This window comes from Hyaena hyaena, unplaced genomic scaffold, assembly GCF_003009895.1.
Source record: "Hyaena hyaena isolate Hyena2069 unplaced genomic scaffold, ASM300989v1 scaffold_551, whole genome shotgun sequence".
Classification (NCBI taxonomy): domain Eukaryota; kingdom Metazoa; phylum Chordata; class Mammalia; order Carnivora; family Hyaenidae; genus Hyaena; species Hyaena hyaena.
Genome location: NW_024081183.1, coordinates 492,121 through 634,617, shown reverse-complemented (window position 1 = coordinate 634,617; position 142,497 = coordinate 492,121). Strand labels below are relative to the sequence as shown.

At 42.3% G+C, this 142,497-nt stretch overlaps 4 protein-coding genes and 1 pseudogene across 10 annotated transcripts; 1 reads left to right on the top strand and 4 right to left on the bottom strand.

The window, feature by feature from the left end:
* Positions 1-7,220: 7,220 nt before the first annotated feature.
* EXO5 (exonuclease 5) lies at positions 7,221-13,058 on the bottom strand. Of its 2 annotated transcripts, XM_039255915.1 has the most exons (3): positions 13,012-13,058; positions 12,306-12,475; positions 7,221-8,685 (listed from the first exon to the last, which is right to left on the bottom strand). In XM_039255915.1, exon 3 carries the CDS (start codon positions 8,672-8,674, stop codon positions 7,553-7,555), a length of 1,122 nt encoding a protein of 373 aa, XP_039111846.1. In that variant the 5' UTR covers positions 8,675-8,685; positions 12,306-12,475; positions 13,012-13,058; the 3' UTR covers positions 7,221-7,552. The 2 variants fall into 2 exon arrangements, with proteins under 2 accessions (XP_039111846.1, XP_039111845.1); XM_039255914.1 differs by having other exon boundaries at positions 12,306-13,049.
* A 7,998-nt stretch (positions 13,059-21,056) lies between these two features.
* ZFP69 (ZFP69 zinc finger protein) lies at positions 21,057-39,667 on the bottom strand. Of its 3 annotated transcripts, none has more exons than XM_039255974.1 (6): positions 39,224-39,667; positions 37,499-37,969; positions 36,106-36,191; positions 28,922-29,048; positions 28,493-28,591; positions 21,057-23,708 (listed from the first exon to the last, which is right to left on the bottom strand). In XM_039255974.1, exons 2-6 carry the CDS (start codon positions 37,623-37,625, stop codon positions 22,576-22,578), a joined length of 1,572 nt encoding a protein of 523 aa, XP_039111905.1. In that variant the 5' UTR covers positions 37,626-37,969; positions 39,224-39,667; the 3' UTR covers positions 21,057-22,575. The 3 variants fall into 3 exon arrangements, with proteins under 3 accessions (XP_039111905.1, XP_039111906.1, XP_039111907.1); XM_039255975.1 differs by having other exon boundaries at positions 28,493-28,588; XM_039255976.1 differs by lacking the exons at positions 36,106-36,191; positions 39,224-39,667 and having other exon boundaries at positions 37,499-37,553.
* Positions 27,715-27,888, top strand: LOC120247894 (annotated as a pseudogene).
* A 7,065-nt stretch (positions 39,668-46,732) lies between the features above and the next one.
* On the bottom strand, positions 46,733-59,051 carry ZFP69B (ZFP69 zinc finger protein B). The gene is made up of 6 exons (XM_039255917.1): positions 59,000-59,051; positions 58,092-58,510; positions 54,914-54,999; positions 53,278-53,404; positions 52,927-53,022; positions 46,733-48,873 (listed from the first exon to the last, which is right to left on the bottom strand). Exons 2-6 carry the CDS (start codon positions 58,216-58,218, stop codon positions 47,705-47,707), a joined length of 1,605 nt encoding a protein of 534 aa, XP_039111848.1. The 5' UTR covers positions 58,219-58,510; positions 59,000-59,051; the 3' UTR covers positions 46,733-47,704.
* Positions 59,052-82,956: 23,905 nt separating this feature from the next.
* SMAP2 (small ArfGAP2) lies at positions 82,957-137,879 on the bottom strand. Of its 4 annotated transcripts, none has more exons than XM_039255938.1 (10): positions 137,856-137,879; positions 100,045-100,178; positions 98,677-98,762; positions 97,620-97,698; positions 93,698-93,784; positions 92,596-92,677; positions 91,045-91,154; positions 90,090-90,255; positions 89,283-89,599; positions 82,957-84,298 (listed from the first exon to the last, which is right to left on the bottom strand). In XM_039255938.1, the coding sequence occupies exons 3-10, from the start codon at positions 98,757-98,759 to the stop codon at positions 84,173-84,175; spliced, it is 1,050 nt and encodes a 349-aa protein (XP_039111869.1). In that variant the 5' UTR covers positions 98,760-98,762; positions 100,045-100,178; positions 137,856-137,879; the 3' UTR covers positions 82,957-84,172. The 4 variants fall into 4 exon arrangements, with proteins under 4 accessions (XP_039111869.1, XP_039111867.1, XP_039111870.1 ...); XM_039255936.1 differs by lacking the exon at positions 137,856-137,879 and adding an exon at positions 131,498-131,999; XM_039255939.1 differs by lacking the exon at positions 137,856-137,879 and adding an exon at positions 119,936-119,946 and having other exon boundaries at positions 100,045-100,185.
* Positions 137,880-142,497: the final 4,618 nt, after the last annotated feature.

Here is a 142,497-nt window from a genome sequence, read left to right as displayed (position 1 = left end):
GAGTGAATGGATTAAGGAAATACAGTACTACTGCTTGATATCATTAAGAGCCACTTGATACTTCATTGGCATTTTGAATGTCATAAAAATATTTTTTTATATCTCATCTTTTTAAAAAAATCCTTTCTTGGGGCGCCTGAGTGGCTCAGTTGGTTAAGTGACTTTGGCTCAGGTCATGATCTCGCAGAGCCCCGCATCAGGCTCTGTGCTGGCAGCTTGGTGGAGACTGGAGCTTGCTTCAGATTCTGTGTCTCCCTCTCTTTGCCCCTGCCTCTCTTTGTAAAATAAACATTAAAAATTTTTTTAAAAAATCCTTTCTTGACCTGTAGCCAATTTGAGCAACTGCACCATTTTCTAACTTTCCTTCAGAGAAAAATTTTTCTAAAGAGCTGCTTCTTGTTGCTGCCTACATCTTCACACCTCCAATTCTCTCCACAGTCCACTCTAATGGCTTCTTGACTCTACTCTCCTGAAACTGATCTCATCAAGTTACCAATTAAATTCCAATTCTGTCCTCATTATATTTGACCTCAACAGAATTCAACACAATTAAAGTGCCTCCTTATCTTGGTTTCTAGGACATCTCATAAAAGCTAGTTTCTCCTACTTCTGAATTTCCTTTACTAAAACTCTTTCTCTGTTCCACCTCCAAACGTTAGGCTACTTAAGGGTTTGACCTTGGGCCTTTGCTTTCTGAAATTGTCCTCTAAATGATCTCATTCAGTCCCATGGCTTGAAATACCATTTACGTGATGATGACTGAAAAATCTGTATCTCCAGCTTTCACTTCTCTCCTGAACCGCGGACTCCTAATTCCTACCTGGAATCCCCCCTTAAAAATCTAAAAGTCACCTCCAACGTCACATTTCCAAGCCAATTAATTCCTGCCTTCTCCCATCCCCAATCTAGCACTTCTAGTTCAATAAATACACCGTCACCACCTCATTACTCAAACAATAATTTAGGAGCCATCCTTGATTTCTCTTATTCCTTTTCCTTTCCTTCTCTCATAGTATATATGTTCTATGAAAGCACATATTTTTGTTTGGCAATACTGTGATTTATAATAAATACATATTTGATCTTCATCCCTGTTTCTGGCTCAGAGCTCCTAATACTCTTGGAATTTCCTAAGTGATGAGAGCAATAATGGTGTCTTTTGTTATATTAATGAAGTGATTTTTGACTGTACCTAAGGATGGGGACTGGCTGCCAGGTGAATCAACCATATGATTAGAGAGCTGAAATTTTCAGTACCAACACCCTGACTTCTGGGGAGGGGAGAGAGGCTGGAGGTTGAATCACTTGCCAATGGCCAATAACTTAATCATTATCATACCTATGTAATGAAGCCTCCATAAAAACTCAAAGGATGGGGCTCACAGAGTTTCTGGGTTGGTGAACACATGTAGGTACAGAGAGAGTTTTGGCCCAGAAAGGGCATGGAAGCTCTTTACCCCATCCCCATACCTTGCCCTATGCATCTCTTCCATCTGGCTGTCCCTGAGTTATATATCCTTTTATAATAAACTGGTAATCTAGAAAATAAAATGTTTCTCTAAGTTTTGTGAGCTGCCTTTGAGCAAATTAGTCAAACCGTAGGAGGGGTTGTTGGAACCTCCAGTCTATAGCTAGTAAGTCAAAAGTACAGATGACAATATGGACTTGTGATTGGCATCTGAAATGGGGGAAGGGCAAGCTTGTAGGACTGAACCCTCAACCTGTGAGATCTGACACTATCACCAGGTGGTATCAGAGGATTGTTTGGTGGTGGGGGAAAGCCCACACATTGGAATTTGTGAGTAGAATTTTAGTTTTGTTCACAACCATATCTCCAGAACCTGGCACATAGATAAATATTTGCAATACCGAATAAATGTACAATTGTCTATAGTTTTATCTTCATTAAATGTGTCATGGGACTTGTTTGTTTCCCATATATATGTCTGTTTCTATTGTTTTATTTGTTTGTTTTGTTTTACAGATTCCACATATAAGTGAAATTATATGGCATATGTCTTTATCTGATTGATTTCACTTAGAATAATACTGTCTAGGTCCATTCATGTTGTCACAAATGGTGAGATTTCATTCTTTTATGGCTGAATAACATTCCATATTCTTGTGTGTGTGTGTTAACACACATCACATTTTCTTTATCCATTCATCTATTGATAGGCACTCAGTTTACTTCCATATCTTGGCTGTTGTAAATAATGTGACAATAAATATGGGGATGCATATATCTCTTCAAATTGTTTTTTGCGTTTTGGCTTATGGTTTTTGTTTTGGATAAATACCCAGAGGCAGTATTTCTGGATTACATGGTAGTTCTATTCTTAATTTTTTGAGTAATTTCCATACTGTTTTCCATTGTGGTTGCACCACTTTACATTCCCACCAATGGTATATAAGGATTCCCTTTTCTCCACATCCTTACCAACACTTTCTTTCTCTTTCTTTCTTTCTTTCTTTCTTTCTTTCTTTCTTTCTTTCTTTCTTTCTTTCTTTCTTTCTTTCTTTCTTTCTTTCTTTCTTTCCTTCTTTCCTTCTTTCCTTCTTTCCTTCCCCTTTCTTCCTTTCTTCCTTTCTTTCCTTTCCTTTACTTTCCTTTTTTTTCTTTCTGATAATAGCCAATCTGACAGGTGTGACGTGATCTCATTGTGGTTTTGATTTGCATTTCCCTCTTGATTGCTAATGCTGAGCATCTGTTCATGTACCTGTTGGCCTTATGAGTGGAGAAGTGTTCCTTCCTTTTCAATGTTTTGGAATAACTTGAAAAGGAGAAGTACTAATTCATCATTAAATGTTTGGCAGATTTCACCTATGAAGTTGTCTGGTCCTAGACTTTTTGTTTTTGGGGTTTTAAAAAATATTGATTCAATTTCATCGCTTGCATTGGTCTCTTCAGGTTTTTAACATGTTTTTCATTTTGAGAGAGAGAGAGAGAAAGCAAGCAAGGGAGGGGCGGAGAGGGAGAGGGAGGGAGAGAATCCCAAGGAGGCTCCATGCTATCAGTGCAGATTGAGCGGGGGCTCAATCTCACCAATTGTGAGATCATGACCTAAGCCAAAATCAAGAGTCAAGACAGTTAACCGGTTGAGCCAGCCAGGGCCCTGGTCTATCAAATTTTCTGTTTCTTTGTGAATCAGTTTTATTTATTTATTTAATGTTTTATTTATTTCTGAGAAAGAGAGAGAGAGACAGCGTGAGCAGGGAAGGGTCAGAGAGAGAGGGAGACACAGACTCTGAAACAGGTTCCAGGCTCTGAGCTAGCTGTCAACACAGAGCTCAATGCAGGGCTTGAACCCACAAACCGTGAGATCATGACCTGAGCCGAAGTGGGACGCTTAACCAACTGAGCCACCCAGGTGCCCCTGTATCAGTTTTAGGAAGTTATGTATTCCTAGGAATTTATCCATTTCTTCTAGGTTTTCCAATTTGTTGGCATATAATTGTTCTTTGTAGACTCGCATGATTCTTTGTATTTCTGTAGTGTCAGTTGTAACTTCTCCTTTTTCATTCCTGGTTTTATATAGGCCCCCTGACTTTTTGTCTTGATGTGTCAGCCTAGAGTTTATCAATTCGGGCTTACTTTAGCTTAGCTTACTTTCTAGGCCCAAGAAAAAGAGGGGGGAAATCACAAAAATACTCACAGTATCAATGTACATATATAGACTATGGACATTTGTGTTTGTATCTATCCTTGTTCATACCTATTGAGGATGGACAGTTAAGTGATAAATTATATTACACCCATACAATGAAATACTATATTATCTAGCTGTTGATATACTAATATGAAAATATGCTCATGATAAAACTTGTTTTGAAACAAGCATGTTACAGAAGACTTTTTGTGCGTCTAATCACATACACTCCAATACACACATACTTGTTTTATATGTAAATATGTTTATATATCCATAAAAATACCTTGAAGAACCTTATCAACTTATCAATGGTTATGTTGGGGTTCAGGATTACTACGTGTGTATATGAGAGCAACTTTTACCTTCTACTTTATATATTATAGTGTTTATAGTAGGAAATGATAGAAAATAACCTAAGTATATATAAATAGAGGCCTGATTAAAAAATGCTTTATCTTTATAATTTAACCCTTTGCAGCTGCTAAAAGAAAGGAGATATACTGTAAATACTGATACAAAACAACTCCAAAATAAATTGATATCTTAAGAAAATATATCTCAAGTGAGATGCAAAAAGCACTGAGACATTGAAACTGAGCTTCATTAAAATCTTGTTCATCAAAAAACACCATAATAAAGTGCAAGACAAGCCACAAATTGGAAAAAGATATGCCCAGTAAATACATCCAATGAAGGCTGTGGTGGAAGTGAAGTTCAGTGGAATTGGGAGAAACTGAGGCTAGGAAGATTATTCTTAGCTTACTTTTGCCCCACACTCAGATTCTGCCTAAGGATCTTAATCAATATTTCTAGGATACTGAACTGGAATTCAATACCGCTTGTTTTTCACTCTATCCAGATGTCTAGGGCTTGGAGCCTCCCCCTTCTCCCATGGAGGGTTTTTTTCTGCTTTTCTGTTTGAGGGGTTGACAACCATACAATCTGATGAACTGATACCACTACAATATTTCCAAACAGACACTGCATGTCAGATTGTAATCTCTGCCCTATCTTGCAGCGATTTATGACCAAATGGCCAAATTTTAGCCAGTGGGATGTATGCGGAAACAGTGGTACAAATGTAGAAAATGTCTTTAAAATGATGCCCCTTTCATATTTCAGCTTTGTGCTGAATATGTATGGGTGACTAGAGCTTGGGCAGCCACTTTGGACTATCAAGTAGGAAGATACCTGCTGATGTTAGAGAAACAAGAGAGGGGGATCCCGGGTTCCTGACATCATACAGTGCCACACCAGACCTAGACTAACTATATTTAGGGCTCTTTATCATAAGAGAGAAAAAATTTCTATTTTGTTTAACTGCTATTGTTTTTGGCAATCTCTACAATAAACAGTTATATCTAGTATGAATTAAAGTATTCAACCTATTCTCTGGAATGGAAGCAAATTTTTAAAAATCTGGAAATAGCTTTGTTATGATGTCTCTTTTCATTTAACCACTCATGGAATATCCAAGAGGTCCATAATTTGGAGTTCAGATACCTTTAGGCAGAATTTGCAAGGAAAAGATGACATTATTAGCTATGCGGAGGCTGCAAACCAGGGAGGCGTTTGTGTAGGGAACAGCATCAGTGATCCTGGAGTGACTCCAAATATGGGATGTCTCAACTTCTCTTGTGAGAAACTCATGATGACTAGGAGATGTTAACTTAAAATAAGGATTTGAGAGCTCAAGGTATTACTTAATTACAGAACTGTTGAATTCTGACAATGTCACTGTCTGAAACCAACTTATTTTTCTTCTTCTCCTTTTTTAAACCTTCTAGTACATCTAATATGACGCCAACAGGACCCTGACACGTTGGTTTCTTGAAGACTGTTAGCTTAATACTGTTGATCCTATAAAGTCCAGTTTACTTACTATGCCCCCAATTTGATTCCAAACTTTCTAGGACATAGAATAAGACACCATGTAGGGTGCTTAACAAGAGCAAAAACTACTTTACGGCATAATGGTTAAGAGCGTAATCACTGCAGTCGGACATATCTAGGCTGGAGTCTACCACTTTCCAATTGTATTTTATTTTTTTATTTTTATTTGTTTATTTTTAAATGTTTTATTTCTAGGAGAGAGAGAGAGACAGCGTGAGCAGGGGAGGGTCAGAGAGAGAGGGAGTCACAGACTGAAACAGGCTCCAGGCTCTGAGCTGGCAGTCAGCACAGAGCCCGACGCGGGGCTCGAACCCACGAACTGCGAGATCATGACCTAAGCGAACGTCGGACGCTTAACCGACTAAGCCACCCAGGCGCCCCACCAATTGTATTTTATAAAACTTCTAAGCCTCAATTACCTCATCAGGGATAATTACAGGATATATGGATTTAATCATAAAAGTGCTAAGCACAATGCCTGGCACATAATATCTATTCAGTAAATGAGAAAGAGTTATTACCCCAAGAGTCCCGTTGTCCATAAGAAAAGTTATGTGTAGCTCAAAACGCCTCCAGAGGTAACCTACTGAAACTTTGAAAATGTCCAGGTTTTACCAATTCACATAGAACATGGAGTCACATTAACAATATTCTGTTGGCTCTTGACCTTCTAGTTCATATAGAAACTCCACCCCTAGGGCACCTGTACAGTTCAGTCAGTTATGCATCTAACTCTTGCTTTCAGCTCAGGTCATGATCTTGGGATTGAGATCAAGCCCTGCCTGCATCAGGCTCCGCACTGAGCACAGAGCCTGCTTAAGATCTTCTCTCCTCCCTCTCTCTCTGCCCCTCCCTGGTTCACACACTCTTTTTCTTAAAAAAAAAAAAAAAAAAAAATTAATAATAAAATAAAATACAAAAAGAAACTCCATCCCCTGTCAATTTTTCTCTCCATCTCCTATCATTCTTTCCTCTGGCCTCTTTGGTGATGTCTGCAATTAAGGGCTTCACCACCTTCTAAAATGCACTGAGATTCCTCTTCACTATCTTTACACTTTCCTTAAAATGTGTTTTTTTCATATTGCCTTTATTTAAAAAAGGCACCATAGTGAATGTAACCTTTGGGGACTTATTTTTTCTATTAATACTGTGCTAAGATTCACCTGCACTGTTGCGGGTCATTGTGGCTCATTTCTTTCGGTTGCTGTACATCATCCACACTCTTCTGATGATGGGGATCTGGATAGTTTCTAGGTTTAGGTTTTGCTATTGTGAAAGTACTACGAAGCATATTATTGTTCATATTTTCTGTTGTACACACATAAGAGGTTTTCTTGGCATATCCCTGGGGGTGGTATTGCTGGATTATATGGTGTGTGAATACTACTTCATGTATTATATTTTTTATATCTAATGTTTTTATTTTTAATGATCTCCTTCATTTCCCCTTATTTCTTTGAGCATATTTATTATGCTTATTTTAAAATCTTGCTCTGCTCACTCCACTAATTCTGCTTCAGAAATATGTTTATGTATGTACATAAAGGCTGGGAATAACATATGCACAACTATATATTGTGGTCATCTTCGAAGGACTGAAATTATGAAAAAAAACCCATCAGTTCAACTGACTTGGACAGCATTTCATTCTATTTTATTATATAAAATGTAGAAAGCTTTACTTAAGAAAAACAGGGAAGAGACTTAACAGAAACTTTAGGATCTTCTTAGGAAAGCAATGATTGCTGAAGGATGACTTTTGCTCCAGCCACAATGAGCAACTGTTTTCTTGGCGATTTACAGCAAAGTTCCAGGGACCATATAACCCCAGATTTCTCCCACTCACCCCTGAAACTTGGTCTTGACTTGAGCAGTTAGTTTGAGAAAATATGAAAAGAACAAAAATTAAGAATATTCTCCATGGAAGCTAAGCTCAAAGATTCGTCCTCTTTTCCTTTGCTGAGTGCATTAGAAGCAAGGAGGATGAAAGTTCCCGACCCTTCTGGTCATTTCACTTTTTTGGCTGTGGGCTCTAGAATGGAGCTGGGCATCCCACCACCCTTCCTCCATTCACAGATATCTGCATAGTTGCATGTCCGGCATTTCCAAGCCTCCTCCACCTCAACCCCTTGAGGCTCTCGGTGGCCCATCCAGTAGGCCAGATAGTGCTGCACTTTGCCTCTCACCTCCTCCTCTTCAAAGGCCACAATCTCTGTACCCAGCACAGTGGCAGTCTCTTGGTGGATGTATTCAATCTTCAGAATATCAATAACTGGGAGGTCAGACAGTGTTAGAGACAAGAAGACTAGCTCCATGAGGTCACCCAAGGACTTCACAGAGAAGCCTCCCTGCCGGGCATGCCTCAGCACTGAAGGTCCCAGTGGCTTGTCTGGACATAATTTTGTGTGGTGGATTAGGCTGGCGCTGGTCACTTTCCCTTGAACCATGGCATCAAAGATATATTTGTATAGGCTGATTTGAAAAAAGTCTTTTTTTTTCTGAGCTTCCAGAGGGAGCATAGGGCGCCTGCGTGTCTTAAGTTCCGCCAGTTCCAGTTCCCCCTTGGCTGTATAGTGCAACTCATCAATTACTCCAACGAGCAGCACACCCTCCACTTCTCCGAACACTGGAAACTCTCTGATGCGTCCTTCTGACTGCAGGACAGGAATCATTGATAACATATTCAGAAACTTAACTGCCCAAGCATCTTCTTGAGTGGTGATGGGGACAGTTACAAGATCATGAACTTCCAGTTCTCTAGCTAGGTGGATGCTGGCACCAGTGTCCAAAACAGCTGCCTTCTCAGGAGCCAAGAAACCAGGAAGCTCCTTCCCATATACCATTTGCTGTTCACACCAGTCCTGAGTAGACAAGTCAGTGACATACAGATATTTAAGGTGGAATCGCTCCATAGGTGATGAGACATCCAATCCTCTTTTCCATTTCGGCAAGCTTACAATCTTGCTATCCTTCCGGGGGAGTTCAGAAGAAGGGCCAGGCTTGCTAAGTGAAGCACATGACTCCTGAGTGTCTTCCAGGTCCAGATATTCTAGCAACTCTGAGTCACTCAAGTCCGAGAACCCTGAGGCCTCTGCTGACCCTGTCTCCTCTTCCCCAGTCTCTGCCATGGCACAAGGCCCTGCACAACATGTTAAAGAAATGTATTATCCAAATGACACATTTATCCAAAGCCCTTCAAAATTCTTTTTTTTTTTTAAATTTTTTTAAATGTTTTTATTTATTTCTAGGAGAGAGAGAGACAGCATGAGCAGGGGAGGGTCAGAAAGAGAGGGAGTCACAGACTGAAACAGGCTCCAGGCTCTGAGCTGGCAGTCAGCACAGAGCCCGACACGGGGCCCGAACCCACGAACCGCGAGATCATGACCTAAGCGAAAGTCGGACGCTTAACCGACTAAGCCACCCAGGCGCCCCCAAAGCACTTCAAAATTCTAATGAGATGAAAAGAATCATGACTATTTATTTACGTTCTTTAGAGAAGCCTAGCTATTTATGACCAATTAGCAACACAACAGAATTGCTCTGGCCTCAATTTCTTCATTTACAAGGAGCTTTGAGGTTTGCCTTTTCTGCTTCAAAAGTCTACTGACTTGGAATATTATTTCATTATTTTAAGTGAATATAGATCTTTGTAAATGTTGAAGCAATGTTGGTAAAAACATGGCCACTTCTATGATCCTTCTAATACAAAATCCTTGACTAAGAAAATAAAACTCAAGTACAAACCATTCCTTGAGAAAAATCAGCTCTACAATGGCTGTTTTAAAATGTAGTTCTCAGGAATATAGTACAGCAAAATTCAAAGACTAGCTATAGATAAGTATAAATAGATCTGCTTATACAAAAAGTAATGGCATGCAGGGTGCCTGGGTGGCTCAGTCAGTTGGGCATCCGGCTCTTGGTTTCAGTTCAGGTGATGATCTTGCGGTTTGTGGGTTCGGGCCCCATTTTGGGCTCTGCACTGGCAGCACGGAGACTACTTGGAATCCTCTCTCTCTCTCTGCCCTTTCCGCACTGTCACTTTCTCAAAACAAATAAACTTAAAAAAAAAGTAATAGCATGAAGTAATGAGAGAGGATGTTCACAGAAACAAGTGGAAATCAGTTGCTTTCAAGATTTGAGATATATTAAGGAAATGGCAAAGAGGAAAAGCTCGTGGTGGGTTCTAGTTTATCCTTACTGACTTTCTAAATTATCCACTGGCCGTTACAGAAATTGGTGTTGCCCACTAAGTTTATTTTTTTCTCCACAAGAAATTAGCTTATGATTGAAACATCTGTCAATAAGCACAAATAAAATACTACTGTATTTGCTACAATAGTGAATATTTATTGTGCAGTTACTGAGTGCTAGACACTGAGCCAAGTGCTTCACAGCCAATATCTCAGTACTCCACTGTGAGGCAGGTACTTCTTTTTTTTAATTTTTACTACAAAAAAATTCACATATACAAAGAAATAGAACAACGAACATCTATATACACACCATCTAGATAAACCACTGATGACATATTGCTGTATTTGCATCTTCATGTGTGTATTTTTGGCTATTTTAAAGTAAATTGTAGATCTCCTTACACTTCAGATATAAATACTTCAGCATATATTTCCAGATAAGGACATTCTCCTACATTAACTACATTACTGTTATCACAACTAACAAAATTAATAATTCCCGACTACTCCCATCCTTATTCAAATTTCTCCAACTGCACTAAGATGTCTTAAATAGCTTTTCTTTAAACCAGGAAACAAAGACTACACATTATGTTTGATTTGTTTTGTCTCTCAAACAGTTTTAATCGTAAGAAACTAGACAAATTATCTTGTAAAGATATTCTTAAGCCTTCCTGATCTCACATATCTAACCTAGCATAGATTAAAAACAAAACAAAACAAGCTATGACCAGTCTACCAGTATTGGACTCTGGGTAGCAGAAAAATAATCTGACACAAAATTTAAACTGATTGAGATAACTATGAACTAAGTTTCCTCTTTGCTAATAAGCAATGAAGAAACTGAACGCACCAACTGCCATATTAAAAGCTTAAGAACTGATATCTTGAAAATGGTATTCACTATGGTTGTAACTAACTCATTTTTCAAAAGTCTAAATGTTGCTATTCAAAGAAAACACATATAGCTGGAAGAAAAGTTATTTGCAATGAACAAAAGTAATACAATCCTAAAATTTCTGCTTATATCCTATAAAGTTATTGCTTCACAGGATAGTTCAATAATAATAAAACACAGAAGACCCACACTTGCACAAATGTCTTAAACTATAAATGTGCCTTGGATGATGACAATTTCCAAATGAGTATTGTTATGAGTAATGTTACATAGACCATAAAGTCCCTAAAAGTTGGAAGTCCCTGAAAATTGGAAAGAATCTTTATCCTGTGTCAAGAAAATGAAATTAAATGGCAACTGACATGTAGACTTTGGGTGTTCCCCACTCTCCCACCTCCCCTACCCCCCCCCCCACAGGGGAAGGCACTAAATCTACATCAATTGACCTTGAAAACATTTTATTTCAAATATGTACATCTGGGCTGGCCAATATGTAGCCACGAGCCACATGTGGCTATTTAAATTTAAATTAACTAATTAAATAAATTAGTTTAAATAAAATGTAAAACTCCATTTCTCTGCTGCATTAGGCACATTTCAAGTAATCAGTAGCTACGTGTGGCTAGTGGGTATCACATCGTAAGGCAAAGATACAGAACACTTCCCTGACTCCAGAAAATTCTTTTGAACAGTAGTGATTTAGATTATTCTATGTGTATGTATTCACTCCCCAGAGAGGGTGGGAGGGAAAGCTCCTAAAAGTTATGAACTTTGTACTTGTTTTACATACTGAGAATAGGGTAGCCCTGAACAGGTTAAGTGAAATTGTTTTGTAGAGAAGAAACAAAAAGGAGGCATTCTCTGTGACATTGTTGATCTACAAGAAAACAATACACTAGGGATGAGCAATTTAGACTCAGATGTGCTGCCTGGACTTTCCTATACAGAAGAATTCCAGGCAAGAGCATGTTACAGTGCATCGTGTCTCCAAATGCAGTTTGTATTTTTCTGACAGGAGATGATTTCACATGGTACAATGGTCAACATTTTTAGACACATCTTAGACTATAAAGCTGTATTCAAATGTATACATCAAATGCATAATTTCATACTGTTTCTTAGCACAAGTGTGGTCTTTAAATGAAAGAAATTTAAAATTTTTAGATATGAAAATAACCATACAGGTAGTACACAGGAATGGCAACAACTCTCAGGTGGTAAGTGAATGAAATGTTTGGGAAATACCAACATAGTGCCAAGAGTCTAGGGGTCCTGGGGATCTAGATTCTAAACCTAATCCTAACTAGGTCAGTAGTATTCAGTAGCATGCCACTTGCCTAATGAGTACTCTTGAGCAACTTCCTCAATTTTCCTGAAGCTACTGACCCTTAGGGTACTCCCTCCAACTGTCCTCAGCTACTCAAAACAGTGATAAAACAAAACAAAGATACTAGCGATCTCCGTCCCCTACCCAAGGACCCAAGGAAGAGATGAGATAGCGTATCTATTCGTTTTGACAAACCTGGGACTTGGCGGATCTTTCTCCTTACCAGAAAGTGAGGGGTATGGGAGGAGAAAGGAGCTCTGAAAAACCAGGTTTGCACTGAAGAATCCTAATTAGCTACTCTGCGTCTTGCTGTGGTAAAATGGGGACTTTTCCTTTCTCACCTGTCCAGTCCTTCACATTGAGGCATTTCCTCCTCTCCGAGCCCCACTGCACAGGTTGCTGCCCATCCCAGAAGTTAGGTAACGCTCGCCTCTCTCCTGAATCAAATTCTCCAAGACTTCTTCGTTTGCCCCACACCCCGGATGCAGTTACTTAATTCAAGCCTTGCTCCCTGCAAGCGAGAGAGTCAAAAATAACCAAAGTCCCCCAGGAGCTCCAAGACCGGTTCCCTCTTCCAGCCCCAAACCTCAGCCCAGGTGCTCAGCAGAGATCTCAGGTGAGAGGCTTTTCTCCTCGGATGGGTTCCTGCTGCCTGTGGGACGGCCACTACCTTCACCCTCCGCACTCTGACTTGCTGGGTGCAGGCCGATTTGCGGGCTCCGACGGCGCTTGCCTTCTGCCAGGACCTTTCCACTGGCCCCAGACCACTGTCGCCCCAGGAATTCCAAGCTTGCCCTAAAGTTTACTGAGCACTCCCTCAGTCTCGCAGGAGCCGGAAATGACAGCAAGGGGTCGCCGGCCTCGGGAAGAGGTCCCAGGGGTCCTCCACGAAAGGTCCAGAACCCACAGGAGAGTGCCTGCGAAGGCAGACACGACACGCCGCTGCAAGGGGGCCGCTCCCACCGGGGAACCGGGCAACCGCGGGGACAGACCCCTGGCCTCCACACCGCAGCCGCTCAGCCACCCATTCGCCGGCCTTGCCCTAACCTTGGCTACTCCTCCGAAACGCGGGCTCTCTCCCCGGCTCCGCCGCGGCCCGGCTGCTGCTCCCGGGCTCCACCGCGGACCTGCAGGCGGCGCCTCGCACAGAGCCTTCTGCGCCCGTGCGGCCAGAGCGCTGACCCAGAATGCCCCGCGCCGGCCCGAAGCCCGCCCCCTCCCAGAGGCCGCCGCGGCGCCGCTCGCTTCGCGAGTCCACGGCGTAGCGGACGCCCTCTAGCGGCGGGTTGAGTAGGGAGCCAAGGCGAGCGGCAGCCTTCGGGCGTACTGTCCCCGGGGGCCGCTGGCTGTGCGTGCGACTTGTCTCCAAGACGGAACTGAGCTGTCACCCGACCCAGAAGCTCTCACCGCGGCCCCTCCACGCGCGGGTCCGGGAGCGGCGTGGGCGCGGCCCCGTCCCCGGTGCAGCGGCCTCTGCCCGTTGCCTGCCGTGTCGCGGCTTTGCCTCTCCCGGACTCCGCACCCACTCGGCCGCGGCGCCGGCTTTCCCAGCTGAGAACCACCGCGAGCTCCCTTTGCAGAGATGCTGGCGCCCGTCTTAGCCTTTTTATTGGGACATATCACAGATATATTCTGAAATAGGGAACAAAGCTAAATAAAAATATTTAAAAGATAGGGCACCGTTAGGTCAAAAACGGAAAAGTGGCAAGCCCTTTCCAAATACACTCCCATGCCTCCTTCCCTAGGAAACCGCCAGCCTGACTTTTATGACAGTCACTACCTGGCTTTTCTTTAGTTTCATCACGAATGAGAAACTTGATTTACGATGGAGGCAGCATCGCATAGCAACGAAGAAAAGATGATCTTTCAATGAAGGTTCTGTGACCGCAGGGTGTCCTTATGAAAATAAGTCTGTAAGAGCTCTTATCTTCCTCACAAAGATCAATTCCAGGAGTATTAAAGTCCTAAATGTGAAAAGCTAAGCTATAAAGTTTTTAGAATGTAATACAGCATTGTTTGGACTTCAAAATAGGAAAAAGATTTTTTTAAATTTTTTGAATGTTTTATTTTTATTTTTGAGACAGAGTGCAAGTTGGAGAGGAGCAGAGAGAGAAGGAGACACAGAATCCAAAACAGGCTCCAGGCTCTGAGCTGTCAGCACAGAGCCCCACTTGGGGCTGGAACCCACCCCACCAACCCCAAGTTCATGACCTGAGCCAAAGTCCCACACTTAACCAACTGAGCCACTCGGGTGCCTGGGATTTCTTAAAAGTAAAATAGAAAATACTAGAAAGAATAGTTAGGGAAATTACATGTGACCTGTATATTAGATAATAGTATCTATCAATTATAAGTATGCTGGTGTGATCGTGATTTTGTGGTTATGTAGGAAAAACCTTGATCTCAATGAAAAGTTGGGGCAAATCTTTTTAATCAAGTGAAATGAGTAGGCATTGCTGGACTGAGGCTGGGGAAGGTTTCCACCTCCTCTCCAGTATAACCTTCTGTAGCCAAAATGTAGCTTCCAATGCCAGGCAAGCCTTGTCTCGACCTTTACACATGCACCTGTCTTCAAATGAAGTTTGGGGGCACGGTGACGCGGGGCAGGGGGAGTGAAGCAGAAGAGATTCCCAAGTCAGTTAGGACATGTTCCCCAAAGCTTTCATTCTCAACACTGAGGGACTCAAATTTAATAATGCCATGCCCTTTTCCCAAAAGGCTATATATATCCTAGGAAGTCTGGGCATGCAAGGCCCACTCCTGTACAGAAGTCACTGATACAGTTTCTCCGACCCCAGGGATAGCTGTAACCATGTAAACACTGTTAAACACAAATGATAGTACCTCACAACATTGCCCCGATTACAGTCTTCTTTATAAGAGTCTGTGGGACAAAAGTATGCATCTGTATCATTATTCTCTAGAGCTGCACTGTCCAATGAAGTAACCACTAGCCACATGTGGCTCTTCAGCACTGCAAATGTGGCTAGTCCACAATGAGATGTACTTAATACCAGATTTTGCAGACTTAGTACAAGCACTTGGGTGGCTCAGACAATTGGGCGTCCGACTTCAGCTCAGGTCATAATCTCACGGTTCCTGGGCTTGAGCCCCACATCGGGCTCTGTGCTGAAGGTTTGCTCAGAGCCTGGAGGCTGCTTCAGATTCTGTGTCTCTTTCTCTCTCTGCTCCTCCTCTGCTCACGCTCTGTCTCACTCTATCTCTCAAAAATAAATAAATGTAAAAAAAATTTGGAGACTTAGTACCAAAAAAAAATGAATGAAAATAACACATAATTTTTTATATTGATAACATATTAAAATTATAATATTTTGTATATATTGGGTTAAATGAATGTATTATAAAACTAACTTCCTTATTGCTTTTTATTGTGTTATTGTGGCTGCCAGAAAATTTTAAATTACACGTGTGGATCACATTTGTGTTATGGCTCACATTAAACTTCTATTGGACAGTGCTCCTCCAGGGCAACAGAGCCTAAGGGCAGGAAATTTATTTTGCTCAAGTTTGTTTTCCTCACAGGTGCTAGAACCTTTACTGACATACTTTTTATATGCTCAAGAGAAGCCCACTGACAATATTCTGTGTTTGAGAATCTTTTCTTCCACATATTAAGATCAGCCTCTCTTCAGCCTTTTCTGATCTTCGAAAAGGGCATTGTTTACTTGGAGAAAGCCAGAGGAGATAGCCCTAACGTAGGAAGTTGAGGGATTTGGAAATGAGCTAAGGATATAAGACCGAGGCCTTCTTCTAAAAACCAGCAGCTTCAGATGTAAGACATATGAAGCCTTTAATCAATTAGGGTTTATTCATTTTTAAGAGATTGAAGAGCTAGGGGTTCTACCTTCAGGTGAGGCTTGATCCAGGGGTCAAATTGTATGATGGGATTTGAGTTTTCTGTCTTCATTTCTTGGATCACTTTCCTCTTTGCTCATTTCTAAGCAACTTCCCTCCTTTGATACTACCAGTAGCTTCCAGGGATATAGCCTTCCAGATTTGTATCTAGTAGGGAAAAAAGGAAGTCTATTTCCCTAATACCTCAAAAATAAATCCAGAAATTCTCCCACCTTCCTGATTAATCAAACTGGGGTTATAAACTTGTCTTAGCCAGAGTCTTCCAGGAAACAGAGCCTACAGTCGGTTGGGCAGCTGACTTCGGCTCAGGTCATGATCTCACAGTTTGTGGGTTCGAGCCCTGCATCAGGCTCTGTGCTGACAGCTAGCTCAGAGCCTGGAGCCTGTTTCAGATTCTGTGTCTCCCTCTCTCTCTGACCCTGCCCTGCTTATGCTCTCTCTCTCAGAAATAAATAAAACGTTAAAAAAAAAAATAACAGAAAACAGAGCCTAAAGCAAAGATTAAATTTCTTTTTTTCTTTTTGGAAGTGCAAACCCATCTTAGCAATGATAAGAAAAGAAAGTCAAGCAAGCAACAAACTGAGCAAACTGAAGTGGTGCACTATTGTCTGGCTATTGTTTCATGTTGGCCCCATGGTCGTACACAGATTCCAGAGGAATACTATAAAATTAAAACCCTATGTTGTCACTTTCTGATTTAAAAAAAAATCCTGTATGATAAGGCCTATCACTGTATTTAGTAAATTCAGTCAAGAATTCCAAGTGTTCATCCAAGAAGACACAATTTTGTGTATTAGTCCCTGATGACGTGACACAGGGTACATCTGGGAGGATGAGGAGGCGCTGACAAAGAAATTAGGCAGGAGGAGGGAAAATAGCACAGTGGAGGCCAGAACCATGCAAGGGTCAGGAACACTTACAGGACCATAAGATCTTCATGGCTGGAGCAAAGCATGTTTGAGGGGAAATTTGGGAGACACTGCCAGAAAAATAGGCAATGCTCTATGCTAAGTGTTCTGTACTAAGAAGAATACAGAGGGGCGCCTGGGTGGCTCAGTCAGTTAAGTGTTCAACTTCAGCTCAGGTCATGATCTCACTGTCTTTGAGTTCGAGTCTCACTTCAGGCTCTGTGCTGACAGTTCAGAGCCTGGAGCCTGCTTCTGATTCTGTGTCTCCCTCTCTCTCTGCCCCTCCCTTGCTCACACTCTATCTCTCTCAAAAGGAAAGATTGGAAAAAAAAAAAAAGAATACAGAAGATAAAGTGTATCTTCAAGTTATGAGAACCCATGGAGGGATTTTGAGCCATAAAATTAGGTTAATTTTGATTGTGTGTTTTAGAAGGAGGAATTCTGTGTTTAGAATGGGGAATACAGAAAGGTGAGTCCAAGTCTGCAGGTGAGGCAGAACTCCAGGAAGGTTACCACTTCTTGTATCTGCTCTGAGATGGTTGCCAACAAATCAAGAAGTTTTTTGCCTGCTGGCTGCTGGCACGGAGAGGCTGTAACCAAGTGTTTGGTCCAGCTTCAGAACTGTCTGTACCATCTCTGCACGTTTCTGCACATCTCCCCCAGTCTCTTCACTGATCCTCAGGCACTCTGCCCAGGACCGGTAAGCAGGGAGTCAAACGCTTACACCTATGGAGCACCGTCTCCTTATCCACAGCGCGTGTCAGAGGCCTGGGAGACTGCCTCCAGGTGGCCTGCCGCCCTCTCCAATCTTTCTACTGGGTTTTGCATGTCAGCCATAATGTACCACCTGCTGAAGATCAAATATCACTTTTTTAAAAGTTTATTTATTTTGAGACAGAGTATGTGTGCAGCATGAGTGGGGGAGAGGCAGAGAGAGAGAGAGGGAGAAAGAAAATCTGTGCTGTCAGCACATGGAGCCCGATGTGGGGCTCGATCTCATGAACTGTGAGATCATGACCTGAAATGAAATTAAGAGTTGGATGCTTAACCAACTGAGCCTTCCAGGGGGCCCCAAATGTCACTTGCTGTTTTAATCGCACATAGCTCTAATAGTTTAGTGGAAGCAAGCACTGGGATGAAAGTGTAGGATTTAACCCCAGCTTCTTTTGTAGCTTGGATTTAAACCCGTTTTTTAATTTGCAGAATGAATTCCCAGTCCCTAAGCAGTTCAAGACCCTATGGAACGGGCAGAAGTTGGTCACCACAGTGACAGAAATTGCTGGATAAGCGAAGTGCCACTGGGTTCTTTGCCCTCTCCCTCACACCATGGGATAAATCTGTATCAAGACGGTTCTTTTCTAGATTTCCTCTACCTTTCTGCTCTTAACTTGCTTCTCTGCTCTGAGAAGCACAGCTACCTGCCTTCACTGAAATATACCTCAGGCTGAGATTTGGGTGGGAGAGCAGGTCGGTTGATCTTCTTTCTGCAGGAAGGTGCGGCTTTTCCATGTCCGCCCCACCACACCACCAGTCCATCCTTCCGGAACTGCACACCAGGACTGGTGTGTTTTAGCCTTCGGCCTTTGGGGGTTATTTGACCAACTAACAGTCTTTTGGGAAGAGTAAAGCGGTCCCCAGGAACTAACAGATCAGAATGGTCACACAGGTTCATCTTTTTCTAACAGTGCACACGAAGGTAGCAGAGGCTGCTGTGACTCTAGCTGGTTCTTCTAACCAAACTGATTTTTCACTGTTGACAGGGGAGGCAGGGGTCTCACGGGACCAAAGGCTGAAGCTTGGCCTTCTAGAATTCCAAGCAAAATTGATTCCTATCAGCATTCCATCGAGGGTCTGCCGGAACCTGAGCGAGCAGGTTCTCCTGTATCAGCTGCTGGGCAGAGCCCTGCACCCAGGCCAGGTAAAGGAGTCTTGGACCCTTTCTTTCACTGGGATCCCTGCCCAGCACCTTCCTACAGAGGTGACTTAAACAAACAAACAAAAGGAAAATACACCATTCCAAGGAATCTGGAATTCCTTCCTCCTTCCATGCTAGGTGCCTGCCCTCCATCTTCACCTTTGCCCTGTCACGCCCAACTGCTTTTGGTTTCTGTCCGGGCACCTGAACAAAGGACTCAAATCTCCCCCGCTGCCTGGTGTTAGGTCTTGTGTAAGAATCGTGCCCAGCATTGCTAATGTAAATTACAGTTTTTCCCTCTAGGACACTTACCAAAATATGCAACTTTTTTGGTGGGAAGAGAGATTGTCCTGTGACTTCTACCCATTTCCTGAGGCCTGTGGAAATAAACCTTTATGTACTTAAAAGTTATACAGAAAATAGAATAAAATTAATACCAAACTTGAAAAAAGAGGAGTCCAGATTGGATATAGAAATACCAGTTGGAGCTCTAGTTAGGATGTGCTAACAGCCTAATTAAAGAGCTGACAAAGAAATGGATAGGCAGATATAGATCCCAAATAGAACAGATCCCAAATAGAATGTACAGGACTTGGTGACAGGGGAGGTGATGGATGAGAAGAGGAAGTCCACACTGGAGAACTGGGTGGAGGGTGGTACTACTTACTGTATTAAGGACATAGATTTTATTGAAAAGATTGAGTTGGGTTTGGACATATTTTGAGAGGACCAGAGTATATCCAAATAGAGACATTCAACACAATGTTGAATATAATGTTCTAGAGCTCAAGAGAGATATCCTAAGATATAGATGTAAAGTGTTGAGAGGTTAACAATCAGTTAAACAAACCGTGTAGCTTGAGAGAAGAACATGGTTAAGGGCACAATCCTGAGACAGAGCATTTATGTGATTAGCAAAGGGAGAAGTGCCTCTAAGATAGCCGGAAGGAAGGAACAGGCAATGATAACAGGCAAAACCAACGGGTAAGCTCTAAAATCATAAAGGCCTCTGAAGTAATAGCAGATCTACGAAAAACTGTTAAAAGAGAATGGCTTGTGTAGCCATTAAGGGCAGGTGTTTGGAAAACCAGGCTAAACCTGGAGGAAAAAATGCTCAAAAACACAACTCACATAAAAGACATGAGTAATTAAAGAAGGGGACTCTCCATTTCTTCATCTATAAAGTGAAGAATTCTAAAACGGTTGATTCCTAGACCTTACCCAGTTCTAAAATTCGGATCTTATTAGCTGGTGCTGAAGATTAGGTAGGATCTGGGGCGCCTGGGTAGCTCAGCCACTTAAGAATCTGACTCCAGCTCAGGTCATCATCTCATGGCTCATGAGTTTGAGCCCCACGTGGGGCTCTGTGCTGACAACTCAAAGCCTGGAGCCTGCTTCAGATTCTGTGTCTCTCCTTTTCTCTCTGCTTCTCTCCCATTTGATCTCTCAAAAATAAACACTTAAGGGGCGCCTGGGTGGCTTAGTGGGTTAAGGGTCTGACTTTCGCTTAGGTCATGATCTCGCGGTTCCTGGGTTCGAGCCCCGCGTCGGGCTCTGTGCTGACTGCCAGCTCGGAGCCTGGAGCCCATTTCAGAGTCTGTGTCTCCCTCTCTCTCTGACCCTCCCCTGCTCACGCTGTCTCTCTCTCCCTCTCTCTCCTAGAAATAAATAAAAAATACTAAAAATAAATAAATAAATAAATACTTAAAAAATGTTTTTAAAAAAGAGCGGGTAGGATCTGGAATTCCCTGAACAGTAGCTCTTTCTGCTCTCCTCCCCCTCCAGCCACATAACTCCCCACCCCATTCACATCAACAACATGGTTCCCACAGAAGTTCTTTCTACAACTGACTTTAGAGGTGCGCACCTGACCTGGCTGGGCCAGTGAGACCTTCCCCAGGATTTAAAGATTGAAAGTGAGGGGGACATTTTTTTTTTCTTTTTTCTGGGTGTCGGAAAGAATATATGTAAAATCTGGAGCTAATGGTAACTGTGGTTTGTAATGAGGTACTAAAAAAAAAAATGAAAACACAAGAAGCAAAGGTGAGAGATGGACAGAAAGCTGCCTGGGTTTTCTAACGTGCTTCAGGTCCTAGGCCCAGTCTGCTGTTAGAATGTACTGCAGCCCATGAATTACAGGATACCCCAAAATCCCTCTAATAACACCCCCACACTGAGACTTAAATAGCCCCAACTGATTTCTGTTGTTTGACCAAAGAGTCTCAACCAATCTACTGAGTTTAGTCAGAGTCCATATAGGAAGGAGGATAATGGGGCATGGAACTATAAAGTAGCAAGAGCTATAATGGAGGATCTAAGTGCCAGGCTTTGGTTTATAACTGCAGTGAACGGGAGTGAGGGGAAATCTATTAACATTTCACAGAATCACTCACTAAAACTTTAATAAACATTTACCAGATTGAAAAATTAACATGTACAAAACCATGTGGCCCTGATCTTGGTGCTCAGTTTTCACAACATAAGCAATGTTGATTAATACTTTCATTAATTAATGCTTATTAGACAGTCATGCCCTACCTTTTGTCTCTCTTCCTCCACGTATTAACTGTAACCATCCTGTAATGCTGTGTGGTGGACCATCCATCGGCACCCTGCCATCTGAAGTACCGCGACTCAATTATCAGTGTTGCTCCGTTCCCACAGGGGTTGCAGCCAAGATCTGACCTCTAAGACAAGTGGATTGGTCTCTTTAAAGGAACTCTCATTGATCAGGCAGCTCCAGTCCAGAGGTCAGAGACTGGAGCAGTTGGTAGAAAGAGGGCTTCTCCTTCTCCAGCTGAGATTTTGGTGGGCTTGGCTGCTGTTTGGTAAGATGCAGACTCCTCTCTGGCTCCAGGAATGGCAAGCAGCGCTCCTTCTGCGGACGCAGCTCAGACTTCCACACTTAGTTATTGAGACAAAAGGATTCTTCTTTGATGACCTAAAGGGCTGTTGGTCCAGGACATGCTTCAGCATCGGGTGGCTCCTAGTTCTCTTGCTGGTGGGAAAATAAACTGGTCCGACCTCTATGAAGCCAATTTGGCAATAACCATCATACAAGTGCACATACCCTTTAGCACACAGAGACTCCAGTTCTTGGGATTTACCCTACACAAACACTTACATGTGTAAGGAAGAAAAATGTGTTAAGACTATTCATTGCAACAAAAGATTAGAAATCCAAAAGTCCACCCATAGTGAACTGGCTAAATAAATTAAAGTACATTCAAACCACAGAATACCATGCAGTTATAAAAAAGAGTGAGTAGGCACTTCATCTACTAATATGGAATGACTTCCATGATACATGGTTAATAAAAGTAATGTGCAGATGTGTTGACAGAGGAAGCTGCCATTTATGCTCAAAAAGAACTCTGCATTTGTATTCTCTTGGATACAAATAAAAAAGATCTCTTGAAGGGTGCATAAAAAGTTATAAAAAATCGTTGCCTCTAAGGCAGAATTTGGTGGTGGATGTAGGAAAAGGATTTTCACTTATACAAATGTCTATGCCTTTTGAGTTCTATCACATTTGTAAGTTTCTTCATTTAAAAAAAGGAAGTTACTTAAAAAATAGGGATGGTGATATTTTCAACAGTACTTCCCAAATGTTAGTCTATAAATCAGAGAATCCCCAAGGAGATAACTGATCTACCATGAAATCCGATAACAATTATGTGTGCATCATCCGTAATGCTGAATTTAATTTGAAAGACCATCCTTTACCCTTAAGTACTTTGTATAGAGGTGTTAGTAGATAATAGTTATCAATGTACTGTTTATTTACACAACAGGCAAAAATAAAAGCTAGCATCATTGCATCAATTCCTCAAATTTAGAATCCTGGAATTTAAAAGCACAGAATCACTGATTTAGAGTTAGCTTTTGTTCTCGTGTTTGAATGATCCATTTCTACACATTATTTCGAAAGGCATTCCTCCTGTGTATTTCATGGTGCCGACTAAGCGATGAATTATAGCTGAAGGCTTTTCCACATTCATTACACTCATAAGGCTTTTCTCCAGTGTGGCGTCTCTGATGTTTCTTAAAGGATGAATCGTGCCTGTAGGCTTTTCCACAGCGGTTGCATTCATATGCCTTCACGCCTGTATGAACAGTTTTGTGGTTGCTAAGGTGTATCCTCTGTCTAAAGGCTTTCCCACATTCCTTACATTTGTAGGGTCTCTCTCCAGTATGGATTCTCTGGTGATGCGTTAGATACGCTCTATGACTAAAGGTTTTACAACACGCAGCGCATGCATAGGGTTTCTCCCCAGTGTGAATTCTTATATGTTCACTGAGGTGTCTAATCTGTCGGAAGGTTTTCCCACATTCATTGCACGTGAAGGGTTTCTCTCCAGAATGAGTTCTCAAATGTTGGATCAAGCTGATGTTCTGGCTGAAAGCTTTCTGACATTTATCACACACATAGGGTTTCTCTCCAGTGTGAGTTCTGTGATGCTGATTAAGAGATGAGCGATGCCTAAAGGCTTTGCCACATTCTTCACATTCAAAGGGCTTCTCGCCGGTGTGGATCCTCTGGTGTGTAGTAAGGGAGGCACTTTGACTGAAGGCCCTTCCACATTCCTTACACCTGAAAGGTTTTTCACCAGTATGAATTCTCATGTGTTCAGTAAGATGAATGGGTTGTTTGAAGATTTTTTCACATATATTACATTCATAGGTTTTTGTTCTTACATAACTCGGGTGATTAATCAGGTCTAATTTGTATTTATTCCTCTTTCTAGGTGTATCACATTTACGGTGCCTCTGTTCTATCGTAACATTTGAGCTGACAATATTTTCCCCAAATTTGTTAGTTTCTTCGTCACTCTTCTTGGGGGTCAGGATGGCGTGTTTTATATCACTTCCATGGGATTCCTGGTGCCTTTCTAACTCACCTTCATATTTAGAGGCTCTTCTCAAGGTGGAATAAATGACATCTTCTCTCAGGAACCCTTCCATCAAAATGCCACGATATAACTGTTTCTGTAAAATGTCATTCTTTGATGCTGACGTATTGGTTTCTGTTTTATTCTTCAAGCCTGAAAGAAATGGGAAAATGCACATAACTCATATTCATTATGCTTTGAAAACTCAATTACTATAATGGATATGGAATAGAAATTTATAGAACTACACATATACAGCATATGAGATTTTGATTATAGTTGACCCTTGAACAACATGGGGGTTGGGATATCAACCTCAACACAGTAAAAAAAAAAACCTATGTATAACTTTTGGCTCCCACCAAAACTTAACTAATAGCCTACTATTGACTAGCAGCCTCACCAATAAGTCAATTAACACTTTTTGTGTTATATGTAACATATACAAGATTCTTACAATAAAGAGAAAGGAAAATGAACTGTAAAAAATCCACATGGGGGCACCAGCGTGGCTCAGTCAGTTAAGCATCTGACTTTGGCTCAGGTCATAATCTCAAGCCCTGTGAGTTCAAGCCCTGTGTCAGGTTCTGTGCTGATAGCTCAGAGCCTGGAGCCTGCTTTGGATTCTGTGTCTCCCTCTCTCTGACCCTTCACTGCTCACGTTCTCTCTTAAAAATAAACTTAAAAAAGAAAAAGAAAGAAAAGAAATCCACATATAGGCATGCCTAGGTGGCTCAGTTGGTTAAGTGTCTGACTCTTGATTTTGGCTCAGGTCATGATCTCACAGTTCATGAGACTGAGCCCCGTGTTAGGCTCTGCATTGACAGCATGGAGTCTGTTTGGGATTCACTCTCCCTCTCTCTGTGTCCCTCCCTTGCTTGTGCTCTCTCTTTCTCTCAAAATAAATAAATAAACATTTTTTTAAAAGCTTACAAATCATTTCATTAAAAAAAAAAAAAGTCCAGGGGCACCTAGGTAGCTCAGTCCATTGAGCATACAACTTTGGCTCAGGTCATGATCTCACGTTTCATGGGTTTGAGTGCCACATCAGGCTTTGCGCTGACAGCGTGGAGCCTGCTTTGGATTTTCTATCTCCCTCTTCCCCTCCCCCACTCACCTACTCCCTCTCTAAAATAAACATTAAAAACAAATACACATACAATAAGTGGACCCATGCAGTTCACACCAGTGTTGTTCAAGGTCAATTGCACATTTAAAAATGGCTATGCAATATGGGAAGGTAATGGGAAGTTAAGAAACAGGAAGTAAGGTAAATGTGTGATTTTATATAGAGACTAAAAGTTGAACACTTTAGACCTGCTCTTTCTAATACTAAATAATGAAATATCAGAGCTCTTTCGTAAGGGTATCTTTTCAATTGACAACTACTTTTGGAAAACAATCTCAGAAATATAAAAAGACGTCCTCTCCCCACACCAGCAGCAGCAGGAGATGCTCACCCAAAAACTAAAGTCTGAAAAAAATCCAAAAAACTAAAGTCTGAACTAAGAACTTTTATGAGAACATTAAGCTGTCTTTTATCAAAACTTGTACCAATATTTGCTTTGTTCTACTCCCTGTGGTTATTAATCTGTCCCTAGAAATGTTATTTATACAAAGGAGACTTGTAAGAAACCCAGACTACTATGTTGCTAATATTGCTATGTTCTATGAAAATATCTTTTAATCTTTGCAGTTCTGACTGGCTTTTTTGATAATTTGTTGTACACATTACTAATATTTCAACTGATAGATCTGCATTCCTGAAAGGTATAACTTCTTGTAAGATTTTTCAGTCAACACAAAAGGATCAATAGTACTTCCAAATTCTTAATGAGTAAAGGCAATAATAGAGTCTGTGTTCTGTAGGCTTCTGATTCTGGTCCTGAATATGGGAGGGGGAAGAGAAGAAGACAGGGAAGGAGAGAAGAAGCCATTTATGGCACATCCCCTTCCCCAATTCAATATGCAGGCCCGAAGAAGGACCAAGAAGAGATTTTTAATGTTTTTAAAAAGGTTTATTTTTTTTTTTTTTAACGTTTATTTTTTCTTGAGAGAGAGAGAAACAGAGCACAATCAGGGGGGGACAGAGAGAGAGGGAGACACAGAATCTGTAGCAGGTACCAGGCTCTGAGCTGACAGCACATTGTCCGACACGGGGTTCGAACTCATGAAGTGTGAGATCATGGGCTGAGTCAAAGTCAGATGCTTAACTGACTGAACCACCCAGATGCCACCACATGTTGATTTATTTTGAAAGAGAAAACGCATGCATGACAGGGGAGTGTCAGACAGACATGGAGAGAGAATCCCAAAAGTCTCACAAACTGTGAGATCATGAACTGAGCCGAAATCAGAAAGTCTGACAGATAACCAACTGAGCCACCCAGGCACCCCAAGAAGATTTAGCTTTGAATGAAGTTGGGAATTTTTGTTATTGCAGTAAGCTAAAATGTTTTACTAAAATCAAATTGTTCTTATTATTTAAAGGGACTGGAAAATCGAAATTCATGGTAGCTCTTACTATTTTCATTATTGTAAGCTGAAAAAGAGAAAATCCAAGAGAATATATAAACAAATTACTGGAATAAATAATGGAATGAAATAAGGTGGCTAGCTACAGAATCAATATATAAAATCCAGCTGTTATTACACACCAGCAACAAACAGAAAACATAATTTTAAAATACATACCATCAAAACAGCAAAATATAAGGTCTTCAAGATAACTCCGACAAAAGAGATGTAATTACGTACAAGACCTTTATAAGGAAAATTCTGAAACTTTATTTTTTAAAAAAATGTTAGGAAACACCAATAAATGGAGCAATATCCCGTTTCTAGATAGTAAAACTGAATATCATATTAATTCTCCCCAAAGTTGATCTATAAATTCAATTCTCTGCCAATCAAAATACCACCAGAGTATTTGCATGTGTGTGAAATTTCATGCATTCATTATATAATTTGCATGGAAGAGCAAGGGGCGAATAATAACGAGAACAATTCTGAAGAACAAAGTGGGAGAACTACCACATATTAAGTTTTACGGTGACATACAGTGATTACGACAGCTTGGCATTAGAGCAGGGCTAGAATAGAAAAATAGAACAGAATACAGTGCCTAGAACAGACGCAAGTATACAAGGAAACTTGACAGGTAACAGAGTGGTATTAACTATTAAATAAATGGTTCCTGGACTGATTATCCATGTGGAAAAATCAAACTAGGTCCTCATCTCCCACTACACATACAATAATTCCAGGTGAATTAACTCTAAATATGAAAAGTCAAACTTAGAAATAGCAGATGATATATATTATGTACATTTATTCTATAAATCAAGAACAAAATAGTAACAGAACTGGCAAAGGATTTTACATAAAAGAAAACTGGATGGTCAATAAACACAGAAAGTATGCTCCTCCTGCTAGTAATGAGGAAAATGAAAGAAACAGTAAGATACCACATTCACCCACAAATTTACAATAAGTTTAAAGTTTGACAAAGCCAAGTGTTGACAAAGATGCTGTGCTCTGGAAACTCTTAAGGCTTGCTCAGGGGAGTACAAATTGGTGCCACCGCTTTGAAGAGCAAGTTGGTAATATCAAGCAAAACAGAGATGCATCTACTCCATGACCCCACAGTTTTGCTTCCACCAAACATCACAGAGAAGTACTTGCACGTGTACACAAGAAGACACTACAGGAAGACTTGCTGCATCTTGGAAACCCCCAAATTTAGAAACAATACAAATGTCTATTCACAGGGAAATGGATACATAAATTTATTTATTAACTCAACAGAAATAACTAGAACAAGATAGATAAATATCAACTGTGTTGAATGAGAAAAGCAAGCAGAAGAAGTATATACATCAATTATTTAAAGAATAAGAACATACAGGGGCGCCTGGGTGGCTTAGTCGGTTGGGTGTCCGACTTTGGCTCAGGTCATGATCTCACAGTTCGTGGGTCTGAGCCCCATGTCTGGCTCTGCACTGACAGCTCAGAGCCTGGAGCCTGCTTTGGATTCTGTGTCTCCCTCTCTCTCTTTGCCCCTCCCCTGCCTGTGCTCTCTCTCAAAGCTAAATAAACTTAAAAAAAAAAAAAGAACATGCAAAATAATACTTTATATTGTTCCAGGATAGACACACGTATCGCTTCTCGGCCTTTTGGCTAAGATCAAGTGCAGGATAGACATACGTAGTAAAACTATGAAGACACACAGAATGACAATATTTAAACTCTGAAAAGTTGGTATTCCAAAAGGTAAGAGGGGAATAGCAGGGCTTCAACTCTTTTTTCTTAATCAAGATGGAAGCTACATAGAAATTTGTTATGAAGTTCTCTATGTCCTTCTGAACACCTAAAATATTTCATAATAAAGCAAAGTTTAAAGAGATGGTGAAAGTCCACTTAATTTGGGAAGAAGGTATCCTGTGGCAATTTCTCTTGCAAGAAATTTCATACAGGTGTTCTCCAAAACACAAAAGATAGATAAATGAGTTAAAAAGAGAGGGAAAATCAAAGCAGAAATTGTAAAATGAAAATTGGTGAAAAGTGGACATAGAATGTAAGAGAGAAAATTAAAGACCCATTGAATGCAGTGAGAGTCCTGAGAAGAGATGTGTTTTCTGTGAAGAGATACCACGTACATCTGACTGCTCAGAGAAAGGAGCTTTTGATACGCAGAGTTCAGGATACTGAAGAAAAGAGGGAAAGTCAAGTTCAACCTAAATTAAGACAATACACCCTGCCCTCCAACTCCAGAGAGACTTTTGCAAGGTCAGGTGAAGGAAAGGAATGACGGAGGGAGGGGTAACGTGAGGTTTAGCGCATGCCTTGTCCAGTGGCTTCAGCCTTCCCCACAGCCTGGGGAGACTTCGGGGACTCTGGCCTACATATTAAAAGGTTACTCTCTGCGCTAGTCTCACCTGAACTGGGATCTCTTGGGCCTTCTTTCTCTGTCATCCATGGCTCTTGTCCTTTCTCCAACTGGGAAATCACACTAGGTTTAGAAAGTTGATATCCTGCTTATAAAGTAAAACAAAACAAAACAAAACAAAACAAAACAAAACAGAATGAACAGAGTATGAATGTTTACACTGAGTTCTAAGAACATCCCAGAATTTCTTTCTAGTCCTCTGGCAGTCAGGGTCTCTGAAGATGGAAAGGGACACCATAGCATGTCTTTCCATTCTAGTTCCACCAAAGCTGCTCCCCCAAGGAATGAGACACCTCTAATACAGAACTCAAGGTCAAGTTCAAATGAATCCATAACACTTAATAATTCAGAATTAATGACTCTTCTGTAACGGACAGGTTTTCTGCAACATTTTCTGGAATGTTCCGCCCATCCTTACCCACTGACAGCAGGTTCCCATAGTTCTCCAGCATCACCTCCCGGTATAGATTCCGATGAGCAGGGGGCAGCTGTCCCCACTCCTCCTGGGTGAAGTCCACAGATATGTCCTTGAAGGTCAACAGTTCCTAGAACATAAAATATATTCTTTTTCAGACAAAGACCACCTCCGTCTAGGTCCAAGGAGTTCTGACAGTGTTCTAAGTCCTGAGAGATTTTAAACTGGTTTTACTGGGAGCCTGCTCTGGATGTGTTTGAAGATCCTCTGGAGATTACCACAAATATACAGAAAAACAGACGGTCATATGGGCCTTACAAAAAAATTTAGCAGGCTAAGGAGGAAACAACAAGAACCACAGTGAGGGTAGAGGAGGATCTTTTCTGCAAGGTGGTTGGGGAAGGCCTCTCTAAAAGGGTGAGATTTGACCAGAGACATGAATTAGTGAGGGAAGAGCAGTCCAGGTAGGTACAAAGGACCTAAAGCGAGAGCATCCTTGGCTTGTCTGAGGACGAGAGTGAGCATCAGTGCTGGCAGTTTGGTGAAGCGGTAGCAGGAGAGGAGATCAGAGAGGCCACAGGGAGGGACAGAGAGGCTTTCAGCACTTACTGTCATAAAGCCAAAGCACTGCCACTGAACTTAAATCCTGGGGCCCCACTGGAGTTCAGTGCAAAGATGAACAAAGCTGTCTGGAACCGTAGTCTAACCCCAGCCTAGCTTACATACTTGAAGAGATAATAAAGATCAGGCCCCCAGCAGTGGTGGCATCGGTGTTTGTAGTTGGGTTAATCAGAAGTGAACTTCAACCAAATAAAAGCTGTTTCTCAGCGGAGCTCAGCCACAGCTCTAGGGGGAATATGAGTAATCAGTTCCTCACCTTACCCAACAGACAGAGGAAAGGGCTTAGTCTTTTGGAAATAAACAGAACTAAACAAACAACTGACACATATACGTATGTGTGTATACATATACATATATACGTGTGTATATAGAGATGTGTGCACATATACATATTTCATCCCCCACTGTTCTTTTTTTTAAGTTTATTTAGAGAGCGAGTGCATGTGTGTGTGAACAGGGGAGGGGCAGAGAGAGGAGAGAGAGAATCCAAAGCAGGCTTCGCGCTGTCAGCATAGAGCTTGATGCGGAACTCAGTCTCATGACTGTGAGATCATGACCTGAGCTGAAATCAAGTGTCTCATGCCTAACCGACTGAGCCACCAAGGCACCCCTCCCCACTGTTCTTTAAAACCCAATATCTGAACTACTATAAAAAACTGTTACATATGTGAAGAAGGAGGGAAATATGACCTATAATTAGGAAAATAAAGGGGCGCCTGGGTGGCTCAGTCAGTTAAGCGTCCCACTTTGGCTCAGGTCATGATCTCGCAGTTTATGAGTTTGAGCTCCAGGTCAGGCTCTGTGCTGACAGCTCAGAGCCTGGAGCCTGCTTTAGATTCTGTGTCGCCCTGTCTCTCTCTCTCTGCCCCTGCTCCCTCATACTCTCTCTCTCAAGAATAAACATTAAAATTTTTTTAAAAAAGAAAGAAAATAAAAATGAATAGAAGCAAGCCCATAGGTGACTAAGTCATTGGAATTAGCAGACAAGAAGTTTAAAATAATTATTAAAATATATGTTAAAAGGGGCGCTTATGTGGCTCAGTCAGTTAAGCATCTGACTTCAGATCAGGTCATGATCTCACAGTCTGTGGGTTGGAGCCCCACATTGAGCTCTGTGCTGACAGCTCAGAGCCTGGAGCCTGCTTCAGATTCTCTATCTCCCTCTCTCTCTGCCCCTCCCCCGCTCACTCTCTGTCTCTCTCTCAAAATGAAATAAAGACATAAAAATTTTTTAAATAAAGTATATGTTTAAAAATGTAAAATAAACTATGAACAGAATAGGTCAAAACATAGGGGCAACTGAAAGGAGAGAGAGAGAAATGCTATAGGACTAAATGAAAATTCTACAAATGAAAAATAAGGATCTGAAAAATCCACTAAATAAGACTTAATGGCAGATTGATGAAGACAAGATCCATGAAACTTAAGATAGGTCAATAGATATTATTCAAACTGAAGCACCAAGAGGAAAGAATACAAAAACAAACCTGGGATAATACTAAGTAGTTCAATTAGAATCTCAGAAGAAGATAAAAGAATGGGCAGAAAACATATTTGGAGAAATGAAGGCTGAAAATTTTCTAAATTTTCAAGCCATAGATCTAAGCTCAGCAAACCCCAAAAATAATAAATTCAAAGAAAATCAGCCCTATGCACATCACAGTAAAACTGCTGACGAGCAAAGATAAAAAAGAGAAGATCATGAAGGCAGCCAAAAGAAGGTAGGGAAGGAGGCAAAAAAGAACAAGAAAAGTTGGTATAAAACAAACAGAAAGGCAGGTCACCTATAGGGAAAGAACAGTAACAGCTGACTTTTCATTCCAAACAATGAGAAGCTAAAAGATCATGGAACATTTTTTAAGTGCTTAAAAGAAAAAAGCCACTCTAGAACTCTCTATCCAGTAAAAGATCCTCAAATAGAAGACAACAGAAAGACATCTTTAGACCAGCAAAAGCTGTGAGAATTCGTCAGAACACCCACACTACAAGCAACGCTGAACAACTTTCTTCTGGTTGAAGGGAAACGATGCCAGTTAGAAACTTGATGCCAGTTAGAAACTTGGAATTAAAAGGAATGAAAAGTGTCTGGATTGGTAATTATGCGGATGGATATGAAAAGAACCTGTTTTTTTCCTTTTCTTAATTTCTTAAAAATAGTTTACTGCTAAAAGCAAAAATAACAATAGGAGCGCCTGGGTGGCTCAGTCAGTTAAGCATATGACTCTTGATTTCAGCTCAGGTCAGGATCTCACGGTTTGTGAGTTCGAGCCCCAAGTCAGGCTCCTCGCTGAGCATGGATATGTAGGCTGGCTCTTCAGATGTATGGTATGGAGGGGGACATCCGTGTAATCACTCGAGGTTAGTTGTAGTTAGTTATACTATTGCTACTTCTCATCTGGACGCGAAGCTTCTCAGACTATAAGGATTATTAATATTACTGCTGAGAGTGAAATGAAAGAGCCTATTGAGGAGACTGTGTTTCAAGTTGTATATGCGTCTTGGGTAATCAGAATAACGTCGAGGCATTCCGGATAATCCGAGGAAATGCTGAGGGGAAAAATGTTACGTTAACACCTACAAATGTAATTGTGAAGTGGATTTTTGCCCAGGTATTATAAAAAGTGTATGCTGAGAATAAGGGCAATCAGCGAACAAAACCTCCTATAATAGCGAACACTGCTCCTATTGATGGTATGTAACGGAAGTGAGCGACTACACAGTACGGGTCATGAAGAACAATGTCTAATGAAGTTTGCTAGTACAATGCGTGTTAGGCCCCCTACGGTAAACAGGAAGAGAAAGCCCAGGGCTCATAATATAGCAGGGGATCATTTAATATTTCCTCCATGAAGAGGGGCAAGTCAGCTGAATACTTTTACCCCAGAAGGGGTTGCAATCATTATGGTGGCCGATGTAAAGTAAACAAGAGAGTAAACCTGGAAAACAGTGTGGAGGTTCCTCAAAAAGTTAACACTAGAACTCCCCTATGACCCAGCAATAGCACTGCTAGGAATTTACCCAAGGGCTACAGGAGTGCTGAGGCATAGGAGCACATGTACCCCAATGTTCACAGCAGCACTCTCCACAATAGCCAAAACACGGAAAGAGCCTAAGTGTCCATCAACAGACGAATGGATCAAGAAGATGTGGTTTATACGATGGAATACTACATGGCAATGAGAAAGAATGAAATCTGGCCATGTGTAGCAACATGGATGGACCTTGAGGGTGTTATGCTGAGAGAAATAAGTCAGGCCGAGAAAGACAAATACCATATGTTTGCACGTATAGGAGGATTAGGAGGAACTTAACGGAGGACCAAGGGGGAGAAAAAGGGGGGAAATGGTGGGGGAAAGGGAGAGAGGCAAACCATGAAAGACTCTTGAATACTGAGAACAAACTGAGGACTGATGGGTGTGTGTGTGCGGGGGGGAGATGTGCATAGAGGAGGGCACTTGTGGGGATGAGCACTGGGTGTTATATGGAAACTTACCTGACAATAAACTGTTTGTAAAAAAAAAAAAAACAAAACAAGAGAGTAAACAAAATAAGAACAATGTACTGTGGGGTTTAAATGCGTATATGATATATGATGACAATATACAAACAACTGGGAAAGAGTAAATGGAAATCTGGGGCTTCCGCGCCATATGTGAAACACTATAATAATAACTCAACTGTGATATGTTACAAATATATATTATAATGGCCACACCAATCACCACCAGCAAATCAAACAAGTATAGCTAAAAAGTCATCAGAGGGCATGAATTGGACCACTAAAACACTATGCAACCCAAGAGGAAGCAGAAGAGGAACAAAAAAACAAAAATGAGTGAACAGCAAAAGAATAAGAATGTCCATTTAAATCCCACTGTATCAATGATTACGGTAACTGTAAATGCACTAAACAAGCAAGACACAGCAATATGTGAGGTCACACTTTAAATATAAAGACGCAGATGGGTTAGAAGTAAAAGAACTGAAAGAGCTATACCATACAAACAATAACTGAAAGAACAGGGGAGGAACTATAAAAAGTCAGACAAAAGTAGGCTTAGGAGAAGGAGTATTGCTGGCCATAAAGAGACATCTCATAATGATAAAGTGTCAGTTCATCAAGAAGACAACAATCCTACACGTTACTGGATCTCATAATAGAACTCAAAATAGAGCAGAGTTGACAGAACTAAAGGAGATACAGACAAAACCACGGCAGAGATTTCAACACTCCTTTCTCAGTAACTGACACAAGTGGACAAAAATGCATCAAGGATACAGATTTGAACCGCCTATCAGTCAACTTAAACTAGCGGACATTTATAGAACACTATACCTATCAACTGCAGAACATGCACGTTCTTTTTTAAACTTTTTATTTTGAGATCATTGTAATTTTTTTAATTTTTTAATTTTTGAGAAAGATAGAGCGTGAGCAGGGTAGGGACAGAGAGAGAGGGAGATATAGAATCTGAAGCAGGCTCCAGGCTCTGAGCTGTCAGCACACAGCCCTACACAAGGCTCGAACTCAGGAACCGTGAGATCCTGCCCTGAGCCCAAGTCGGACGCTAAACTGACTGAGCCACCCAGGAGCTCCAATTTTGAGATTATAGATTCTGATGCAGTTTTAAGAAATAACAAAAAGACCCCATGTACTCTCTACTGGGAGCAAAGCAGAGTTCTGACTGGAAAGGAGCCTGAGAGAACTTTCTGAGATGGTGGAAATAATCTCTATTTTGGTTACATGGTTATATACGTCAAAGTAGAACTACACACTTTCGGGGTGCCTGGGTCGCTCAGATGGTTGAAAGTCTGACTCTTGATCTAAGCTCATGTCATGACTTCACGGTTCTTGGATTGAACCCTGCATTGGGCTCTATGCTGACAGCACAGAGCCTGTTTGGGATTCTCTCTCTCTCTGCCCCTCCCCTGCTCATACTCTCTCTCTCTCTCTCTCTCTCTCGATAAAAAAAAAAAAACAAAAAAAACCAAAAAAAACTATACAGGAATACCTGGGTGGCTCAGCTGGCTAAGCATCCATCTTTGGCTCAGAACATGATCTCATGGTTCGCTGGTTTGAGCCCCACCTCGGGTTCTGTGCTGACAGCTCAGAGCCTGGAGACTACTTTGGATTCTGTTTCCCCCTCTCTCTGCCCCTTTCCCACTCACACTCGGTCTCTCTCTCTCAAAAATAAACATTAAAAAAATTTTTTTTAATTAATCTTCTCCCAGCACTAATACCATCAGTTCTTGATAAATGTCAAGAAGTGAGGAATTCCAGATAAGTGAAATGTAGAGAGAACTCTTTAAATAATTAGACTATTATTTCTTATTCTTATTACTTCTTCCTTATTACTGTAAATAACTTTGAAATGCATTCAATCCTAGAAAAATATTAGCATCTGAATCAGCTGAGGAAATTGGGATTATAAACAGCTAAAAAAAATGTGCCCCATTACCAAGCAAGTAAATACAAGAGATAGTTTCAGATCCTGTACCATGTAATTACAGAACCCAAGTCCTTTTCACTTAAAACTCTCCTGCCATCGAATAATATCTCATCTTGAACAGTCTTTCTCATTCATTCTACAGTTTTCCTGTCTTCCCTATGCTTCCAGTCAACAGTGAGGACACCCTGTGTAACTGTCCATTTGTCTAACATGTGTGTGCTCTGTGGCCAGATCATTTCTTCCCCACTCACTTGTCCTTTGGTTGGTTGGCCCTCGGCTCCCAGTACTATACTAAGGGTCACCACATGAAGTCCACCATCGCTTAAGAATGTCAGAACTTTCTGGGGCACCTGGGTGGCTCAGTCGGTTGAGCAGCCGACTTCAGCTCGGGTGAAGATCTCACGGTTTGTGAGTTTGAGCCCTGTGTCAGGTTCTACGCTGGCAGCTCAGAGCCTGGAGCCTGCTTCGGATTCTGTGTCTCCCTCTTTCTCTGCTCCTCCCCCACTCATGCTCTGTCTCTCTCTCTCTCAAAAATAAAGTTAAAAAAATTTTTTTAAAGAATCTCAGAACTTTTTGTCACTTTACGAAGTTTGTTTTTGAGTGAAAATACTCAAAAAAAAAAAAAAAAAACAAAAAACAAAAACCTGACGTGTATCTTAGACCCTAAGTAGTATCGATTTGTTTTTAGGGGCCAGAATTCTAGCATCCATTTTTCTTTCTCTACAGAAATTAACACAATGTTAAATCTAGATGTTGGCAGGGGGTGGCGGGAAGGGGGGTGACGGGCATGGAGGAGGGCACTTGTGGGGATGAGCACTGGGTGTTATATGGAAACCCACTTGACAATAAACTATTATAAAAAAATCTGGATGTTGGCCACCAACAAGAGTTACAAGGAGGAAAGCCACCCTGAGTAGGAAAATCGCCACCACTGAAGCCCAGTTTTCTGTACAAGAGCAACGTGCACAAGTTCCCTGTGTTGAATCTGTTAGCCCCACACTCCAAACTCTTCATGCTCAAAATAAATAAAATAAATAAATGAAAACACAGGGTGGCAAGATACAGCCTTAAAAACCAAGCAGCAGGTCAAGAAAATGAAAGGAAAATCCAACCCACCTGAGATTCAGCTGCTGGGGGCCCAGAAGAGACTTGAGCCTGCAAACTTTCTCCCTGGGTCTCCTCAGCATCCTGAGGGAGCAGAGCTGAAGAGGGAAAAGGGCCATGAGGTTTGTATCTCCCCAAATCTCCCAAAGAGAAAAACTGCCTGCAGACCTGCTGAACATGGCTCCTCTCTCAAAACATTCACAGAGAGGGACATTTTGAGCAACTCAGAGGAGACCAGGGCCTCCTTAATAAGGAGGGTCCGCAGTGCACTGCTTTGAGTGTTAATACCTCTCAATGGGCAAAGCTGGTCCAAAAGCAAAGACCAGGCCACTCCTCTGTTCAAGTGTTTCTGGTAAGACAGAAAATCCAAACACTCCCCATGGACTTCAGGCCCGCTACAACTCGCCTGAAGCAAACCTTCCCAGTGTGAGTTTCCACTGGGCACCATCCTTTATCCACTGTATACATATACTGACCACATTCTTAGCCCCCGGACTCAAATGGTCCCCATTCTCTGAACCACTCTTCAAGGCACTCACTTCTGTATCCTTTCCTCCAAATCTTCTACAAAAAACGTAAGACATCTTTCAAGGCCCAATTCAGTGCTATCTGCTTTGTGAAAATTTCTCCAGTAAATAGTCAGAAGAATGTTTCCAGTCTCTTGGCTTCCAAAAGAAATTTACCATAGCACTTTCTTAGGCTACCTTCTATTATTTTGCCCTGGATATGTGTCTGTTTCCATCAATTAATAATAAGCATTGGAGATCATTATTCATTTTTTCATTGGTCAAGATAGTGAGCAAACTCCAGACGCAGCCAGAATACATATCAGCTGAACTTGAAATGTTAAAGGCATGATCCCGTGAGACACACGAATTTCTCTGTCCATCTATCTGTCCTGACCAGACCACCAGATAATGTGTAATCTTGGACATGTTTCCCACAGACCTCCTGGAAACTGAGAGTCATCAAGTATCTCATTCCTTCCTGTCAGAACTGCTACTTGTGAAAAGCATTGGCTTTGGGTCAAAATGACCAAAACTTATGAAGGGAAACCTTGGGAGGGCTTTAGGGAGTAGAAGCCTTTGACCCCAGCGTCTGTGACAATCACAGATACTTGGGAGCAGCTGGTGGGGAACTCTAAGCTGTCCTCCTGTTTTGTGCTTTATCCGGGGACTGGAGATGGGAGCAGCATGGAGCACATGGCACAAGGAGCTGAGCCCTCAACACCTGCCCTCATAGCTATCCCCGTCCCAAAAGCCACAAGCAGGAACCCCAAAGACCTGCTTTTCTCCAATCCCCCCCCTCCCGCCCCCAGAGATGCTTCAGTGAAACAGGAGCCTATCTTTTCACACCCAAATTGAGAGTTCTTGTCCCGTATCCCCTTCATCGGATCTACTCTCACCTCCTCCTTCAAACATCTTTGTCACGTCCTCCCACAGGGGTGCTCCCTCCTTGGCCTTCTTCGGATGGTGCAGCTTCACCCAGGTGCTGGCCTCCGTGGGCAGGGTGATCAGGAGCTGCTGCAGCATGATGACGCCCACCCAGTTGGGCGTGTCCACTTGTGGGGACAGAACGGCCAGAGTCGTTCCCAGGTATGTGGTCTCTGCTGACCGCAGCCTCCTGCCCCCAGAGCTTTGGTGTTTCTGGGCAGCACCAGAACCTGGAGGTCCCTAGAGGCTGCTGCGCCCTTCTCAACTCCGAAAAACTGACTTCTCTCTTAAATTACGTAGTGCCTCCCTGGGAGGCAGCCCGTTGAGTCGTCTGGAGTACATGCCTCTATACTCTTCTAGAGGAGCAAGAGACAGAAGAGGAGGGATCCAGAAGCACTGACCACACATCCAGAACTCGAGACCTTGCAAAAATGTATTTTAAACTGCAAAAGATCCCAAAACAAAGGTTTGACATCAATGTGGGAAGAAGTATAACCAGCGTTCTTGGATGTGGCTGTTTCCCAGTTCCATACACACATACACAAACAGCCAAAGATATAAAAACAAGCACAGACCCTGTCTTGCCTTCCCTCCCAGTTAGCTGGACCCGTCTTCTGCCTGGATACAGACTTTGGAGTTAAGAGGGCACGCTTTGAAATCAGACAGCTTGGGTAAGACTCTTGACACTGTACTTAAAAACTCTAAGACACTTCAACTCTCTGAGCTTCAGTTTCTTCATCCATAAAATGGAAACAACAATTGTACTTTATAATGCTGTAATATTAATTAGAAAACCCTTAAGCATTATCTTTTCAAGCTACTTTTAAGAACAACTAGAGACTGGGCACCTGGGTGGCTCAGTCGGCTAAGCACACGACTTTGGCTCAAGTCATGATCTCGCGGTTGTGAGTTCCAGGAAGAGCCCCGCGTTGGGCTCTGTGCTAACAGCTCAGAGCCTGGAGCCTGCTTTGAATTCTGTGTCTCCCTCTCTCTCTCTCTGCTCCTCCCCCACTCGTGCTCTGCCTCTCTCACACGCAAAAATAAACATTAAAAAAAATTAGAGATCTAAATTTAAAGTTCAAGTGTCAGAAGTGATAATCACGCAGCTGCATGTTCACCCGACCAAACAGCGCCAGACACACTCCCCACCCACGCAGATGCCCAGCAGCCGGCAAGTCCTTTTAACCTGTGAAGATGCCTCCTGGTTTCACGAATGTTAAAATTGGGGGGGGGGGTGTTCAGACGGAGGAAACAGCACTTCGCGTACCGTCAGGACCACTGCAGAACTGTTTGCAATCGGGAAATCCGGAAACAACTCCAATCTATCATCTCGTCCAAACCCCCCCCCCCCCCCCCCCCCCCCCCCCCCGGCATCTGGGCAGGTGTCTCCACAGCCACCTGGTCAGGCGTGTCTGGGGCCCCACGCACAGACCGAGCTCCGTGTAACGGGGGCTGGCCCAACTTTCTGAAGTTTGTAAGGAAGGCTAAGTGGCTTATGGGGTCCCCCCACAGGGCCCCAAGCTGTGCCCGATGCAGAGAAAGGAGCGGCGTCCCGCAGACTGGAGCGTGTGGAAATATCCTGCCCCCAACACACAAAAGTAAACGTCTAGTTACCAAGGTAGGGAAACTTTCTCGAAGCATCATTTGGAAGCCGCCCCTCCCCGGAAAGGAGGCTGCACACCCGCGTATCCACTCACCGGTTTGGCCCCGGACGCTGCTGGGACCAGGGACGCGCCCGCGGGAGCGCTCGCTCCCAAGGCTTTCGGCGCCACGGGGTGTCTCTTCAGAGGAGCCGGCGGTAGCAGATTTTGCTCTTCCCCCGCCTTCGTAGACCGCAAGGCCCGCTCACCGAAGATTCCCCGAAGCACGCCCAGTGTTCCCGCAGGCTTCTTCGGGAGCCCGCGGGACCTCGGCCTCCGCCCCGGATGCGGGGCTTTTCCCGGCCCCCCGGGGGACCTGTCTAGGGCCCGCCGCCCCACAGCATCTCTCCGCCGCCCTCCCAGGCGGCCCTCCCCGGCCGCGCTCCGGGGCGCGGGGCTCCGCGGGCCGCAGCGGGAAGGCTGTCCTGACCCCGCTCCCCGCAGACGCGCGCCAGGCTACACCTCGCGGACACTCGCTCTGATGCCGGGCCAGCGGCGGCGACCGGCTCCACTCGCCGCCCCGCCTCGTGGGCCGCAGCCCGGCGTTGCCCTGGGCCTTCGTGCCCCCACCTCCGCCGCGCCCCGCCGCGCCCCGCCGCGCCCCGCCGCCGCCCACGCCGCCGGTCGCCCCCGCCCCGCTCGCCCCCGGTCCGGCCACCCTGCGGCGCACTCCCCCGCCCCGCCCGCGCGTCTTCCGGCGGCCCCGCACGCCCAGCTGCCGACTCCGCCCACAAGGGGCCGCCCCGAGCCCGCCCCCTCCCGGGAAGCCGGCGCGCCCGAAAACCCGGCGCCGGCGCGGCGGAGCGCGCACCGGCGCCCGGTCCCCGGGGGCAGCGGCCAAAACGCGCCCACCGCGGGCGGGGCCAGGCGGCCGCTGGAGAGACCACGCGGCCCTCCAGCTCTAACGCGGGGAAAAGCCCTTCTTTGTCAATCAGTCATTCATTCCTCCCGCAAGTATCTTGAGTGCCTACCATCCGTCCTGCATTGTTACAGGCTCAAAGCATATAGCGGTTATCAGAATGGTCTTTCCTTTTTTAGATCTTAATGTATGGAAATTGAATAGATAAGGTTACACAACAAAAACCCAACACAGCACAGTTGAAGATCTAATTCGCTTTACTGATTCATGAATGGGGTAGCATCCCGTCTAGCAAGTAGAAAGGAGCATTAGGTAGTTGTATAAAATAGAAGGTTTTACAGGCGGGAGGGTGGGGCATGGAAGTTATAAGCAAAAGAAAACAAAGAATTGGTCCAGGTGAGGTCACCTTACCTTAGGGGCTAGAGCCGAGGGTCTAATTAGGGGAATTAACTTCTTTACCTTTGGTGGGGGGAGGGTCATGTGACATTAGGATGTGGCACATTAGTACCAGATCAGGAGACTCCCGACTGACTTGTTAAGACTACATTTCTGGTGGTGGTTGGAACTGCATTTAGCTTAGGCATTAAGCCCCTGTTTAATGACTTGGCCCCACTTTGAGACTGTGGTTTTCTTTTTAACAATAATAAATTTTAAAAATAGGTAGAACCCCAGATGATGGCAAGGGCTATGAGGAAAGGGAAAGCAGTGTGTGGCAATGGGATAATAACTGGAATTTCTCTTTCTAGTAATAGTAGAGCTAAGATATTTATATCAACTCATCCCAGAAAAAAAAAAAAAAAACCCTGAAATCTGGAATATTTATTGCTAGTGTCCTTAGAGGAGTAAATTAGTTTGCTAGGGCTGCCACAGTAAAATACCACAGACTGGGTGGCTTAAACAACAGTAATTTATTTTCTCCCGGTTCTGGAGGCTAGAAGTCCAGGATTCAGGTCTCAGCAATTAGGGAAACTGAATGCACTCTATTTTAGACAGGCTCCATCTCCGCTATTTCTCTGCTAGGCCCTATTTACTTACGTTCTATATTTCACCTTGCATCTGAGTAAACCAAGGAAGCTATGTTCCCACTCCAAGGGGGGAAGCAAGAAAGTTACTCATTCTCTAAATTTCATCCTAGGCCCTCATGTACATGATAACATCTAAGAAGAACCAGATCCTGAGCTCCAGGACATTAGGTTTGAACAAACTTCCATTGACACTGGCACCCATAACCCCTATCTTCAGTGATTTATAGAATAACAGCTATCGTCCACCTAACGCTCACCTTTGATCGGACCCGGATTCCTAAAGGAACACATACCCTGGACTACTTACCCCAAGCAACAGGAAGACTCACTCCTCCTTTTATGAGCATCTCAGATGCTCTGCCTACTATCCTCTATCACTTAAGCTACTCAGTAAACTCTGCTCTCACTTCCTCCCAGCTTGAGCTTAATTTCTATCCTGTGCAAAGCCATGGACCCTCTTGGCTGGTCCTGCAGGACCCCCCCCCCCCCCCGCCCCCCCCCCCCCCCCCCGCCCCCCATCCTCAGACCAGGTCTGCCTATGTCAGCAGAGTTGGTTTCTCCTGAAGCCCGACTCCTTGGCTTGCCAACGGCTGCCTTCTCTCTGTGTCCTCACATGGTCTTTCCTCTGTGTACCTGCAGCTCCTCTGTGTGCAAATTTCCTCTTCTTATAAGGACACCAGCCGGGTTGGGTTAGAGCATACCCTAATGACTCATTTATCTTAATTGGTTCTTTAAAGTAACTAATAAATTTAATCACTTAAACATGGGATTAAATACAGCCATATTCTCAGGTACTAGAGGTGAAGGTTAGAGTTTCAACATATGAATTTGGCAGGGGGCAGGGCAGCGGGGAGGGCACAATTCTGCTCATAACGCAATTCTGCCCATGTTATGGTGCCCATAACATAATGTCATAGACAGGGCATCTAAGAGATGGCAAGATAGGGGCGCCTGGGTGGCTTAGTCGGTTAAGCGTCCGACTTTTGCTTAGGTCGTGATCTCGCGGTTCGTGGGTTCGAGCCCTGCATCGGGCTCTGTGCTGACTGCCAGCTCAGAGCCTGTTTCAGAGTCTGTGACTCCCTCTCTCTCTGACCCTCCCCTGCTCACGCTGTCTCTCTCTCTCTCCTAGAAATAAAATAAAACATTAAAAAAAAGAGAGAGAGATGGCAAGATAGTAGGAAATTACCAGACCAAAAGATAGAAAGTCAGGATCCAGGAAGTAATCCACCTTGTAAAATGCTCTTGCCCTGAGTAAGGTGTTAACAATAAACGTACACAGAGTGGAGGGTATTTACACCTGCATCACTAAAAACTGCGTAGGGAAGAAGGGAGGACGTGACCCGTAAAGACAGTGAAGACCTAATATGGCATTGGTACAAGTGGGTTGGAAGAATTTTTCAAACTGGGTATTAGAATGTGTCTGCTGTAGAGAAATATATCCAAAAATTGTGTGTGTGTGTGTGTGTGTGTGTGTTTGTGTGTGTGTGTGTTAAAATAAAAAAACAAATACAAACAACATAAAATTTACCATCTTAACCACCTTTAAGTGTACAGTTCAATAGTTTTAACTATATTCATATGGTGAAACAGACTTCCAGAACTTTTTCATCTTTGCAAAACTCTATACCCATTAAATAAGAACTCCTCCATTCCCCCTCCACCTAGTCCGTGGAAACCACTATTCTACTTTCTGCTTCACTGAATTTCATACTTTTGATACTTTACATAAATGGAACCATACAATGTGGTATTTTTCCATCAACATTTTAACATTGGTAATAGCTGGGTTCTGTCATGTTTGTTTTCTTTACACAACTCTGTTTTCATAAATGACCATTCACTTTTTTATAACAAGCAGAAAACACACAAAATGCAATATTAATGGTTTCTGTTTCTGAGTGGTTATATGTACCTAGCATAATAAATGTGTTGTGTGGTGCCTATTAAAAACGCCTCTTGACAGATGAAAAAATAAGTTTGACTAAGATCACAAAGCTAGGGGGTGGTACTTGGAATTTGAATACATATTTTTAGGATTCCTGAATGCAAACCCTTCACTGCTCTGCTATGAAGGCTCAGGATCTGAGCACAACTTAATGTTCAGTGAAAAACAATTCCAGTTTGACAGACAGCTAAACCATGGTCCTAATTATGTAAAAGCACACACAAAGAGGACTCAAAATAACAAAAATGATTCTCTATGTTATCATTGTAACGAAGGACAGGGAAGCATTATTTTAGCTCTATGGTATTAGGTACTGAATTGCCCAGGCTGGTGCTTCCCTCTCACCTCCAAACACCACCCATGAGTATTACATTTTCATTATTCTGAGAAAATGAGTGTAACCAGTGACCAAAGGGTTAAGGGGACTAAAAGCAGCTGCAGAGTAATAAACTCAACTGCAACTTTTTACCCTTTTTGTTTGCCTTTAAATTTCCCGGTCTCTCCTTGGAGAGGATGATTTAAGATTTGCCCTCCCATCTCCTTATTTTGCTGCCTCTCAAATAAATCCTTTCCTGCTGCATACTCAATATTCGGTCATCTTTCTTGCCCATCCCACGGATAAACTTGGGTTCGGTTGCAAATTTGGAGAGCCAGCCAGAAGCTCTTTGCCCATGGGTCATCGGCTCTCAGCCTGTTACAGGAGTCCAGTGATGAGTCCAAGCAGTGCATAGGTTTGTTGTCCTGGGGACCGTCCCCCGGGCTCCAGTCCACCCTGATGGGGCTCCAGTTGCCAGCTCTCAGTGATTAATGTAACTCCTGTGGCCAGGAAACAGTTCTAGGTTTGGTTTGGACAGATGTCTCTTGCTGAGTGTTTCATCTGGAGGGTATGTGAGCTTCTTTCTTTCTCCTGTTTGCTTTGGCTTTTAGATTTCTTCCTCCCATTTGGATGCCTCCAAACAGGGGATTTTAGTTCTTTTAGCCTCCCTTTCTTGGTTGATTAAGAAAAGGCTGATGAGGAAGCTGTTTGGTTGAGTGGGTGAAGCTCTGACTTTTGGGGAGGAACCAACGCTCACAATTTGTTTATTGCTGCATCTTTGGGTATCTTTGGGTAAAGTTGGCTGTGTTCTAATTGGAAACTGGGAAACAACAGTTTGATCCCCACATGCAGCTCCAAAATTGAGCAATCGTTTTTTGCAATGCTGCTTGGCTGCAATACAGAGAAAAATGACCAATTAATGGATCCATAAATTATAATACCATCTTGCCATTAGATTTGTTTTGTATAAAGGAGACAATTGAAAATTGGGGCTTTAAGATTTTGGGGCGCCTGGGTGGCTCAGTGGGTTAAGCTTACAACTTCGGCTCGGGTCATCATCTCACAGTTTGTGGGTTCAAGCTCCGTATCGCGCTCAGTGCTGACAGCTAACTCAGAGCCTGGAGACTGTTTTGGATTCTGTATCTCCCTCTCTCTGACTCTCCCCTGCTCACACTGTCTCTCTCTCTCAGAAATAAATAAAACATAAAAAAAAAAGATTTTGTTTGCATATTGTTTGTGTACTTATTTGTGTGTACACATATGTTATGTGAGATGTTTTCTCTACCTCCAGATGGTATCGCTAAGATTAATTTGTAAAAGAGCTCTATTTAGTTGGTTTAAAGATAAGTGCTTGTAAGAATTGGGCATTGAGCAAGCAGAGTACATACAAACAGGGGAGAGGGGCAGAGGGTGAAGGAGAGAGAGAGAGAGAGAGAGAGAGAGAGAGAGAGAGGGGATCCAAAGCAGGCTCCACACCCAGTGCACAACCCAACTCGGGGCTCCATCCCACAACTGGGAACAGGACCAGAGCCAAAATCGAGTGAGATGCTCAATGGACTGAGCCACCCAGGCACCCCAAGAATTGGGCAATCTAAAACTCAAAGATAGAAACTAACCCAAATGTTTTACAAGTTCACATAATCTTGGAAAATGTTCGGTATTAAAGCTAATTTAAGGTTGCTGGTTTAATCAAATGGACATGTCTTTAGAATTATCAGCATTATATATAAAACATTTATTCTGTGTTTATTGAAATTCAAATAAGTTTATGTTATCTCCATTGCGAAGAGTGTCAGAAAAGGGCGAAAAACCTCTTAGAACTCTGTCTAATGCCCCATGAATTTTATGGGTACTCTAAGAACAAATAAACAGATTTAATGCAAGGAAAGCAAGACTGGTTATTTAAAGAGGAAAATCTTAGATCAAAATCTGAATGTAAAAAGGAAAGCAGTATGTTTGTGAGAAGGGAATCTTTGGAAAGAAATTGTGTGTGTGGTTACGACTAAGATTGTGGAGATTAATGTGTAAAAAAGCTTATTAGGGAGCAACCAACACTTGGAGAAGAGACGGGAGAGGAAGAGAGCAAGAATAGGCAGAAGTTGGTCATACATATCAACACAAGACTCCACTGATTCTCTGAGGAGTTCCAAAGGTTGGGTCGCCCTTCAGAACACCCCAAATTAGGGCAAAAAGGCTGGACTTTTATGTCATTGGATGTGACAACTTGGGAAGAGGGTATGCCTTGGCAAGGTGGCTGTCTTCAGTTAAGGTGACCACTGATGGCATGTGAGAGTTGAGGACTGTTGGCCACAATCCCTACAGGTGAGAGTCCTTTATTCCTGATGGGGATTCCAGTCACCCCCCACCCCCCAGTGTCCACCACAAAAATTCAGATCCATGCAGCATCCTGTGTTTGTCTCAAAAAGTATGTATCAACGTGGGAGATGAAAGGGAGGAAAAAGGAAGGACTGCATGATTTTTGAAAAAAAAAAAAATCACCTTGTTGAAATCAATGAGTCTTAATATCAAAAGTATACCAGTATAAGATTCCAATTTGGTTTTTCTCTGATAAAACGAGTTTTCTTAGGTCTACATTGTAAACAGAGATCTTTATAAACAAAGATCTTCTGTATCTTTAACCAGCCTAGAAAAACAAAGTTTCTGTTTGGTCTTTAAAGTTGAATTTTCTCAATATTAAGCTAAATTTTAACAACTATGTAATCGTCTGTATTTGCCTTTAGAATCTTAATTGCACCTTGGCTAAATAATTATTATGAAGTTTTTAAATGATCTATAATCTTATTTAGATACATGCTTTAAAACCTTCTGATATTTCAAACTTCCCAATATTCAACTTCTAAATGAAGTCTTTTTGATGAATTAGGCTTGATATGTCACATCACATGGGAAGTACTGTCAAGTAAGTGATGATAAACTGTATTAGGTCCTTTTATATGTTTGAATGCTGTGTTTCAGAGATTATATTAAATTTCTAACCTTTTGATTATAGCAGGACATATCAAAAGTTCCAGCAAAACAGATTTAAAAATAGGGGTACCTGGTGGCTCAGTCAGTTGAGGGTCCAACTTTGGCTCAGGTCATGATCTCATGGTTTGTGGGTTCGAGCCCCGCGTCGGGCTCTGTGCTGACGGCCAGCTCAGAGCCTGGAGCCTGTTTCAGATTCTGTGTCTCCCACTCTCTCTGACCCTCCCCTGCTCACACTGTCTCTCTCTCTCAGGAATAAATTTTTAAAAAACATTAAAAAAATAATAATAATGCTATACAACCCCTATTCTTGCTGTGCTTATTCAGGGGCAAGAAAGGGACAATCATTTATGTACTCTACAGCAGGAATAGTAAAGTATAGCTAAAGGCAACCCAACACCAGTTTTTAAAATGAAGTTTATTGGAACAGAGCTACACCTATTCATTTATGTCCGTGGTTCTCAAGTACTTCACAAATACAATCTTGACCCCCAGGGCACTTCTAGCAATGTCAGGAGATGTATTTAGTTGTTACAATGGGTGGGGGAACTACTGCCATCTAGTTACTGGCATTTTGTGGCCAGAGATACTGCTAAACCCCCTACAGTGCACAGGTCAGTTGCCCCAGACAAAATATCTGGCCCCATATATCAGCAAGGCCAAGATTGAGATACTCTGATTTATGTATTTCTTTGAATGTTTTTGAACGAAAATGGTAGAGTGGAGCGGTGCTGGCAGAGCTCATATGGCCACAATGCTTAACATATTTAGTATCTGGCCCTTTATGAAAAGTTTGCCAATTCTCTACAAGAAACCATAAAATATACTCAAGTATCTCATGTATGGTAGGTTATCTGTCAATTCTAGAAAGCTTTCTTTAATATTATTTCTTGTGAAAGTTTCCTTTAATATTATTTATTGTATACTTGAGCCAGTATTTTTATTTATACCTCTTTTGGCCATATAAAGGGATAGAGTACAAAGTTATACTATATTTTATTCTGATTATTGAAGGGACATTTAAAACAGTGATTCTCAAAATCCAATCCAAGTGTCAGTAACTTGGCATGATGAACTTTCCACTGGCCCATAACAAAATGAGAAAAATAAGGACAAATTTGGGAGATTTTCATAAGACTAACAATTCAATGTTGAGGGCTATTCCTAATGATTATTAGGAATCATAATCCTTTATTTTAAATCCTCCTTTATTTTAAAGTATTCAAATGCCCTTTCTTTTCTGAATGATGTTGATAATACGTAGTTTCTTTAATATGGCAAAACTCATACTGGTAACATTGCATCAAGTCATTAAAAAAATCATTGCTTCTTGAAATCCAGAAGTCAGAAAACCTCTGATTTAGAGGCTTTTGCTCTGTTATGAGGATCCTTTGATGTTGAACATATGTCACATATCATTGCCGAAGGTATTTCTTAAATGTGTTTTGCAATGTCTAATAAGTGATGAACTACAGCTGAAGGCTTTTCCACACTCATTACAATCATAAGGTTTTTCTCCAGTATGAATTCTCTGATGTTTAGCAAAGGATGAATCATGCCTAAAGGCTTTCCCACAATGACTGCATTCATAAGGCTTCACTCCCGTGTGGACTCTCTGGTGAATAGAAAGATGAATTCTCTGGCTAAAGGCTTTCCCACATTCCTTACACTTATATGGTCTTTCTCCAGTATGAGTTCTCTGGTGTTGAGTTAGGTATGTGCTATGGCTGAAGGTTTTATTGCATACATTACAAATGTAGGGTTTCACACCAGTATGAATAATCTCATGTTGCCTAAGGTGTCTAATCTGGAAAAATGTTTTTCCACAGTCTTTGCAGGTAAAAGGTTTCTCTCTAACATGAGTTCTCAGATGCTGGATCAGCCCAATACTCTGGCTGAATGCTTTCTCACATACTCCACATTCATAGGGCTTCTCCCCAGTATGAATTCTGACATGTTGAGTAAGAGATGATGGATGTCTGAAGGTTTTCCCACACTCCTTACATTCATAGGGTTTCTCACCAGTATGGATTCTCTGATGTGGAATAAGGGATGAGCTTTGGCTAAAAGCTTTTCCACATTCTTTACATCGGAAAGGTTTCTCTCCAGTATGAATTCTCATGTGTTCTGTAAGGTGAATGAGCTGTTTGAAGATTTTTTCACAAATAGTACATTCAAAGGTTTTCAATCTGGTATAACTCCTTGAATGATTAATCAAATCTAAATTGTATCGACTTCTCTTTCTAGGTACATCATATTTATGGTCTTTTTTTCTCGGAGAACCTTCTGGTCCTAGAATAACTTTTGAGCTCACATTAATACTTTTCTGAAATCTGTTAGATTCTCGGCCTCCTTCCTGAGCGAGTGCTTTCTTGTGCATCAAGGGGATTTGCCCCTCACCCAGTCCTTGGTTTTCCTGGTGGCTTTTTAACTGATCACATTTGGAGACTCTTCCCAATGTGGAATATAAGGTGCTTCCTCTTGTGGACTGTTCCTTCATTAGGCCATGGTGTGATTCTCCCCATGAAATAACATTCTTTACGGCTGATTCCTTGGTTTCAGCTTTATTCTCCAAGTCTGAAAGAAATCCCAAAATACAAATGACCCATACTCAGTGTACTTTAAAAAAAAAAATGGCCATAGTGAGAATAGGAGGGGGAAAATTAACATGTAGTAGGCATAGGAGCCTTGGACTATCTTCAAATATGATTCTGCCCCCTAGAGAGCTAATATAAAAGGAAATGAAGAAATGGTCAAAGGAAAGAAACTGTTCAGATATGTGAGGGGACTTTAAGGAAGTGGGAGGAGTTCATCCATGTGAATTCCAGGAAGAAGTGCACTAAGAAGAGAGCATTGTTGTAAGGGCAGATAACAAGAGATAAGATTAAGGAACTCAGTATTCTAGCACCATATCATCTCAAGCCCATATTTCTATGACAAAATTTTCTCTATTAAAAAAAAGTTTTTTCAAATATTAATTCATACTTTCTACATATCAAAACATTAAATAATATAGGAACTCATTCCCTAAAAAGGGATAGCCTCTCTCAATTTCAACTCCATTCCCTCTACTCCTTTAGGATTTTGGAAAGCATCCATTTAGACATTCCCAACAATATGTATACATGAATGTGTGTATTTATGTATACGGTCATAAATATACATTTGCACAAAAAAATGGATCATAATGTACATATAGTTCTGCATCTATTTTTTAAATATTCTTTAAGTTTATTTATTTATTTAAAGAGAGAGAGCTGAGGAGGGGCAGACAGAGAGAGAGAGAGAGAGAGAGAGAGAGAGAGAGAATCCCAAGCAAGCTCTGTGCTGACAGCACAGAGCCTGACATGGTACTCCATCTCACAAACCATGAGATCACGACCTAAGCCAAAATCAAGAGTCATTTAACCAACCAAGCCACCCAAGGGGCCCTATCTTATTTTTTTTTTTTAGTTTTTAATTTTTATCTTTATTTTTGAGAGCGAGACAGAGTGTGAGCAGGGGAGGAGCAGAGAGACAGGGAGACACAGAATCTGAAGCAGGCTCTAGGCTCTGAAATGTCAGCACAGAGCCCAACACAGGGCTCGAACTCATGAACTGTGAAATCATGATCTGAACCAAAGTTGGACGTTCAACCTACTGAGCCACCCAGGTGCCCCATTAAAAAATTTTTTTTTTTTTATCTTTAGTATCTTATTCTTTTTAACAAGTACAATGCATACCACTGCATTCCACTGATGGACATATCACAATTTGACTTTTCTCTACTGAAAAATATTTAGTTTGTCTCCAGTTTCTCATGCTATCATGCATACATTTGTGTACACTCCTGTCAATATTTCACAGGCTTTACTAAAGAGGAATTATTGGGTTCTGGGTATGGGTGCTGTCAGTAAACATTGGTGCCCTTCCCTGCAAGTTCACTGGATTTTTATCAATCTTCGTAATTTTTGCCTGTATCTGTGTATAAGAGGTGAAAAATGGGCTTTTTATTTGTAACGGATTATTAGCTATACTGTAACATCTTAAAGGACAGAGACTTTATGGACTATCCAGAGAATACATGGGACACTTTGGGATGAAGGGACTTCTCTAGTGTTTATTATCTTTCTATTCCCATCCACCCATTTGGACCCTGTCATCCTAAAGCTCCAATATTTCCTGTCCACAACAAACTCTCATTCCCCAGGATTTCTGACCTCACCTTAGTAACAACACATAAAAAGTGCTCAGGAATAGCTGTGTAAATTTCTGAGTGGACTTAGAAAGCAGGCAGAGATGTTTACATCACTTATTACAGAGAATAAGGAGTTACTTTTCTTTTCAGGGTAAGAACAAAATGAATGTCATATTTCAAGAGGTCATCTCTGACAGTAACATTCAAAATGATTCAGAAAGATAATAAACTATCAGCAAATACAACTAAAAATCAGAGTAATAGATGAGATGATGGGAACTTGGCTAGGCATTGCATCAACACAGATGAAGAGGAGAAGTGGATCTAGCAGGTGATATCAGAGAAGAAGCCATGAGCAATGAGGGAAGGATGAGAGTAGAAAAACATGACACATTCTTGCTGATATCATGACTTCTGGCCTTTGAGACTGAAAGAATAGGAGGAGTCAGGATGAGAAATCTGCCTGGGAGAGAAGATGGTTTCTGATTTTGGGTGTATTGGGTTTGAAGTGACAATAGTGGATCTAGATAGAGAGGTCCTAAAAACCAGGGACATGTGGGAATAGATGAAAATATGGAGAACAGAGGTCTCAAGGGACAACTGAAAACCACCACAAAGCATTTGTGGACATTTGTGCAGCTACAGAATAGCAGTGTAAAAGACAGAGGCCCCCACAGATTGCAGCAGGCATTGCTGCATATTCACCAAAATCTCTTCTTTCCATTTTTGGACACACAACTACATTCTCCTTGATTTTGATTTGAGTGAAGTGACAAAGGTTTCTCCCATAAGTGAATTAGAGTGAAAGTCATGTGAACCACTCTAGGCTGCCCCATAGAAACCTTCCAGATGTAGGGAGCGTGGGTGGCTCGGTCAGTTAAGCCTCTGACTTCAGCTCAGGTCATGATCTCACGGCTTGTGAGTTTGAGCCCCACATTGGGCTCTGTGCTGACAGCTTGGAGCCTGGAGCCGGCTTCGGATTCTGTGTCTCCCTCTCTCTCAGCCCCTCCCTGCTCACACCATGTCTCTCTCTCTCTCTCTTTCAAAAATAAATTAACATTAAAAAAAATCCTTTTTTTAGGGGCGCCTGGGTGGCTTAGTCGGTTAAGTGTCCGACTTTCGCTTAGGTCATGATCTCGCGGTTCGTGGGTTCGGGCCCCGCGTCGGGCTCTGTGCTGACTGCCAGCTCAGAGCCTGGAGCCTGTTTCATTCTGTGACTCCCTCTCTCTCTGACCCTCCCCTGCTCATGCTGTCTCTCTCTCTCCTAGAAATAAATAAAAACATTTAAAAAAAAAAAATCCTTTTTTAAAAAACCCTCCCAGATGAGCTCCTTGGGTGCCCTTGTTTTGCTGCTGGCTGTACTTAGATGATGAGGAGGCCCTAGCAGATGGTGGAGCCACCACGTAGAAGAAATCTCAATCCCAGATTCACCAGGTGGAAAAGAACTGCCCACTGAACTAAACAGGTCCCGCAGACCAGTGTACAAGCAAGACTTCTTGCTATTCTGTTTGAGCCACATTTTAGAGTCTGTTTGCTGTGGTAGTTCAGCCTCTTCTAGCAGAGGTGGAAATGATGTATCTGCATTAAAAAGGATATTGATGAGTAGCACTGAAAAAGCAGTAAGAGAGATAATAGGAGATAAAAATTGTGGAGGAAAGGCGGCAGGGTCTAGAAACCTAATACTGCCATGTAGAATAGTACCATAAGAACACAGACTGTGGAGTCAGAAGGACTGCAGTTCAAATACAGACTCCACCAACTCGTAGCTACATGATGGTGGACAAGTTTCTTAACCTGTGAGCCTTCTTTACCTCATCTGTAAGATAGGCTAATATACACACAGGACTCACAGAGGCCAGCTTGATGAACAGCTGTCATTATTACTGTTCTTAGATGAAGAAGGTTGTTAAAACCTATTTGACTTGGTAAGAAGGAATTCGGTGATGGCTTTTCACAGAGCCATAAGTTATCTGAAATACAAAGTTAAATTACACAAGTTAAAAAGAGAATCAGAATTGAAGCTATGACCACAGAATAAGATTTAGGGAAAACTTTTAACCAGAATCATGAGAGAATGAAATCCATGATAAAATTACATGGAAATCTAGTGAAGAGTGTTGTACTTAATGAGGGGAGAGCCACAAATGCCTGAATGGACAGAAGAAAGAAGCTATCATAGGGCAAGGTTTGAAATGCTGGAGGAAGCAAGAAAACCATGTGACTTGGGTCAGGAGAGTCAGTCAAGGAAACTAACCTTAATAAAGGCACCTCTTTTCCTCTCACTCCAGAGAAACTAACGAGAAGAGGCAAGTGTAGGAAAGGGGTAACAGGGTGATAATCTGGTTTCGGGTCAGGTCCCATCCAGATGGCACGGCCTTCCCCACAATCTGGAGAAGGCTTCAAGTGGAGCTTTCTAGCAAACATGACAAAGGCCCCGTCTGCCTTGCTCTTACCTGCACTTGGACCTCCTGAAACCTCTCTCTCGATCAGCCATGGCTCTTCTCCTTTCTCCAACTGGGAAATCACACCAGGTTTGGAGAGCTGATACCCTGCTCATGAAGAAGAAAACACTGCATGTGCTGAGGCCAAACCAAGAATTTAAAGATAGTTCTTTGGTATTCAGGCCTGCTGAGGGCTAGAGTAGAAAGACCGGGGCAGAAAAGACCACAGCAATCCTGACTTGCTATTTAGAAGGAAGCAGAAAACCCCAACACAACCCAAAGCCCAAGCGTAACACTTTGGTTAGAAATAAAGATTTTGTTCCCAACAGGCAGGTTCTAGTTATCAGGGGAACTCATCCTTACCGACGGAGACCAGGTTCCCATAGTTCTCCAGCATCACCTCCCGGTATAGACTCCGGTGAACAGGGGCCAGCTGCCCCCACTCCTCCTGGGTGAAGTCCACAGATATGTCCTTGAAGGTCAACAGTTCCTAGAACATCAAGTATGTTCCTTTTCAGTCAGAGTTTGGGAAGTTGTTCTAACACTGTCTACATGCTAAGAGATGCTATCCAAATTTTCATGGACACTCTTGACAACTGGTTGGCTGACTCTGTGCTAGAGGTTGTAAGACAAAGCATAAAGCGTGTAAGCTGTCTTTTGAAACTTACAATTTGGCTAAAGGAGAAATACTCATGAAATACTAAAGAAGGTCTTGGAACAGTGTACAATGATTTAGATTAAGGACGATAAAGATCAGGAATATTTGAAGAAGGGGAGAGTTCAAAAGAGGCCAAGGCCACAAGAGAAGACAGGGACCTTTGCTGGGCTGAAAGAATTGGTTAAAACAAGAACATTTCAGCATGGGTAATATACCCTTCGCTGGGTATTTCTGTTAGTAAGAAAAGTATGTGGGAACATGCTTCTGGAGAGAGCATGAATTCTGCCTAGTAAGGGAAGATCTCTTGAGCAAAGCAGACACTGTGTTGTGAAGGATGAGAGCTTGTCATGTATGATCTATGAAACTAAATAACCATTTTGTAGTTATTTTTTAAAAGTATTGCCAAATGCAAAGAGCACCCAGAAGCCAGAAGGCTGAGATAAAAGCACATTCCTTAAGTATGGAGACAATTCTAGTGCTTTTTGTATATTGTAAATAATTCTGGAAGGCACTTGAGGCCTATTGGGATGACAACAGCATCCACATGAGAAAAGTGAATTTGAGGAATGTTAAAGATAGAGGATTAAACCCTGTAACCATGTTATTTTGGAGGCTAAGATCATGCCCCTACAAAACTCTTCTGTTCTCTAGGAAGATCTCCTTCTGTATTGATGTCCTCTGATTATTCTAGAATTTTCTTGAGTTTCACTTTGCTTCTGGGGTTTGGTAGCACAGAGCTTTGCCCATTGCCCATGCCACTGGTTTTTGATTAGCTCTTTTATGATACACAGACACTATTAAACTGCTCTTGGAAGTTTTCCTTCCTTGTCTGGTCAGTCTATTTAGTTTGTACCCTTTGGGACCTGCCAGTAACTTCTCTACTCATTTCCCTTTTCATCTACAATTCTGCTTCAAAACATGACCAGAAATCCTCTTTTAATTAATGAAGTGTCTACATTAATGAAGCGCACACATCTCCAAGAATATCCGAACCGCATTCTATTAATTTTTAAACGTTGCTTAACATGTTTTTACAATGTCTGTCTTTCTCCCAGATGACATCTGTGATGTTTCAAGGCAGGAACTATATCACATACTTTTCCACACACACCAACACACCCCAGCACAAGTTTTAAACGTGTTGGACAAATGGTGAGAGGTTTGCTTAAGATAAGAAGGTTCTGAGGAAGGTGACTACTGGTGGGAAAATCACCTGTGAAATCAATCAATGTGGTCCAACTTAGAACAGGCTAAGAAAATCCAATCCAGCAAGTTGAGTCAAAGAACATCCAAGTCCAGGGTCAAACAATTTCAAGAAAGTGACAGGAAACTCCGACTCACCTGGGATTCTACGGTCAGTGGCCCAGAGGTCACTTCATCCTCAAAACTTTCTCCCTGGGTCTCATCAGCATCCTTAGAGAGCAAAACTGAGAAAGGAAAGGAGCCATGAGGTTTGCATCTCCTCAGACAGAAAAACGGCTTGCAGACCAGACCTGCTGAACATGCCTCCTCTCTCAAAACATTCAGAGAGAGGGACATTTAGAGCAACTCAGAGCCTCCTTAATGGAAAGGATCTAACGTGCACTGCTTTGGGCGTTAATACTTCCCAACGGGCAACACTGGTCCAATAGCACAGATCTACCGGCCACTCTTTTGTTCAAAAACCCTCAAAGCTTCCCCACTGACAAGAAAGAAAAATCCAAACACCTTACATGGATTTGAAGATCCTCCACAACCAGTCCATCACCGCTTCTCTGAGTATTAATCTCCTTCTAAGCATCCTTCTTCATCCGCTGGACACATCCAGCCAAATAATCCCAGTCACCATTCTTTGAACATCCCTGCACAGTACCCACCTCAGTATTTTCTCAAGTCCTACTCAGTGAAAACCCGAGATATCCTTCTGGATCAGTTCAGGTGATGTTTTCTCAAACACTCTTAATGAGAAGAAAGCTTCCTCTTCTCTGTATTCTTCCAAAGCTTGTTTTTATCTCTATTCTGTTATCTATCTCAGACTGCCTATCGTATTTATTTGTATGATTATCTCCCTCAGTTGAATTATTAGTATGAGTAGATGGGTAGAAACTATCTGGCTCATTACTTTTTCCCCATCCCCTAAAGTATTAAGCTTAACACCCTGCCAGGTTGCTAGAATTCCAACCTGAATTTGAGGTATTAAAACCTGGCTGAATTTGAGATATTAGAAATATGAACTAGGAACTGAGGTACATGAATTCTTGTCCTTGTATTTTTTCCCAACTTTTTATCATGAACACTGAACATGCATATATATATAACATGACTGTTAACATTTGCCATATTTGCTTCATCTATGTTTTTTTCTGAGTCATTTCAAAGTTGCAGACATCATGATACTTTGCCCCTAAATACTTCAAAAAAGGATCATCTCCTGCATAACCACAATACTGTTAATCACACCTAAGCAAGTTAACAAGAATTCTATACTCAGGGGAGCCTGGGAGGCTCAGTTGGGTAAGTGTCAGACTCTGGGTTTTGACTGGGGTCATGATCTCCTGTTTCATGAGTCTGAGCCCTACATCATGCTCTGTGCTGACAGTGCAGAGCCTGCTTGAGATTCTCTCTCTTTCTCTCTCTGCCCCTCCTCTGCACATGCACGCACTCTCTCTCAAAAACAAACACTTGAAAACAATAATTCCATATTCAGATTTCCTCAGCTCTTCTCAAACTGTCTTTTGTTCTGGATTTTTTCCAAACCAGGCTCACACATTCAAAATGGTTCTCTCTAGTCTCTCTAGAATAGTACTTCCCCTCTGCTTTTTAAAATTTTTATTTATTTTTGAGAGACAGACAGAACACGAGCAGGGGAAGGGCAGAGAGAGAGGGAGACACAGAACCTGAAGCAGGCTCCAGGCTCTGAGCTGTCAGCACAGAGCCCAACGTGGGACTCGAACCCATTAATGGTGAGATCATGACCTGTGCCGAAATCGGATGCTCAATCAACTGAGGCACCCAGGCGCCCCACTTCCCCTTTTTTCATGATACTGGCTTCTTAAGAGACCAACACAGTCTGACTGTGCTAGGGTTCACCTTATTTCTCTCTTCCCTGTATTTTCTTTAACCCAGAAGTTCAGCCTTTAAGCTCGACTTAGGTTCAGATTAAACATTTTGGCAGGAATTCCTCATGGGTAATACTATGTGCTCTATATTACATTACCCAGAAGGCACAAACCCTGACGTTATTCCATCACTGTCACACTTGACTAAGACAGTGACCACCAGGGGCGCCTGGGTGGCTCTGTTGGTTAAGCATCTGACTTTGGCTCAGGTCATGATACCGCTATTTGTTGACAGCGAGGAGCCTGGAGCCTGCCTCAGATTCAGTGTCTCCCTCTCCCTCTGCCCCTCCCCTGCTCATTCTCTGTCTCTCTCCGCCTCTCAATAATAAATAAACAAACAAACAAATAAATAAATAAAAAGCCAGTGACCACCAGATATCGCCATTGGAAAAGTGTGCTCTTTCTTTGGCATTTAGCACTTTGTGGGGGCACCCGGTGAATATCCTGTTCCCTATCAACTTTTCAATGACTTCATTTATACTAAAATATTCTATCATTCTTTCTACTTTGTTATTGGCAGATATTTTCTGTAAAAAGCTTTCCCTCAACAAATGGAAATGATCTTTTAAAAAGCAAGATGAGGGGCACCTGGGTGGCTCAGTGGGTTAAGCGTCCGACTTCGGCTCAGGTCATGATCTCGCGGTTCATGGATTCGAGCCCCACATCAGGCTCCGTGCTGACAGCTCAGAACCTGGAGCCTGCTTCAGATTCTGTATCTCTGTCTCTCTGACCCTCCCCTGCTCATGCTCTCTCTCTCTCTCAGAAATAAAACAGTAAGAAAAAAAATTTTTTTAAAAAGCAAGATGAATGTTTTCTTCTTCCCATAATAATTTATTTTCAAGGTGAGAAATCAGTGTATGAATCATAGCCAGTATTGGCAAATGGGTTTTTCCCCTTTCTCTATTTTAAGTGTCATTGTGAACTTACAGAAGTTTAATTTATTCCAAGTGTTACAATCCACCTGGATATTTAAACAGTCCGGAGTTGTCCAAACTTGCCATCCTATTGATACGTGTCCATTAGTCTCCGCACTCATCTTTGCTTTCTAGCACAAGCCACTCCAGGCTCAAGCAGTACTTCCTCTGCTGCCTTCTACTTCTGACCTAGCCACCCAGGGCCTGCACCTGGCTGATTCAAATTTCCTCACTGTAAGATACAGAAAATCAGGCAAGTCTTCCCTGCCCCACATGCCCGTGGGGAAAATGAAAAGAAAGAACATACAGAGTCGCGGCATTCACATACTGGTTTCACGTTGAACTGACCTCCACTGTTCAGGAAAACCCAGGCAAGGAGCCATAATCGAGAGCCCCAGAGACCTTTTACCCAATTGCCTCCCCAAGGGATGCTTTTGCTCAGGTGCCTACCTTCCTTCTCAAACTAGATGCTGCTGCTTTTCCTCCTTCCCACCAGTCTATTCTCACCTTCTCCTGCAAACATCTTAGTCACGTCCTCCCACAGGGGGGCCCCCTCCTTGGCCTTCTTCGGATGGTGCAGCTTCACCCAGGGGCTGGCCTCCATGGGCAGGGTGATCAGGAGCTGCTGCAGCATGATGACGTCAGCACTCCTTTCTGGGGCTCTCTGCCTCAGCCCAGGGGGCAGGAGGTCCTATCTGGGCCTGTCCACTTTCGATAAAGAAACTGCTGGAAGCTCAGGCTTCACAGTTGTGCTGGAGGCCTCCACGCTCAGGAACCCGGCGAACAAACAGTACCAAAATCCAGAATTTGGACGTCTGCATGTCCAGGCTCATAAGGAACGGCCCATCTTGAGCTCCAACTGTCTCCTCGGCAGGCAGCTGCTTGGCTCCGGGAGTTTTCTTCTGAGCAGCCACCTCGACAGTCCCCTGGAGACGCCGGACAGAAAACATTAGAGTCAGCAAAAGGATCTACGAGAGCTCCGTCGCACGGTCAGAATCCTAGAACAGACACCAATCACTGAAAAATTTTTACAAAAGGTACATGGAGACGGTGCATATACACAGCCCACGCGGTCCAAACCAGCGTGCTGGGGTCACGAAGCACAAAGAGAGGAAGAAAAGCCGATTCTTTGTTGTGGGTAGTACTACGGCTAAAGGAGTCTCGAGATGTGGACTCAACGAAGGAGCTGGGCTGGAATCTCATCTGTGGCAGCTCACGGACGCCCTCCAACCCCGGCTCCTCCTCCCAGGAACCGAGAGGCTCAACCTTTTTCCAAGCCCGGAACTCGCAGGCTTTGTCTGAGCGCGACCCCGAGCCCCCAGGGCGCATCACGCGCCACAGGGAACCGCGGGCGGTCTCCGGCCAGAGCCTCCCGCGGTCCCTGCCCCAGACCCCCCCGCGCAGCTCCCGCTCACCCAGCTCGCCGGCTCGCCCCGCTCGCCCCTGCCGCGTCGCCCCCGGCCGGCGACTCTCCGCGTAGCGCCAAGATGCTCCCGCGTAGCGCAGCCCTGGCCGGTGCGCCTGCGCGGCAGCGGCCTCCGCGCGTGGTTCCCAGCGTCCTCCGGGGCAGCCGCCCGCCCGCGGCGCCTCCCGGGACGCTCGGCCGGCGGACGCGTTGCTGCGGGTTCACTGCAGCCCGGGATCCGAACCGCGGGGACCGCAGCCCCGCTCCTGCGGCAGGAGCCGGAGTCGGTGTCCTCGTTCCCCAACCCCTACCCCAAACTACTGATTCAGCGTCTCCCCTCTGCCGGTAAGAGGCAACTGTTTCCCTGGGGGAAGTTTGAAACCCTCGACAAAAGAGAAACATCTGTATCGCTTTTTTGTCCAAACAACATGGGTATCAGCGAATCCGTACCACTTTCGCTTCACATGTCCGTGGAAAAGACTGAAAATGGAATGCAATCGTGTTTTTTTAAAAGAAGGCCACGATCAATAAATTCAATACATTCTTACGGCGATTGGTTTCCTTGTATTTCTGAAATGCCAGAAGATAAATATACGGAAGCAGAATAAGTATTACTTAGAAGCCCATCAAGCAGCGCTAACCATTGTTAACATTTGGTGCACACGCTTACCTACGCATACCCACACACACTTCCCATCTGGTTTTTTTTTCGTGCATTTTTGTGCATTTTCTGCAAAAATGATTAATGCTCTCTTATTTGTGGGTTTAGTCTCCTCCAAAAAATAGGAATGCATCATTCCAAATACACTTCTATATCAATAACTTAAAAAACAACAATTTAGAAAATGGAATGAAACTACGGACTTGCTGTTGTGGACTGAATCATTGTGTCTCCCCATCCACCTCTGCAATTTCCTATGAAGCGCTAACCCCCTGCTGTAGCTTTATTTGGAATAGGGAAGTAATTATGCCTAATTGAAGCCATAAGGGTGGGGCCCGGGTCCCAGAGGATTACTGTCCTTATAAGAAGAGACACCAGAAAGCTCACTCACTCTCTGAAGTTCAGGCCCTAAGGAAAGGTCGTGTAGGCGTTTAGCAAGAAGGTGCCATCTACCTGCCAGGAAGAGTTCTCACCTTACACTGACCCCACCAGACCTTGATCTGGAACTTCTAGCCTCACAATTATTGAGAAAATAAATTTCTGTTGCTTAAGCCACCCAGTCTATGGTATTTAGTCTTTTAGTCATTAGCAGCCCAGAGAGATTAGTGTACTTGGCATACAGTATTTACAGAGTATGAGTCTTTTTGCTCAGTGCATTACATATTTTAACTGATTTAGTCTTCATAACAAGCCCTTGAGGCAGTTCCCAGTTTCCAGATAAGAAAACAGACTTGGGGAAGTGAATTAACTTGCCTTGCATTACTCAGTTTGCAGGTGGTGAATCCAGGCAGTGTGTGCTCTCATTTGCTATCAAACAAAAATACTGCATAAAATATAGTAAAATGTTAATGGTAGAGCCTAGGTGGTGGTACATGGATTGAACTAAAATTATTCAATCTTTCTGTATGTTTGAATATTTTCATAATATAATGTTGGAAAAATAAAGCTAAACAAAAATTATATGGGACATTATAAATAAAACTACAGGGGCACCTGGGTGGCTTAGTCAGTTGAGTGTCCGACTCTTGATTTCTGCTCAGGTCATGATCCCACAGTTGTGGGATCAAGCCCCACATCAGGCTCCATGCTCTGCTTAAGATTCTCTCTCCCTCTCTCTCTCTCTACCTCTGTCCCTCCCCTGCACTTGCACTCTGTCTCCAAAATAAAGCATAACAGGGGCGCCTGGGTGGCTTAGTCGGTTAAGGTTAAGCGTCCGACTTTCGCTTAGGTCATGATCTCGCCGTTCGTGGGTTCGAGCCCTGTGTTAGGCTCTGTGCTGACTGCCAGCTCAGAGCCTGGAGCCTGTTTCGGTCTGTGTCTCCCTCTCTCTCTGACCCTCCCCTGCTCACGCTGTCTCTCTCTCTCCTAGAAATAAATAAAAATTAAAAAATAAATAAATAAAATAAAATAAAGCATAACAACAACAACAAACTGCAAACGTTACTGATTTAAATAGAGAGAATAGTGATATCACCATATTCAGGATTTGAGATAGAACATTCTAGGTATGTCACCTTTCCTCCAGTTTAATGTTCCTGCACTGAAGTTCAACTTTTTTTTTTTTTACTAAATTAAATGATTCTAAAATTTGCTTGGAATGGTAGGTATTCTAGAATGGCCAGTAAAATTGCGCAATAATAATAAAGTCCTACCAATAGAATTGGTATTAATTGCCCTACCAACACCATACAAGATATTATCTCATAGAGGGAGAATAATCAAAGTAAGATAAAACTAGTGCCAAAATATACTCATAAATTAGTGAAATGAATTTGGAAGCCCAGAAACAGACCTGACAATTTATTTAAATTTAATAGATTATAAAAGTGACATTTCAAAATAGCGAGGTAATGATGGATTATTCAGTAAGCGGCATTAGGTCACTTGCTCTCTGGGGGACCTGGATTAGTTGGCCTGAGCTGCCACAACAAGATACTATAGACTAGGTGGCTTAAACAGCAGAAGTTTATTCTCTCTCACAGCTTGGGAGGCTGGGAAGTCCAAGGTCAAGGTACTGGCAAGGTAGGTTGCAACCTGAGGCCTCTTCTCTTGGTTTGTAGGTTGATGCCATCTCGCTGTGTGCTCACATAACCTCTTGGGTGTATGGGAAGAAAGAAGGAGCTCTTTGGTATCTTTTTTTTTATGCTTTTGTTTTTCTTTTTTTTTTTTTTACACATAGTTTATTGTCAAGTTGGTTTCCATATAACACCCAGTGCTCATCCCCACAAGTGCCCTCCTCCATGCCCATCTTCCCCCCTCCCCTCCACACCCATGAGTCCTCAGTTTGTACTCAGTATTCAAGAGTCTTTCATGGTTTGCCTCTCTCCCTCTCCCCCACTATTTCCCCCCTTCTTCTCCCCCTTGGTCCTCCGTTAAGTTCTTTTTAAAAATTTTTTTGTTTTATTTATTTCTGAGAGAGAGAGACAGCGTGAGCAGGGGAGGGTCAGAGAGAGAGGGAGATACAGAATCTGAAGCAGGCTCCAGGCTCTGAGCTAGCCATCAGCACAGAGCCCAATGCGGGGCTTGAACCCATGAACCGTGAGATCATGACCTGAGCCGAAGTCAGACGCTTAACCAACTGAGCCACCCAGGTGCCCCTGGGTTTTTTCTAATAAAGGCACTAACCCTATCCTTATGACCTCATTCAACCATAACTACTTCCATAAAGGCCCTATCTCCAATTAGAGTCACTTTGGGGCTTCAACATAAATTTGAATTTGGCTGGGACACCAAATAGTCTTCCATAACAGGAACAAATCAAATGGGGTTTCTTTTTTTTTTTTTTTTTTTTTACAAATAGTTTATTGTCAAATTAGTTTCCACATAACACTCAGTGCTCATCCCCACAAGTGCCCTCCTCCATGCCCATCCCCCCTCCCCCCCACATCCATCAGTCCTCAGTTTTTGTCAGCATTCAAGAGTCTCTCATGGTTTGCCTCTCTCCTTTTCCCCCACCATTTCCGCCCTTCTTCTCCCCCTTGTTCCTCCGTCAAGTTCCTCCTAATCCTCCTATACGTGCAAACATATGATATTTGTCCTTCTCTGCCTGACTTATTTCGCTCAGCATAACACCCTCAAGGTCCATCCATGTTGCTACACATGGCCAGATTTCATTCTTTCTCATTGCCGTGTAGTATTCCATGGTATAGATAAACCACATCTTCTTGATCCATTCATCCGTTGATGGACACTTAGGCTCTTTCCATGTTTTAGCTATTGTGGAGAGTGCTGCTGTGAACATTGGGGTACATGTGCTCCTATGCCTCAGCATTTCTGTATCCCTTGGGTAAATTCCTAGGAGTGCTATTGCTGGGTCATAGGGGAGTTCTATTGTTAGTTTCCTGAGGAATCTCCACACTGTTTTCCAGAGGGGCTGCACCAGTTTGCATTCCCACCAACAGTGTAGGAGGGTGCCCGTTTCTCCACATCCTCGCCAGCATCTAGGGTTCTCTGATTTGCTCATTTTAGCCACTCTGACTGGCGTGAGGTGGTATCTCAGTGTGATTTTGATTTGTATTTCCCTGATGAGGAGGGATGCTGAGCATCGTTTCATGTGTCTGTTGGCCATCTGGATGTCCTCTTTGGAGAAGTGTCTGTTCGTATCTTCTGCCCATTTCTTCACTGGGTTGTTTGTTTTTCGGGCGTGTAGTTTGGTGAGTTCCTTATAGATTCTGGATATTAACGCTTTATCTGATATGTCTCAAATGGGGTTTCTACTGCACATGTTATACAGCATGTCACTTTGGAAAAGTTAAGCTTTGGTTTAAAGCAAAAGAAAACTATTGAAATATTCAAAGAAAAGAGACTCTATATATAGTTTTGTGATTAAGTCTTTTTTATTTGCAAGTAAGGAGTTCACCAAAATTGCTTTCTAAGTTAAAAGCATGATAGTGGTGGTGGTGGCAGCGGTGGTGGCGGTGGTGGTGGTGATGGTGGTGGCGGTAGTAACTATTGGAAGGATTCTGGAGTGCCTTTGGGAATCCAAGGAAGAAGTGATTAGCCCAGTCTGTGGAGTTTAGGAACCAGTGTGTCTCTGACCACTGCAAAGTGCCCAGAGGGAAGCCTCTAAGTCACCACCCTTAATATGGTTCAGTTGTAGCAACTCCCAGTGTGTGTTGCTCAATTCAAAATTCTAGATCTTGGCAAGATCATCTGATCAGTGAGCTGTGACCAGGTGGGCAGGCAGTGTCCAGTAGACCTGGTTTCTGGGTTCCCACTCCCATGAGTAGGGGGCAGTTCTCAATGAAAGAGTGGTCCAGACTAAGAAAAAAAAAAGTTCCTTGATTCATTTAATGGCACAAGAAACTTTAAAAAAATTATTTTAATGTTTATTTATTCTTGAGAGGAAAAGAGAGAGAGCATGTGCACAGGGGAGGGGCAGAGAGAGAGGGAGACACAGAATCTGAAGCAGGCTCCAGGCTCCAAGCTGTCAGCACAGAGCCTGATGAGGGGCTCAAACTCATGGACCGTGAGATCATGACCTGAGCCAAAGTCAACACTTAACTTGACTGAGCCACCCAGGCACCCTATTAATGATACAAAAAAAACTTTAATGCTAAAACATGATTTTTTTAAGTACAAAAAAAAGAACAAATAGATAAATTTATGACTTTATTTCAAATATTCTAAATAAAATGTTACCAGGTAGAATGAACAATGCATTAAAGACATAATATATATGACCAAGCAAAGTCTTGCCATGATGTTTCAATACCAGGAAATATATTAACACAATCCATAATGTCAAGAGGAAAACCATATGATCATGTCAACAGTCACTTAAAAGGGCATTAAAAACCTTCACCAATCATTATTAATATACCTTTATTTGTTTAACAAGTAGTCATAGAGCACTTACTCTTTGTCAAATATTGCTTTAATTAATATACTGAAAACTCAAAGTGAAATGGGAATAGAAGGAAACTACTTGACTATAACAAAGACTATTTACAAAAGACCACAGCAAATAGTATTCTACATGGTGCAACACTAAAGCCATTTCGATTAAAATCAGAAACTTGCCACCACATTATTTTTTAACATTGTCTTGGAGGATTTATCAAATACAATAATATAAGGAAACTAACAAAAATATTGGAAAAGAACAGTGTACATATATATATATATATATATATATATATATATCTCCTTTTGCTGATAATATGATAGACCATCTAGAAAAACCCAAGTCTCAAATAAAAACTACTAAAATTAATAGGAGATTTCATGAGAGGGACTTGCCTCATCAGAAATATATATGAAATAAATATCATTCTTGCTCTAGAAATGAGCATCTAGAATGGAATATAGATGAAAAAATTGTAAACAAAAATTGTTAAAAGCCATAAAACAAGATTTGAAAGAATGTAAAAGCATATTATACTCGAGGAAGATTTGATATCATAACTGTCAAAGAATATAAAACTTCATTGCAATTCCTGTTAGAATTCCAACAGGGCTTCACTTTGATTTCTGAACTACATAGAAAGATCTTAAGGTTCATATGCAAGAACAAGGTCCAAGAAGAGACAAAAAAATAGTGAGAAAGAGAACAGTAATGGAGAACTTGCCTTCCAGATATTACAAGGTACTGAAAATTCATTACAGCCATGTGATTATGATAACTGGTGAGAAATGAGAAAGTAAACAAGAATTTAGGGGATCCAAAAATAGATTCTGGTTTCTGTGAGATTTTATTAAATGACAAATATGGTAGTTTAATGAATGAAACCTACAGAATTTAAGTATTTAGCAATCTGAAAGAAAATAGAAATGGATCTCTATCTTTAAATCATATTAAGATTAACTCCAGCTGCATTAAACCCTTACATGTACAAACAGAACAGACATCTTGCAAGGAAAAACAAAATCTTCCAAGAAAATCCAAGATACTACATATATATATGTAGAAAAGCATTTCTCTCACCATTTTATATATATATAATGGTGAGAGAAATGCTTTTAACCAAATCTGGGAACCTAATCAACATGCTTGACTGTATAAAAATTTAAAAACTTTGTAAGTAAAAGATGCGTGAAACAAAGTCAATATGACACAAAATATGCTTCTAATGCAGATGACAGACAAAACATGTATTTGATGGACTCCAAAATACCATGTATGTTAAAACACCTCATTATGTATGTACCACTAATACAGAAAAAATCTGCAATTAAATTATAGCTCAGAAGTTTTCATTATACTTAACGAAAGAGCTCTTTAGACTATTTTTGTAATGTTTTATTTATTTCTGAGAGAGAGAGAGAGACAGTGGGAGCAGGGGAGGGGCAGAGAGAGAGGGAGACACAGAATCAGAAGCAGGCTCCAGGCTCTGAGCTGTCAGCACAGAGCCAGATGTGGGGCTCGAACCCATGAACTGCGAGATCATGACCTGAGCCGAAGTCGGATGCCCAACCGACTGAGCCATCCAAGCGCCTGTCCTTAGACTATTTTTAGACATGAATTTTCATCACATGTGATGCTGCTGTTTTTGTGCCTTCATGAACGTGATAGTTTTTCATGGTAATGCCAAACCACTTTGTAACTTAAGACATTTGAAATAGTATTCAAACTCAACACACATCTAGTACCAACAATGCATGGAACTGATGTCTGGGCAGTCACAGTCGATGACAACAATATGTCTACTGATTTCAGGTTAGCTTCAGCTACTAAAACGGGTGGAAGCAGGGGGAGAAAAAATAACCTGATAGGACCATGGGCAAAGGATAGAATTAGATAATCCACGGAAGAGAAACCCAAATAGCAAGCATATGAAAAATAGCCAAACATGCAAGTTAAAAGTAGTAACGAGAAGCCACTGTATACCCAAGCTGGTAAAAAAAAAAAATAACTATAACAGCTACCGCAAGTGGGGATGCAAGGAGAGAATATTCCCATACACTGCTAACAGAAGTGTGCACCGGCCCTTTGGAAAGCAAACTGGCAATATCTCTTCAAATTAAAAAAATATATAGACTTCTTTTTTTTAAATGATTATTTATTTTTGAGAGAGAGTGAGAGCATGAGCGGGGGAGGGGCAGAAAGAGAGGGGAAGAGAAAATATGAAGCAGGCTCTGCGCTGACAGCACAGAGCTCCATGCAGGGCTCAAACTCATGAACCATGCGATCATGACCTGAGCTGAAGTCAGACGCTTAATTGACTGAGCCACCCAGTTTCTCCTAGACTTCTTTTGACAAAGCATTTCCCTTCCCGAGGGTCTGTCCCTTGAAAGCAAAAGCACTGTTACAAAGGACAACTGTAGAATTGTTTCTAGGGGCAGAAAATAGGGAAGTAAATGCCCACGACTACAGAAACGGCTGAATAAATGATGATACACCCACACACCAAAGCCCTAGGCAAGAATTAATTAGAGCTATATATCACTTAGCAAGATTTCCATGAAATATTTTAAAGTGAGAAATTATTAGATTAAACCATATGAACTTCCTGATATTTAATCAGTTTTAGCATACAAAAAGGCAATTTCATGCACAGCAAAGGAAACAACCCAGAAAACTAATAGGCAACCAACGGAATGGGAAAAGATAGTTGCAAATGACATATCAGATAAAGTGTTAATATCCAGAATCTATAAGGAACTCACCAAACTTCACACCCGAAAAACAAACAACCCAGTGAAGAAATGGGCAGAAGACATGAACAGACACTTCTCCAAAGAGGACATCCAGATGGCCAACAGACACATGAAACGATGCTCAGCATCCCTCCTCATCAGGGAAATACAAATCAAAACCACACTGAGATACCACCTCACGTCGGTCAGAGTGGCTAAAATGAGCAAATCAGAGAACACAAGATGCTAGCGAGGATGTGGAGAAACGGGCACCCTCCTACACTGTTGGTGGGAATGCAAACTGGTGCAGCCCCTCTGGAAAACAGTGTGGAGGTTCCTCAAAAATTAACAGTAGAACCCCCCTATGACCCAGCAATAGCACTCCTAGGAATTTACCCAAGGGATACAGAAATGCTGAGGCATAGGAGCACATGTACCCCAATGTTCACAGCAGCACTCTCAACAATAGCTAAAACATGGAAAGTGCCTAAGTGTCCATCAACGGATGAATGGATCAAGAAGATGTGGTTTATCTATACCATGGAATACTACACGGCAATGAGAAACAATGAAGTCTGGCCATGTGTAGCAACATGGATGGACCTTGAGGGTGTTATGCTGAGCGAAATAAGTCAGGCAGAGAAGGACAAATATCATATGTTTGCACGTAAAGGAGGATTAGGAGGAACTTGACGGAGGACCATGGGGGAGAAGAAGAGGGGAAATGGTGGGGGAAAGGGAGAGAGGCAAACCATGAGAGACTCTTGAATGCTGAGAAAAACTGAGGACTGATGGATGTAGGGGGGAGGAGGGATGGGCATGGAGGAGGGCACTTGTGGGGATGAGCACTGAGTGTTATGTGGAAACTAATTTGACAATAAACTATTTGTAAAAAAAAAAATTATAAATAAATAAATAAATAAAATTTAAAAAAGGCAATTTCATATGTTTTGGCCTAATATTTATCCCATAAATATGTATACTTGTGTGTGTGTGTGTGTATATATATGTGTATATATATACACATATATATACACGTTAGTGAGGATTATCTGAATATAGAGAAAAATACATACTAGGTTGTTAACATGTACAAAGGAAACAAAAGGAATATAACATGATCCAAGAGCAGGCCAGTATCTCACAACACTGAGCTTGAACTGGGGACTTATGCCAAATGATGTTGGCTGTATCATATGGAAGCTCTCAAATCCCTTTTTAAAAAAAATTTTTTTAAGTAGGCTCCATGTCCAACATGGGGCTTGAACTCATGATCCAGGATCAAGAATCAGATGCTCTACCCACTGAGCCTGCCAGGTGCCCCTCTAATCCCTTTTTTATTTCAACAACTGTGTTAAAAAAGAGAACAAATTTGTCTACTGTAAATAGGAAAGCAGCAGTGCCACAAAATATGATAAAAATATTAAATCCAAGAAATTAAATTTTTAAATAAAACAATTAAAGTAAGTGATGATAAATCCAGTCAACTTTTAAAGTACATATCTGAAAATAAGTCTCTTAATGGAAAGAATAGAACTGTTTTTCAACTTACAAGGGGAGATAGGGGTGCCTGGGTAGCTCAGTCAGTTAGGCGTCCAACTTTGGCTCAGGTCATGATCTCAGTTTGTGAGTTCGAGCCCCTTGTTGGGCTTCACTTTCTGTGTCTCCTCCTCTCTCTGCCCCTCCCATGCTCATGCTCTGTCTCTCTCTGTCTCTCAATAATAAATAAGAACGTTAAAAAATTTTTTTTAAATGGAGATATATTTAGGTTGGGCTTCTATATTAATAAGAAGTTTCCATTTTTCACTTTGGATATGAGCCAGCACTGGAAACCCATGCATAATGTATAAGGGCAAGATACTTAACGGTATTCTCTGACGGAGCTATAAACTCGCCAAAATTATTAGAAATTTTTGTTTAATAAAACTCTTATTTCAATAAGACATCTAATACAATATCTAGAATTTGTTCTTCCAAATAGGCCAGGTTATTTGCTTATGTCTACAAAGATGTTGGGGAAAGGTTTCCTCAACCATTCATTTCTGCCAATAGATTCTGAAAATCCTTATGAAGACACTTCATCAAGTCTTTCCCATGTCTCTTCATAATCTTCAAAATACAGACTCAGGGAGTAGTTCAGATGAGTTAGTAACCATATCATTCAGAGAAAAGGTTCCAGCTCACCATTTTAAAGAGGTTTGTCCCACAACTCCAGTTATACAACATTGAATTTAATGCACTTGATCTCTCAAGTGGAAAACAGGTTTAAATCTTCCCTTGCAGGACTGAATTTAGATAGTTTAAATTGTCAACGTTTTGAAAGAAAAAAAATAAGTAATTCAGCCGGCAAAAGCGAGTTTACTTGGGGATAGCAGAGAAATTGCAATTCGGGACAAGCAAACTGTGGCGAACCACGGGCGGGACTAAAGAACAAAGGAGAGAGCAACGTTTTTATAGAGGAAAGAAGGAAGCTGGGAGGGGTTGTTTTGAACAAAAGTTCGTCGGAGGGAAATGAGAGTTCTAGCGGTGGTAGCTTCTCGCGGGCTTGCAGGAGGCGGAAGTGGTAGTGACCTCTCACGGGCTGCAAGCAAGGGCTGCTTGCTGTTGCCAGGCACCTGCAGCTTGCTGCAGCCCGGCCGCAAGGGCTTCTCCCTTCTTCCTGCCGGACTATGCAAGCAGTGACTAGTGGCGCTCAAGTAAGCACCCTCCCCTCATGGCCCCCCAGCTCCAATTTTGACTTAGGTTTTCTTACACATTTTCTTTTATTTTTTTTAAGTATGTATCTCTTAAAATTTTTTTTTAATGTTTTATTTATTTCTAGGAGAGAGAGAGAGAGAGAGAGAGACAGCATGAGCAGGGGAGGGTCAGAGAGAGAGGGAGTCACTGACTCTGAAACAGGCTCCAGGCTCTGAGCTGGCAGTCAGCACAGAGCCTTACGCGGGGCTCGAACCCACGAACCGCAAGATCATGACCTAAGCGAAAGTCGGACGCTTAACCGACTAAGCCACCCAGGCGCCCCTCTTACACATTTTCACAAAGTGATAAATAGATCTTGAGCCAATACCTGTTGGGCACGTGCTCTCACGAAAGTGTATGTGTTCCAGAAAGATGAAGTCATTTCATCATCCTGATGAGACAAACGGGGATTCTTCTGCAGAAAAACCAACAAGCTTCCAAGATGAAACAGAAGCTGTTTGAAATCACTGCACATCTCTTTATGGAACTGAGAAAAAAGGGGGAATTCAGTGACCTGCTCGCATATAACCGACAACCTTAACAGCTCCATTGGGTGTTTGTCATAAATGTTTGTCCTCAGGTTCCCCACATGCATAATCAGTATATTTTCTTCAAGACGCCATAACTGTTCATATTTTCATTCCAATTTTCAGTCTTATCTCTTAGAAATACCTTTTTTTTAAAAAAAAATCCCAGATTTATGATAGGGTCACAAGGAAATTAACATTATCAGTAGAAAGGCTCAATTCCAATGGACAATTCTATAGCCTTCTACACATTTTTTTGTAGCAAATGATTGTCAACTTCCAGCAGGAGAATGTTGAAGAGAATGCAGACGAAATCCATACTGGCACTCAGAATCGTCTGTGTGATCCATGCTTCCAAGCATTTATGATGGAAAATGTACTTACAGTAGCTAATGCTGTTTGTGTCCTGTACACCTCCTTCAGACCTTCCAGTGTGCTCCAGCGGACGTCAGCTGCCAGTGTCTGCACTTCTGCGCCTGAAGCTCACCGCCTCAAATGCCCAGGAACTAACACTGACTACTCTCCCCGTCCCCTTCCCCCCAAACAACCGTCCTCAACTCATAACTCTTGGCAGTCTGTAAGAGTATGACCAGCCTGCTCACCACTAGGTGGCGACATTCTGATGTTTGTATTTTGCAGTGTCCTAGAGTTTCAGTGAGCCTGAGCTCCAGTCTTCTACAGTGGTGGTAACTGACTTAATAGTATGCACTTTACTGGCTACCTTCTTTTGCCTGTATTATTTATCCCATTTCCCTATATGTATTTCCTGGGTTCCCCAAATAAAGTACTTGCACATCAGTCCTTGTTTCAGAGTCTGCTTTGGAGAGGCCCCAGATGAGTCACTGAAAGCATGAACAATGATCTTGTAAGTTATACAGTCCTTGTAAGGTGAGTTATTGCGTCCTACCACACTATGTTAACCTCATCCCAAGCAATATTAACCTTGAAATTCCATATTTAATGTACCAATTATAGTTCTTCGAATACAAATTTAAAATAGATACATAGACAATTCATCAAGCTATACATTTATAATTTGTATACTTTCCTATACATAGGATACCTTCAATTAAACAGTTAAAAAGAGAAATACATTGTCTTTCAAAAGAGAAAGACATAACAATTAGAATTGTCTTTTTCATGGTCACCCCTGGCTCTGAGCTTCTGCTTCCAGTGAATTCGTTCAGTTTATGAATCATCTTGCCACTCAAATAATCCAGATTTTTGCTGGAGTCCTTTCTTCTCAGGGAACACCCTTCACTAACACATGAGAGTGGACAGAAGTTATTCTCTCTTCCCTTCTCTGACACAAACTCCAGAGTTTTGTGTTTCTTTGCAACTACTGGTTTCACTAGGGGTGGGTCCTCAAAGCTAACTGATGCCCCTTCTCCATCCTGGGAAACAATAGGACAGAACAAAGCCATCTTCACCTTGCTTTCCTTGAGCTCCACAAAATGAATAAGCCAGACACTAAAGTTTTGTGACAGTTTTTATGGGAGAGTCAGAAAAATTCAGAACTCAATTTATAATTAACTTGAAGTCTCTTAAAGAGAAAGTACTTGACAACATGGGACTTCTTAAAGTCTGTGGTCACAACCCACATCCTACCGGTGCCTTTTTTTTCTTGAAGGCTCTAAGTTTGCGATTCCCTGCCCTGAAAAAAACAACACACCTTCACAAAAAAGGGTCTCATTCCCTGGCCTTTCTGCCTTCCCAGTCTTTGTCTTGTGGTCTTACAGGCTAGTTCAAGGGAACAGATGAAATGCTTCACTCCCTCCTCACAAGATCCCATCATAACACAGAGAAAGGGATTTGGAACCAAAGCCATAAACTCACAGGAACAAACTGAATGGAGAAGAGAAAAACAATAAAATTTCGGAAACTAGAAAATGGATGAATGATGACAGGCTTATGAGTTCTGAAAAGGCTGGATCCTATGCGAGCAGTGGAGAAAGCCAAGAAGCAATCCAATATACATTGCAGAATCCCAAAGAGCAAAAAAACCGGTTGCCTGGGGAACCTATGAAAATGGCGAGTGAAAGTGATGCTAAAAAGACAACAAGGATATTGATTGCAAATCTACTGCAGAAGCAGTTAGATTTCCAGCGCCCCACTCACTGCCTCCACTATTTAGTCAAGTGACTGTCCTTCTTTTACTCTCTGCAGGACAGTGGAAGAGTAGTCTCAGGAGAGATAAAACAGAGAAGGCTCTAAACTGAAGGACACCAGGCACAGGGGAAGCAATGAAAGAGGAAAGGGTAAGAACACATAAAAATGTACACATTGAACTTGAGACTCCCAACCTTCTTTCCAGAATGCTTCCAGCCAAGTCCATACTACTTGGGCAACACATGTGAAAAAAGACTTCTCCAGTGACTCCAGTTGGCCTAGGAGAAAAAGATCTAAGTATATTGACATTGAGGGTTCCCTAAGGATATGGCCCAGGCAGACCACCACTCACTCAGTTCATGATGGACAGTTCCGGTTCCATGGCACCTACGGTCTCATGATCTAGGATTCAAACCCCACCACAGCTAGGTAGGAAAATAGTTACTTGCCAAAGAGGGTATAGCTTCAAAAACCACAGTTGCCTACTTGATGGTTCTTTAATTGGGGTTCTAAGAGTCCCCATGCAGAATCCTGCTCTGCTGCTGATGTATGGAATCATAAGGGCTAAGGACAGAGCTACCTATAGGCTGAACTAGAAGAAACCTCTTTTCTTAAGTAGAGCTGGGCTCTACTTAAAGTAGGCCACTTTTCAGGTCAGTCCAATAATTGGCTGGGCCAATACACGCAACTGCAATATATGTGCTTAAAAAATTCAAAGAAACTCACCAAGTACTGTACTTCTCTTTTGATACAGAGGATAGAGAGTTCAGGACTTTAAAAGGGTTATCCCTGGGGGCACCTGGGTGGCTCAGTTGGTTAAGCATCTGACTTCAGCTCAGGTCATAATCTTTCCATTCAAGAGTTTGAGCCCTGCATCGGGCTCTGTGCTGACAGCTCAGAGCCTGGAGCCTGCTTCAGATTCTGTGTCTCCCTCTTTCTGTGCCCCTCCCCCACTCATGCTCTGTCTCTCTCTCTCTCTCTCAAAAATAAATTTAAAAATAATAAAATAAAAGGGTTATCCCAACATGCCTCAAAGAATTCATTGATGTAGCTGGATTCCCTACATATTGGATTATATTACAAATTGCCTATTACTTCCTGCTTAAAATGAGAGGAATAATTTACCATCTCTCATAGTTTCCAAGACTCAGGAATTTAGACAGGGCACACAGTGAAGACAGTTTGTCTTTGCTCTGTGACATTGAGGTCCTAACTGAGAAACTCAAAGGCAAAGAGCTGGAATCATCTAAAGGTTTATTCATTACCAAATATAGTGGCTGGGTTTGAAGGAAAAGAGTCCTGAGTGGGGTGAGTTAAGTCATACTACCCTTTTATAGCCTACCCTCAGAAGTCACACTGAGTCATATATGCTGCATTCTATTGGTCAAGGTAGTTATAAAGGTCTACCCATTCAAGAGGAGAGAAAATAAGCCCAGTTTTCAATAGAAGAATTCCAATGTCACTTTATAAGATAAACACGTGGGATGGCATATGCATTTGTGTGGCCATCTCTGGAAAATATAATCTACCATAGTGATGGAGTCAAAGCCTCTATAGACTAACTTGTGGCAGAAATCTGGCATATTCTCCAGATGGGATGGTAAACTCATACTGCTATTTGTTGGGTAGAGGCAAACTGCTTCTGATATTTTTGTTTATAAAAAATACACAAATAGGGACAGATGCCCCCTCCAAAATTATCATGGTAATAGATGTCTTTCAGGTGTCAGGCACTAATTTGATTTTATTCAATAAGGAAGTGACTTCTGGAATAGAAGCTGCAATGGGTATCACTCAGTTTGGATCTATTAATATGATTAGGTTAATGGTAATCTACCGTCATTTTCCCAGACTTATCCATCTGCTACACCAGCTAGACTGACAAGTTAAAATGAACATGTGATAGGAATCATCACTGCTGCATCTGTTATGTCTGTCTGGCCACACTCATCTCTACAATTCCCCCAGGGATGTAGTACTGTTTATGACTCATTATTTTGGTAGGGAAGCTCTGAGAAAAGCTTCCTCTTTTCCATTCATTTCTTAACAGCGCTTACTTCACAGACCAGCAAAACAGTGTGTAAATTCCATCAGTTGCTAAAGACAGCTTTTCCAACTACACACTCAGGAATTTAGGGGAACTACTACAGGAGGGGTTAAGGTTCCACTACGCCTGTGGTGAGGCTGACTTGGGTCAAAACTCCATTACCTGACCCCATATGTTCCCACCCTAACTTGTGGACAGTGACATTTTGGGTAGTCAGGAATTAGTGATAGCTACTAGCTAGTATCCAAATATTGCCCAAGTGTTTGTATAGTTTCCCCAGTGTAGTTACCCAGATCAAATAGTAATGGGTCCTTTTGCGGAAAGCCAGGAGCAAGCTACACATTATGCACTTAAAGAGCTCTTCCTATGCTTCTTCCTCAAGGATACCTGGCCTCCGCATTATTCAGAAGGCTCTATTATAGGTAACACTAGAATGCAGGGCTACATTTCTATCATGATGACCTCTGTCACCAAACCTGGAGAAATTTCAGCCATATGGTCATATAGCACTACAGTGTGCTGCTATATATCTGGGACTCTATCCTCAATTAATCACCGCCAAAGATCTTGGTATCCTTTCTGATTACTGTAAGTCGCAGGTGGGTCACTGTTCAAGACTTCATTTTGGAATATCCCAACTCCACCAAAATAGGAGGTACGCGTAGCTAGCATTCTTGACCTACAGGGGACATCTACTAAGTCATGTTTTAACGATTCTAGTACTTCTATAACAAAATATGCCTCACACCTTTGGTAAAGGGAAGATCTCCAGGGTTCTTCCAGGGACAGGTTGGGGAAAGGGGTGACATATTTGGTAATTCAATTCCTGGAGTCTTAGATTCTTTTCTCCATTTTGTACAGAGAAATTCCATCATCTCAGCTTTTTTGGATTGGTCAATATTATGTTTAGTTTTGTCTACTAAAGACATGCCTAGATGCTAGATGAAGGACATTAAATCTAAAATCTATGGTGCACCCATATGAATACATACCACTATACTGTAAATTATATCTTTCTCTTCTTGATAGAACACCCTCAATATTTTCATGTGAATGCATCTTATTTTTGCCAATTACTGTATAAGCCCCTTCTTCTGGGTATTTTTTGCTCCCTGGTGTAATAAGATGTACCCAAAATAAACTATGAGATACTCCACACCAACATATTTAACCTGAATCTTATTGGGCCTCTAGACCTAATTTCCAGTTTCCAGGTAGATCAAAAATGTAGAATTTTGGGGTTCCTGGGTGGCACATTCGGTTAAACATCCAACTCTTAATTTCAGTTCAGGTCATGATTTCACAGTTTGTGAGATGGAGTCCCATGTCAGGCTCTGTGCTGACAGCCCAGAGCCTGCTTGGGATTCTTTCTCCCCTTCTCTCTCTGTGGATCCCCTGTGCATTCTCTCTCAAAACAAATAAACTTTTCTTAAAAAATGTAGAAGTTTCTACCAATTGGCTTGAGCCTTTCAAAAAGTCAATGGCATGGGGCGGGGGGGGGGGGGCGCGGAATATTGGCATTGCTTCAAACTAAAGGAAATCAAGTAGACATAGTAATCAAATGCAATGCATAAGCCTAGATTGCACCTTGATTAAAAAAAAAAAGCAACAGGGGCGCTTGGGTGGCTTAGTCGGTTAAGCGTCCGACTTTCGCTTAGGTCATGATCTCGTGGTTCGTGGGTTCGAGCTCCGTGTCGGGCTCTGTGCTGACTCCCAGCTCAGAGCCTGGAGCCTGTTTCAGTCTGTGACTCCCTCTCTCTCTGACCCTCTCCTGCTCACGCTGTCTCTCTCTCTCTCTCCTAGAAATAAATAAAACATTAAAAAAAAAAAAGTAACAAAGGACATTCTTGGATACATGGCAAAAGTTGAAAATGGACTGAATTTTAGGTGATACAGAATTATTAGTTTACAATGGTATGAAAATGGCATTGTGGTTAGATAGGAGACTATATCATTCTTAGGAGGCGTATGCTCAAATATTGAGGGGTGAAGCATCACTATGTCTCCAGCATACTTTCAAATGAAATAGGGAGAAACATGTTCAATATTGTTTGTGAGATTCCTCTATGTGGTTATATAGAACGATAATTTCCATTGCTGCTTAGTATTCTATTGTATGAATATACCCCCAGCTTATTCATTTTTCTGCTGATGGACATTTGAGTAGTTGTATCTGTTTATACTCCCACCAACTGTGTGGGAGAGTTCCCATTGCTCCACCTTCTTATCAACACTTGGATTACCTTTTTCCATTTTAACCATTCTGGCAGGTGTTTAATAATGTCTCACTGTGGTCTTATTTGCATTTTCCTAATTACTAATGAGATTGGGCATCTCTTCATATATTTGTTAGTCATTTGGATATCCCCTTAAAGTGGCCAATCAGGTCTCCATTGCCTATTTTTACCAGGTTGTCTGTCTCTTTCTTATTTTGCAGGAGTTCTTCATATACTCTGGATACAAGCTCTTTATCATGTGTTTCAAATATATTCTCTTATTCTGTGGCAAGTCTTTCCACTGTCTTATGGAATCTTTTGATAAACAATTCTTAGTTTTAATCTAGTCAACTGTACAAATCTCTTTATAATTAGTGCTTTTTTTAAACTTCTATTTCAGTTTTCCCCTTCTACCACAAATAAGGTATTCTCTCATATGACCTGTTAGGAGCTTTACCATTTTACATTTCACATTTAGACGTGCAACTCATCTAGAATTCCTTTTTGTTATGGTGTGAGGTAGAGGGTCAACTTTCACTTTTTTTCTATATGTATATCTAATGTCCCAGCATCCTTTACTTGAGCAACTTTTCTTTCACTATTCTGCATTGCCTCATTCATAAATCAGTGTGCATGGGTTGTTTCTGAATTCTGTATTCTGTTGTGTTGATCTGTCTATTCTGCACCAATTTCACACTTACTCTAGTTTCAGAATAAATCTTAAAATCTGGTAGTGGAATCTCTCCAAATGTTGATTCTTTTTCCAAAATCATCATGCTCTTCGAGGTCCTCTGCATTTCCATGTAAATTTTAGAATCAGACTGTCAGTTTCTACAAAAAAAGCCTGATGGAGATTATTTTATGCACTGATTGTAGATTGTCTCTTTCCCCTTGAAGTTCTATACATTTCTGCTTTACTTTGAGGCTTTTAAAAAGGCACACTGGTTTAGAATTATATTTTCCTTGTGAATTGAACCTTTGTTACATAAATCCTCTGTTTCTAATAATGCTTTGTCTTAAGGTCTATTTTGTCAATATATCGATCCCTGCTTAACTTTTGATTATTTGCCTGATCTTTCTTTTTCCATTCTGTTATTTTAAACATTCTCCTGTCCTTATGCTTCAGGCAAGACCCAAAGAGACCTTCACTAAAGGAACTTCAAAGGATACATGTCAGTTGAAGGCAAGCGATCTTAGAAAAAAAAAGATCTAAGCATGAGAATGGATTTTAATTATCCAATATGACAATCTCAATATTTTAAATATTCCATTTATTATATTATTAATTCTGCTTGTTCTTTTTTTTTTTTTTTTAACAAGGACTCAGATTTTACTAAAACTTCAATACAACAACAAAGTAAATACCATGATGACCACCATTTACATACTGGGAAATCAAGCTCAAAAGCAGTAATAAATCTGCTTTAGGTCATGCAACCCTAAATAATAGGGCTGGGATTATAGCAGAAATCTGTCTGTTTCCCAAGCACAGGGTTGAGGCCCCTGCTTTGCTGTCTAACAAATTGTATCCTAGGGAATTGAATATTGTGCTTAACAAGAGTTTATGATCAAGTATTCTACTTTTCTATGTTTACTTTTTATTCTTACTTTACCTTAAGCTTACAGACTCGATATTTTTTGCTTATTTGCATTTTCTTATTCCAAACTTTCCCTCTTCGTTGGTTTGTGATTTACATACTCTATTTCTATTCTTTTTTTTTTTTAATGTTTTTTTTTATTTATTTATTTCTAGGAGAGAGAGAGAGAGAGACAGCGTGAGCAGGGGAGGGTCAGAGAGAGAGGGAGTCACAGACTGAAACAGGCTCCAGGATCTGAGCTGGCAGTCAGCACAGAGCCCGACGCGGGGCTTGAACCCACGAACCGCGAGATCATGACCTAAGCGAAAGTCGGACGCTTAACCGACTAAGCCACCCAGGCGCCCCACTCTATTTCTATTCTTAAGAGTAACCCTTGGGGATACCTGGGTGGCTCAGTCAGTTAAGTGTCTGACTTAGGCTCAGGTCATGATCTGGCTGTTTGTGGGTTCCAGGCCTGCATCGGGCTCAGTGCTGACAGCTCAGAACCTGGTGCCTGCTTTGGATTGATTCTATGTCTCCCATTCTCTCTGCCCTTCCCCCGCTTGTGCTCTGTGTCTCTCTCTCAAAATACACAAACATTAAAAAATTAAAAAAAAAAAAAGAGTAACCCTTAAAACTTACCAAGTACATTTAACTGAATAGAGCCTGTTTCTCTACTTTTTCAATTCCTTTGATTTATTCCCCAACCCACCATACTCTGGCTTCTGGCCCCACCATTCCACTAAAACTGTTTCTGCAGAAGTTTCCAAATGCTGAATTAAATAGTTCTTTTATCAATCCATTATCTCACTTGATTTTCCTGCTAGTTTGATATTTGATCATCCCTCCTTCTTGATATTCTCGTCTCTAAGGCATCTTGACACTGCACTTACTTGGAGTTGTTTGTTTCGTTTTGTTTTCCCTAACTCTTGACTATTCCTCCTCATTCCCATGCTACCTCCTCTCCTTCTGGGGCCTTTCCCCCTAAACCCTGATTAGAAATGAGTATTTCAGGGGCAACTGAATGGCTCAGTCAGTTAAGCATGGACTGCGGCTCAGGTCATGATCTCACATCGGGTGGGTGCAGCTCGAGCCCTGCACTGGGTGAGCTCTGCTTCTCTCTCTCCCTCTCTGCCCCTCATGGGATTCTCTCTGTCCCTTGCTCACTTGTGGCCTCTCACTCTCTCAAGAAAAAAGAAAGAAATGAATAATTCCGCCAAGATTCCGTGCCCAGCCCATAGCTCTTATTTTATTTATTTTAAGTTTATTTATTTCGAAAGAGAGAGGGAGAGAGAGCATGAGCAGGGGAGAGGCAGACAGAGAATCCCAAGCAGGCTTCATACTGTCAGCATGGAACCTGACGCAGGGCTGGAACCCGCCAATTATGAGATCATGACCTGAGCCAAAACCAAGAGTTGGACGCTTAACTGAGCCACCCAGACACCCCTGCTCTTATTAAAAAAAAATCCATCCTATATTATCCCCTCCAATCCATGGCGTCGGTTACCACTTCCAAGGGCATGACCCTCAAGTTCACTTCTCCATCTTGGCTTCTTTCTTGAACAAACCTGGGACTCAAATCCATTTCCGGCTGGACAACAAGACCTGAATATACCGCAGGCATTGCAAATTCAACATGCCTAAAACCAAACTTCTAATTTTCTGTATTTTCCTTCTGTGAGGGAAAAGCCAGCTTTTCCTCCTGTTAATTCTCTCACACAAGCTAGAAAACATGGGAGATTTGATTCCTTCTCTCCCTCCATATTACATCTCATCCATTACTGAGACCTCCCAATTCTAATCCCTAAAATATTTTTTTCCTGTTTTTTTTTTCTAAGTAGTATTCTATAGTTATTAGGTATTCCAGAAAAAAATGGATTTCATGGAAAAATAAGTCTTGGTAAATGCTAGAAAACCATGAAAAAAGGTCAAGAAAATAAGAAGACAAGCCATAGACTAGAAAAACTACTTGGTAAAAAAAAAAAAAAAAAAAACCTTTGAAAAAGGACTGTTATCCAAAGTACACAAAGAACTCTTAAAACTCAACACTAAGGAAACAACCTGATTTTTGAAATAGGCAAAGACCTGAACAGACACTTCACCAAGGAGGGCATATGGATGCCAAGTAAGCATCTGAAAATATTTTTGACTTCACATCACTAGGGGATTACAAATCAAAACAATGAGATGCCACTACACACCTAGTAGAATGGCCAGAATAGAAAACACTGCCAACACCAAATGCTGATGAGGATGTGGGATGACGGGAACTCTCATTCATTGTTGACGGGGATGCAGCCCGGTTTGGCCACTTTGGAAGAAGAGTTTGAGCAGTTTCTTACAAAAGTAATCATACTCTTATCACATGATCCAGCAATTATACGCCATGTACAAAAACCCGCACATGGATACTCACAGCAACTTTATAATTGTCAAAATGTGGAAGCAACCAAGAGATCCTTCCGTACGTGAACTGATAAACTGTGTTGCATCCAGACAACAAAATATTTAGCACTAAAAAGAAATGAGCTCTCAAGTCATGAGAGACATGGAACAATCTCTTTTTTTGGTTTGTTTGTTTATTTATTTTTAAGAGAGGGAGACAGAGAGTGAGTGGGGGAGGGGCAAGAAAGAGTGGGAAACAGAATTCGAAGCAGGCTATAGGCTCTGAGCTGTCAGCATAGAGCCCAAAGCAGGGCTCAAACTCATGAACTGTGAATCACGACCTAGCCGAGGTCGGACGCTTAATCGACTGATCTACCCAGGTGCCCCTGGTGTATTAATTTTTTTTTAGAAAGTCTTTACCACAGGACTTTTCAGAGCCATTACTATGTGGATATTATATTCTGGATGCACAAGAGGTGATATAACATGGTCTTTCCCAAACTCATTTCAGTGTTTTTGTGGGGCACCTTTTAGCAACTCACATGCCTCTTGAGCAGTTCATGAAGTGCTGCTCTGACTCACTCCATTCTCCCCTACCTACACCTACCATGGCCTTGGTTCAGCTTTTGTCATCCCTCTGGTCCACTAGATCTGGGCTTGTTCCCTCAAACACATTGTTCTCAGCAGTGCAAGAGTTAGCAGCCTAACGCTCAACTCTATGTCACTCTACCATTTGTAACACTAAGGCTAACTCCTTCCTAGTGTATAGGAAGCCCCCATTATCTGGCTTGGCCATACCTCAGTCTCACTTCTCCCCATACCGACTCACGTCAGACCTTACAAAACAATGAACTGCTCGTGCTTCCCCAAATGTTCTTGCTCTTTATCTTTGTTCACAGGGTGCTGTACCAGATACTCTTCTCCCCACTCCCATCCAACCTGCTGGTTAACTCCTAGCTCTCCTGTAAGACTAGCTCTGATGCCCTGATCCTTAGAGAGGTATCCCTGGCTGGGCTAGAAGCCCCTTAGCTCCCATAATATACTGTATAAGCAATTCTAAGTCTGTTGTGCCGTGAGACCGTGAACTTAAGAGCAGATTCATTTTTTCTGACCTGCTCTTCCCAAATTCTGCAAGCTGATGGGCCCCAAGGCTCAGTCCTCTTCTCTCCACGCTCTCTCCTTAGGTAGTTCATCACGTCTCACAGCTTTATGTACTATCTGTACCCTGATGACTCCCAAGCCAATACCTCCAGCCAAACAATTCCCAAGGCAGACATTTACACTTGCTCTATTCTCTCTCCAAATCTCCACACAAGTGGCTGCTTATTCAGATCTCAGTTCAAATGTAACTTCGTGACTACTCCATCTTGGTGGTCACACACCCACTCTCTCGTAACTTGTCCTACCTCATACTGTTACTCTCTGAAAGAAAATACTTTATGTACTTGTTTATTTTCTGTCTCTCCCACCACGCTTACCCCATGAGACTGGGGAGTATTGATTCATTGCTTAGTGTTTGGCACGTTGTAAAAACACTCATAAAATATGTGCTGAGTGAATTAATGCCCAGCATAGGTCTGGCACAGAGTGCTTCTAACATGTGAATGTTCAGGGTCCAATACCGCGCAGAAGGTACCACAGGAATTGCTTCGTCTGACCATTGGCTCCACTTCACAAGGGGACCCAGGGCTTCAGCAGCTTGCCCAGGAGGGGTTATCAATACTGGCAGCCCGATCCAGGGCTTACTTTCTTCGCCACTGCGCCATCCTCTCATTACCTCTGTAAGTATTTAGAAGGTGTCCTCAAAGGAAAGAAGGGAGCGCGGGAGGAAGGGAGGCGGGTCTCAGCTTCTCTAGCTGTTGGGGAGTAAAGGACGTCCGGTTGGTTTCCATGTTCTGTGGCGCTAGCAGGAGCGGATATCCACAGTTCCCTCAGCTCACACCTCCAGACTCCCCTGGACCGTGGACAAAGGTCCCCTCTCTGACTGCCCAAGCCTGGGCCCAGGCTTTGGGGCGTGCCCAGTACAGAATTTTTTTTAGAATACAGGAAGTGGGGGGACTGCGTCCGGAAAGGAGAAAACCTAGACGCCGTTCACCCTCCTCCGTGCGTGACACACAGTAAGAGCCAGGCGAATGGTCCTTCCCTGCAATATTTATTAAGGAATTTACACATACACAGGAGAAAGGCAACCGGGGATTGTGGCTGCCACGGGTGAAATCTTTTAAGCAAAGTTTTCTCGTTTTAATTTTCAAGTAGGGTGAACAATGACTGAGAGGAAGGCTCCAGGCTCCCTGCCTCACACACGTGGAGAAGGCGGGGAAACGGCAGCCTGGGACACCGAGGCAAGAGAGAGTGACTGGCAGGTTGGGAGAGAGGGGGGAGGAGCGAGGGAGCTATCTGGGTGACTGCAGGGTTTTTTTAAACCATAAGAAAAAGTGGCAACAGTTTTAGGCTGTTGATAAATTAACTCCTCTCTGTGTAAACCTAAAACAAAACCAAACCCCCAGAGCAGATGGGGAAAGGATCCACACACACGCACACACGCACGCACACGCAGCACACACGTTGAGCTCTGCGTTCCCGCTGGAGGGGCCGGTCCTCCGGCCACAGAGCCAGACCCCACTGCCGGCAGGAGGGCGGCGGGGCGGGGTGTGTGCTCCTGCGTGGGACCTTCCTCAAGTCTTTGGTGCTAATAAAGGCGGGCTGAAGCGGCGAGTCCTGAAGCCTCAACTCAGGGCAAGGTAGAGTGGTATTTTTGCTCCTCCTCACAGGAGGGGGTTTGCCTCAGCCCAGGGCTAGGGCCAACCTGACCCAAGACACAAGGGATATTTAATTTGATTTCAGCACTTTCTTCTTTCCCGGAGTTCATGGGAGCATGATGCCTTGCTCTTCTACCAAAAATTTAAACATGCAGAAATAGCTTCGCAACACATACAGAAGTACCTCTAGGCCCTCCCCTCTTTGCCTAAAAGACAACACCTACAGACCTTCCTGAGTCTGAAAGGAGGTTTAACCTCACAGGAAAGGTACTCAAAGGAGTGCACTTTTCTCCCATGGTTTAAGTGCCTTCTGCCAACAATTCCTAAGGTGCTGGTGCCAGAAGAGGGCTGGGGCTGAGGCTGCAGAGGAAGGCGAGGGGACGAGTACGACATAAAGCAACAGAGAGGCCTGCGTGTCCGGGAAGTGGCCAGGCTGGGCAGAATGCCAACCCCCAAACGACAGATTGAGCAATTTCTAAACCAAACAGAGAGGTAGGAAAAGGGGATGGGGTGGGAGGACTTGGGGAAAGAGGAAAACTGGGGGAGAGAGGGCTGAGGAGAGTGGTAGCCATACGGGTGTTTTGTTTTTTATTTCCACATCTGAGGGCTGAGAGTCTGATTTGCTGCCTGTCCATTTCCGCCACTCATCGACTGTCCGTAGCTCAGCATGCCGTGGGCTCCGCAGAAGTTCATGCCAGCCATCTGCTGGGTCATCTGAAAGGGAGAGAGGAGACTTTCAGACCAGGCCAGAGGCATGCAGCCAATTACTGCAAAGAGGCAGGGTAGGAGTGCTTCTGTCCGCGGGGACGGGGACAGTGAGACAAGGGAAACTGTTACGGTACACATCTACCCTGAACCTTAACAGATAATCTTGAGGGCTCCCGACTGCATAAAGGAAGGACTTTTCAAAAGGGAGATGTTGGCAGAGCCAAGGGCTCAGGGAGGGAAAGGAGTCCTGGGGCCAGTCAACACAAAAGCAGCGTGAGAAGTTAGTCTCTTTTTCCTTTCTAGTCTTTCATCCTAAAAAGAAGGAGCCTATTGTTAAATCACCAGCCCTGAGAGTTACAGACAAGCCCCCAGGACCAGCGCTCCTGTCCCATCTCCAGCAGAGTTACTGCTATCAGGGTCAGTGAAAGTGCTGGGGCACGCTCAGGCACAGAGAAAAAGAGAGAGAAACTGGACTGTTCAGAATGAACAAAGGAAGGCCAAAAAAAAAAAAGAAAGAAAGAAAGAAAGAAAAGAAAAGAAAAGAAAAGAAAAGAAAAGAAAAGAAAAGAAAAGAAAAGACAAGACAAGACAAGACCAACGTGACTTCAGTGTATGAGAAGGGAAGTTGCTGGATGAAAAGAACCAGTGGAATAAAGTCTGGGTGGGGCTGGGGCCCCTTTATGAATGAGACTGAAAGACTGGCCTCTGGCAGTGAACAGAAGAAACTACTTATCAAGAAAAATGCCTTAAGTTTCCCAAGCCTGGTATACTTCTGTATAAGATCTTTTTCTTGAGAAGTTCTATTTTTCTCCCAACTTTGTTTTAAAGAAAACCTTAAGCTTATAGAAAAGTTGAAAGAACAAAATAATGAAATCCATATATCCTCTCTTAAATTCACAATTGTTAACACCTTGCCATATTTTCTCCCTGAGATCGATCGATCGATCTATCTATCTATCTATCTTGTTTGGGATCTTCATACATATATATAGGTGAATTGGTAAGCCTTGAAAATTGCAGATATGACGTTTCATCTCTTAGTAAGTCAGGAGGCATCTCATAAGAAAGAACACTTTCCTAGAACCACAATACAAGAAATTTAATATGAATATAATGATATATGTTACATTTCATTTTTGTATCTCTTTTGTCTCCTTTAAAATAGAATAACTCGCCCACCACTTTTTCTTTCCTGTCACCATTTTAGGAATCCTGGCCAGCTATTTTGCAGTAAACCCTCCAATTTGGATTCACCTCATATTTTCTCATGACTGGATCCAATTTAAATTTTTTTGGCAAGACTTTTATGGAAGTGATATTGTCCTACTTAGTACAGGATATCAGGAGGCACATGATGTTAATTTGTCCCACTGCTACTAATCTGATGTTTGAGCACTTGGCTAGGGTAGTACCCATCATGTTGTGTTTTTCTCACTGTAATGAGTTAGTAATCTAAAGCGTATTTCTTTGAGAATGTGTGAATATCCTATTCTTTCTATAATTACTAGATGCCATTCTTCTGTAAATAAAGCTTTCCCTCCCTGTCTCCTACACCCACTTAAAAATATGTATCACTATGGACTCATGGATTTTTCTTCCTTTCAGCATTATAATCCATCAGTATCACTCTTTTTGATGTTCAAATTGTCCCACATTTGGACAGAGGGAGCCTCCAGCTGTTGGCTCCTATGTCCTCTTGACATGTCCCCATCAGTTTCACAGCACTTCATTACTTATACAAATAAACATGAAGGACTGAACATAAGTAGATTAAAATCCCAACTATGAAAACTAGAAAAAGAAGAGCAAAAGTAAGTCAAAAGACACCATATAGAAGGAATAGAGATAAACCAGAAATTGAAGTCAAACAAACAAAACTTGTAGAAATAATAAATAAAACAAAATCCCGTGGGCTTTTAAAAACACATATAATTAACAGAATAGGCCATTAGTTAGACTAATTGAAAGAAAGGGCAAAGGAGAACACAGACATACAAAATAGGAAATGACAAGGGAGAGATAACCATTGAAACAGCAAACTAAAAAGTCATGAGACAGACTGCTTGGCATAATCTTTGATAAATGAATTTGAAACCCTAGATTCACTGGCTAATCTAGGCAACTAGAGTTTTCCACAGCCGACCTTCATAGAACAGAGAAAGCTATCAAAGAATTCCTACACAAAAAGGCAAAAAGCCCGTACAGTTGCACGTGTGAATTCTACCCCATCTCCAAAGGCCAATACTGTATAAATGATTCCAGACTCCAGAGAAAGGAAAGCATGAAGATAGTTTTTATAAAGCAGGTAAACATTGCCTCCTAAACCTGAGAAAGACAGCAAGTGCATGCATATGTGTGGACATGCGAGCGTGCCACTCCACGGATACTCCTTTGCCCATCTCTTTGCTTTCAGACTTGGAATTCCTCTTGTTTCAGTTGGGTTTCTTTGTATCTAGTATAAAATTAGCCATTGCTTTGTGAGCCAATTTAAACATCTTTTTTCTTTTCATAGAAGAGCTACCTATTGATATGACTGATACGTTTGGTCTTAATTTTATCGCATTACATTTTTGCTGTGTTTATTACGTTTGCTGTACTTCATGGTCTATGTATCCCATGTTATTCTAAAATATTTGCTTGGTATTATTTATAAAGTTTCATTCTTGTTCTAGTAGTTATCTTTATACTAATATTTTCTTTTGTTTCTTTTAGTCTGTGCTCAAGCTTCTACCATTTGGGTTGGCAGCTTATTACATCCTTGGACTTCCACCTCTTTCCTAAGCAACGATCAGTTTATTCTACTTCCCCCTTCTCACTTTCTCCTCCCCTTATGTTTTGTTGCATTGTTTGTTCAGAATATAATATATATTCTTCTACCCTTATCGTTGCCTTAGTTTTAGAGTCTCAATTAAATATTTAATTGCCATCTGTCCTTCTGCCAAAATGTCCCCAGTCACCTCTTAGAAGCTTATCTTCTGCTATAGTGCTCAGGAAAGACTTAAGTATGATACTCCTTGATTTCTTACATATTTAAGATTTTTTTTAAATATTTTTTTTTAACAGCTTCAATCCTTGAAGGATGATAGCTTGTCTGGTTATAAAATACCGGTCTCAAATGTACGTGGGTATCTTGAAAACATTGCTCCCATTGTTGTCTTTTTGTATGCTGCTGTTAGAAGTCCATTCTTTTTTCTGTATAAATGGCAGATTTGGGGTGGGGGGGGGTGGTAAGGAAAGGGTTGGAGCCCTGAGAATTTTTCTTGTTCTTTAAAGTCTAAAAGTTTACTGGGATATATGTTAGAGTTGACCATTCTGTGTCAACTTTTCCATACAAGTCTTTTATTTATAGAAGTTTCCTTGTATTATAGATTTAAATATATTCTGATCCACTATTTTGTTTTTCTTCTTTGGCAGTCTCCAAATATATTTATGTTAGGCCTTCTTTGCTTAATTTCTGCATCACTTTCTCTTGGATTTATTTTCCTGCTTTCTATATTTAGTTTCCATTCTCTTACCTGTTTCATGCCTTCCTTCAATGCCAAATATATTTTCAGTTGAATCTATTCTCCTCTGGCTAACTTGTAATTCAGTCTTTATTTCTATAATTGTGTCTTTTTTCAATTTCCTTCCTGAATTTAGTAGTTTCATTTCATAACTTCCAGGTTTTTGTCCATTTTGGTTCTAAGTACTTATTTATTTATTTAAAAATTTTTTTTTAACATTTATTTTTTTGGAAAGACAGAGAGAGGCAGGGTGCAAGCAGGGGAGGGGCAGAGAGAGTGAGAGGGAGATACAGAATCCAAAGCAGGCTCCAGGCTCTGAGCTGTCAGCACAGAGCCCCATGCAGGGCTCAAACCCACAGACCACAAGATCATGACCTGAGCTGAAGTCGGACACTTAACAGACTGAGCCACCCAGGTGCCCTGGTTCTAAATTTTTAAATTTCTGATTTGAGCTGTTTTGTCTTCAACTATTAAAAGGCATTCATTCCTTCATGTTGATGGTGTTTGTGTAACAGTTTTCTTCTGTTCATGGCTGGTTTTGGGGGGAGAATTTTCATTTCTTAAAATGCTTTGATTTTCATTTTCTAGTTTCTTCTCATAGTAGTTCTGTATAAATGTCACCTGCCACCTTCTGTTTATTTTGTAGTGTCCTTTTCTTCTGAATAAACAATAATACAGCTGGGGTGAGGGTTTGGGGAGGCTTGCTAGATTTCTTAGCTCCGGAGCGCCCTCGTATGTCACTATAGTGAAATGATTATTTGGATGGGGGAGAGGATGGTTTATCTTCTCATCTTGTAACTCCCTCTTTCCACTTCTCATTTCTTACCTTCCCTTCACTACCTGGTCTCCGAAGAGTACCTCTTCCTTCGAAGTCACTCCCATTCTTCTACAAGCAACGCTTTTCCAGAGCTACCACCTATAACCCTGTATATTTCAAGCCCCTCATTTTCGATTCCCCACATAACCAGAGTTCTAGTTGCTAAGTCTCAGACCTCCTCTCAATGTGTCCCTGACTGGGATAGGTCTTTTTCTTTCTAGGGGATGATTTTGTCTATGTTCTGTCACCTCTAGCCCCCTGCACCCTCTCGTTTTTGCACAGTCCCTCTAAGGATGGCTCTGCTGGATTTGGGCAATCACCACCATGTAACTTAAAGTTTGTAGTGTTCTGTCTTCTGGATGTGGTAGTCATGGGTTATGAGTGGTTTTATTTGCACTCCTTGCTTATCTGTATAGGTTGTTTCTGATACTGCTTTAATGAAAGTGTGGAGAAATTTAGATTTAGGCAGTTACCCTCATTCTACAGTAACCCAGAACTCCCCAGGAAGTCTGACCAAATCTGGAAATGAAAAGGGCATGGCAAACCTAGGAGAGTCTCTGCATGGCCTCATCTACACTATAAGGGTTCAAAGGATAAGAAAGAGACCAAGAAAGAGATGGCCTTGAGGAAGGCTCAAAATTCTCATCCCAAGTAAACGGGGGTCGCTTACCTGCGTGAGGTTCCACTGCAGCTGCTGAGCTGGCTGAACCCCGTACAATGTCTGGGGCATAGCTGTCATGCCTGCCATGTAGCCAGCCTGCTGGGTGGTCAGCATTCCATTTGGCACACCCATCATTGAAGCCTGCATGCCGCCCATATAGCCTGCAGGCATGGCCATGGGGGCCACCATCCCAGAAGCTCCTGGCTGAGCTACCATGCCTACTGGGGGGGGCATCATGCTCCCCATTATGCTGTTGGGAGGTGTGACCCCCGGGAAGCTGGGGTAGGCTGTGGGATACGCCATCTGAGCTGGAGCCATGAACATTGCTGCAAAGAAAACACACACACACACACACACACACACACACACACACACACACACACACAGATCAGTTTAAGAGGAAAGTGTGCAAAGTCAGTCTAAACTCTCACTGACTACTCCTTCCCAGCTAGAATTTCTCAGTACTGCACTCAGAATGCTCGTTTGCAACGCAAAACAGTTAGACTCCCTATAAGGCTTGTGACAGCTTACCAGTGGGCTGCTGACTTAGCCACTTTCCTTTTAGGGTCCAGGTCCAGCCCTTGAGTGAGACTTCACAGAAGGGTGACACCAGACCCCACCGAAGTGTGGCTCTGTGTTACATTACTAGCCATCTGCAGACACTTTGTAGCTTCGCAAGAAATGTCATGTTCAAGTTTGTTTGGAGTATAACATCCTGGCCCCCAAAGAAACTGCCCCCTCCTACAACAAATAATTCCTGCATGTAAGACCTCAGGTCTCTGTCTGGCATATTGATACCACCCCCATGAAATGTACCTTGGGCAGGCATTTGAGGTGTCTGGGAGCCATACAGTGAAAGGATGGAGTCTTTTGAGAGCTGTTTTTTGCCTGTTTCTTCTGATTTGCTCCCTGGCTCTGGAAACAGGTTCAGGTTTTCCGGAACAGAGCCAGCACTCCCTGCAGTTGGCATGGAACCTACAACCTTAGGGCAAAGAGTGGAGGGAGAGAATCAGAATGGTCCTCACAGGGGTGTCGGTAAGGACCTCCCTCATCTCTCTGCCGTTTCTAACGTCTGCAGTAAGAGTTTACAGCTCAAGGGAATAGCTTCCTTACATTCCTACTATACAAATATCTGAAAACACTGGATAGTTACATTCTGGCACAATGCTTTGGTCTAAAGAACAAGGTGATTTGGTGAAAAACAAACAAATAAACACAACCTACCAACGATGCAGCCGCAGAGAACAGAGTTTAGGTCCCAGTGCAGCTGTAAAATGAGAGGCTAATCACATAACCTTTCTGAATTCATGTTTCCTCATCGACAAAATATCCATTTTTGTAGGGTTGTGGTAAATATTGTAAATTTTAAAAGAAATATGTACACTGATACACAAAATCACCTAGCACTGTGCCTGGTCATAAGCATTAATTCCATAGACGGTGGTCATTAACAGTTTCAAGTCTTTCTAACCTACACATTCTCTGGCAGTAACTCACACGGAGGAGCTGACCTAAATGTATCAGCTTTCACAGGGTGAAACACCTTCAACAGAAGCCCACTCAAAGGACTCAGTCTTTGGGGGCAGGAGACAAAATGGAATGAATAGTAATCTCAGGCTGTAACAGAGATGACAGTGTTAAGGGAAGAATCAAGAATCAAGAAAACCAAAGCCCAATTCTGCCAAGGAAGTATGACTTGGCTCCATTATTAAGTTATCAAAATTACCCTTTTCAGAATGCTCTCTAATGTGGAGGAGCCCACGTGACTCACCTTTCTGGAAACTGAAGAAGAGGGGGATGGAACAGAAGCCAAAAGATCTAAATCCTTCTCTAGAGTATTGCTGGTCTTACTATTTGCAATGGAGCAGGACACGGGAGCATCTGGAAAGAGAGATCAAAGCTAACCTGCAGCACTGCTCATAAAGTCCAAGCCCTCCTTCTATTCTAGACATGAAGCAGACAGAGAAGGCCTATATGCTCCATCAGGGACCTGGAAATCTAGGATTCTGAAACCACCTAGCTTGGATGGGACCTCCCAAAAAAGACCTCACCCTATGTTCCCAGGAGCATGCGGGAGCAGCCTGCAGCCCAGCTATCAGGCACAGGGCGGCAGAAACCCGGGCCTGCAAGCTATATTAGCACCACAGCAGACAGGCTGGCTGGCGCCCTTCCAGCTATTTGAGGGGTAAAGCTGTATAGCTTTTATCTCTTTTTCAGAGATCAATGAAAATGAAAGGTACAGAAATTATAAACCTAAATAGCCAATAACCTAAATCAGAAGAAATACACTAAAACAAAGTGCAGCCATCAGATCTGTGAAAGGTAGAGTACTCTATTCCCGCAAGGGGCAGAACCGCTAGTTCAGGGTTTCAAAGGTCTGGAGAAAAATAACCACAAGGGTAAAAGGCCGTCTCAGAAATAGGCTGCGCCTCAAAACTGAGAGGGCTGGGGCATGGCTCACACGTGCTGCTTCAGTGAAACTTGCTAATGTTTACTGAGATTAGGATGTGCCAGGCAAGGGGCTCAGAGATTGAGAGGCACTCTCTCACTTAATCTTTCCAACACTTTTGAAGCAGAGACGGTTATCGGTCTTTGTGGACACAGATTTCCTAATCTGTTCAGAGGTTAAGCAAACTACCCAGGGTCATGGAGATAGTAAGTGGAGAGATGGAACTCTGACTCCAAAGGCCATGCTCTTAAACCGCAACACTATGCCGTCATTCTGAAAAGTGTAAACACTTCTTAGAACAACTGCCCAGATGTACAACAACAGGAAAAACGTGAGAGAACAGTCTAAACAATGAAGACACAAACTGAAGAATCCCATCTCCGCCTGTCTTCCCAGGGTGACAGAGAACTCATCATAATTTGTAAGATTATAGGAGTGGAAAAGCCTATTTTAAAAATTTTTTTAAAATGTTTTATTTATTTTTGAGAGAGAGAGAGACAACATGAGCAGGAGGGGATCAGAGAGAGAGGGAGACACAGAATCCGAAGACAGGCTCCAGGCTCTGAGCTGTCAGCACAGAGCCTGAGGCGGGGCTCGAACCCACAAACTGTGAGATCATGACCTGAGCTGAAGTCAGATGCTTAACCGACTGAGCCACCCAGGTGTCCCAAGCCTTTTTTTTTTTTTTAAGTGTATTTATTTATTTTGAGAGAGAAAGAAAGTGTGAGTGGGGGAGGGGCAGAGAGAGGGAGAGCTGTGCACTGTCAGCACAGAGCCTGATGCGGAGCTTGAACCATGAGCTCCTGGCCTGAGCTGAAGTCAGACGCTTAACGGACTGAGCCACTCAGGCACCCCGAAAAGTCTGACTCTTACCAAGGCCCAACAAATCCATGACTGGTGCTGAGGATTTCGGGGAGCTTTTCCGAGGTAGCTGTGGATCTTCTTTTTTCTGTGGCTAAGGTGAAAATATGTTAAAGAAAGAAGTAAGCAGGTGTTTTTGAATGCTTTTTTTCCCCCTCTCCACTGTAAAGCCACAGGTATTCTTGCGGTATGGCTGCTGTTATTTGAAGGGTTACCAAAGAGAAAACTCAGGAAGTGTCGGGTGAAAGAATCAAGTCAGGAAGCACGAGTGCATAAACCAAACCTAAAGTGAAAAAATATATATCGTCTGTGCTTGTTTGGCTTTCTGAAACCAAGACAACCACAGATCAGGAGGTCCAACAAAAACAGCAGGTTTGGGTCCCAGGAAAAGCCAAGAATAAAGGTAGGCGTCAGATGGTATAAGAGCCAAGAGCCAACAAATCTCCCAGCGATTAGAATACCTTTAATACCAAAAGGGAGATCAGTTTAAAGATTACCTAATTCACTCTGCCAATATCATTAATGACTGTGTTCTGCAGGCAGTGCGACTCAGAGTGATGATAAAAGATTCTTCCTTAAGCAAATAGTAAAAAGTCCTCTCTCCCAAGATTCCAAGCCCTTATATTAGGGATCTACTACTACAGCCACAATGTCCTGTGAAAAAAGAAAGGCGTCTACTTCAATATGACAAAGCAAGAATATAAGAAGGACTGCAATGGATTAGTATGGCCAGGCTTCTGGACTGTTCTTAACTGCAACAGGAAAATGAGGTAGAGAGGGTCTAATGAGAGAAGGATTAATGTAGCATCTGCTCAGAAGGTATCACATGGCCTAGGCATTTCGGCATGGAACGTGCCTCTTGCTCAGAAGGACAGATGCAGTTCCCAAACTCCCAACCAGCCCCAAGGAGAAGTGTCCCAGAGCAGATGAGGCAGCAAGAAGGCAATGGGAAAGCAGCAGAAGTGGCAGCAGGCAATCTAATATAAATGCCCCCGGAAAAACAGTGCAATATGCTATCAACCCCAGTGCAACCACCAGAAGGCTTCCTACCCTTCCCCTCCACATATGAACACACCTGAGGCCACCCACCCAGTGCAAAGACTTTCCCACTTACCATTTTAACTTTCTCAAAAACAACAGGTTCCATTTTCTTCTCTGGAGCTGGTTCACTCCCTCTTTTCCACTTGTCATCTTTTTCTTTCTACAATGATTTAACAGAACAAGACAAAGAACACAGGCCCTATGGTGACTAACAGCTTGAAAATTATAATTCCAAATGTGCCAAAAGGACACAAAATATTCCTACTGAACGGATGCAGGAGGCTGACAAACTTGGGCGTTTCTTCATACGAGGCATGAGAGCCGGCCTCTTCCGCATTAGCCTCGATGCTGTATGAGGCACAATGCTCCTTTCACATTCATTAAGAACCTCCTCATTCTGTCTAACTCACTTGTGACTCCTGAACTGTGAACCTAGGCTATCTACAGAAGTTAAAAACGTTTCACCAGTTTGCTGCTCCTTTGTGACTCAAGTTTAACTTGCTCATGTTTTGAGGGGTACCACCTCATCTTGGTACACCAGTACATGAGTTCATATTCATTTCATCTTACTTGACATATATCCTTTGTGATTTTATTTTTTTAATAATGTTTGTTTATTTTTGAGAGAAACAGACCACAAGCGGAGGAGGGACGGGGCGGGGGGGGGGGGGGGGGGGGGGGAGGTGGACACAGAATCTGAAGCAGACTCCAGGCTCCGAGCCGTCAGCATAAAGCCAGACGCAGGGCTTGAACCCTGGAACTGTGAGATCATGACCTGAGCCAAAGTCGAATGCTTAACCGACTGAGCCACACAGGCACTCCCTCCTTTGTGTTTTTAAATTCAATCATAAGTCTTCTCAATCTTCATTTCCTTTAAAAATCAGGAAATAAACTGTCATTTCAAGCTTAAGGACTAGGGAAACAAAAATCACAGAAATAAGGCAAAAAAAAAAAAAAAGAGCAAAAGGATTAGAGTATCCCTTTTAGGGTGTCCTGAATGAGTTGCCTGAATAAAACCAAACATACACCAAAAATAAAAGATTAGACTGTCTTGGTTTCTGTTACTTCCAGTTTCACAGTGCTTTCATAGATTATAATGTTATTAGTCACATTTTTAACATCAAATAAATGTTATTTGTCACCTTTTTAACATCTAAATGCAAAAAAATCCCCCACAGAATAAACTTAAGAAGACAGGTGTATAAAAGGAAATACATTTAAAAAAATGTTCAGTCGGGGCGCCTGGGTGGCTCAGTCCGTTAAGTGTCTGACTTCGGCTCAGGTCATGATCTCACAGTTTGTGGGTTCAAGACCTGCATCGGGCTCTGTGCTGACAGCTAGCTCAGAGCCTGGAGCCTGTTTCCAGTTCTGTGTCTCCCTCTCTCTCTCTGATCCTCCCCTGCTCACGCTGTCTCTCTCTCTCTCTCTCCTAGAAATAAATAAAACATTAAAAAATTAAAAAAAAAAAGAAAGAAAATGTTAAAAAATTTAGAAAATAAAAAAATAAAAATAAAAAATGTTCAGCCTTGCTAATGATCAAAAAATGCAGTTTAAAATACTTTTTTGAGGGGCGCCTGGGTAGCTTAGTCGGTTAAGCGTCCGACTTTCACTTAGGTCATGATCTCGCGGTTTGTGGGTTCGAGCCCTGCATCGGGCTCTGTGCTGACTGCCAGCTCAGAGCCTGGAGCCTGTTTCGGTCTGTGACTCCCTCTCTCTCTGACCCTCCCCTGCTCACGCTGTCTCTCTCTCTCTCTCTCTCTCTCATAGAAATACATAAAAATTAAAAAAAAAACATTTAAAATACTTTTTTGAGAGGAGAAAGATCTCAGTAATACCTAAATGTTGATATGGATGAACTAGCACTCTTACACAATGCTGAGAATATAAAACAGTACAACTTCTGCAAAGTACACTAGCAAGAGGAAGAGATAAATACTGAAGCCCTTCAACCTAGATAATACCGTGTCTTGTAACATGTCTTAAGAAAATAATCCAAAATATGGAAATGTAATTTAATGCACCATGTAGTTCAGAATTATCTATGCTGAAGGAAAATTTAAATAATCTCTCTTGGGTCCTATATTGTCCCCTCCACAGAAGAAGAATGGTAAAATACAATGTGTGGTAAATGGTAAAATATCCTCAGTGAAGGATGTAACAATTAAAAGCTATAAACACTATATAAGTACATAAAACTATGTGATATGCTAAGTTGAATGAAAATCGTAGACAATCTATATAACTATTATAATTGTGCCTCCACAAAGTAACTACCTAGGAAAAAAGAAAGAACACACCAAGGTGATAACCATTGGTAAAGATGGTAAGAGTAGGCATAGATTTTCCACTTCAATTTTCAAAGTATCTGTAATATGATATTTTAATCACCAAAGAACACATGTGTCTATGTCTGTTCCATACATGGTATAATGTTTTAATACAGAACACTTAATTTCCCAAAGTTAAAAATGCTTTATCTGTCCATTTAAAAATAATACTCTTTAATTAACAGAACCACTTTCTTTTCAATTTGACATTAACTGTCCTCGCTTAGCAAATATTAACTCTTGGCATATAAGTCTTCACAAGGATATTATTAAAACTATGTACATCAAATAAAAAACATTTTGGTAAACAGGAGGTATATTTCCTTCCTAAGTGAAAACATTCCATGATTAAAACAGGCTGTTTGCATGGGCACAGTACACCAGCAACATAATTATGAACGAACACTATCTTCATACGGCCATGCTTCCCTCCTCCCCCATCTTCTGGATTTTCTCAGATACTCTTTTCTGACCTTGTCTGATTTCATATCTTTTGGTACAATGAACCGAGCTAAGCAGACAGACCATAGTTTTCTACAAATAAAAGGAGATGTGTGTGCTTTGCTTCCAAACTTTTTTGATGATGCCATCCAAGCTGTGCCTGTACACTGGGTTAATTCTTTCTTGGAACAGTTATGATAAATCCCAGGTCTGTTTTCTGGATGACTACAAAGTAAGAGTCCTTCACACTAAGCTCAGAAGGAATCATCTTTACCCAACTAAATGTATTACCCTGCACTTACTTGCCTACATTGAGAGTCACCTATGAGTTGATGCCCCTTTTCACACAAACCCAAAAGATCAATCTGGAGCACATTCCAATTAGTTTGACTTTAAATTGCCTGCAAGGATTTAGAGCCCTGTGTAAATTTAGTGATTTCATGGGCTAGTACATCCTCCATACTAGATAGATGATAGACAGACAGACAGGACTCATGCAAGAGCTGGAGAATTCTATACTCTCTTCTCTATACTTCTGCAGATAAAGAAATAGTCAATTATCCCTATGCAAATTTACTGTAGAATCTTGTCAAAGACTTTTTTAGGTCCAAATAATCATATTGGTTCTCCTTTAGCTGTCATTAGTCAGATCGAGCTTCTTCTTCCAGAAACCATGTTGTACTTCCTCCTTTATGTGATACTTGCCCTAGTTATCAGACATTGTATTTCAGATTCTAACCACATGCCTAGGATGGAAAGCGGGCTTGGCAACTAGTAGTCTCCTTCTAAGACCTTCTCAGGAATGGGGTCCCACTGGCAATTAGCCCATCAACCCACTGGAAATACATGCTGGCCAAACTGAAGAAAACTCAGGTGATTTAATTAATTGTGTTGACTTCATTTACAGAAAAAATGCATACACACACACACACGTTTACACATATTATTGTTTCATCTAGTATGCCCAACATGTCCATTTGGAGAAATAATCTGGAACTGGGAATCACAAATATCTAAATACATGTCAAGGCAAAGAACTCACTGATGATTTGCCCTGTCTATCCCTAATGCAGAAGTCTGCTCCATATTTCATGGTCTTGGCTCAATAACTGGCTTTTTTCTACTTTTTAAAAATGGCTTTGGAGTATTTCAGTAGCTCTTCTCAAATTGTTTCCTGGCCTGATTAATAAGCAAATTACTCATTATGAACAAAGCTTGATAACCAACCCTAAAGGCATTGATGTCCAAACTTCGGTCCATGTATTTCTTCTTCTCATATTTATCTCGAATAAATCCCTCGACAGCTCTGCAGAAAGCTTATTAAGGGTAAATCAAACAAATCTTTCCCACAGTATGAGTACGACAGGTCAATCTGTATTCAGTGGAACATTGTTCTCCTCTCTCCCTCCTGCCTGGTTTCTCCATATGGCTCCAGTTTCTTCACATAAAGTTGCCCCTCACCAAAACCTTACAACCTCCTTCACAGGTACTGCAGGGAATCACCATTTCCTATGACTTTCCTTCAGGGTAATGATAGCATCAAATGGGATTATTCTTCATATTGACATTAGAGGAAATTGTGGCTTTTCTAGAATACAGGTAAAGCAGTCAATGATCTATTTTAAAGCCCTTAGGTCAAAAGGCCTTAAACAAAGGCAACAGTGTGCCCTTAGAGCGATAAACCCTTGCGTCCTACTACCAAATTCCAATCAGTGTGTCTTCTGCAGGGCCCCAAATCTGCATTTTAACAGGTTCCAACTGCACCCAACCAAAGGCAAACTCTGAAGAAACAGTCTATAAACCACTTTTGTGAAGCACTGCCTTTAGGGGGTTTGGTTTTGTGAGTAGGGTGCTATCCCCTGTTGAGGGGTGGGGAAGAAGATTATTGATTAACTGGTCGATAACAGTTAATTCTTTCACACAGGACGTAGAAAAGGCATTAAAAAATGGATGGTAGTTTTACTGATTCAATACAGCACAGTAATCTATTCTTTTCAGCACACAAGAGTTTCATAGATGCCAAAACTATCAGCGATGTCACTTTATGGAAGAATTCAGTGAACTACTTCAGTCTTAATTCCTGAATGAATCTTCCCCATGTGACAGCACCATTCCGACATCGGAAAGTATACATATACTTTTTGTATGTGTTGTTGGCAGAAGAGAGGAAAGCAAGACTTTGACTAAACCACATACAGATGGCCTGGTCAGATCACGGGGCTTGGTGACTTTCCCCAAACACCAAAATACCACTCAGCCTTCTAAGTTGCTCCAAAAAAGATACGGGTCTATTTGAGGTCGCCGAAAAGTCTCAGGAAGATAGGCTTCATAGAGTCGGTTTGCTTTTCCGTTCCCCATCTCTTGCATGCACTGCAACCAAAGAGATGGCGACACACGGAATGTCAGATAAGAAAAGAACTGGAAAACTTCTCACCCAGCTTCAGCATTTTACAATTGAAGGACCACCTGACAATGGCAGAACCAAGATGTATGTGCATAACTGATTCCCAGTCCACCATTCTCTCCACTGGCAACCATTTGCTCCCATTGTCGTTCCCACCTCCCTCCCCCAGTTCTTTTTATTGAAAGATTCGTCTGACAAGATGCATTTAATTCAGTAACAATTCAAGATCCCATTTAAAAGCCCAAGACACATAACTACCAATCAAAATGTCTACTAGATAGGCAATAATCAGTACCTAATCAGGCAGGCAGTAATTGGGCAATAACTACAATTCTGAGTTTATCCTATTAATTAATGTATTCAATTTTATTACCAATAAATGTGTTTGCCATGAAGCCTTTGAAATAGATTCCTTAGCACTTATGAGGGACAAATAAATCCCAAGATCTTTTAAATCTTCAAATTCCCAAATACCTCCATGGCATGTAATTTCCTTCATAAGATATAATAAAGTGTAACTGAAAAATAGAACTAATCTTTTAGACTTTTAGTGAATCTATAATATAAAAGCAGTCTAATTTCTAAAGCCATTTTCCAGTTAAGAATAACCTCTTATTCCTATTACCAACTTTAGCAACTGTTTTCTTTAGATCCTTTCTTCCCCTTTCTACCCCCCAAAAAAGAAAAAAAATTAAATTACTTTAAAGGTTTCAGAGCAGGAAGTAAATAAATAGAGAAAATGAAGCCATATCAAGGTGCAGATTTTAAGCCATCTAGGCTCACTAACTTAAGTATCTCACCCCCAGCCCACCAACCTGACAGAAAACAAGATTCACATATACACTTTAGCAATAAAATATTGTAAGTCTATACGTTGGAGGATGTGTGTGTGTGTGTGTGTGTGTGTGTGTGTATGTGAGACTATCTAAAACTACAAATGTTAGATTTGGAAATGCCACGGGTCTCAGAAAATAATCTAAAGATCCTCATTTATACCTTGGGGGTATATCCATGGGATCCTAGACCACAGACTATGTTTTGAAGGAAGTAAAATATAAGTAGAATAACTTGTATCTTAACTATAAAGATCAAGAATTTCTCTATTAAGGTATAAGAATTTGACATAAGTGTTTGACAACTAAATTTTCCTTTACCTTCCCCTTTGTGCCCAGTCTGACTGAAATTCATCCAGAACTGTTCTTATGTGAAATCTGGGCGCAGCTGACTCACTGTTGGGCTATTAAGTACCTGAATCTGTTCTTGAGTCCACTGGTCGAGGTTAACTGATTTTACCCTGGATATGTGCACCCCCAGATTCCTGTGGATTCCAGCACACCGTATGCAGATGAATACACCAATGTTCCAGGAGGCCCATCGTGGCCCTGTGAAGGTTGAGAATAGGGCATTAAAATACAAATTGAATCAACATTCAAGGTCCAAGCTGGAATATTTAGATTATCAGACAGTTCTGCTAGAACATAAACGAGAGAATTGTTACCGCATTCACCTTTTTTATTGATTTTGTTCACCCCTCCATGGATCAGCACTTTTTTTTTAAGTTTAGTTTAAATTTAAGGGTACAGTACAGTGTTTTTTTAGTATATTCACACAGCTGTGCAATCAACACCACTATTTAATTCCAAAACATTTCAATACCCCCAAAAGAAATAACAAACCCCTTAACAGGCACTCCCCATTTCCTCTCAACTCCTACCCATCCCAGACCCCTGGCAACCAGAAATCTTTCTGTCTCTATAGATCTGCCAATTCTGGACATTTCATGTAAGTGGAATCATACAATATGTGGGCACTCGTGTATGGAGTGGCTCTGTACAGTGTCTGATAATATGACTGTTAAAATGCAGAGTTATTACGCTGTTACTTATATAAAAATATCCTAGGAGAACAGTGCAAATTCATGTCACACTCTATGTAGTAGCTGACATGAATACCTTTCTCTCAAGAAACTTTTCAATGGTGGTGGGACCTGGATTCAGCTTTCCTACTAGGAAAAAAGATACAGACATGCTATGCCAGCCCCCATCTCAGCCTGAAATTTAGAACTTTGTTTATCTTCCCTTCCCCATCAGGCCTATAAAATATGCATCCTGATTAACTTGATAGGATCCTCTCCCTTGGAGATGGTGTCCCTACTTTACCCAACCACACAATTATCTCGATTCAAGATCGTCAAATAATAAAGATGTTTGTTACAATAAAAAAGAAATCTTGGATATATATTTTAATAAAAAGAACTTGCCAACTTTGCTCATCCTGATAATCACTCTGGAAAATCACTCCTCTTTAGTTTTTATACAAAAAAGAAACAACTTGTTTTAATACAATACCTGCCCAAAAAATTACTGAAAAGTCACTAGTATTTATTCTCTGTTATTCTACTAGAAGAAAATTTACCACATAAAATAAGCACGCCATCACAGTTAGAGGTTTCAATAAAGAATGAAAAGACACACAGATTTTTTTTTTTTTTACAGAGATAAACGGAGCCTGTGTTTGGAAGAACCAAGGGCACCAGACTTCAATTCTTTCAGACACAATCATTTGGTTAGTCTGCAGGTTTTGACAGCAGGGTTTGAAAAAAAATTTTTTTTAATGTTTATTTATTTTTGAGAGAAAGAGAATAAGCGGGGGTGGGTCAGAGAGGGAGACACAAAATCCAAAGCAGGCTCCAGACTCTGAGCTGTCAGCACAGAGCCCAACACAGGGCTAGAACTCAAAAACAGTGAGATCATGACCTGAGCTGTAGTCGGATGCTTAACCGACTGAGCCACCCAGGCGCCCCTGACAGTAGTTTTAATGAAGCAATGCTAAAATCGTATGGCAGAAAAGTATCCTTAGAAATCTGAATTCATCATTATTATAAATAAGAATGTAATTTTTATAGCATTCAAACATTCTGGCAAATATTACAAATGCAGGAGCTCAAATCCTCCCTATAACCACCAGGTGGTGTTCTCTGCTTGAAATTTTATCCCAATAACTTAATGCTATTATTTTTATAGGCTCCAATTTATCTTCTAAGAAGACCTTCAGTCCCTTGAAATCCCTAGACTGACTTGCATAGTGGGGCTGCCACACAGTTAATACACACAAATGATTAACACACATCTTTCAGTCGCAAGAAGATATAGGAAAAACAAAATGAGAAGCCTAAAGAGATGTGAATGCAGATTCTTAGGGTGTTGTGTGTCTACTCTGGGCTACAGTTTTCATAAAGGAATTCAGATAAGATTTAAGTTATATAAATGGGACCAGGGGTGCTTGGGTGGCTCAGTCAGTTGTGCATCTGACTCTTGTTTGGCTCAGGTCATGATCTAAGGGTGGTGAGATCAAGCCTTGCATCGGCTCTGCACATGCACACACTTTCTCTCTCAAAAAAAAAAAAGAAAAAGAAAAAAATAGAAAAAAGGACCAAAAGTTCATGTTTCTTTACCATTTTCTCTTTGCTCTAGATTCTAGAACTAATGACAAGATAGTTAAAATATATTTGTTTCCTAACACAATCAGAAGCCACAACACTAATTAAAAGTTAGCTGCGGAATGTTCCACTGTTTGCTTCCTGGTTCTAAGTCCAAGAGAGATTCCCAATCATCTAAGCTACTGCCACTACTGTGGAATTTCTCCAGCTCTCATTCCAGAGCATGTAAAGCCCTTTTGCCTCTGAGGAATACAAGACCGAGATCTGATACTCTGGAGCCACTGACAAGGCCTCAGTACAGAGGCAATAATAGTTAATGCAGGCAATAATATTTTCATGAAAAGTCAGAGGAGAGTCTCATCGGTTCCCCTCCCACATCTCTCCACAACCCTTTCCCAGGGAAATAGTAAGAGTTCTAGCTCAGACACTCAGCATCCTTTAGTTTGCAGGCACTACATTTACTAGTCAATAACTGCATGCTCCATGAAAGATTCTAAAATTGCAGAAGAGAAAAACACAAAAGGCAAAAGTTACTTTATATGGTTGAAAATGTAGGGGAAAGGTAGTATTATTAAAAGTACAATCTGGGGCGCCTGGGTGGCTCAGTCGGTTAAGCCTCTGACTTCACAACTCAGGTCATGATCTCACGGTTCGTGGGTTCGAGCTCCCCATCGGGCTCTGTGCTGACAGCTCAGAGCCTGGAGCCTATTTCAGATTCTGTCTCCCTCTCTCTCTGCCCTTCCCCCACTCATGGTCTGTCTCTCTCTCAAAAATAAATAAATCATAGGGGCGCCTGGGTGGCTTAGTCAGTTGAGCGTCCGACTTTCGCTTAGGTCACGATCTCGCGGTTCGTGGGTTCGAGCCCCGCGCCGGGCCCTGTGCTGACTGCCAGCTCAGAGCCTGGAGCCTGTTTCGGAGTCTGTGACTCCCTCTCTCTCTGACCCCTGCTCACACTGTCTCTCTCTCCCTCCTAGAAATAAATAAAACATTTAAAAAATTAAAAAAAAATAAACCATAAAAAAAAATTTTTTTAAGTACAATCTATGCAGTCAGAAAAAAACTCATTAGCTGTGTGGGCTTCAGAGATACTTAAATTTTCTAAGCCTCAGCTTCCTCATCTATAAAATGTGTATCTCACAGAATACAGACGGACAATATAAGAGAGCTCCATGAAATAACATGGTACAGAATGAGATTTCCGGAACCCATCTCCCACTCATCTTCACTGTAAAGGCTGGCTAACTCATTTGTATGCGTATACCAACACTATGCAACATCACAGAATGCTTCTTTTTAGACAGGAATATGAGTTCCAGTCCTAAAATGTCAGAACCAAAACTGACTGACTGAATATCCGAAAGAAGAAATCTACCCTGGCTCCCATTTCGAATCTTCTGAAGACCATGAAATTTTAACCAGCTTCCTTTATCTCCCTGAAAATGTTCCTTGAGAATACACTATCTTAAATCTCCACCTATTCCCCTTCTCTGCTTTACTCCTCACCCTGCCTTTGTGCCCACACGTCTTCATGACACAGACAAAGGCCCAAAACTGTCAACCTGACGTGCTTGGATTCCACAGTACCTGGCACTGCTGCTACCAAGGCCTGCCTACTTAAATCTGGTAAACTTAATGGTTCAATGCACAGTGGTCATGGCAATGAAGAAGAAAACACAGAAGATACCACTTTGAAGCTGAAAATGGAAAGAGACTCTGAGAGGCAATATTCTGAACTATTTTGAAAGCAAACAGAATAGAAAGGCAATATAAATTAGCACAACACAAGAACAAGGTCCTGGATAAGTGAACATATTCCACAGGTGCTTAACAGCAGGCTCTGAAGCATTAAACAATATTAAAATTAATCTGTAATCACTCGGTAATAAGCAATCATGAAAATTTAAAAAGTAAACAGATTTGGCTGATCTATTAAGAATTCGACTGTAGGGGCGCCTGGGTGGCTTAGTCGGTTAAGCGTCCGACTTTCGCTTGGGTCATGATCTCACGGTTCGTGGGTTCGAGCCCCGCGTCGGGCTCTGTGCTGACTGCCAGTCAGAGCCTGGAGCCTGTTTCAGTCTGTGACTCCCTCTCTCTCTGACCCTCCCCTGCTCATGCTTTCTCTCTCTCCTAGAAGTAAAACATTAAAAAAAAAAAATTAAAAAAAAAAAAAAAAAGAATTCGACTGTAGTAAGTACCAGCCCAGTATCAGGGAAATCTAGGTTTATACTGACTAGCTGCCATGTGTTTTGACAAGTCTCTCTAGGCTTATGTTTCCATTTGTAAAATGGAAAGCATATAAGTAAACACTATTTACAGTCAGCTACTGGACAGTTTCTACATACCAACTACTGCTGCCCTGCTGTAAATTTCCTTTGCTGCTACAACTTCCCCCACCACCAAAGCTGCTAGTCTTTGTGGGTTCTGGGCTTGAGAAGTCAGCAGAGAGAAGAAAACTAGAGTTACAGATAGCTTGAAGCTACTATTATAATAATTACAGCTTGTTGATCTCTAACCTATAGAGCTCCAAACAAATAAATATTGAGCAAAAGAAAAACACACTGGGTGCCTGGATGGCTCAGTTGTTAGGCATCTGACTTGGGCTTAGGTCATGATCTCACAGTTGGTGATGTCAAGTCCCACACTGGGTGAGCTCATGCCCTGCTTCTGCTGAGCTCGAGCACTGCTTTGGTGAGCCATAGTTCTCTCTCTCTCTGCCCCTCATGTGATTCTCCTCTCTCTCTCTGCCCCTCACTCACTTGAGCCACCCCCCCCAAAAAAAAGAAAAAGAAAAACACACTGATAAATTGATGGCTACCCATAGGAAGATTTGTCAGCATCACCGAGCTGTTGAAAAGCTCTTCAACAGGAAGGGTCAAGGAAAAGAATCTCTTCCATCTTACTACATCCAAGCTCTGTTGAATCTACCCTGGAAACTCCCTGAATCTATCAATCTCTACCTAAACCTATAAGCATTCATTCTTGGAACATTACTTACTACATACCTACTATGTGCTAAACACTCTGCCTGCCTACTAGGGATACAAAGCAGAGATGTACAGATGAGATCCGCAGATTCAACAAGCTCACAGACTAATTGGTCTCCAGCCTCCTACCAGAATAAACTTTCTTTAAAAAAAAAAGTTTATTTATTTATTTTGAGAGTCCTTATTTTGAACATTCCTCCTCCACACCCTGCAAGTGAGCAGGGGAGGGGCAGAAGAGAGAGGGAGACAGAATGTGCTGTCAGCATAGAGCTGGACTGGGGACTTGAAATCACCAATTGTGAGATCATGACTTGAGCCAAAATCAAGAGTTGGATGCTTAACGGACTGAGCCACCCAGGTGCCTCAGAATCTTTCTAAAACTCAAATCTGTACAGACCAGAAGCCCAAATATTAACTTTACACATGTCTTACATATAGATGTGAAAATGTAAACTGGCACAAATTTTCTGAATGGCATATTCCAAACTGAGCTCTCAGTATCGACACAAAACCTGCTCTTTCTCCATCCTTCTTAGGGTCTTAGTCAATTACACCTCCACCCATTCAATTGCATCAGTCAGATTATGTACACCCTTTTCCTTCAACCCCCATATCTACACCATCATCGAGATCAAAATATCTCTCAGTTCAGTATCCCTTCTCTCCATTGGCAATCTTATTTCTCTAATATAAAGTCTCCAGTCTCCTGGGCTGGCGCAATAACCTCCTGATGCCTCCCCACTTCTATGGTCTCTTTTCCTCCAGCCCCAAAACAAAACCATTCTCCACAAAACTGGAACTCTTAGAGAAGCAAAAGGGACCTTGCCATTCGGCCATGTAAAACCCTTCTGTGAAAGGCTTCCTACTCTCACTATTGGATTAAAGAACAAAACCCTTAAGATGACCTCCAAAGTCCATGTGATCTGGCCTGCGCCTACTTCCCCAGTCTCTCAACTCCAATACCAGTCTTCTTGCATTTCCTCAAGGCACCAGGACATTCCTTACTTGGCTTTTGGCCTTTACACATGATCCCACTGCTTAAAAAGCTCTCTCCTCAATCACCATCTGCCACTTACAGCCTGGTCAACTCCTGTATCTATCAAAGGTCTCGCTGAAAAATTTCTTCCTCAAAGGAACTCCTTGGTCTCCCAATCGAAACCAGGTAATAATCTCTCTTCCATCTTTTCTTCTGGTTTTTGCATTTTATTACAGAAAATGTCAAACATACAAAAGCAGAGTATAATTAACCACTACCTTCTGCAGTTATCAACCTCTGGCCAATGTTTTTTCAGTTTCTCTTTCTCCCAACCTTGGAACATTTTGAGGCAAATCTCAAACATCATACCATTTGATTTGTACATGATTTGGTGTAAGTCAGGAAAAGATAAGGACTTTTAAAGGTTATAAACTTTCATTTACCCTTTAGTTTCTAAAGCCGTACAACATTTTATCATATTTTTATTTGTCCAATTGTTTACCATGTCTCTTCCACTAGACTGTAAGTACCACAAGAGGAGAGAGCAGATCTGTGATATTCACTGGCATATTCTCAGGGCATAGCACAGCTCCTCACAGCAGCAAAATTTATTTTAAAATTATTTAAAAGTAAGAAAATCCTTTGGCATCCCCCTTCCAACTCACTCAATTCATCAGAAAAAGAACAGGTAAGAATTTATCAGGGAAACAACAGGTCAAGTACACAAAGAAGTATATTAAGAATATTAATATATTAAGAATGTTTTAACAAAAATTAGAAACAACAGATTATATAAACGTTGTAATTCTCCTATAAACATTTCCATGCTATATTAACTTTAAAATCCAGTTTTAAAATAGTACATGCAGAGCAATTCCATTTTAAGAATGCGAATGGGGCGCCGGAGTGGCTCAGTTGGTTAAGCGTCCGACTTCGGCTCAGGTCATGATCTCATGGTTTGTGAGTTCGAGCCCTGCGTCAGGCTCTGTGCTGACAGCTCAGAGCTTGGAGCCTGCTTCAGATTGTGTGTCTCCCTCTCTCTCTGCCCCTCCCCCACTCGTGTGTGTGTGTGTGTGTGTGTGTGTGTGTGTGTGTGGTGTGTGTGCGCGTGCGTGCGCACGCGTGCGATCACTCGCTCTGTCTCAAAAATGAATACACGTTAAAAAAAAGAATGTGAATAAATATAGACATATGCACAGAAAAAAATGTCTGGAAGAATACATGTAAAATATTAAAAGACATTTTTTCTGGGTATCTATTTTCTTCTTTATATTTTTACGTACTTACTGAATTCTTTGCAATGAACCTATATTACTTTTGTAATGAGAAAGAACAGTACAGGAATTTTAAAAATGTCACAACCACCCATGACTCCTTACTGGCTGCAAGAGAGGCTGAAACTCCTTAACATGACATGTAAAGCCCCCTAAAAACTGGTGCTTTATACACATACTGAGGAAATCATCACTCTGAAATCTGCCACGCACTCACACCTGTTTGCCTACACTTCTTCCTACCTAGAATGGCTTTCTCCCCATTCCCTGATTCACAAACTCAAAATCCAGTCCCATGTCACCTCCTCTGTGAAGCCCTCTAATGAAAGAAATCTTGACCTTCTTTATGGCTAATAGTCACTGGGTACTCTGTTCTTCTAACACTCAATATCTTATTAGAGCTAGTTGCTTACGGTCTCTCTTGCCCTAAATAGGATGTGAGCTCTAAAAGGCAAGGGCCACGCTCCTTCATCATTTATCCCAAATACTTAACACAATGCAAGCAACTAGTATATCCAAAACTAATATTTTTTAAATGAAGTCATCGATAAGATACATAATTTTTTCTCCTGTTTTTCAAAATGAATGGAGATGTTTCCAAACACCTTAAAGATGAAGCTACCACACAGAAAAGGGATTAAGTTACTTTGGTGAGGCTCCAAAGGCAGAGCTAGCACCAGTGAGTACAAGTGGATTTTAGCATACTCAGGGGAAGAATTCTGAAACAATTAAGGCTGTGTGGAAACAAATGCAGCCTATCCTGAGATGGCAGAATCCAGTTAAGTGCAGGTGTTCAAGCGGAGGATCGATGATCACTTCTCAGGGCAGAGGCATGGTCCCTGCATGACCACTTCTTCCATCACAGTTCTACTGGCTGATTTGTAGGTAATTGTGGGGTCCCTTCCTGCCTGACATTCAGTGGTTCTGGATGCAACATGAGATACTCAATGTCTGAAGATGTTAGGGCTCAATGGAGCCTGTGACTGGCACTGAAGCCTGGTGTGAATGTGACAGACACGTGAGGAAGAGGCTGAATAAACAAACTCTGGTTTGAAAACAGAGGTTCTTTCTCCTTGACTTGGCCTGTCATTAACTCCAACATGAAATTTGGGAGGCAAAGTGCTGAAGGGGCAGTGATTGTTTGAAGAACAATTCTAATAATAGTTACCTCAGTTCCACTCACCATATCCCTCACCCCATTTCACTAGGAAGAAGAATACACAGCAATGTCAGTGCCGTCATGGAGAAGTGAAGTAAGGCTGCTGAGAGGTATGTCTACCAGCCTGTTTTCATCCATACAAAAGGGACTTCACTTAGTTCCCTCTTCCAAAATAACAATAAACAGAAACTCTGAACTTCTGTAAGGACGAACATTTTAAGGAACAAGCACATCAGAACAAAGGCTTACTCAATCGACCTCTGCTCTCAGAATGTTCTGCAAGAGAAGTTCCTTTCCATCCGGTCTCTCTTGCAAGAATGTTGTTTCCTTTTTCCAAAAAGAGACACCGTTCACATTCATATAGTTGGAAAAAAAAAACCCAGAAGTTAAGCTTTTTAAATGTCTGAGACAAAGCAAATTGAAACATTTCTGAGACTGATTAGAGAATAAAGGTAAATACTACACCAAGAAATTTTAATTTGGGAAACCCGAGGTAGAAAGAACCGTAGAAGTCACGAAGTCTAATCCCTCACTGAACGTAAGCAACCATTCTACAGGTGACCGCCTAGGTCCTCCCTGAACAGCTCTGGAGCTAAGTCACTTACAGACCATTTCTTTTCTTTTCTTTTTATTTTTTTTTTAATTTTTTAAATGTTTTATTTATTTCTGAGAGAGAGAGAGAGAGAGAGAGAGAGAGGCAGCATGAGCAGGAGGAGGGTCAGAGAGAGAGGGAGACACAGAATCTGAAACAGGCTCCAGGCTCTGAGCTAGCTGTCAGCACAGAGCCCGACGCGGGGCTCGAAACCACGAACCGTGAGATCAACGGACTGAGCCACCCAGGCGCCCCAATTATAGACCATTTCAAAAGGCAGTCACCTCTACTGTTAGATGGCCCTCATTATTAGAGGGTCTTATACTGAGTCCCATTATTCTACATTTTTATCTCCTGGTGCTACTTCTATACCCCTCCCATATTTACATAAAAATACCTCAGGTATGCAAGATAAAGATGGAAGTTTGGAGATTCTAGCAGAAGATAGCAGCTATCATACACTCAACCAAAATATGAGATAGGTGAACCAACTCAATTGAGGGTGGCAGTGATAAAACAGAGGTAGCCATCAGCTTGCTCTGACATCGGGAGATGAAGCAGAGCAACATTATCCTCCTCCCAGGTAACCAGGAAAAGGTCAGTGAGTCCAACACTGCGAAGTACTCATTGATGAAATGATTAGTCAACTTAAAATGGCTTTTCTCTAAAGACATTAAAGCTAAGAAATCAGTCAGGGAAGCAGACACTCTTCACCTTTCTGTAGGTGTTAGCAGTGCTTACAGACCAGGATTTGCCTGGACTTTGCTCAGCCCTGGGTGAGGGAGGACCAAAAATTAAATACAACCAAAAAAGAGCCTGTAGGAATAACATAGCCAAAGGGCCCAAAACAAGGCACATGTCTACAAGCTGAGTACAGCAACTCTGTACAGTGGCTATTCATTTCCTTTAAATCCTAGCAAACCCAGTAATTGCTCTGAACTAGTCCAGAACGTGCTTGTACATATCTCATGTTATTTACTTAGCCCCTGCTACCCACAGAGCTAAAAATATGGGTTATCTAGGCTGTACCACAAAATCAGCTGTTTGACTTCAGGCAAGTCAATTCACTTCTCCAAGAGTCAGTTTCCTTACCTAGATTAGTTTATCTCTGAAACTTACCTCTTCTAAAGGGTAGTAACAGTATCTCTAAAATTCACTGAACTACTCTGAAAAGACTAAAGGAAGGGCAGCTAACTTTCAGTAAACCTAAGGCCACCCCAGGTTTACCTTCCTGGTCTGTTGAAGGTAGGGATTCACTGCAGGTTAGGCTATATAACTCGTCCTCTCTGTCTTGGCAGTGAGATAACTAGTGCATACTTAGGTGATCTTACTGCTAATAAAGAACTACCAAATCAACCGACCTGTATCATTCTTACTCAACTCTTCAGAACACTTCAGAAGGGAAAGGACAGGATCCTAATTTGGCTTTTTTTTTTTTTTTCTTTGGCTCTGAAAAGGACACTCTGGCAAAGGCAAAGTATGTTCTGATGATGTCATCACCCCATTCAAAGACATGTGACTGGACCTCCATGGTCAAGTGAACTCCAAAATCCTAAGTGTGGCTTAAATTCTTGCCCGATCCGGGCCTTTCTAGAATCAATTCTCCTCTCTTGGCCTGTATATACCAATGGAGACATCACTTCCCCCTTAAAACCGTGTGTACAGGTGCCAGCTGCTATGTTCCAGCCTCACAGAGAAATGTCAGAGGGTCAATCCTACCCACAGACACCCAGAGGCCTTTTTCACATTCAGGGCCAGGGCACAGACAGAGGGACGCCGGGGCACGGTAAGTCCCTGATTCCAAACAGGGGGCCTCCTGGCTGCCACAAATTGTCTTTCCAGCCAGTCCTGGACCAGCTGTTCTCAGTGCTGGCTGAAAGCTTGAGACAAGGTTCCAGTCTCTCAGGGTTTCCCCGGGAGGTTCTGGTATGTGCTGCTATGATTGTTTTTATAGTAAAAAGCCAACATATTTTAAGGAGAGGAAAAGAGCTAGTCAAAAGATTTTCTGCCCGGGGTTGAAGAATCTCATCGAGTTGGTGAGATGAGGCTGAGTGCTCAAGCTGATGCCACAGGGGATGTAACAAACACAGCATATGGCAAAAGAGACAAGTCTAAACATGTCTACTTCTTCACTTAAACACACAGTAGGCCTTCTCAAAAAAGAATAGAAAAGTGAGCCCCCTACACTTTCATTTCATGCGGTGAGGACAGCTTGCCTTCGAGGACACACATGGGTCACTCAAAGATACTTCGAAATCTCTCCAATTCTTAGGGACTGGCGCCAAAACACTAAAAGCATCTCAGAAGAATGGAGAACAACTTCAGAGGGAAAGAATGCATGGTGTGGTTGAAAACACTCATCTTCAGGAAAGTCTAGAGTTGCTTTCCCAAGGAGCCGCAGGATGGAAGCAAAGAGTATGGGAACAGAAAGGGGGGAAAATGCTTGAAAACTCAAAGACACGAATGAAATAAGTTGTAAATGATACTGAGAGCCAGCTAAAAATCTATGACAGAAGCTGCTTTGGAGATGATAAGCCTGCCTGCTCTCTAGAGATTCCACGAATGACAGTAATTTGGGATTCAACAAAGAGAGTGATCGGAAAATGGAGACCATCTAGACTATGAGTCCAAAAGCAGTTTGAAAAGCCTCAACCATGCTGTTACCTGAAGTGTCCCATTAAAAAGGCTTGAAAAAGAAAAGCTAGGAACATTTAAACAATTGTGTGAGGAAAGCCAAATGAAAAAAAAAAAAAAAAGGCTGCGGGTCCAGTGAAATTTCCAAAGGAGCCAGCAGGCATCTTTGTAGTTTGAATATTCACAGCTTGAAAGTTAAATTCCAAAGCTTCAGCTGAAACTTCAAACACTGACCAGACTACAGCAAGAACACATAACGAAACATGCAGAAAGTTCGTTAACAAGGTAACTTACTGCTTAGAAATAAAGAAACTTCCCAAAATGTACAAGGCACTTGTTGGGATGAGCACTGGATGTTAAATGTAAACCAACTTGACAATAAGCTATTTAAGAAAAAAAATTTAATAAATAAAGCATTAAAAAAAAAAAAAAAAGACATCAGCAGTGTACGCCAGAAGTACAACTCCTACAGAAAGAGGGCTGAAGACCTTGAGACAGAATGGGAAAGACATATGTCCTCTGCCAAAGATGGATTATGTCCCGTGAGAAAAAAGCTCAACAAAGTCGGTTGGCATCCCTGTCGACTGAGAGGAAAGCTCAATGAGCTAAGAAAAGAAAATGGTCACAGCAGACAAATACTGACTCACAGAAAGTTTAAATTCCAACTTCTCCCAAGTGGCTAATTCATCAAGCAGAGGTCTGGGAGGGTCCGGGCACGCCTTCCCTTCATCAGGTTCCCCAGGAATGAGGAGGGTTAAGCTGTGAGGCCTGAGGGTCACGTGCAGATTTGATTTAGCTTCTACAGCAGCTGCCCCCTGAACATCCATAACCACAGCAGGACATCTGCCTATTGCTCTCTTTAAAAAACAATTTTGGGGGTGCCTGGGTGGTTCAGTCAGTTAAGCCTCCAACTTTGGCTCAGGTCATGATTTCACAATTCGTGGGTTCAAGCCCCGTGTCAGACTCTGTGCTGACAGCTCAGAGCCTGGAGCCTGCTTTGAATTCTGTGTCTCCTCTCTGCCCCTCCCCTGCTTGAGCTCTGTCTCTGTCTCTGTCTCTCAAAAATAAACAAACATTTAAATAGATAAATAAATAAATAAAAGTAATTTCAATTTACCTCTTTTTAGGAAATGGCTGTTATTTAATTGATACTACATTTGCTCTCATTATAATCCCTGAGACAGTGTTTAATATAATTCTTAGGAACATGTTATTTTCAATTCATTGGACTCTCTAGAATTGGACAGTAATAACTATTGCACTTTGACAGAAATAAAATACCCACGATTATTTAAACCACTAATTGAAGTTTGATGCAACCAGGTAGAGACACTTAAAACAATACAGAAAATGCAATGGGCTGTTATTTAAGCACCTATAACAGTAACTTTATATTTATCTAAATAAATTTTGATTCATCTTTTACATTTTGGTTTTTTTAGTAATCTCTACACCCAATGTGGGGCTCAAACTCATGACCCTGAGACCAAGCGTCGCATGCTCCACTGACTGAGCCAGACAGGCGCCCCATAAATTTTGATTGATTGGTTTTAAAAACCATGCAACACAGGGGCGCCTGGGTGGCTTAGTCGGTTAAGCGTCCGACTTTCCGACTTTCGCTTAGGTCATGATCTCGCGGTTTGTGGGTTCGAGCCCCGCGTCGGGCTCTGTGCTGACTGCCAGCTCGGAGCCTGGAGCCTGTTTCAGTCTGTGACTCCCTCTCTCTCTGACCCTCCCCTGCTCACGCTGTCTCTCTCTCCTAGAAATAAATAAAACATAAAAAAAAAAAAAAAAAAAAACCATGCAACACAAACAAAAAGTAAACAGCAACACTCTCAGCTAAACTTAGTAATGATTATATCCATTTACCCCTAAATTCACAGATTAGGGGACCTGACATTTTACAATTATTTGTTTCTCAATTTTTAAATAAATTTCTTTTTCACCTGTTACTTTGTTTAGAATGTGCTTTCCCAGGCACGTGGGTAGCTCAGTCAGTTAAACTTCTGACTCTGGATTTTGGCTCAGGTCATGATCTCATGTTTTGTGAGATGGAGCCATGCTGACAGCGTGGATTCTGCTTGGGGTTCTCTCTCTCCCTCCCCTGCTCGAGTATGCATGTACTCTCTCTCTCTCTCAAAAATAAATAAACTTTAGAATGTGTTTTGCTGTTAAAAGAAGGAGGAAGAGGAGGAGAAAGAAAAGAATGTGATTTTTTTTTTTTATTTCTAGGAGAGAGAGAGAGACAGCATGAGCAGGGGAGGGTCAGAGAGAGAGGGAGTTACAGACTCAGAAACAGGCTCCAGGCTCTGAGCTGGCAGTCAGCACAGAGCCCGACGCGGGGCTCGAACCCACGAACAGCGAGATCATGACCTAAGCGAAAGTCGGACACTTAACCGACTAAGCCACCCAGGCACCCGAAAAGAATGTGATTTTGTATTTAACTGTTTTTAAATTTTATGCAGTCAAAATAAAAGTTTCCCTTCTAAAAAAAAACAAAACCCAATATGTACACAGTTCTTGTTAAATAAATGCTCCCCTGAGAGAGCAGTATACAAGTTTTGGCGAAGCTGCTTGGCCTCCAAGTGCAAAGCCTCATTCTTTCTGGAGAATCTTGAGTTTAACTTGGAGGATGAGGTCTCTTATGTCAATAACCTCAGGAGAGGCATGGATACCTATCTACTAAGAAATGTGTAAAAGAGCCCTAAGTGAGCAGTCTGGCTATTATCTCTAGGTCAAGCACTCTAGAACATGAACTCCTGAGTGATGGGTCCTTAGCACCTTTCACATGGAGGAGAGCCTGGTGCTGAGCAAAAAGAAATCAGGCAAGGTAATCCAGAACCTACACTGGTCCTATAAAGCTAAGGCAAGGCACAGAGACATCAGAAATGGGAAGCAGAACTGGGAGGTAGGATCAGCAATTAAACCTTGAAAGGGTGACCTTTTTAGTGTCATATATATTTTGTAATAAATACCCTTTTTAATTCTCCCTTTCTCCTCAAAGTTGTAAACAGGTTTTTTTTTGTTTGTTTGTTTTTGAGGGGGAGAGAGAGAGAGAGAGAGAAAGAGAGAGAGAGAAAGAATCCTAAGCAGGCTGGAGCCCGATGCAAGACTCAATCTCACCACCATGAGATAATGAGCTGAGCCAAAATCAAGAGTCAGATGCTTAACTCACCGAGCCACCCAGGCGCCCCAAAGTTAAGGGGCTGTTAAGCCTAAACAGTCTTAACGGGGCTACGGGGAAAGAATCAAAGGAAGTGACTGTGTCGCTGTATGAACCAGAGCTTTAGAGTAGATGTGGCTGCATGTGAAAGCACCAATAATCCAGAAGAAGCTACCCAAAGTGGTAAAGACAAGCAGGACACACCGGAGCTCCCTGGCAACCTATCATTTCTACTCCGGATTCTCTTCTTGAATTCATATTCTGGAGAATCTGAAGTTTGGTCAGTAAAGAAAACTGGACTACTCGTACCTTCCTGATCAACTTAAGATCTCTCACAAATAGCTTTACCTGGGCTATTACTTGTATTTGCAAAACATCATTTTGTGAAAACCTTGCTCCACCCACTTTCCCAATCAAGCCTCGTCCTTCCTGCCCTGATTCCCGCAGCATCTTATTGTTGTCCTGTGGCACTCATCAATGGTTGTTTTGTGATTCGGTTTTATTTTTATTTTTGGCTATTTCTGTGAGCTCCTTTAGGTAACAACTGCCTAATTTAGTATACTTTTTAAAACCCTAGTACTTTTCTTATGTGGACTTGAGGTTTAAATTGATTATTACTCAGATAATCACACAAAGGTAATTTAAATATCCTACACAGAAAGGTGGGGAAAGGGTGTCCTTACTGCTCTTTGTCTCCTGGCTAGCCCATGATATTTTGGCTCCAGCCAATTTCCTCTGCACAAAGACCCCCCTTAAAGCATTTATGAATAAGATAGAAGAGTGGGGGCTGAGATACAGCATCTCCATAAAGGGAGGGAGGAAATAAAAAATAGCTGCTTTCATTGAGGGCAGGAAGGAGATTGTTTCATTAGGGGCTAAACAGTGAGACTATCTCAGTATGAACAATTGTTTGGCTTGAAGCCTCTATGTGGGCAATTACTCCAGCAAAAGCTCAGCTGGGATGGAACACGGAGCCTGCCAGGGCCAAGGGACAGGGACCAACACAGGCTTAAGCATTTAAATCATGGCTCTGGGATCCCAGCATCCCAGCAAAGATAGTCACAAAACATTCTACCCCAGGTCAGCCAATGGCATCATTCTGTACCCAACCTAGTCAGGACTGTAGATATATAAGAAATGAGGAAAAGATGGCACTGGGGGCAAATGCAAAGTTATCCAACCAAAAACCAACATACTGTAGCAAAAGTAGCAAGTATTAAAATTAGATCTCATAAGGGAACTAGCACATTTCAATCACTACCTCAATGGTGGTAGCGAGGAGGTGGGTGGAGGTATATAGGGGAGAGATCACTGAGCTAACAGCTAGGTAATCATTTCAAAGTCTGCCAGGTGGGGACACCTGGCAGGCTCAGTCAGCAGAGCACTGGACTTTTGATCTCAGGGCTGCAAGTTCAATCCCCATGGTAGGTGTAGAGATGACTTAAAAATAAAATCTTAAAGAAACAAACAAACCCCAAAGTCTGCCAGGTGGACCTGATATTTCAAAACTTGATATTATGATTGAATTATCACTCATGACCTCACTTCAGGTAGCAAAAGCTAACTTGATTCACTAAAAGTCACTGCCTTCACTCCCTGGGGACATATACTTCTTTACATGTTTTAAAGGGTTGTTTCAGGTTAAAGTCTTAGCTTCCTCTTTGCAACAACCAGTATCTACTCATATTCTAAAAATGATACTTAAGATGCAAACTGAGCCCACCCAGCTGGAAATTCATATTTCTTCTTTGGAAAAAGCTACTAAAGAAGAGTGATATAGCTCTTGACCAATGAGGTTGCTCTTCGTTCTCCATCCCCAGTTTAGGTAATAAGCAGAAGAGGAACAATATGAAAATAGATTTTAAGAATAGCCCGCATTCAAACAGTACCACTCTTCACCCTCTAGAGCAGTGCTTCTCAACTGTAGAAATTTCCCCCCAAGGGGCAATGTCAATGTCTAGAGACATTTTTAGTTGTCATGACTGGCAGGGGGTGGAGAGTGCCACTGGCATCTAGTGGGCAAGGCCAGGGATGCTGGTGAACATCCTACAAGGCACAGGACAGCCTCTCAACAAAGTAGCCAAAATATCAACAGGGCTGAGGTTCAGAAGTCCTTCTCTACAAGAATTGTTTCTAGTCCATTTAGTCTGAAGCACTCAAGATATAAGAATGTATTAATTCTGTGAAAAAGTCTTTTCTCTTGTTCTGTAACAAACAGATAAACATTTAAATACAGAATCCCAAAATCAGAAAGAACCACAAAGATTATCTAGTCCAAGCACAGATGGAGAAACTAAGGGTCAGAGAGGTCCAGTCATTTACCCAACTTCATAGAAGAAATCACCAGCTGGGCTGGAACCAGAATCATCTTTATATACCCCCGAATGTGTGTTATACATAGATGCTCAATAATGGTTGCTAAATTGATATCCTGTTCTGCAAGTGTTCTTTTCTAATACAGCACACAATTTGCTCTCTGCTCCTGGGATGCCCAACAACTGAGATTCCGTGTAAAGGCTTATTCACACCCCTTCCTGCTCACATTCCTCTTCCTCAAAAGGAGCCCCAAGGTGGAGAAGAGTGGAACACACTAGAGTTCACACACAAGTGGCCAGGCAGAACACCTCTTTCAATTATTTGAAGGGAAGCTCATGCCTTTCACCCAGAGGGAGGCTTTGCACAAAATCCGAGCCAACAAACCCTTGTGCAAGACCATGACACATGACCTTCTCTCCACAACGGTGTGCAGCAGCTTTCCTAACACATCAATGAATCCCTAGCCAATGGCAAACAGACAGAAAATCAGTGCCAGCGTAACTGAATCAAAACTGTATCCAAACAAGCTGCAGAACTTTCATTTTCAAACAAACAGCATACTAGACGTGAATTCTGGGATCAAAGTACAGACTAAGGTTAGTCCAGGGGCAAGATGAATGCTAGTCATCAAAACAGTCCTGGCTTAAGGAAGGAGAGCAAAAGGTAGAGATGTGCCCTTTCAAAAAAAAAAAAAAAACACTCACTACCATGTTTTAAAACTAGATGTTTCAGAATTGGGTATAATGAGGTATGGGTCGGAAAGCGTGGTGTAACGGGGTGGGGCAAATGTTAGCGGTGTGGACAGAAAGATCCTGCAAGAGGAACAATGTGTAGAAGAACCCAGGGCAGGCCTCTAGGAAAACAATCACAGCTTCAAAAGAGCTAAAGCAGAGTTCTTCAAATTAAACAAACCCGTTCCTGTAGATACAAGAAGAGCTTCTAAAACCGCTGCAAGGTTATTATTAATTTCTGCGGCACCTGAGAACAGTGTCTAAACATTTACTCCCATCCCACAAAAAGGCTAAAGGAGTGCTTTCCCAGCCTCCTGTTTCACACCCCATGCTGCATTTCTCCTGAAATGATGTGTCACACGAAAGCCTCCCACTGAGAGGGCAGAGTACTAGCTTCGTGACTGGCTCCCGCTTTCCAGGCGGCACGGGTACCAGAAGCATAGGAAAGAGATGGCACAAAGAAGTGACTACAGTAAAGCAGCCGTGAAATTCACCTGCTTGGCTGCCTGGACTGTCACAGGTCTTCAAACATCCGAGTTAACAGCATGGGGCTGACTTTCAAAAAAACAAAATGAAAAGAGACTATGATCTGAACACACATTAATAGAGTAATAGAGTCTGTGATGGAGACACAGACTCTGCACCAGACGCTGTGCATTAGGTGCACAGACATATGTGCGACACAGCCCCTGTCTTCGTGCAATTTACAGTCCAAGGAAAGCTCTTATAAAAGAGGTTTTTAAAAAACCCTACCTCAAACCAAACACAAATGCAGTAGTATTACCCCCTTGCTACCAATGTAGGACCTCTAATCTACCTTCCCGGTGGACTGGTTAAGTGAAGGAGGACTGTATGGACAACATAAGATGCTGATCAATGCACAACAACCCTTCCGTATGGCAAGCATATAATGTGGAAGACTATGTATGAAATAAGAATATATCTTGGGGTGGGGGGGGTCCCAGGGTGGCTCAGTTAAGTGTCTGACTCTTGGTTTTGGCTCAGGTCATAATCTCATGGTTTGTGAGATCAACCCCTGAGTCGGGCTCCATACTGACAGCGAGGAGCTTGCTTGGGATTCTCTCTTTTCCTCTCTCTCTGCCCCTCCCCTGCTGTGCGCACGTTCTCTCTCTCAAAATAAATAAATAAAACAAAAAAAAATCTTGCTGTGATCATGTCCCATAAATTTGTTCTTTATGGTTAAGCCAGGATTCTCTGCAGCTCTCCACTCCTCACTTCAACAGATGTCTACTGCAGTGAAGCAGTTCACAAATGACACCTCCACAGCAAGGCCATCTCTGTATGGGCTCAGTCCAGAGGACTCCCTGACAACATTTTAAAATTAGAGGGCCCACGTGACCACTCAACTCTGAACACATAAATAACCTGTGAGTTTAACAACAACACAAAAATTTACACTGTACCATTATTTATAATACTGAATAACTATACACCCAAATATCCAACAATTGGGCAAGAGTTAAATAAAAATGACATATACAGATGATGGAAGACAATAAAGGTACTTAAATGTTTTTAAGGTCATAAAAAATGCTTATGATAAATATTAAGCGAAACAATATAAAATTATTATGGAATAAGTTCAAGTAAAAAAATGGGTGATATGGATTATGTGAAATATCTTCTGCATCATTATACTTTTGCCATGCTTCCCAATAATTTTTTTCATAAATTAGTAATTTTCAAAAGCAGAAAAAAATAAAGTGTGCTTTTTAAAAAAAATGTTTTCTTTCTTTTTTTTTTTTTAATGTTTTATTTATTTCTAGAAGACAGAGAGAGAGACACCGTGAGCAGGGGAGGGTCAGAGAGAGAGGGAGTCACAGACTCTGAAACAGGCTCCAGGCTCTGAGCTGGCAGTCAGCACAGAGCCCGACGCGGGGCTCGAACCCATGAACCGTGAGATCATGACCCAAGCAAAAGTCGGACGCTTAACTGACTAAGCCACCCAGGTGCCCCAAAAATGTTTTATTTCTGAAAGAGAGAGAGAACGAGCAGGGGAGGGTCAGAGAGAGAGGGAGACAAAGAATCCCAAGCAGGCTGTTAGCTGTCAGCACAGAGCCCGACGCAGGGCTCGAACCCTCGAACCCTGAGATCATGACCTGAGCCGAAGTCAGACGCTTAACTGACTGAGCCACCCAGGCGCCCCTAAAGTTTGCTTTTTAAAGAAATAACATTTGATGATGTTTAGTTAATAAGCATAAGGACCTTCCTATTTCTCCACTCCCCAATATCCCACAAGACAAAAAATAATTGGTCAGTGGTGATGAATCTTTTCCTTTCCTTAAATGCATCAAGAAGCCTAATGAAACGGAGACCTATTTTTACTCCACTCACAATATGGACCCTTGATTTGAGTCACTTGTATCAGACTCCTGTTCACAAACAAGGCTCAGAACCAAGTCAGAAAGCTCAGAGGAACTGCTTTGGAACCTTCCTTCCAGTGCTGCATTTAATGATTCTTCCCTTCTCTCACGTACACCCTGGGACATTTGCACAGCACTCACACTGCAGGAAAGTCTTTCTCACATTCTCTTCTAGTCTAAGACAGTTCCTCTAAGCAAACTCCTCAGGCCTACCTTCAAGAGAGACAGGGTCCCCAGTTCCAAACAGCTGTGCTTTCAACAAAGCAGAAGAGCCTGAATCTTTTCACTCTTTCTCAAATCAGCTGCCACACTTAAATTGGTTTCCATTAACTGCTGTTTATCACTATTTTGAATAAAAGCATCATGCGAAGAGCTCAGAATGTCCTTCCTATTTTTCATCATCGAAGGGCTTGCGTCAATTATAACCCAAGTGGTAAAGTATCGGCAAGAAGAAGACGCCGACGCCCTCTCCTTCACGATTTTTATATTGCAGCATAAGATGTTACCAGCTCACACAGAAAACTCTGTAAGAAAATACTTTTTGAAGGCATAAGAACAAAAGCAACCATCTAAACAATATGAAGACTCAAAGCCTGAAATACTAGAGAACTCATTTCTAAATCTACACATTGGGGGACTTCCAGTAAGGCCAGGAAAGAGGAAGAAGCTGAACAACAAAATCAACTTTGAGTGCACTTCAGTAGGTTACATTGTAGGATTAATGTGTGGACCTGAAAGAAGTAAGCTCTGCGGTAGCGGTAAAGGCTTGGGGATTTTATGGTCTTTCCATCCCTAGCTGTGAAAGACAGCATGCTCATTTAAAAAGAAAAAAAAAAAATCTCCAATCACTCCGGAAGGACCAGGCTTATGACCTACAGCTGGGAGTAGGCCTCTCTTACTCCTGTATTTGCTTTATTATTTTCAACACGTCGTAAAATGAGAACATTACACATTTACTTTTTGGGTCAGGAGAAATGAAATGGAGCCTGAGGCATCCAGTTCTCATTGTTTGAGATTAAGAAATTTCTTTTTGAAAGTTCTGACTTGAAATTAAAAAAAGAAAATCAACAAAGCATGCTCCAGTTGGGCTTATGAAATCCAATACTTTCTAAATAAACCATATAAACCATATCCTATATGCATTTAAAAGCAAACCAGAATACCCATAGGAAATATACAAACTGGACGGGGGAAAGAGGGCTACGGTCAACAAAAAACGCTCAAAGAACTATTTAACTCCTTGAAAATGAAAAGAAGCAGCGACATCAACATCTTATTACTGCCCAGGGATATGTTACAAAGGTGGGATTCCAGGGCAAGTTTCAGCCATATGGGAGGGAGGATGGGGGGAGGGGGAGCGAGGGAGAGGTGTGCTGGACAAACTGAAGACAACCACCAGGGCAACCTTACACTGACGGATGGCCACAGCTGAAGGTAGGTTTGGCTCATCTCTGGGGGTTTCCACTGGGAAGGGACCTGCAGTTCAGCCATCAATGGACCAGCATCCACAAAGCCTGTGGGGAAATACGGGAGCCAGAAGAGTGGGGTAGGGAAGGAGAAAGTTTGGAAAATGGAAGAGTCAAACACAGTAGCAGAATGTGGTAATTATTAAACAGGAGGCTTCAAAAAATGCATACATGTACCTCTTAAATTGAAATGCACTGGATGAAAGAACTGGTACTCTGGGAAGCAGTCTGATACGATTTTTAGAATACCAAATTACATTTTAATTACATCTGTAAATTGTACCTGCCAAGAGGAAATTGATTTGGGGAGGAAAGAGAAAAACAATGAAATCTATGCAATTTTTATAGATGGTAACTTTACTCAGAGTCCCTTATCCGTCCCCTCTGTGGAAAATAACAGCCTAAAGAGAAACATACTCACACTCTACTGAAAACCTTCGCTGGCCTAGTTCCACCAATTCCATTAATGTAGCAGGGGCCCAAAGGCAGGTGACCTGATTGACCAAAAAAGCCCTTCTCGAAAGTGCCAGACTTTTGTCATGTAACTCATTAAACATTTTATAATCAAGAAGAAAACTACTAGCAGTACCTTGGAAAGCTCTGCCTTTAAATGGAACAGCAGCCACTTTCCTTAGAAGACAAAATATACTTTTCAGGTCCACTATAGAAGAAAGTGGATCCGGTGATCTCACTGCCCTCCCCCCATGCTAACCTATCTGAAGCTGTGGGGGGAAAACCTCAGACAAACCAATAAGACTAGTTCAAATGATGTGTAGCACAAGGAAAAATAGCTCCATTGCAATTACTTTACTGTCAAGGAAAGTCTCATCTGTACCATGTTAGAAGGCTGCAATCCTCAAAACTCTCTTTGTACATCTTACATGCCATTGACTCAAGTCTTGCAGTTGTAGATGAGACAAGCTTAGTGTATGTGTGTATACACACACACACACACACACACACACACACACACACATACACAATCATGCACAACGCTTCCCAGGATCGACAGGATGGGAACTTATTTTCTGAGTAACCAAACTGATAAGCTGCTCCTAGAAGCAAACAATAGTGAAATAACAGATTCAACGGAAGTCAGCTTTCCTGGTCACACATCCTAATTATATAGGATAACAATCCAGTGACTGAGTTGTTACATTACTTCCTGGGACTAATTATTATTTCAGCAACAGTTAAGATTCTTTAGAAGCATACAAGGTCGTATCTGCCCAAAAACACTTCTTATCTCTTGTCCAAATTAAGTCAATGATTTACCTGTAAGGAGAAAGAATAACATCTTGGAGATTTTTTTTTAAGTGCCTCTGTGCCTTGCCTGTTTCCACTTGGATCCTACCCTTGCTCCACTCTGTCAATGGGACCTACATCTCCCAGGCTCCCTTGCCTACCTAAGTTCCATCAATGGGAGCACTGATGAGGAGGATAAGAGGGAGGAGGAGGAGGGTAGCCAGGTAATGCTCTCTTACAGGGTCGCCGTTCCAGCTGCACCACGTAGCTTTGCTTTCCGTACATCTAGCTCACACCAGATAGCTCAGACTTCTGGCCTTTGGTGACACCGGCACCTTGTCATTTCCTCAGGGGCACAGTAGCCCCCAGGTGTTGCTAATATCTGGGTTGCCTCATCAGCCCATTTACGTGCTAAGTTCTATCATCCATGTAACTTATTACATATATTAATTAGATCCCCTCTGCTTGTACTACTACAGGGGTTTCTGTTTCCCTGATAGGTCCCTGACTTTAAAATACATTTTAAAACTTAGCTTCCTTAAGAATCAAATAAATATTAAAAAAAAAAAACCTGTAAAAGATCTCTTCTAATAAGAAGCAAACGATTTATAATGACGAGATCAATTCATTCATTCAACAAATACTTATTAAGAGCTACATCTATGCCTGCACCTCCATAGCGCTTATGTTCTAGTGGGTGTGTTATCTGTGGCACATTATTATTGTCTAAAATGTATCAATATAGGAATATTTCTTTAACAATAGAGGAATTTGGTAAAAGTGAATTAACTTTAAAGTGTTCTACTCTACATAGATTTGGTTCCCACCTTTTCAGTGTGGTAAGCTGAACTGTCACATTCCAGGGGCCAGCACAGAACTTCTTCAACATTAGTATCTACTTAAACTGGCCACTTGCTCAAACAGAAGTACAACCATGATAAGGATTTAAGCAGACACTATAACAGAAGTTAGGCACTGTATCCTCAGAATGTAACATATGTGTGTGTGTGTGTGTGCGCGTTTTAGGCAGATTCTCTCTTGGCATCTTTATTATGGGGATATCATTTGAAGGAATTGAGTCTGAGTCCATTTAACAAGTCATGTTCTCCCTTGTCTGTGTCATAGGTAGGTCCCATCAACGTAACATACAGAGCCAGCTGCGATGTGCATAATGAGTAAAGTGTTGCAGTCACCAACTGCATGACATCATTTCCAAGATGGAATTTTCAGGCAGAAGAATAGAAACAGACAATGACTCATGTGGTGAACAGTTATATAGACGACTGTGCTCAAGAAAGCTGCCACCTACGTATCCTAATGACATCAGATGAAAAATGCAGAAATAAATTAATTTTCTGATTTATTGGAAAGCAATAGGTTTGCTGAAAAGTGTACTGAGAGATCAGGCAGCAAGGTACCTGCTTCTACCTCCTAAGCACTCCGCAGCCAAGAACACACATCAAATATTCAACACTCTTAAACCGCCTGAGTATCTGAGCATGCTCAGCCTCAAAATCAACATCGTCAACTCCAGAGATGACATAATATCTACTGCTGGCATTTCACTAGACTTTTCTAAGATAATTTAATGTATTCATGAAAGTACACTTCCATATTTATCTTGTGGGCATAATGCTGAGACCTTTCTTACTGCTCATCAATTGGAAAACATTTCATATCTGCAGTACTTATAATTCCATTTGAGCAGCAGGTAGACTTCTAACAGTATGGGCTTCTTACACAACAGAGGGTCTAACACATATCCATAACCTCAATGCTGTACAGCAAATCAACTACAGGGCTAGGATTTTAACCTTATTGGTCCCCAACCACCTATCAAAAACTTTATCCCTTGCCACTCCCCAACATGTGGTCAAAATACACGAGAGAAACCCCCCCAACACACACACACACACACACACACACACACACACACACACACACCCCATACCTTGGAAGCTTTGCACATTCCATTTTCCTCTGCTTAGAATGCAAAATCCCCTAAATTCACCTGGCAAAGTCACGCTTATCATTCAAGTCACAGCCTACGTGGCTCTCTGAAGCCATGACTTCCTGAGGCAGACTTGTTTGCTTTCTCCAGTCGTTCATTTCTCCCTGCACACAATACCATCGTGATAATACTACATCGCATCATTTATCAGTTTACACATCTGCTTCCCCATTCAACTGTGTACTCCCTCAGACCAAAGGACCTCGCTTTGCATCTACCACATATCCTGATACAGTGTCTGACCCAAAGTAAGCGCTTAGAAATACTTTCAGAATGAATGTATACGGTGTGGGATTGAGGCTTGCAGAGTTTCCCCTAAATGATAATGTATTTTGTACTCTCTCCCACTGCCATAGAATATTATTTAAAGGACAAGGAGAACCAATGGGAAAGCATCTCCCAGGGAACAGGCTTAACAAGTTGATATTAAAAGACAGTCTAATGAGGACTTTGATAAATTACTTTCAGTGTAACTGTGTCAAGCCAACCATGACTGTTAGAGTTAAGGTGCGCTGGCTGTAAAAACCCAGAAACTTATTTGATCTTGGCTGGAGAAGAGTGCTGAACACAAAACTTCTTTTGTGAGATGGACACAAAACTTCTTCCATTGTCTAGATTCAGTGGATTTTTTTAACCTCTCAAAAGGTGCCACAAGTATAGGTAAAATAATTAAAAACTGATAGGAAAGTTCATGTTCTAAGAAATGCTACTTAACAAGCAATGACTGAGCTATCAACACAAAACAAATATAAAGCAAAGCTAGAGATTAATTTACTGGAGTTATAATTTAGGACTACTTTAGAAAATCTCTACATAAAGTGACTTGGTCTAATCTTTCATGCAAGTTTGAAGAGTAAGGAAAAAATCCAGAGACCATCCTCAAGGGTGCCATAAAGTACATCTGCAAAATGCGAGGACCCCCATATATAGAAAATGGTTTTGGCTTAAAGACTAGGGAATTATTGAGTGAGTCATTCTAACCATGGCTTCCAATCACCAGAGTATTTAAGGGAATAAAGTCAGAAAGTGAAACTAAACCAAGGTAGCATAAATCAGTCAGGCAATGGTGATAGCAAGTGATGCTTATATTTGTGAACGCTTCGTTTACAAGGCACTTTCATTTTTCAAATGAGGAGAATTAAACTGAGACAGTTCAGGGCAGTGCTGAAGGCCACAAAGCTAACATGAACAGAGTGAAGGAGTTTAACCGGATGTTTCAGGATCAAGTCTGCAACCTCTTCCATTCCTTTGCTTTTTTACCACCTGAAATATGAGCTTCTATGTGCTATGGACAGACCTAGGACACTTTCTAAGGTGACTTCAACAAAAGCAGATGTTTCCAAATCACTTAGGCATATTTTTGAATTTAATCAAGATGACCTAGGTATCACCTTAGATACCTCAAGGTGTTTACCTTGAGAGAATGGAGCTCCTCAATGTGCATGGATAGAGCACTTGCATGCTGTCCATATGATACTACTTATTGCAAAATGCAAGGTGAAATGAACTGTAATATTATTCCCTGCATGAAAGCACTGAAAAAGCATATATTTAAATGTAGCTGCTTGTAGGCCACCTGGCTGGCTCAGTCAGAGGAGCTTGTGACTCTTGATCTTGGGGTTGTAGGTTCAAGCCCCAAGCTGGGTATAGAGATTACAAAAAAATAAATAAGCATAAAAAAAGTAGTTGAACCTGAATGTACCCGATCTAGTCTGATCTCGGAAGCTAAGCGGGGCTGGGCCTGGTTAGTACTTGGTTTGAAGAATACAACTTTTCCTTGTACATATTCCCCTTTGAACCTTTTAAATTTTGAACCACATGACAGTGATGCCTTTTAAATTTAAGAGTATAGGGGCTCCTGGGTGGCTCTGTCAGTTGAGCTTCCAACCCTCAGTTTCAACTCAGGTTATGATCCCAGGGTTGTGATCCCAGAGTTGGGCTCTGCATTGAGCGTGGAGCCTGCTTAACTCCCTTTCTCCCTCTGCCCCTCTTCCCTGCTTGCACTCTTTCTCTCACAAAAACACAAAAATTTTTAAATAAAATAAATTTAAGAGCATATAATGGAAGCTGGAACAGAAGCAATGGTTAGTTAATTCAAGGTAAAACATTTCAGAGACAGGATGCAGCAGAAGCGGAAAGTACCAAATATTACAGAGTTTCTGTCAAACTCCAGAATTCCATGTGGTATTTCATAGTCTGTAGTAAATATGCCACAAGACCATCAAATCCCTTCCATTTTAATTCTCTGCTCATTAAAAAGCTCTCAATTTTTTAAAAAACTTGATACTGAGAGAGTAATGTCCCATTAGTGGACAAAGGTATTCAGGTCATGACAAAGATAAGACCTTACTTGGTAAATAAGATAGTGTCTAGTTTATTTATTTATTAAAATTTTTTTTAATGTTTATTCATTTTTTTTTTTTTTTTGAGTCAGAGAGACAGAGACAGTGTTAGTGAGGGAGAGGCAGAGAGAGAAGGAGACACAGAATCTGAAGTGGGCTATGGGCTCTGAGCTGTCAGCACAGACCCTGACGTGGGGCTTGAACTCAAGAACCGTGAGATAATGACCGGAGCTGATGTTGGTCACTTAACCGACTGAGCCACCCAGGCGGCCCCCCGACCCCCGACAGTGTCTAGTATAAACCAGTCTCTGAAAAGGTTGATTAGTAGGAGTTATTCCAGGCCCACTGATTATGGAACTGCAGAGGTAAAGACTAAGCTTTGGACTAGGACAGCCCCACAGGGGTCTATCCAAAAATGGGACCCAGCCTCAACTAAGTAGAGCTACCATTGGCACATCTGGAATTTTCAGTATTCTTATCCTTTGTTCTATCACTGCTTAAATCAGTCCAAAAATTTACCCAGAAGGTCACAATATCTTTGGGTGACAAGGAAACCGTTTCTTTGGACCTAAAAGTAAGCCAAAGCGTTTTTAAAAAGGTAGTACCAAAGCAGCTTCCTTCGCCACACAGGAATCATTCAGTGCCTTAGAGGTCCCAGACACTGGTGAGTCTTGTGTTCAGGAGAGTTAAAGCTCCCAGGACCAACAAAGCTCATACTACATAAAGAACACACATGCTTGTTCTCTGCTCTGGTGTTCACATTATGTATCTGAAGGTAATTAACACCCTTAAGCAAGTATAAGATTTTAAAAAGAAGAGCCATTACCAAAGGGTTATTTTAGAACATCACAAAACTACCTGCTTATAGGTCTGCAGCGCAGGGCTATATTATGTGACTTAATAATAACGGTGTGGTAATCACTCACCAAGTCCTGGACAGTTAGCTCTCAATTTTCTAAGTAAGAAACAACATGAGACATAGGGAGAAATAAACTCAGATCTAAATCTCATTTTCCAAACCCAATAGTTTTTCAATTCCTCCTCCCACTACATGTATTTTTTTTTACCAGAGCTAAAAGGTAACTTAATCTCCTGATAGAAGTGTCTCTTCCATGGGCACTTCCTGACACTTCCATGGAAGTGTCCAATTCCATGATCTGGTGGTTGTCTGCATGATCAGTATGACAACCAAAATTGGGGAAAAGAAGGAGAAAAATGAGTGAAAAGAATTGAAAGAGTGGAAGGAGCTAGATTATTCACAAAATGGATAAACTGAGGCTTCAACAATGTGTAATTTAACTGAATCGAAAGACAACTCGGGGCACCTGGGTGGCTCAGTCAGTTAATCGTCTGACTTCCTCTCAGGTCATGATCTCACTGTTTGTGAGTTGGAGCCCCGCATCAGGCTCTGTGCTGACAGCTCAGGGCCTGGAGTCTACTTTGGATTCTGTGTCTCCCTCTCTCTCTGCTCCTCCCCTGCTTACATTCTGTCTCTCTCTCTCTCTCTCAAAAATAAATAAACGTTAAAAAAAATTAGAAAGATGACTGACACCTTGTCATTTACATGTTTACTACAATGGCCAAGTCACTGAAGCCACCAAGACAAAATGTAAAACTAATTCGTGATAAGAAGTCATTTCAGAAGCCAGAATTCTACCATTGATAGCAGTTAAGAAAGTTCACAAGCCAGTAGTTAATAGTCCTCATTAAGAATTAACTAATATGTCATTACCTGATCCCTAGTAATGCTAATGATAAAGAACAATGGAAAGTTTGGAGGAAGAAATGATGAATCAAGCTCTCTCTTCCATATGCTATATCTCACTGGAATATGAGTAAGAATGAGTAGTAGGAGAAATGGGGGCTTGAGGGTAGTACCAATCATCAAAATGGCATCTGACTCCCCAAATGTAGCAATGCTCACTCTCATGGGTTGCTTAACTGTGACTCCAGATCTGTCAACTAAGGACATAAGGGAATGTGAGTAAAGCCAGGAGATACACTCCTACAGCTTAAACTGAATCTTCCAATAGAGCTAGGACAAGATTTAACAAGAGTCAACTATAGGAAATTAGCCTACTCAATAAAAAATTGATTCTAAAATACTGAAAAAAAAATTTTTTTTAACATTTATTTATTTTTGAGAGACAGAGCGCAAGTGGGGGAGGAGCAGAGAGAGAGGGAGACACAGAATCCAAAGCAGGCTCCAGGCTCTGGGCTGTCAGCACAGAGCCCGACGCAAGGCTCGAACCCACAGACCACGAGATCATGCCCTGAGCCAAAGTCGACACTTAACCTACTGGGCCACCCAGGTGCCCCTAAAATACCTTTTTTAAAGTTTATTTACTTTTTGAGAGAGAGAGTGCACCAGTGGGGAAGGGCAGTGAAAAAGGGGGACAGAGGATCCAAAACAGACTCTGCACCGATAGCAGAGAGCCTGGTATGGGTCTTGAACCCACGAACTAGGAGATCATGACCTGAACCAAAGTCCAGAGCTCAACCAACTGAGCCACCCAGGCTCCCCAATTCTAAAATACTTTTTAAAGCAAATTCTTGCTAAGGCACAAATTCAGGAGAGAAATCTGGGGACCTACTTTCCTGAAAGCACATGCCATTTATCTATTGGCAGACGGCGTTAAAATATATTACTAGGTGTTTAAATCTATGTGTTCTTGTTCTCCTTTCATAACCTCATTTTTCTAAAATAAAAGGTAATTACCTAAAGGCATTAATTAGGCATGTCCTTCCTTTCTTGATATTGATAAATACAAATACATTTCAATCTCTGTTGTATCGTATTGCTCAACATGCTACATGGCAAAGGATTGTGGTAAATCCAACGGATTATGAACAGAAGCAAATTAACAATAGCTCCCCAAATAGAACTATCCCCCCCTTCTTCTCCCCAAAGGGAAAAGTATTTTCCCAACTTCTCCGATTGTATTCCAAAGAATTCAGAAAGAAATTAAGGAAAGCAAATATTTATAGAAGCTTCTATCTATCCATTTTGAGTGCGTATCAGCAAGCTTTCACTTATAACCAAGCTTTCCAAGCATACTGATTTTTAACTGGATCAAATCATGAATCTTCGAGGGCACAGAAAACAAAGCCTAAATGGCTCTGCCAATTGACCATGATCATATTTCACCTTCGAAAGGGTATATGCATCGTGGAACAACAAATTTGATGCATCCGCCTCTTCTTTCTCTCCACTGATTAAACGGATCCTGCACTACAGCCACAATCTGCCAGTTTCTGCCAACACACACACACACACACACACACACATACACACACACTAGGCCTCCAACGCACTCCACGGCCAGGGCTAGGCTGTCTAGAAATCCGCACTGTGTCACTGCATAAGGCAGGTACCCCCCTTCACGTGTCCAGGAAGCAAACCACCTATGCACTCTTGACAGAGCTCAGCAAGGCTGTAAAATGACAGAAGGAGCTGCTAAGCAAATAGCGGGCAGCAACAATTACCACCTTAAAAAATTATTGAAGCAGTTTTCCTGCCGTCATTTCACTTTCCTCTTCTCCCTTCCCCCCTTCCTCCCCCGCTCTCTGCCTCTACCCTCCCCCCACCGCCTGCACACACACACACACACACACACACACACACACACTGCAGTTCCTCCCCCCAGCTTTGCAAGTGGAAGGCGGTGAGCTCTGGGCTGCCTCGAAATGACAGTCGGCCCAGAACTCCTTCGGAGCCCGGACACACAGACATTCTCACCTGCACACAGCACGCCACTTCCACCCCCGTCATCGCCGGCCCTCCCAGGCACTCACATTCACACTCTCGCCACACCAGCCCGGCGCCGCCGAACACCCAGCAGCCTCGTCAGTAAGAGCAGCACGCCTTACCATTTAACGTGAGTCGGGCGGCCTAAGCTCCAGAAACCCCCTCCCCACCCAGGCCACCTCCCAGGCGCGGCCGGAGGCTACCTAGACCCCATGCCCGCCGGGAGGGATGCGCTACCTTTGGACTGGCAGTCGGCACAGAACTTGTTATCCTCCTCCAGCAGCAGGTTGGCCAGGACCGCCTGGTACCGATCCACGTCCTTCACCGACTTGCCCGTCATGGCCAGGGTGCCGGCGGGGGCAGAGGGCGAAGCGCCCTCCTCGCCCCCAGGGACCCCTGCCTCAGTCCGGAGGTGAGGACTCCCGGTCCCCTGCCCAGGGGCACCTCCTGAGCGGGGGGTAAAAGCCCTCCCCCTCCGGCCGGGCCCGGCGCCCCTTCTCTTGTCAGCCGCGCCCGCCCCCCACTCTGCAGCCCCCTCAGTGCGGCGCCCCCTGGCGGGCTCAGGGAAAGGCCCGAGTCCAGAGGAGGCTGCCGGACTAGAGACCCTCAGCCCGGACACACGGGGCTCTCCTGGGCGCGCAGAGACGCCTCCCGGCCGGCCGGTCTGCTGGCCGTGCGTCCCGCGCCTCGGTTTCCCTGGCAGCTGCCGCCTGCTCAGCCACCACCTCTGCCGCCTACTTCCGGCAGCTCTTCCTCTCCACCTCCACCCAGCCCAGCCCGCGCATGCGCCCCGCCCCTACCGCGTCGCCCTGGGCTCTTCCCTCGGCTCCGCCTCTCAGGAACCAATCTGAGCAGAAGTGAGGGGCGGGGCTTAGGGTAGGTGGAGGGAGGACCGGACACGCCCCCTTAGTGTCCTTGGAAAAGAATGAATGGAGCCTGGCAGAAAGCTAGTGGAGGGAGTGGAAGAAAGTGAAGTGAAACAATTAACATTTGCTGAGTTCTTACTATGTGCCAGGTTCTGTGCTAAGCGCTTTATATGAATTATCCCAATATAATCCTCAAAACGTCTCTGTGAGTTAAATATTTATCATTCTTATGTAACCTGAGAGTTGTGGCTACTCCAAAGTCATCCAGTTTATTCTTTTCTTCAACAGCCAAATGAAGGGCCCAAGCCCCTAATCTACAATAAGGGGGACAGCACATCTTCCCCACATTTTCAGAGGATTCTGGCCACCTCTCACTGCTCCAGCCGAATTCTGGGTTCCCGTGTTCATTAGCTTTCCTGCCATCTTTGGATATTGTTTGCCTGGTGCCTAGATACTTTCTTAAACCCTCCCAAAACAGTGCTGTTTTGTGCAGCAGACTTTCACTGAAGGTTATTTGGAGGGATGTGGTGGAGAGGAAGTGTGACTACAGCAAAACAAACGGGAAACTACTTAAAATGACTATTAAACATCAGTGTCCAAAACCACCCTCACTACACAGAACTTCTCCACAAAAGTCTTCTAGGGATCCACCTGCTATCTGGCAAATGTTTTCATTCTGTTCATTCACTCAGCAAATTGTTACTGAGAAACTTCTAAGTATCAGGCACTGGACTAAGGGAAAGGGACCAACATGATCCAATTAGTGATTTTAAAAGATCACTCCGGCTGCTGTGGGAAGAATGGATCCGGGAAGCTGGTAAGACCAGATTCTCATAGTTCTCTCTAGTGAAATCTTCTCTTCCATCTCTTTACTTTCTCCCAAGCCCAGGCTTCCCTCAAAACCTTCATCTCATCAGAAGAAAAACATTTTCCATTTAGTGATCAAAGCTATTTACTTGTTAGGTGCCTGGATGGCTCCGTTGGTTAAGCATCCGACTTGGGCTCAGGTCATGATCTTACGGTTCATGAGTTCAAGTCCTGCCATCAGGCTCCGTGCTGACAGCTCAGGGCCTGGAGCCTGCTTCAGATTCTGTGTGTCCCTCACTCTCTGCCCCTCCCCTGCTTGAGCTCTGTCTCTCTGTCAAAAATAAATGAACATTAAAAAAAAAAAAAAGCTATTTACTTCTCTGTCTAGTCCTCTTCCCTTCTATCCATGCTTAGGAGACTTGACTTTCATAAACACCAAAGTTGATTAAGGTATTTTTCCTAAACAAAATCTCAGCTCTTTCTCTGGAAGGAATTCTGCCTGTCTCCTAAGCTAATTAAGCTAATTTTCTCAACCTGCAACCAGTTTGTAATAATTTTTCTTCAACTTATTTAACTTTTCTGGCCTTAACATGTTTTTTTTTAATGTTAAGAGGGAGAGGGGGCTTGAACTCACCAGGGGTGAGGTCATGACCTGAGCGAAGTCAGATGTTTAACCAACTGAGCCACCCAGGTATCCCAACACGTGTTTTTTTAAATCTGTATTTATTGGGGCTCCTGGGTGGCTCAGTCGGTTCAGCTTCAAACTTCAGCTCAGATCATCATCTCAGGTTCATGGGTTAGAGCCCCTCCTTGGGCTCTGTGCTGACTCCTCAGAGCCTGGAGCCTGCTTCAGATTCTGTGTCTCCCTTGCTCTCCCCTACCCTGCCTGCAGTCTCTTTCTTTGTCTCTCCAAAGTGAATAAGCATTAAAAAAATTTTTTTTAAGACGCATTTATTTATCTTGAGAGGGAGAGAGAGAGAGAGAGCACGAGCAGGGGAGGGGTAGAGAGAGGATCCCAAGCAGGCTCCACACTGTCAGCACAGAGTCCTACACAGGGCTCAAACTCACAAACCGCGAGATCATGACTCCAGTCGAAATCAAGAGTGAGAAGCTTAACCGACTGAGCCACCCAGGCACCCCTAACCTGTGTTTTATAAATGAGCAAACTGAGACTTATAATATTGAACACTCCCCACCAGTGAGTAGTAGAGCTGGGATTTTTAATGTAGATCTCTGTAATTCCAGATAGTACTGCCAGTTTTGCTTATGTTATTTTTATAATCCTCAGAAAAACCCATTAAGATAGGTATTACCATAATCATGTTTCAAGAAATGATGAAACAGAGGCTCAAGGTGATGAAACGGAAGCTCAAGATTATCCAGTTAATTGTAGTAAATGTATTTTAGCTCAAGCCCTCATCTCCATCCCTCCGCTATGCAAATAGCCTTCCTGCCTTACTCTAACCCTACAGCTTCAATCTGATTTTTCACCACACTCTTTGGAGAGAGCTTTCTCAATAGCAAATCTGATTGAATCACCCTCTCCTTAAAAATCCTTTAGTGACTCTCCATCATCTATGACCATGCTTCTCAAATTTTCCCATCTAGTGAGAGACTACATAGTCTGGTGGTTAAGCTCACAGGCTACAGGACCAGAATGACTGGGTTTAAATCTTCAGCTTCACCATTTACTGTCTGTGCGACTTCAATCAGGTTACTTAACCTGTATGTACCTCAGTTATTTCCTCTATAAAATGGGGATGATAATAATATTAATAGGACCTATATCATAGAATTGTTATGAGACTTAACTGAGTTAATGCCTGCAATATATATTTTTAAATGTTTTATTTATTTATTTATTTTGAGAGAGAGAGAGCATAAGCATAGGGGGAGGGATCGAGAATGAGAGAGAGAGGGAGACACAAAATCTGAAGCAGGCTCCAGGCTCTGAGCTGAGCTGACAGCTCAGCTCAGAGCCCAATGCAGGGATCAAACCCATGAACCCTGAGATCATGACCTGAGCCGAAGTCCGACGCTTAACTGACTGAGCCACCCAGGCACCCCATGCCTGCAATATATTTGGAACAGCTCCTACCACAAAGTGAATGCTAGACAATTAATTCTCTTCACTAAATATTTCTGACTTTCTGCCTTCTGGGCTCATGGTAGGATTTTCTTTCTTGGCTCTCTTATGGTTGGTTGTGGCCAATAAGTCTGAGCAAAAAGGATATGTGTCACTTCATGTCCAAATCATTTATTTGGTGCTTTGAGACTCCTTTGATTCTCTTTCCCCCTGGCATGGCAACCACCAACCTTCAAGATGGTGGTTGTCTTATTTTAGAATGCCATAATGGGATATCATAGACTGGGTGGCTTGTAAGCAGCATAAATATATTTCTCACAGTTCTGGAGACTGGGAAGTCCAAGATCAATACACCAACAGATTTCATGTCTGCTGAAAGCCCACTTCCTGGTTCAAAGACAGTGACTTCTTGCTGTATCCTCATGTGGCAGAAGCTGGGAGTACTCTATGGGATTTCTTTTATTTATATTTTTAAAAATTTTTAATATTTTTATTTATTTTTGAGAGACAGAGAGTGAGTAGGGGAGGGACAGAGAGAGAGGGAGACACAGAATCTGAAGCAGCTCCAGGCTCTGAGCTGTCAGCACAGGTCCTGATGCGGGACTTAAACTCATGGACCACAAGATCAAGACCTGAGCTGAAGTCAGACGTTTAACTGACTGAGCCACCCACATGTCCCTCTGGGATCTCTTTTATAAGGGCACTGATCCCATTGATGAGGGCTCCATTTTCATGACCTAATCACCTCCCAAAAGCCTCACTTCCTAATACCATCACATTGGGATCTCAACACATGAATCTGAAGATGAGGTAAACATTCACTCCTGAATTTCAGAGGGGCTAATAAGCAAGAGCCCTCTACCAAAACACAAAGGAAGGTAGGCAGCATGAGCAAGAAATGAGTCTTCTTTCTGTTAAACCACTGAATTTTGTTTACCATGGCATAACCTATCTATCTTAACAGATACAACAAGCATTTGCTGCTGCTATTATTATTATTATTATTATTATTAGCAGAGGAAAGTGAATACATATCCCAGGTTCTGAGGATATGGCCAAAAGCAAATTTCTCCTCTTCCCAAGTACAGATTTGGTTTTTGAAGTCTTGAATTTTCCCTTGACAGTTCTTACAAAACAGTTCCCTCTATTCCATAATATGATTGTGTAATTTTTTTAATGTTTTATTTATTTCTAGGAGAGAGAGAGAGAGACAGCGTGAGCAGGGGAGGGTCAGAGAGAGAGGGAGTCACAGACTGAAACAGGCTCCAGGCTCTGAGCTGGCAGTCAGCACAGAGCCCGACGCGGGGCTCGAACCCACGAACTGTGAGATCATGACCTAAGCGAAAGTCGGACGCTTAACCGACTAAGCCACCCAGGCGCCCCTATGATTGTGTAATCTTATCATAAATGTGATTCATGTTAGTTACCACCAGAGAGAAGAGCTTCCTATTTGTCCCAGTGTCTACTGAACATGGTTTGGTTACCTCGTATCTGTGGATTTCAAAAAACTGGGATGAATTGGAGAGACCTAACACCACATATCATGCTTCAGTCCCAGATGGTATCTTTCCTTGGTCTTTATATCAGAGTATTTTGAAAACCCAACTCTTATAAATAAGAAGACTAAATAGAAACTGGTTCTTTTTAACTGTTATAGTAACCACTGTGACAAATGCCCAGAATACTACCCAAACGTGGTATTGTGAGTATTTTTGGACTACTGCCATTGGAAATTTTCATTAGTGTGTCATCACCTTGCTAAGAGGTCAAATCTTGGGTCATATGTTGAACTAAAACAACTTCTAATCCACTGGTCAGTCACTTTATTCATGGTACTAGTCATAAAATGACTTTCATTGAAAGCCGGATAATTCTGTTCCCCCACTTTACTGCTAGCTCTGTTCTACTTATCACGTGTAAATGAAAGAACTACCGGTCTCAAATAAACTCATAGTCCTTTCAGTCAACTCCCTTCAACCAACTCTCAAACTTTTTTCTTAATGTAGAGAACCTGTGACAGTTGAAAGCCTCCACTGCCTTGCAGTGGATTGAGTGTTCAGCCTCGAATACCTATGTCTGCTGCATAAGCCAACTCTTTGGGCCCTGGGGTTAAGCTACATGACCTTCTTCTCCTCTTCCACTTCCTATGTGTCAATTTCCACAGTCTGTTACTCTTGGAAGAGCATCAGTTTTCCATAGCTGATGGAGCCCTCTGTGAGAAGGCTGGTGTCCCTGTCAACTTCTTGATACTGACAGCACCAAGACTTCTCAGGATTTCAGGCAATCCTTTGCAGACAGAGAGGATGGCTTCTCCCTTCTGTGTCACACATTGTCATCTGGGCCCCAAATGACTTGTGTGGAGTCTCACAGTCTTTGTTAAAGACAGCTTGTCTGGCTGAACCTCTCTCTCTAACCTGGGGGACCCGAGGACGCTGATGGGCACAGAGTTCATGCCATACTAACCTACCACTTTCTTCAAAACAATTTGTGCCCTTACTTCTACTGAATGTCTCTCTCTTCCCTCCTCGCCCCTAGTTTCACAATATAACTGTCCATTACTATCAGCCAGCCCAGGAGATGAGACAGACTGTCTGTATTAGCAGTGTCTGAATTGCGGCCTAACTCACCACCATTGCAATCTTGCTGCATTGTCCACAGATGCATCATAATGGCCAGACATCACACATGAGCAGTTGCATTGCATCTATGTAATGATGCAGGAGAGTGGGCACCTGCATCCATATTTCTTGCCTTTTCAGGGCCGAGGAAGGACGGAGCAAGTATACCCGGCTTGGGCCTACTGTGGTGACCCTGTTGTATTATGATAGAAACTCACCCTTCACCACATAGCAGAACACTGGGGGGAAAAGACAGGATCTTAAGTTTCCAGGAAGGAAAAAAAACCAAGTCACATAAAAAGAATCAGGAATCAGAATGGCACAGAGCTCTCAACGACAACCCTGGACACCAGGGGACAATGGAACATTGCCTCCAAAATTCTAAGCCACAAGAATTGCCAACCCAGAATTCCATACCAGCCAAAGTATTACTCTAGAGGCAGTTTTGAACAGAGAGACTCTCAAATACACTAGATTTCAAACTTTTACCTCCAGTGCTGGCTGTGCTCTGTTGCCCTTCCACATCCACTTTACTCTTAGCCCTGCTGTGTGCCTCCCAGGCGCAGTGCAAGGCATCAGTGCAACTTGAGGGCAGGCTGGCTTCCGGTTGGCTTCAGCCAATGGGAGTCAGCCAATGGCATGACTGGGAAATCAGAGGGCAGGAGAGGAGGAAGGTTGGATAATTTTCTCCGCTCCCTTCCTGCTGCAGAACCATCACATCCCTAAATGACAGCCGGAGTCTTGTGAGTGACCCTTTCCTGCAGGGGTGGCCCTTCTGGGAATACCCTTTCCTTCTTGCCAATTCAGTCTTTGGGATTAACGACTTTCTGCTGTTGCTAGCCCTAAGGTACATCACGCTCCTTGTTGGTGTTTTTAACACTGCCCATACTTCTTTAAACTGTCTTCCCGGGCGCCTGGGTGGCTCAGTCGGTTAAGCTTCCGACTTCGGCTCAGGTCATGATCTCACAGTTCGTGGGTTCGAGCCCCGCGTCAGGCTGTGTGCTGACTGCCAGCTCAGAGCCTGGAGCCTGTCTTCAGATTCCATGTCTCCCTCTGTCTCTGACCCTCCCCTGCTCATGCTGTCTCTATTTCTCTTTAAAAAATTAAAAAAAAAAACATTAAAAAATTTTAAACTGTCTTCCATTGCCTCTTTCGCATCAGCCATGTGCTTCTTCTTGGAACCCTAACCAGTTCGCCGCCTCCCGTGCATACTTTATCAAAAAAACGACAGAGTAAACCAAGAAAAAGGAAAACACTGAATCCAGAAAGCAAAGCATTTAGTACAGGAAGAAAGATAAAGGTCATTCCCAGGGTGCTGATGAAGGGGAATTCCAGGGTGATGGTTATGCAGAATACTTACTCCTGATTAGAGGCAAACTTTAGAACAGACAATGCCAAGAAAAATGAAATTTAGAGATGAGCTGATGTGTTGGAATTAAGAGGAAGTTCTCTTCTGCCAGAGAATGAGCGGATGAATCATAGATTCACAGGAAATTTAAAAAATTTTAAATGCGGCAATTATTGACTCCACAGGGAAAAAATGTTTAACCAGAAAAGAAATGTAAGCAAGGTTCATCTATCAATACTATTTTGCCATAATATCACAGACATCGAGCATTAATTTAACAAAACTTTGTTATTTAACTATATTGGAGAAATGTGGGAGAGGAAGTTTATGGCATGGAAAGGGGGGAAGATAGATAAAAAGAAATCTAAATTTAAAAAAATTTTTTTAATGTTTTATTTATTTCTGAGAGAGAGAGAGAGAGAGAGAGAGGCAGTGTGAGCAGGGGAGGGTCAGAGAGAGAGGGAGGCGCAGAATCTGAAGCAGGCTCCAGGCTCTGAGTTGTCAGCACAGAGCCTGATGCGGGGCTCGAACCCATGAACCATGAGATCACAACCTGAACCGAAGTTGGACACTCAACCAACTGAGCCACCCAGGCACCCCAAGAAATCTAAATTCTTATCTTCCATAGCAGAAAGTGAATAAACAAAGACAAAAAGGTATATAATGGTTAGTATGAGCATGTCATTTAGGTAAATTGGTAAATTCTGGAAGAAACATTACAAGAGTTGAGGATGTGGGTCACCTGGGTGGCTCAGTGGGTTGAGCATCTGACTCTTGATTTCAGCTCAGGTCATGATGTCACAGTTTCCTGGGTTCAAGCCCCATGTCGGACTCTACGCTGACCATTCATGGAGCCTGCTTGGAATTCTCCCTCTCTCTGGGTGTCTCTCTCCTGCTCATGCTCTCTCTGTCTCTAAATAAATAAATAAATAAATATATGTATAAATAAATAAATAAATAAATAAAGAGTTGAGAATCGTTACTTAGGAGAAGTGGGCATCAGGGTGGGTAAGGGCATGGGGCAGAGCATTATCATGTGTCATTAAGTTTGACTTTGATTCTAAAATTTTTAATTAACTTAATATTTTCAAACTCCCACAATCTTACTATTATCAACACTCATTGACACTAAGAAATGTTTCAAAATATTTCCCGTTTGGGCGCCTGGATGGCTCAGTCAGCTAAGCGGCCAACTCGTGATTTCAGCTCAGGTCCTGATCTCACGGTTCATGAGATCCAGCCCTGCCTCCCAGGCTTTGCGCTGATAGTGTGGAGCCTGTTTGAGATTCTCTCTGCCCCTCCCCTGCTTGTGTGTGCTCTCTCTCTCAAAATAAGTAAATAAACTAAAAAAATATCTGCTGCTGTGGCCATTTTTACTTCATGCTAAATTAACCTGGATTTTTCTCTCCTTCTGCCCACCCCACAGTGTCCAGCTCTCCGTTAAGTTCAGAATGCTTTTTGAATGTAGATCATGAGAAACCCAAGTAACCATAGCTTCAACAAATAGTGGTTTTCCAACAGAACAAGATTCCAGAGATGGGAGTTATTTACGTGTATTCAGCTACCTGACAAGTCCATCAGCATCCAGACTCTATCATTCTGTTTTGCCATCAGCAGCCTATGGAATGTTTATCCTCCTGTTCGGTGGATCTCAGAGTGTGTTCCCAGCCCAACAACATCAGCTGTTAGCATCAGCTGGACATGTGTTAGAAATGGAAATTCCCAGGCCTACTCCAGACCTAGGAATCAGAAACCCTGGGGTAAGTAATAGCAGTCTATATATTAAGAAGCCCTCTGGGCGATTCTGATGCACATTCAGATTTGAGAACCCCGGTGTATGCAAATCATCTCATGGGCACAAAATAGTTGCTAAAGCTCCAAACATCACAACATCTTTGAAGGCAGGAAGAGGGGAAAAGGAGTGTCTCCAATCTGGCTGTTCCTTTTATTAAGAAAGCAAACATTTTCCTAGAAACTCCCAATAGACTTTCCCCTAGGACCCCTGGACCAGAAACAGATTTCATGGCTCAACACCTAACTACAAAGGCAGCCAGGAAAGCATGTATCTAACTTTCCAGGCCCTATGGTGGTTAGGCAGCAAGAGAGAAAGGGCTGCTACAGAAGACAACGTCTGCCCCAGGGTCTATCATGTCATAGACATATTCCTGACTCCCATCTAGAAAAGAAGCAGAAGATCTTAAAACTTATCTGCAAAAGTAGGCTTAGAACTTCCAAATTCCTCAGATAGGAGAATCTGGGACATAGAAATCTCATTCTTATTGATGGTATCTGCCTCTCATGGGATAGTCGTTCTGATCATAATTCACTATGTTAAAATAATCCTTTTCCATCAGAAATGCACAGGGGGAAGAAAAAGGAGGAGAAGAGAATAGAAAACCCATCCTGCTGCACTGGCTTAAAAAAAGAAAAACTTTTTACGTTTTAACATCGATTTGACATTGTGGCTCCTTTGATACCATAGACCAAACGGCCCATCAAAATGCCCTGTCTAGGTTCATATCACACAAAAAAGGAAGTGCTTAATTCTACCTTAATAGAATTAATCACAGTTTCCATGTAATCAAGGAGAATATTCCAGGCAGAAAAATAAGCATGCATTAAAGAACTGAAGTGAGAAAGGAGAATTGCAAGTTGTTAGAGAGGATACATGTGACAAGCATCAGGAAAAGCTGGAGGAGGAGCAGAGGTCAGATCACAAAGGGTATTGTGGGTTGTGCTGAGGAGATTGGACCCCACACTTTTCCTAGTATCATTAAAGCCTGGAAAGCATCTTTACCTGGGTCCACAAACGGACTTTGGCTCTTTGTCAATGCTCTGCAATTATATGACGAATTTCATGGCTGTGTGGGTATGTGTACTTTTCTGAGGAGTGGGTGCTAGATTTGCAAGGACATGTGGAGCCCAGATTAATTTAGGACTTACTTCTTTGAGAAGTCAAGGAATTAGTCATTAAATTTTTTTTATCACTAGAATAAATTCAGACTCTAGATTCTCTAGATTGTAGATCCAGGTTAACTAGAAAGGGACAGAGCCCAGACTAGAACCAGGATTCCATTTTCCCCTCCCTCCAGAGCCCTTTCCTGGGCAATGCCTGCAGCAGACAATTTACAGCAAGTGCCAAGAGAGGTACAGGGTCTCCTCCAGTTTGTGAGAAACATTTGTCGGGTCACAAAGTTCCTCCTCGCTCCAAAAACCTCTCAGCCTCGTTTCTGACACCATCTCAAACAGTGAGAAAGGGAGGGATAGAACATCTGCAAAGAGAGACCCACCAGCTTTCAATGAAAGCTGGGGCACTCCTGAATGGCACCCCAGGAAGACACAGAAAGTGCAAGAGCGGGGAATTTTTCCAAGGTCAGTAGGATGAGTGCACGGGCATTTGTCTGTGATTTGCCCCTGTGACTCCTGGCAAAAAATAGGGTCATTTGGATCTGCTCCCAACCTTGAGTCTTCAGAAACCACAACTCTGGAGGCTTGCAGTCATTAATTGTAAT

Excerpts from the sequence above, each read along its gene's own strand:
- EXO5 (XM_039255915.1), bottom strand. The coding sequence starts at position 8,674 with ATGGCAGAGACTGGGGAAGAGGAGACAGGGTCAGCAGAGGCCTCAGGG.
- SMAP2 (XM_039255936.1), bottom strand. The coding sequence starts at position 131,600 with ATGACGGGCAAGTCGGTGAAGGACGTGGATCGGTACCAGGCGGTCCTG. Across the intron at positions 90,256-91,044 it reads CTTCTTCAGTTTCCAGAAAG|GTTGTAGGTTCCATGCCAAC; the intron begins GTGAGTCACGTG and ends CTTTGCCCTAAG. Across the intron at positions 89,600-90,089 it reads ACCTCAAATGCCTGCCCAAG|CAATGTTCATGGCTCCAGCT; the intron begins GTACATTTCATG and ends TTTTCTTTGCAG.
- ZFP69B (XM_039255917.1), bottom strand. The coding sequence starts at position 58,218 with ATGCTGCAGCAGCTCCTGATCACCCTGCCCATGGAGGCCAGCCCCTGG. Across the intron at positions 55,000-58,091 it reads TAAGATGTTTGCAGGAGAAG|TTTTGCTCTCTAAGGATGCT; the intron begins GTGAGAATAGAC and ends TTCCTTTCTCAG. Across the intron at positions 53,405-54,913 it reads CACTGACCGTAGAATCCCAG|GAACTGTTGACCTTCAAGGA; the intron begins GTGAGTCGGAGT and ends TTGATGTTCTAG.
- ZFP69 (XM_039255974.1), bottom strand. The coding sequence starts at position 37,625 with ATGCTGCAGCAGCTCCTGATCACCCTGCCCACGGAGGCCAGCACCTGG. Across the intron at positions 36,192-37,498 it reads AAAGATGTTTGAAGGAGGAG|CTCTGCTCCCTCAGGATGCT; the intron begins GTGAGAGTAGAT and ends TTCCCTCTTCAG. Across the intron at positions 23,709-28,492 it reads CCCAAGAGATCCCAGTTCAG|GCTTGAAGAATAAAACAGAA; the intron begins GTGAGACTAGCG and ends CATTTCTTTCAG.